We start from the raw sequence: 123,903 nt of genomic DNA, 5'->3' as shown, positions 1-123,903 counted from the left end.
GGAACAGCTTGGATTCTTGGGGCATGACCCTGATTTCACTCATTCTGCTTGTCCATCAAGACCATAACTCCTCAGAAGCAGCTTTTGATTTAATGGAGTGAAAGCAAGATCTGAATCGTTACCTGTTTGTTTGACTCAGTTCTCTAGGTTCTGCTTTGTCAACATACATTTAGGCCAGAGAGCTGTTCTCACATCCCATAGCTATCGAGGCAAGTTGCAGGCAAGTAGTGAAAGCAGACCTCTAGGATCAAGAGCAAAACTGAAGATCAAAGAAGAGAATTTTGCTAGGGCTTTATTTTCCAGGGTTTTCTTTATGGGGGGGTGGGGGGAAGAAAAAGAAAAAAGTGGAATTCTGAAATGTTCACTAACAGCGGAAAGATAGTTTATGGGTTCTTAAGACCCCCCCACTTGGAGCCATCCACTGTCCTTCTGGAAAGTTAATGTCTCTCCTGAATTGGAGTTGAATCAATACAGTATTTTGTCAAAAGTAGCCTGCAAGTAAAAAGTCAGTCAGGTTTCTCTTTGAACGTGCAGATGAAGATGGGTGCAATGGCATAGCAAGTAGGAATATATGCATGTGGTTGTGGGATGCACTCACATGAAACCCTGGAAGCTGTGTTTGACTGAGTTGAGGAACTGAGGACTTATTCAACATCCTATTTTCACTGGGCCTCACCACATCCAAGGCCATTTTTTAAACTTTTGATCGTCGTTGAAGAGTTCTCGGCTTCAGCACGACTCCTTACCTAATCTCTGCTGTCTCAGTTCCCTCTCTCTGACCACCTTCTCATCTCTACACGCATCATCTTCATGTCTGTACCCGGCCCTTTCATGACCTCCTCTCATGAGTTCCTCCTCTTTCCAGCCCTCTCTTCTCTCTCTCATTGAATTCTGCCTCACCGGCCTCTCCTCCAGGTTTCACTCACTTGCCACTTGCTCCCTAGTGCTAATTCCTTTCCACTAACCCCAGTCCTAGCTCAAAGCCTATGTCTGCCTCTCTCCCAGTGGTATTTCTGACATCATGCAACACAGGGACCTTCTGTAATACAGGCCAATACTCTGTCTTCCATTAACCCTTCCATATTCCTTTCCAAGCAGCACTACATTCCTTCTTGCACTTATTTCCTATGCATTTAACCCTATTGCTTATCTGTGACCTTTAGCTCTCTCCTTTGTCTTGACTCATTCTCCTCCTCTTCACAGGACCTGCAGATACCATCTCATCCCTCTCTATCATGTGTCTTCTGTCCCCACTCATTCCTCCTCCAAAATGTCTTTTTCCTCAGACTCTCACTCTATCCTGGCTCCTCTCCTTCCCAATCCAAGCATGGCCCTGTGTGCCACCTGCCAAAACCTCCCTCTGGATCTTCTCTTCTCAAGTACTGCCCTCTCACACTTTCCTTCACCACTGAATTCAGAAGCTGAGATAGCCACAGCCTCTCTGTACTGCCACCAGCCTCCTTCTGTCCCTGCCTTTAATCTGGCTTCCATTCCCTGCCTTCACCAAACCTGCTCACCCAAGCTTGTAGGGAACTCTTTCAGATGAGTGGTACAGACAGAAAAAACAGTTACTTAAAGAGGTGGAGAGAGAGGGACTTTTTGTGCTTCAGGTGAATCATCTATAACTTTGATCTATCGGCTGTATCCTGTGATAAATGGAAACTCAATCATAATCATTTGCCCCATTTCATCCAGGTTAGCTTCACTAACCATGGGATAAGAACAGATGAAACACTTACAATGAATCAGTTGACACATCCTCATGAGCAGTGAGTCCCACCCCCCAACTCCTTTAGTGTAGTAAAATTGTTCACCTGCCCCGATCTCAGGACCTCTGATCCATCCTCACCCTCCTTGAGCTCTTCTGGTTTTGACATTATTAATGACCTGCTCCAGCTTGGTAGTTTGCTCTCTCTGGGCATCCATTTCACATTTCCCTCCTGCCTTTCCAGTCATCTCATCAGTTTCTGCTTTTGTGGGCCTTTTAACTGTCTCCCATTTTCCATAGGGAACTCACAAGAGCCCCTCCCCTCCTCCATTAACTCCTCTACCTTTTCCCAAGCAGATCTTACTAACATTTGATCCACTCATGTGACTCCACTTAACCTTTGCCTGCCAATGATTCATCTACTTTCCTCTCCTGACCTTACCCGTTCCTATGTAAAAATGACCTGGTAAATATAAAATACGAAGACGCAAACCACTTACCTTAATATATCAGGCTAGCTGTCCTTTGTGACTTCAGCTGCCTGTGTTGCATGTTGGGAGGATGTGTACATCCCTCTCTAAGAAGTCTATGACTTTCTTTCAGCTTGCTGACTCTCTCTGTTGAGCATGTTCCATGAGAGAGAGGCTATTACTCTGGTAAAAGGCCTTAGTGTTATTTTGAACACTGTAATGCCAAAATAACAACAACAATCCCTGCTTTTATTTTCCTGTGACATGGATTCGTGTAGATGTCAAAAACAGCCATGTTCGAGGAATACAATATGGCAAGTTCAGAGAGCAGAAGGGATAGACAGGCTGACTGGAAGATGAGGCTGAGACAACTGGCCACATGTGCACATATTTCCACCTACACAAATAAACCCAGCTCCTCAGCCTTAAACCTGTGACCTTGCCAAACTTACAAGTCTTTGTTTTGGAAGTTCCAAGGGCTCCTTTTTCTGTCTACAACCTGGAAGGAGAAAAAAGCTCACAGCAGGTGAATTTTACAACAAAAAAATGATGCTAAGCATAGATATCCTTGAGGAATGCTGCAAGAGGGCAGGCAGCACAGAAATATCTATAAAGAAAATTTCTTATTCCCTTGCCTTCTCATCAAATCCTCCTGGCACTTCCTGGTTCATGGCTGCACTCCTGGAAGTGACATCAGGCTTGCTGCAATCCTCTGTAAGGCAAAGATGTTCCTTTATGGTATGTTTCTATGACTTGAAGCACAAAGGAGCTGTTATCTGGTTGTGAAATGTATGTGCTACTGCAATATATTTGTGAAATAATATTTATAATGGAGAGGATATTTGTGATACCACCAAGGGAAGCACTAAACAACTGTACATATAAAACAGTGATTCTCAACCAGAGTGCAATGGCATCCTGGGGTTCTTTGAGATCCTTCCACGAGTGCCATGGGATTCTACATAATGTAAGCACCATTAGGCATGCAAACAAGAGTCCTAAGATAATCCCAGAGGGCATGTGGAGCTGGTGTGGGACAAATTGTCCTGGGCGAGGTAGGGAAGGCTGGGGCCAGCATCTGGGCTTCTGGGAGTCTCCTGGGTCAGTGGCGGTGGCAGCAATCCAGGCGCTTGGAACCTGCCCAGCAGCCAGAGCATGGCTCTGACTGGCCAGGCTCCCCTTCTGGTGATACAGGCTGCCGCCACATAAGCCACACCACTTTTTTCAGCAGTGGGTTCATTTTTTTTACACTGGGATCTCCTGGTGTCAAAAAAAAAAAAAACCCCACCCCATCATGCTGCAAATTGGCAACATGAAAAAAGCATGCACGTGCACAGTGTGCAGTTTGCAGCACCTCAAACTGCTTTGAGGTGCCACAAACCACACGTGCATGCTTTTCGGGACACACCCAGATATTTCAAATAAGAAACAGTCTTTAAAACATCCTAACCTGTTGTGGTCTTTCTGAGTTCTTTGCAACAGACTTGCTCTATTTTTTGTTTTGCAGTAAAAAAATTAACTGAAAACTAAGAGCTGACATTTTCCAAGGAGTACTTCCATTCTATCAAGAGGTACTTCAAGTTTAAAATAACTGAGGACCGCTGATGTAAAAGATTCAATAAAGTTTGTCTGCTCAGCATCCCTATCATAGAAATATTCAGTTCCTCAGCTGGGACAAAGTTCTTGAAGTCAATGGTTACACCAGTGGAGGGTAAGACCATTTCACAATCCAGCCAGTCAGTTGAAGTTCTAGGTTGATCTGGAACTTCCCTTTTGTGGTTTGTGTCACCCACTCACCTAAATTTATTCATTTCCTTGTAATTTACAGATAGAGATCAATGCAGTCTATCTTTAAATGCTGCTTAGATTTGGTGGGGTGGATTCAGGCAAGCAATTTTATTTGTGTAGTAATGGCTCTAAAGAAAGCAAGAATTCAGAGTAACTGCAAAGGCTATCATGCTCCTGTGTGGTAACAATTAAATTGTACCTGCTCCTAGCTGAGCCAAGGAAAAACTTTTAAAAACAACATCCCCGTGCCTTCCAAGAGCCAGCTCAGAGTTTCTACTGCAAAGTTTCTCAGCTTTTCCCACAGAACTGCAGGACTGACTTTCCTGTCTCTCGATTATAGTGTGGAACGCCTTTGTGAAATGGATCCATGGTGGGAATCGGCGCCCAGATTCTCAGTGGCTTTAAGTGCTCAACTACCTTGAGGATCTGGGCACAGATCCCAATTGTTCAAGTGGAGAGAAGACCAAGTGCACAAGTAGGTAGTTGAAAGACGCCCACATTCGAATTGGCTCTCAGGCTCCTTCCTGAATGTGAACTTCTTGATGCCCCATTGCAGGGCTATCCCCAAGCTGAAGATCTGCAACTGGAAGATGAGGAAGAGAACAGGATATTTTACTCTGTGTGTTCCCCTGGGACATAGAGCAACACTCCACAAGCTGGTAGCAAAACGTTTCAGTGGCTTTCTATTTTTAGAAACTTTTAGGTTTGAGTTATTTTTAGTTTTCTAAATTAAAAATAAATAACCTGTGTCTCCCTGCCCCCGCAACCAATTTTTACTGAAAACTAAGAAAATGTCCATGACAATTTAAAAACAAACTATGCACACAATTTCACTTACAGGTTTGCTATGGAAAACACTATTTCAAGTGTGGCAAAAAAGCTACAGTGATTAGTGCTTCGGGAGCAACTCTTATTAAACCCTCATACCATAGCAACAGCTTCCCAAAGTGGGGGGGGGAGGGGGTTTCCCCAAGTAACTATGGGTAAGAAGAGAGAGTGGAAGTGGACTTCACGAATTCTGTAGGTTTTGTTGGGATTCCCAAGGTTGAAGCTGGTTCCACAAAGCAGCATGACCTAAATAGCTTTGACCTTTCCTGTTCCTTGGTGACTGCTGTTCCTACGTTAGACACATGATGAACTACCCGTAACTTACTGTGAAGTTTCTTTCTGTCTCCCCTTCTCATGATTTTTTCTTTCTGTGGGAGGGGACAATCATGAAGAGAGATGAAGCTTTTGATCGTGCATGAAAAGAGGAAATGAGAGTGACTGACTGGAGCTGTAGCTAGACCTGACCTATAGCTCTGGTTTCTGAGGACATAAAACCCTGAACCTAATGAAAAGCTCCAATTAAAATTAGGTAAGGAAGGTAAATCTAAATTTAACCTCAACGGATCCTTTACAAGCTGTTGTAGAAACTGGAAATGCTCTATCTCTACTTTTACAAGAGAATAAGGAAAGGTCTATTAGAAAAAATTCAGTGGCCTCTACAAAGACCAAAACAATCTGTATATTGAATTAACCTGAATTAGCCTATACATTTCAGTGCTGTAGGAATGCATTTGCAAGAAGTGGGGCCTGCCCTCAAGAACTTGCCATCTAAACTTCCTGCCCCTGGGGCACGGGGGCTGGACTTGATGATCTTTGAGTTCCCTTCCAGCCCCAACATCTATGAAATCTATGGAATAGACAGGAGAGAGAAAGATTGAGGGAACTTACAGAGCTGCAGTGTGGCTCGCCCAAGTTCACGCAGTAAGTCAATAGCCAAGTTAAAGCTAGAATTCAGGGCACCTGGCTCCCACACCTCTGCCTTCTGCACTGGACTATTTTACTTCTTCTTGTAGACCCTGACTTCCATGGAGAACAGTAGTTACCCATCCAGTGGGTCCTCATGTTAGAGGAAAGAGGACCTAAGACCATATACAAAACAGCCTGATATGCATTAATACACACATGGAGACTGAAGACAACATGCACCTTAAACTGGAGATTTTCTGCCAAACGGTTTGAACATGGTACCTAGCCAAGTGCCTTTCTTTCAGTGTTAGCAAGCTCTTACAGCCCCAACTGAAGTAAATGGGAAATGCTGGTTCCAGGCACTTCCAAAAATTGAACCAAACCTTTTGGAGGCTAATCTTAGGCATGCATATTTGAAAATGTGGCTTTAAATTGCTAAAATAAGAAGGCACAAAGTGGACAATGGTATCATGATTTGGCAGCAGTGAAGTTTTGTATCACTGCTTATTGCTATGAGAATGGCAGCCATGAAAATGCATGTCAGACACTGAGATAAAAGTGCTGGGGCCGATGAAATTCACTTTCAAGTAGAGCAGGAAGTAGTTGAAGCCAGCTCAGAAGCATTAGTAATTATCTTTAAGAACTTCTGAAGGATATGAGAGGTATAAAAGACTGGGAAAGGGCAAACATAATACCCTTATTTAAAAAGAGGAAAAAGAAAGACCCAGTGAATGCTAGACTAGTCAGTTCTAGAAAGATTTTAAAATAAATAATAATGAAAAAAATCAGTTCGTAAGCACCTTGATGATAACAAGGTGATAAGTAAGAGTCAATATGTATTTGTCAAGACCAAGTGAAGTCAAACCAACCTAATTTATTTCTACTTTTTTATTTATTCTTTCTACTTTCTAATAATTGCAACCTACTTTCTTTCTATGTCAGGCCTTGTGGACAGAGGAGAAGCAGTAGACTTTTTTTTAAGGTATTTGACGTTGTCTGACATGATAGTCTCATAAGCAAACTAAAAAAATATGTTCTAGATAAAACTATTGTAAAGTAGATACAACTGATTGGAAAACCGTACTCAGAGGACATGTCTATATGTACAGTTAATGCATATGAATAAATTCCATTGCTTTATTCCATAAGTTCTTATTGCTCTGGAGTTTTTTGCTCCTGGGCACACCGTTGAAATTTGTGCCTAGGCCTGTATTCCCTTGGGTCCTGCCAGCTGTGGCTGCTCCCCTCAGGTCAACGTACTGTGGAGGAGCTAGATGGGGCACAAGGGTACTTCAGCATGAGGCTAGCTGGCAGGCAGCCCTTACACTGAAGCACCATTGTGCTACAGCCAGCTGGGGCAGTGTCTACATGTGTATTGCTGTGGAGTTTTTTACTCTGCAGCAGGATAATACCGGTATTTACAAGTACTATCCTGCTGCGGAGTTAATTAATTTACCCCAGCCTAACAGGGGTGCATGTGCAGACATGAGAAGTTTACAATACAACTAATTGGTCTACGGCACAGTAAACATCTCGTGTAGCTGCACTCGGACAGTAGTTATCCATAGCTCACTAAACTGGAAGGATGTCTATCAAGCAGGCTTCTACAGGGGTCTACTCTGAAGGGCAGTTCCATTCAATATTGTTATTAATGGCTTGGATGCTGGACTAGAGAGTACAATCAAATTTCAGATGATGGAGGAATTGCAAGCACATTGGAGAAAAAGGTTGGAAATCAAAATAATCAGAACAGATTGAAGAAATTAGCTGAAAGAAATGAGATGCAATTCAACAGGGACAATGCAAAGCATTACCCTTAGGTAGGAATAATCAGCTGCATAATTCACAATGGAGAACACCTGACAAAGCAGCAGAACCTGACATAGGGGTTACAGCAGACGACAAAGTGAGCATGAGTCCGTAGTATCATTTACCGAACAGGTATTAACTGTGGGGGTCTTACATAAAACAAAGTAATGTTACTAAATGCAGCACTGCTAAGGCCCCAGCTGGATTACAGTGTCCTGTTTTGGAAGAGATCCAAGAGCAGGGGTGGGCAAAATGTGGCCCAAGGCCTGGATGCAGCCTGCCAGGCCATTCTATCCAGCCCACAGGGCCCCTAAAAATTTTAGAAAATGAATATTTATCTGCCCTGGGCTGCCCATCATGCGGCCCTTGATGGCTTGCCAAAACTCAGTAAGTGGCCCTCTGCCCAAAATAATTGCCCACCCCTGTCCAAGAGGATACACAAGTAGAGGTCTAAAATGCATGACCTCTGAGGAAAGATTGACAGGGTTGGTTGTGATTAGTCTACAGAAGAGAAGACAGAGGGAAGGCATGATAGATAAAGGGTTACTGCCAAGAGGAAAGTGCCCTTGTTTCTCTTGCTTTTCCTTATGGTGCATTATAGGATGTGCTTGGTGTGTAGAATATTGTGTCTTGTGTGTGAGGGTTTGAAGGGGTGAATTTGAGGATTTTGGCGGTAAATAGTTGACTGTGAATGCAAGGGCCTCAACTTAATGTAGACCACTTCCAGTCCTGTGTTTCTATATAAGAAATCGTTCTCTGCATCCACTGGAGCTAGGACTTAGTCAGATTTTGTTTTAATTAAAAGAATATGCTGAGTCCACTGGATTAATTTTAGGGAAATGCCCCAAAATTTGGTAGCACCTGACAACCAGACAACATTCTAAATAACTTGATAGGAGTTTTTTGTTGACATACCCAGCATCTAGGCTAATCATCTTGCACAAACATGGCAACGGGACAAACTATATATTCACACTGCTGTCTCATTTTTCATTTAATCTAATAATAGAATTCAATAGAAATAGTGACAAGGACCTAGCTCTGGCTGAAGAATTTACTCATAGGATGAGGAAGTTAGTGCGTTATTTGTTTATGTGATGCAAAGGTGGATACCCCAATCCTATGTGCTTAGGGGAACCTAAAACCTGTTCTCAGTAAAAGCAACTTCCAAGTAGCATATAGCAGCCAGCAGTCATAAGGTTCTTGAGAATCAGCAGCCTAAGGAACACTTGGCTCTGCCCCTGTTCACTCAGCCATGCCCATATGCTCAGCTGTATGGTTTTGTAAAATCCTTGGAGCTGGGTTGCTCTTCTTTAAGTTGTCTGCACCAACTTTTAGGGCACAGTGGATGTGTCTGCACAAGACACTAACTGTGCAGTAGCCTAATAACACTGCCACAGTAGCATGCTGGGCAAAATCTGTGGTAATACGCTACTACGCAATAGTATTGAGCTACTGCACAGTTAGCATCTGTTAAAAAACATGCACCATGCACTACTGTGCATTTCGTACTTGGTTATGCACGTATTAAACATAATGTTCAGTAACTTTGGTTACCTTAATGCAAGGTACCTCCACCTTAGAAAAGAAACCTGCAACACGCTTATAGGCTTGGCAGTGTTACACTGGCTAGTACCACGGCCATAAGGGACATGGGGGGGGTCATGACTGACCACAAGATGAATATGAGCCACTAAGGTGATGTTGCAGCTGGTAAAGCGAGCAAAATGCTGGCTTGCATCCAAAGATGCTTCTCAAGCAAATCCCAGAATGTCATCCTCTCCCTGTACTAGGCCTCGGTGAGGCTGCAGCTTGAGTACTGCGCCCAATTCTGGGCTCCACAATTTTAAAAGGATGTGGAAAACCTGAGAGAGTCTAGACAAGAGCTATGCACATGATCAGAGGGCAGGAGAACAGGCCCTATGATGAGTGGCTGAGAGCCATGGGATTCTTCAGCCTGGAAAACACAGGCTCAGGGGTGATCTGGTGGCTGCCTATAAGTATATAAGGGGTGTACAGTGTACATAATGATCTAGGGGAACACCTGTTCACCAGTGCGCCCCAAGGGATGACAAGGTAAAACTGTCACAAACTTCTCCAATACCATTTTAGGCTGGACATAAGGAAAAACTTCTTTACTGTCCAAGCCCCTCAAGGCCTAGAATAGACTGCCTCCAGAGGTGGTGTAAGCACCTACTCTGGACTCTTTTAAAAAACATTCGGATGTCTATCTTGCTAGGATCCTTTGACCCCAGCTGACTTCCTGCCCCTGGGCAGGGGGTTGGACTTAATGATCTTCCGAGGTCCGTTCCAGCCCTAATGTCTATGAAATCTATGAAATCTATTAATGAATGTGTAGAAGTGCCCACTGTCCAGTATAAAGCAGATGCACGATCCACAGGATTGCAAAGAAGAGTTCATGCCTCTTTGAATGCCATAAAAACAGATACCAGCTCGCAATGCAATCATTTTAACCTACACTTTTGTCTTTTCGGCTGTTCTGATATTTAGCCTATGGAGCATATCAGGGGATCACTATTTGAAGACAGTGTGTTAGCTGCTCCTTGAATGTGACTTCCAGGAAGAAGCCTCTCTTTCAGTATTCAAAATTTCAAGCAATTTCTGCCCTCAGGCACACAGGGCCCCCCACATGTGCAGGTACGCATGCGATGGGGTCCAAATCACTTTCCACACAAGTGTGCCTCCTGCCACACATGCCTAACTGGAGGTGTGATTGTGGGATCACAAATCAGATCCCAGCCCAGGGCCCCCCGTGCCAGTAAGAAGCAAGCTTCTGTGGCTGGGAGTCCCCTCAGCACCATGCACCCAAGCAGCTGGCATCTCCCAGACATAGGGGCACACCACACACATATCCCCGTGGCTGGGAAACTGCAGCCCATGTGGTCTCCAAGCCATGGGGGTACACCACACACCCCTCCAGCTGGCAGATCACATCAGCCACAGTCCCCCAGCTGCAGGGGTGCATGGGGCTCCAGTGCAGCTGGAAGCCTTGTCTGCTGGGAGCTCCCAAGCTTAAGGATGCACACAGGCACCCCCATGCTGGGAGACCCAAACAGCTGAGCAGGATCCCAGCCAGGGGGGCCCCAGCCATGCATTCAATTAATGGCGTGATAGGAAGTAGCTACAAAGGTATTACATATTTCATGGAATAACTTCTAGCTCATTTATTTTATCGTGTTGTTAATCAAATGAATGTGTGGCCAGATGGCTACTTACGATAAATTAACTGGTTAATCACACCTTAAGTGTAACACATACATGGGGCCATACATTTGTGGAATTACTTAAATATATAAAAATTATTTTCTAGCTAAACCTCTTGAGTCTAAATACATTTTAGCTTCACACTGTGCTGCATGATGAGCCTCTAACAGCCTATATATGCACAGGGTCTTTAAACCTCTTTTTCTTGGATCCAGTCAATGTAAAGTTAAACAAAGCCCTCCTTTTAAAAAGTAGCCCTTGCTGGATTTGAAATAGAAATTTATTATAAGCTTAATAAGAGGCAGATCAGACATTTAGTTCATATGAAAATACCACAGTCCAGCCCACCTTGACATAAATTGCATACATTTTTTTCTGAGAAAGGAAAAAGCAGGATTGCAGTAAGTTACTTTAATTAAAAAGAATCTTATATTTCTTATCTAGAAATTCTAGAAGAGACAATGATCTGGGGTAACAGAAAGCTTTACTTTTTCCTGAAAGCTCTTTGCTGAAAATGGTGTTTCCCCGCCTCCACTTTGCTGACAAATGCTGATGTAAACAGCATACGTCTGCCTGTTTAAAAGGCCATGGGGGTTTTCACGTGAATCCTGTGTTTTTTCCACAAGCTTTGTTACGTTGTACTTCAGCTTAAAATATATCTTCTCTTTCTGGTTAACCTACATCCCCTGTGGTGCTAATGCACTTTTAAACACCAGTCTGAAGCACTTCACAAAGCAATACCAAGCCAAATTGAAAAAGGGAGAGCGAGAGAGAGAGAGAGAGAGAGAACTATAGTTATAACTGTATGTACATATGAGTGAGATCACAATATTGATACATTACAGTGGAATTGATCTGAAACCCAATCAGTCTTTCTCATCAATCTTTGCTAGGAGTAAAATATTTCAGATATAATGCCACTGAAATCCTAACAGGAAGGAAGTAGACCTCAGAAACTATAAACAGAATTTAACAGAAGTAGGAAGTACCTCAAGCGCTTTCATGTTAGTGACTGGGTAAAAACACTGAGAGGAGAAAATGTTTTCAGGGTTATTTTTTTTCCAGTTTAATTATCCTTGGTTATTGTGAACAATAAAGACCAGTCATATAAGGCAAATACAGTACTTAAAAATTGATAGACATTGTAATCCACAGTTAAATTATACAGACACATTTCTATTTTTTTTCTTTTTTTCTTACCCATGTCTGGGTTTGTTTAAGCAGTTTCACCTGGAAGTTATCCTCTGCTACCAATAGACCAGATCATATAGCCACCATCTTGCAGGATGCAGTTCTTCTTTTTGAACCCTTCTTCTTCAGCAAAGTCTGACTTTACCCCAGCCTCCTGCCCATGAGAATAATTAAAATCTTCTTCCAAAATTGAATAACTCTTGCCCTGGTCTGTAGGAAATGCTGCATACAGAGACTTTAAGTCTCTCATGTAACCTCTAGATTCTTCTCTTGGCTGCTATGTGACATGTGCTGTTGTTACGTTGCTGGTTATCATTGCAGTTCACCTAAATCAGTTCCTGCTGTTTAATCTGAGCCTTTCCAGTGTGATGATCTTCCTTTATTTTTGTCCTAGCTCCTCTTCTCTTGCTTCTTGGAGAAGGAATGAACATAGGTACAGACACAAAACTCAGAGCAATGTAAGTGCTTTGCTAAATCAGGGCCCAAGTGCATTAGCATAACAGCTCTGCTAACCTCATGAGGGCTCTCATGACCCAGTGGGCATGTCTACACAAGATGCTATGTTGCTGTAGCTCATTGCCATGGTGACAAAGCATCGGCAGGCACAAACCATGACGCCAACGCTACTCCGCAGTACTGTCAGAAATTACCTGTGTGGCATCAGGGCTGCACAGTAACATCAATTACTGTGCAGTCCAATGCACATGTACACGTGCCCACTGTATGCTTGGAAAGTATTTCACTTCCACAGCCATCATCAAATAAAACATGGAATAAGTTTTAGAAAACTACTTTATTATAATTTTTCATGATAGAATTGTGATTCCCTGCTTTTCTGGAATGTACCACATTACAAACATTTAGCTCAGTACAATTATCTTTTAGAAGAACATGACACTAAACTATGCTAAAAAATCTATGAACAGCAATGAACAACTATGAACAGTCCATACATGGAACGTTTCAGCGGTTGTATACACTTCCAGGGTTTCTTTACCCTTCTTTCTCCAAAACACATCAAATTGACAGGCTGTGATCTTTACATACTGGATAGAACAATTTGAATGTTACTGCCCCACCCCGTGCCAGAACGATTCAAACTAATCTGTTAATAGCTCATTACCATTCTTGTTCTCACATAAGACATAATTCAGCTTCTGACGACAGTCAGCTGTACTTCTATGGCAGCAAAGTTTGGCGTTACCAGCACTAATTTTATTTTTTTTTAATTTTCCAAAGGAAATTAATATCAGCTTAAAAACAACAAGCTTAATGAATTGGCCAGATGCTTCAATAACTTTCTAACCTGCAGCGATGCTGAAAACAGACTCTACCACTGGGGACTCCCTTTAAAAATCAGGGTTTTGTCATATATGGTGTTACTTCAGTGGCCAAACCCATGGGGAGTCTGATGGCTTAGGGACCAACTTAGGTTCCCAGAATGGATGCCACATGCAGTGGATCTGGCATGGGGGAGGGGGGAAGCTGGACATCCATGGGCTCGTTTGATACCCCTGCTTTAAGCCAACCCAGAAGTCATGAAATGCATTTCAAATAATGAACAGCATAAAAAAATCCATAAAAATTTTTAGCAGTGGCAGCAGTAAGAAGAGGATAATATATCCCAAAAATAGCATGCATCTTTAAGATGTATAAATTTAAGTTCCCTAGAACATGAGTCTGCTGCTAGGCCAAATACATATCTTACCTGGCTAGATACACACACAAAGTACCTTTCCAACTGTGGATATGACTGTGTTCCAGCATAAGTAATACAGAATCACAGATTATTTAAGGCCAGAAAAGATCATTGTGATCAGCACTCCCCCATAAGTAAGCTACAAATCCCTTGAATACATGTTTTTCCCTTTTCAAAGCAAAAGGAGGGATAGATATTATCCAACACTGTTAAGCAATATGGTCCAAATTCTTCTCATTATTGGGCAAATGGCTCCCACGGATTTCTATACCAATGGGGGGGGAGCTGTAAGTACATACCCAAGGACAGAATCTGGACCTAAGTAAGAAATCTACTCTTTGAATATTTAACACATACACCTTGGAAGTTAATACAAGGTGGCTCTCTTAACTCTAACAACTTTGAAGCATACCTGCTCAAATGAACGCTCTTCTAACATATACATATATACATTAGGGCTGTACAAAATTTCACCGGCAGTTATGTTTCGATGCTGTTTCAACTTGTTTTGAGCTCGAAACAGCAAGATCAAAATGAAACAGAGAGCTTTGAAACAGCCTCAAAACGCAATGAGGAAAGTTGAAACGTTTTGAAACTTTTCGAAGCTCAAGCTGAGCTTGCCTGCAGGGAAACAGAAACTAAAGTTGAGAGGGAGGGGGGAGAGGGGGAAGGACTGCTCTCATTATTGACTGTGTAGCTGGCCAGTGACTGTGATTCTTCCCTGAGGTCCCTTCCAATCCCAGTGCTCTGGATGGAAAAACTGCATAAAAGGTAGCATTGTTTGAACTGCCCTGCTGTCTGCCTTGGTGTCAGCTGAGTGAGGGCGCACCTTAACACACACACAGTGTCACCCACTTGTGTCACAAGTTTTGCCTGTCAGCAGCTAGGGGTGCAGGGCCCCAGATCCCAGACTCCTCCTGCACTGATCTCCTTGACAGCTGGCAGGCTTCGTGGCCTAAGCAGGGGCTAGCATGCCTGCAGCTTTCACCCTGCTGTGCCTTAACACACACAGTGTTACCCATGTCATGAGTTTTGCTTGTCAGAAGCTTGAGATGCAGTTTCCCTGAAACCCCTGCACCTATCGCCTTGAAACTTGGCAGGCTTCATTGCCTCGGGGGCTAGCATGTTTTGACTCTGCTGTAGCTTAACATGACATGAGTTTTGCTTTCAAGAATTTGAGGTGCAGTTTCCCTGAAACCCCTCCACCTATCTCCCTGAAACTTGGCAGACTTCATGCCCTCAGAAGAGGCTACCATTGCTGCAAGTTTCATCCAAATCAGGCCAGAAATGACAAAGTTATAGGCTGTTTTGAGCTTCCCTATTGTAGCCCACGGGTGAAACAGCAAAACAGCGTCGAAACAGCGAAACTCTATCAACGAAACAAAACAGAACAGCAGTTTCAAAGCGAAACAAAATTTGAAGAGAAATGCTGTTCTATCAAAATGTCGAAACGCTGGTTGAAATGGAACGGTGCCGTTTCACACAACCCTAATATACATGTACAAAGACAAGCAAACTGTTATAAAAGTTTATAGCTATTTTCTCAAGAAACCTACTATTCTCATGTTTAGAATCATGTCAGTAGTCATACCTGCAATACAAATAGCAAAAGGTTTTGTGAACTACAGACTCATAACACATAACTGTAAGCTTACCATCCTGACAACTGCTACCCTAAGTGTTTTAGTTCAAAAGCACACCACCACCATTTTCTTTGGGCTGATGCGGATTTCGCCACTTATACAACTGCAAGTGTCACAGCTTTGGGTGCTTTTTAAAGCACCCAGCACTGCAGTGCTTACACATGTAAAAATGCCCCTAGATAGCAATCCAATAACAGCTATGAAATTCACTGTGAGGAGAAATGTCAGTTGATCATAAAAACAATCCCACTGATACATTTCATAGAAGAATATAGGAATAAAATTTTTACCCTGCTTATAAAGCTAAATTATTAACATTTATGTACATAACTATTCCCAATATAACCTACAAATGCTACACCGAATGGGTACAGCCTTTTCTGTCCTAACTACAGCTTCATGCTGGGAATATTGCAAACACATTAGCCTTCCCTGAGATTTGCGATCACAAATAAATAACTGCAAATATCTTGTTGCAATCCCTGGATTTAAGCCTTAAGAAATTGTCCTCAAAACCATGAAGCATGTTTAAACAAATGTAAACATATCAATCAATGTGTCAGTTTTCAGGTATCCCCAGCAACAGCAGAATCTGTGAGATGCATCATCATCCAAATGTTGAAGACCCAACTTTCGTATTAGACAACATTGTCAGTGTAGCTGAGTTTCAGATCTTTAACCCTTTGTTTTTTCTGGAGAAATTCAGCTCCAAAATATGATCCAGGTGTGATCTTCCATTATGCACAATCTTTTTACACTGTTGTGAAAGTGCTCATTCTGCAACATTTATTCTTGAATAGAGGAATGGCTAATAGATCTGTGGTAATCCTCTGGACTAGTGACATGTTCTGGTATAGGTTCATAGCCTCTCAGAAAATGCCCACTGTTTTGTTGAGCAAAATAATACAGCTGCCTTGCAAACATTGGTTCAACCTTAACAACAGATAAAAAAAATTAATCAGACACATGATAAAATGACCCATGTCATTCATCTTAGCTAGTTGCTAAAAATTAAACATGAGAAACGAGACAAACCCAGTTCTGTGTATGGAACTGGAAAGAAAATTTACTATACTCTCATTGAGCTCGCCTTGTAGATACAGCTGCAGATTTTTAAGCTTATTGCCACAAATATATCTGCACATGCTTTATATGTATATCTTCAAATAGCTGGTGCACAAACCATTCATTTTTGCAAAGCTAGCTAGTACATGCAATGCCTGATCTGTGAATCTATCCCCCAGCAAGTATTTCCATGCCTAAATTAGGTATATCCAAACTCATGTGCACACTTCCACATGATTAACACCAACGATCTCTCCCTTACCCTCTGAATCCACATCTATAAACTTAATATATTTATAGATATGGATTCAGTAATGCTTTAGACACACTGCCAAAAAGTCAATCTTTCTAAATTTAATTTTACTGTGTTTGCAGTCATCCCATTCATATTAAGGTACATGTTAATTCTTTACCAGTTAAGAGGGCTGTTTGTGTACAACACTTGTATACAACTTTCCTCCCCAGTCTCATCAGCACCAAGGGCCCTTAGCCTTAAATATTTAAATGCAAATGCCAGAATATAAAATCTTTGGGATCTACTTATAAATGAGATGGGGAAAGCTTGTTTTGAGACAGATTTTTCCCACAGGCCAGCCTGGCTCTCAGTCAGTGATCTGCTAGTCATTTAAACACGTTGATCTAAGGACATCAAAACTTGGGGGTTGGCAGGGGAGGAGTATAACATGTCCTCTCCAGATTTCAGCTTCTATCTGGAAGAGGAAAGGGGACTGGTGGCCCTTCCCTGCATTAACATTTGGTCTGATTGGTAAAGGAGGAAGGAGGCAGCTGTGGCCTCCTGCTCGTAGGGGATACTCTTGCTGAGTGCTCCATCAAGCCTCAGCTTCCTCCACCTTCCACCAGCTCTGTAGAGTGCAGAACAGAGGGACCACAGCCAGACAGGAGCTGAGCTAACTCCAGAGAAGAGAATGAATGGCCAGTTCTGGCTGCCAGAGGGCACAAACTTACTAAAAGCTACTGAGGAAGTAGGCACAGAGGAGAGCCTTTAGGATGGGAGAACACGTTATCTCTAAGAAAGGGGCCCTGCAGGGAGACTAGAGATCAGAATGCAGAAGGGAAGGAGGGAAAGGTTGTTGGGGGGTGTTGTTTAGAGGCTTATGCAGGAAACAAGGGAAGTTGTGAGCCTCAGAAAAGAGTGAAGAGTCTTGGCAACTTTGCTAACAAAACTACTCCACTGAGTTTTTGCCCTGATACTCCCCCAGCAACCCAGAGGTCCACATTAGAGTCTGACTGGAGGGTATCTGAAGGGGAAGAAAGGCTGACCAGGATTGGGAGATATTTTTTCAGATAGAAGATGTCTGGGAAAAAGAGCAAAACAACCTAGAAGCTGTAACCAGTTTTCTATGGGTATCAAAGGGCAACATGTAGTCAGGCAGAGAGCTACATAATTAGTTAAGGGAAAGCAATATTTGAAGATAATCTATCTGAAGTTCCTCATCTTAACAGCTGAATGACTTTTGGAAGCTAAACAGAAATGCCCGCATTCTCCTGCCTTACACTGTGCACATTCCCTCCCTGGTGGAACTCAGGTTTTATAGGTCAGTGTGGAAAATAGCTGATTTTAGTTTCCACCAGTGCAGCTGCCTTGCTGCAGGGAACATATGAAAATGTGTGCAGTATAGGCCAAATTGAGGATTAATAAAATAACTTCAAAATGTGAACCAAAAGCAACCCAAAGCAGTAAATTCTGCCAAGAGACCTAAACCACTAGCTTCATGTGCATGCAAACTATTCTCAGAGGGCTACCAACACTGAAGTGGCCTGGCACTGATCACCTTTTGTAGCAGGGCTGCCAAAAACTCTGGAGTGGTTTTAGATGAAAGCTAAGATTCTGGAGTACAATTATGCTGCTTTTTGCTGTTTCAGCAGCTACATCATTATATTATATTCAAGGCCATGCCTACTAGCATTGCATTTACCACATAATACAAGTCAAACTTCCATTTAGAACTAGTAATCATCCTACCATAGCTAGTAATCATCTGGAGATCTCAAATCACTTGTCAACGAAGGCCAATGAATCAAAAAGAACAGAAAGGATTTGACCAAGGTCATCCAGCTGACCACTGGTAGAGCTGGGGACTGAAACTAGGTCTTCCAAGTCCCAGTACTGTATCCTTTTGTACCTTCAGGGTTTAGTGCCTCTCTCCAAACTTAAGGATATGAGGCAGAGAAGGCTGCCTGGCAACTGCCCATCCCATCATTTGAAACTAAAAAAAAATAAAATGCATAAATCATACTTACATGGGCTGTAATAAGCTTCCTCTGCCTTTGTGGGTCTGGAAATTCCTCTCCAAAACACAGAGCAACCTGGAATCTTGGCAGTGGACGTCCATGGTGGGCAAAAGCTTGCAACTCTAAAGAAAGAATGAATACATTTAGAAAAATCCTTACCAGGAATGGCTGCGTCAGGATGGGGCCCTTGGCAGGCAGTAAAAGACCTCAGAGCAGAATAGCAAACTAGAGAAATGATGGGTGGGCACCAGAGAGTGGAGAAAGAGTAGAAGTGGTCTAGGAAGAGGGTAGGCAGGCTCAGAGAAAGGAGAGACAAAGAGGATAGAGGCTGGAGACTCTGTCACAGATGATGGGTAAACATTAGCTAGGAACAGACAACTGAAAACCAGATTTTCTTCAGATTGTGGTAATACTGAGGCTTGGCTTAATATCAAGGCCTTCTGAAACACTTCTGAGGACCCTTGAACTTGTCTATTTTGAGCTTTTCCCACTTCAGAAGGACTCACCAAAGTCCCATGGTATAACTTCCTTGAAAAACATGGCAGTGAAGTTGCCAAGGTGGGGTAGAACAGGAGGAGCTGTTGACTCTAACAGTAGTGCCATGTACTGCTTCAGTAATCACAGTGTTTCAGCTTCAGTAACCAAAGTGGTCCAACTCACTTGACTTAAAGCAGGAAACAGAATCTAACACAAACAGAGCTCAGTTGGCTCCAGTGTCTGGCCATTGCCCGTTCCACCAGTCACATAATTAGTTGGGACCCAATATGTTTTGGAGAGGTAGGTGAACTGGTTTCCTTTCTCTTCTCCAACCAGAGCTAGGTTCCCTGATCTCTCACACAATCTCTTCCTGTGGCTGTGCTTACACTACACTTCAGAGGTGTAACTGCAGCATATGCAGGCTCACCCATGTGAGCTTTAACTCCACTACCAGAATGGGTGAAGATGCAGTCACATGGATTAGCAGCCTAGTATACAGGCAGCATCCATGGTGGGTTTCTGCAGTCCACACAGGCACCTGTGCTGACCCCCTGCCTTCAGTGCCCAAGCTAGCTCTGTTATGCCTACACATTCTCCCACCTGCACCGTACCAGAACCAATAATAATGTTCTACACTGACTTCTGTAGCCTTTCATTACCACAGAAGCACCTTTCAAAAGGGAATCAATATTATTACAAGTAATATATTTGCAATGGGGCATGCTAAACAGCAGAGAGGAAGACGGTTAAGGCATTGAGTTAACACCTTGGACTAGGATTCAAGAGATGTGAATTCAGATCTTGGTTCTGAGGCTGCCACACACTTCCAGAGGGGCCCTAAGCAAGTCACATAAACTGTCTGTGCCTAACTCACTCATCTGTGAAACAACGATAACGCTACTTCCTTTCTCCAACTGCTTTCATACACCCTCTGTTTGGTCAGCTCTGGCCTCGTTATGCCTAGCTCCAATCAACATTTTCTGTTTCCAGAAACCCCTAAAAATGCTGCAAACCTTGTTGTTGTTGCCTTCAGGAACCTGTTATGTCCTACTACAACATAGCTTGAATAAGCATGTGGCAGTTATTCAGTGGGCGCATCTACACGAGAAGTTTACTGTATAATAGACTGATTAGCTGCACAGTAAATGTCACGTGACTACACGTGCACCCTATTAGGCTGGATCAAACTAATTTACGCCTCAGCAGGATGGTATTTGTAAATATAAGTACTTTCCTGCTACGGAGTAAAAAAACTCTGCAGTAGTGCACATGTAGATGCTGCCCCAGCTGGCTGGGGCATGAAGGTCTTTCAGTGCACTGGCTGCCTGCTGGCTAGCCCCACACTGAAGCACCCTTGTGCCACAGCTTGCCCCTCTACAGCATACTGATCCAGGGGAGCAGCCCCAGATTGGCAGGCTGGCCCTCTGGGGCCCCTGCCAGCCAGGGCTGCTCCAACCCAACTCAATGTACTGTGGTCCTGGACACACATGCAATCGTTCCCGAATTTATTGCATCACATTAATTGCACATGTAGATGTGCCCAGTGAGTATAAACTTGGAAAGAGCATAGCCAAGAGGTTTCTTGTTCTTCAGGATGATCAGTCCAAAGCTGCCTTCACTGAAATGTCATAAGACAGGGGAAGAAGGAGCTACTTGGTGTCAATCCAATTTCAAACAAATAAGTCCCAGTACTGCTATCAAGAAAGGACCTTATCTCCATCTCTGCTCCATCCCCCTACTTCTCCATGGAATTTAACATGATCGCAGTGAGCACTGCCACATAAATATCCCAGGGAAAATGTAGGATACAGAGGGGAGTTGCTTCATGCCAGGTCTCTGTCTTAAGAAGCAATCCTTGATGTGAAACTCTTCCTCATGCACAAACTCGAAGTGAGGTCCTCTAAATGTTTCTTCAAGTATTTTCCCTGGCTCCCTTTCATCTTGTAAGAGAAACTGAAGCTGCTTCTAATCTAGAAGGCCTTCCATGCACCCCAGTCATACCAGCCTTCCTAAAATCCTTTTACACCTTCTTCTTACTGTTATCTGACAGCTTCCCAATTCTCTCCCCCTCTTGGTTTACTGTGTTCATGACTTAGGTCCCTCCAGAGCAACCCAAATGTTATTATAATTTATCTCCTCTGAATTATGTGTCTGTGTGGTGCAGTTTACTTAATATAAAGCCTCAGTCTTTTAGAAACCATATCCTGCACCTGCATTGTACCCTGTATATTACATACCACAACCCAGGTCCCACGTCTTTCTCTTTGAGTCTCTATATTCCTTTGGACATGACATCTTTTAATAGAATTCTTCAATGCCTCTGTTCACAAAGGCCCTCATTTTCTAAACAGTGCACATCCAAATCTGCACTGAATGTTGGGAGCTTGCTTACAAGCATGACAAAACCACCTAAGCAGCTATGTATTTGCACATGCAAAACTCCAAACTGTGCACACGGCTGCAATAGCAGAGCCCAGGCTAAGCAGGCAATTGTGTACAAGCAGTGGCTCATGCATTTACGCATGTGCAGCTCAGGAAAATCCAGGATCTGGGGAATGAGAGGCTTCTAAAAAGAGAGACTGCAACACATGGGCTGCAGAACTCAGAGTAAACCTACTGTGGCATCTGGGAAAGGGAAAGGGACTCACAAAAACAGCACCAGAGACAGAAATACATTTCTTACAATTAGCATGCAAGAGAAGTTAAATTTCACCTGCTTTCCACATTTGTCTTTAAATCCATATATGACCTACCAATTTTGCTAGGGTGATACACCAAAGCCTGGATGTCTGTGTATTTTAATGGTGGCAGTTCATTTTCTGGTGTTAAGTGCTACGCTATTTTGCAGGGAAACTTGTACAGGTCCCTGTGTCTGAAATGCTCTGACCTGATGGAAGACTAGGCCTTTCTACAGCTCCAGAGTCTTCCTCTGGTTCAGCCCAGTCCTAAGAGAGGATCAACACTATTTGTGGCTGCTATAGTTGCACCCTTGTCCTCCAAGGGAAATAATCTGTTCCAGCCACATTATGTGGAGCAGGCTACTTTCCTCACAGTGCCTGCTCTTGGAAAGTAGAGGCTAAGCCTCTAACCCTTGACTTCTGGGCCCTCCTTCTGCTGTGCAAGAGAAGAAGGAGCTACCCTGTGGAAACTGTTCCCCTCTCCATACTACTGCCTATAATGGAGAAAACCAGCACAGGGGAGGTAAACACATGTGTTCTACCTCATTATTCATTCTCCAGGCATCTGACCTTTCATTACGGTCCTTTCATCTGACCTTTCATCTGACCTGACAGTCCCACCCTATCCCAGAAAGATGGGAAAGACAGAGTTTCTAAAATCACCTCACAGATATGCCCCAGGGTATTTTTTTTAAACACACACCAAAAAACCCAGATCCAAAAAATTCCCCTCTTTCTGTTGGGAGTCGTACTTTAAATACTTTGGGCGTAGCTTCAGGCTCACCCTGGAGTCATGTGACTTTGAACCATAGGGTTACTCAAGGCTTATACTAAGGTATCCACTCCCCTCTGCTCCTCCATATTGGGAAATGATGTTTCACTGGGTTCCCTCTACCCAGTATAAAATGACAGGAACCTTACAGCATCCTTAAGTGAGCATGAGTAGTTCCCATTGCTCTCAACAAGACCCATCTCTGTGCATTGAAAGCATCACTGGCATGGTTCTGCACCAGTTGAACATTACCCTTCCCTGTACTCATTTAGCCCAGACATTTAGGACCAAATGCCTGCTGAGCACCTGCATCTCCCCATGCTTGATTTGTTGGCTGCTGTAAACTGAAAAAGCTCTTGCTCTGGAAACTTCCTGACAGCAGGCTGGTGACATTTGCAAAGACAGTAGAGAACCTAGGTTGAGAATTACCTGCTAAAAACTGCTGGGTATCAAACAGCTTGGATGTCTGCTCTCTTTCCAGTTTGTTGGGCCTGTCACTGCATAGTGCCAGAGGCCCATCCCAGTAGATTCTGCTCTGACAAAGTCTCTTAGCATAAAGCCCATCAGGCGCCATCCTCAGTATCACTCCCCGTTCCAAGTGATTCAATAATTTTTCTATGTTTTTCCTCTGGGCGTTGTCCTCTGGGTAAGGGAAGATAACTTGATCCAGGCCACTGGCCTCATAATTTTGGCCATGTGATATCATACAGCCTTCAGGATTTGAAGTCGTCACCTCTTTTACTAGTGTTTCACGGTAATATAAACAGATGTGGAGTCGACAGTCTGCAAATACAGTTTTAGAAAGGAAAAATTTTACTGCAATACAGTGTTATAAATATATTACAGAGCAATACTATTCATGCTAATAGGCCACATTTTACAAGGTCCTAAGCACCTGCCATTCCTAACATTCAGCACCTCCCAGAATTTAGCCTTAGATTAGCAAAAGAATATACACTGAATTTAAATATTGAAGCCGGTTGCACAAGGAAACACAGATTCCAACGCCAGCCTGTACCAACAGGTGCCACTGGAGTGACAAATCCAGTAGTCCTCCATGCAGACAGTCTAAAATATGGTAAAGATTAATGCCTGGCTTTTTCATGAATGGAAAAAAAGGGTTCTTACTTCACAAGTTATATAAGAATTAACCCATAATCTCAGCAAGTTTCTATAGATGTTATAAGGAAATAGCTAGTGTTTCTCTCCAGATTTTGCATATAACCATCTGAGGCAACCACCTAGGGGTTTTGGAAGAATGCAGTTCGTTGCTTTATAGAATTGGCCTTCCCTTAACTTTAAAACAAAATTGCATTTGAAATCTTAGGCACTGTGGTAAAGTGGTTCAGTAGAGAAGACTGATTGTTAAAGCCTTGCAATGAACCCATACAATCTTATGCATATAAGGCTGATCCAGAAAAGCTACCCAGCTCTTTGAGGGCTCTTCAGAACATATTTAAATCTCTATATGCAAACAATGTTTCATCCATTAGTATTGCATCTTTCTGTTGTTAATGTAAAAAAAGAAAAAAGGAAGTAAAGTAATTCCTCACGCTTGAGTCTGAATGTCTGCAAAACTGCCCAAAGATTTTATTTTCATAGAGAACAAGTGGCATCTCCAGCATAATTATCATATATATCTGATCAGGACAAAATGTACTTTTTTTTTTTTTAATTTAGAACCCCAGGCCTTTGAATCCAGAAGGAACAGGGCTGAATAGTGAACTAAAGAAGAATTAACCTCTGTCAGCCATTTTCCTATTTGATGGCCGAAGAAAGGCCCTGCTACAGCAATATACTTAAAACATAAATAATCTTAAGCATGTGCATGGTTCCAGTGATCTCAGTCCAAATCCAATATCTTAGGGAGGCTATTCACATGCTTACAGTTATCCAGACGTTTTGAATATCTTGCTGAAAGGAGGCCTAAGTTTAAGGAATCATCAGGCAAAGAGCTTCAGTTCACTCTTGAAGAAAGGTCCTCTTAACAGGGAGAAATATTGACTTGAGAAAGTTCTAGGAAGAACCTTTTGGATGGTTCAGAGTTGCACAGACTTACCTGACAAGGCGAGAGCTTCAGCAGACCTTATGCTTGGCTCTATTGGAATTCCTGGAGCCTGCGACTCAGGTGGTGCACAAGCATAAAAGGTTCCAGTCACCTGACAACCTGTTTTCAGACAAAACAAAAAGCAGATGATGTCTGACTACCTAAAAACCTAAGAGCAAATTTCAACAGGAGTTCACAACTATGGACAAGGAATTGAGCATTTAAAAAAACCCACCAAACTATTTTCTCCTGCCCAGAGCAACTTAATTATAACATCTTAAGAAGACTGCATCTAGATTTTCTTATTTGGAATTGTATATGCTATTCTTTTAGGATTTCAGTTTCCCTATGACTTGTTCTTTATCTATCAGTTTTGGCATGGGTTTTTCCTCTCATCATCTACAACCATGGGCAGATCTAGGATTTTGAAAAGGGGGATGCAGATGCTGTAGTATATCACCATATAATGCAACACCCATTTTTCTCCAGTGAAAAGAAATTAGAAACTTTACCAATATACAAGGGGCCCAGGGGTATATCATTCCATTTACAATTGAAGCAGAAGGAAAAAGTCTTTATTGGAACAGGTGTTAATTTGCTAGATTGCAAATTTGTATAAAAAACCCAACAAACTAGGCAAATCATCAAAAGATGTTTTTCTAGTCATTAGAATAAAATGGACATCTCTTTTTCAGATTCATAAAGCAAAATCTCACTTTCCTGAGCATCTTGACAGCGCATCCATTGCTTTGCTAAATGTTATTTCCACACCCGAGTTAATGTTTCTAGCTAGAGACTGCAGAGTTGTAAAATAGGAACTACATTTGCAGAAGCAGCTAATAGAAGAATTACAGAAGAAAGCATAGCTTGATTAGTGGAAGACCATCAAAGACCATTAAAAGAAGAGGGTCATTGTAGAATGAAGAATTTAGAAGGAACCAGGTAGATTATAATAAACCAGGAAGTCACTTGATTCCCTCACTGCTACCTGACTAGAAATGGTGCCATGGCCAGGCAATTGGCTCTAAACTTCTGGGAGGACCAGGAATCAAAGGGGGCTGTGCCTGCACTATGGCACCCACTCCCTCCCACCCCCTGAATTCACCTGCACTAGGCATACAATTTCACTATGTGAATAAAGTACTGGAGAGGCAGGGGATTACACAGTACACTTCCCATAGAAAGATTTCTCTTTTCTCAAAATTATATCCCTGGCAACACTTGGCTTAGTCTTTTTAGATGTAGAAACATCTTGGCTTTCTTTTATTGTCTACACATCTTAGCATAGTATATAGCACCTATTACCAAGACCATACAACACAGTTCATTTCAAAATAAATATTTCTGTTAGCCTGAGTTCAATAAAAAAGACCAAAATCTTCAGACCAAAACCAGCTTGGACCTTTTAATGATCCTACTGAGATACCTTTTGTATGGGGAGTAATTTGGACAGAAATGTATACAAAATTTTGGCTAAATAACTCAATTGTATCTTAACTGTATAAGCTGCCACATGAAGCATGTTTAACTTTCAGTAGACAAGTGCAATTAGAAGTTCATTTCACAGTACTGAAACCATGCAATCACTTCTTCTTCTGAAGAGGTTATACCTTATGTGTTTTAAATATTCTTTCACCTTCATCTCATCTGGTCCAAGGACTTCTACACTTGAATACCTCCGCATCTGAATGTGGAGGGAGTTTTACTTGTGAAACAAATATACCGAGATAAGCACATATGCAGTAGAGCCACATCCACATGTGCATGGATGTTTGGTTCTCCATGGACAACTAGCAGTGACGCTTCTTGTGCTACTGCTGATTGTCCATTGGGAATGCCTATGCCATTCACACTCTGCTGCATGGCAATTTACCCCAGGTGGAGTAACAGAGGCTGGTGCCAGACTTATCTGGAATCCAACTGGCTAAACTCCACTTTTGAACAGCCCCTATATCCGCCACTCTGCTTTTCTTTTTGCAGATTTTTTTTAAACCCCTGTGTTGCTCCCTTGCAGTGCAAAGAACACCTGAATATATGGTATGTGGACACAGCCTAGGAGTCTAACCCTGCACTCATTCATAGCACAATGAATAGTCACATGATTAAGGAACTAAACCCAACCTGAGCTGCAACTGCCTTTGCCCTACTGATTTCCTGTACAATCCTGGACAATTCACCTACGTTCTTTGCCTCTGTTCCTCATAAGAGGTGGGAATCTTTATTTTTCTACCTCACTTATTTTCAAGGCTCACAGAAGTTTCCATCTTTCACAGTGTTTAATATTTTCCTGATCCTGAAATGCTGCAATTTTGTTAGACTCTCAAACTGTAAGTTCTTCAGGGTAAAGACTGTCCTTTTGCTCTATATCTGTGCACTGAGTATAATCTGTGACTAGGGCTCCTGTGTGCCCAACTCACAAAAAAATAATAATCTCAGCTTTCACTTAGAAACAAAAAGGAATCTCTAGGCCACACGGTTAGATTTGAAAAAATGTGAACCGCAAAAGACTCAAGAAGAAAATTAAGAAAACATGTTGCTGTTTTAAAAAAAAATCCCTCTTGCTTTTAAAGACAGTATTATGACTTTATAATAGTGACAATACCTGAAGGCACAGGATTGGCAATATAACACACTGTTGGTGCATCTAGAGGAGACACTACTACACAGTGGTTACTGCGCATTTATGTAGTACTTGTATAATAACCACTACATAAATGTGTAGTAACTGCAGTTACTGTGCAGTAGCATTGGTGAACACTTTTTTAGTGACACTCCTGTGCAGTACTACACAGTATTGTATTAGCACTGTTTGTGCTGTGATGTGCTACTGCGCAGTATTATTCAGCAACTCATGTAGATGCACCTATTGGTAATAAGGGATATGGAAGTGTATGATGGGATTTTTCAGAGGTGCCCTTAACCCACAGCTGCCATCCAAGGAAGTTCAGTCTTTGGAAAATGAAGCTATCAACATAAATTGTAGAGGAGCCACAACTCAGATATAGAAAGCTGGTGGTTCATTTATGACAGTCAATTCTTATCTCTGTAGATCAGTATATATCAGGGATGCTTAATCTCTGGCCTGAGGGCCAGATTTGGCCCACAAGGTTTCCCAGAAGTCTGGAAATTGTTGGTGTAGTGGCACCCCTCCCCTACTGCCAAATTTCTGGACCCATGGGGAACCCCAGACCCTGCATGCTGGACCCAGAGCCTGATCCCAGTTCACAGGGCTGGGTGGGTTGGCGCTGGGCCCTCGGGACCCAGTTCTGTCAGGCAGAGAGCAAGAGAGAACAGTGCCAGGTCCCCAGGACCTAATGCCAGTGTGCAGGGGATGCAGGGAAGCAGCGCCAGGACCCAGTTCCCGAGTGCAGAAGTAGGAGGGGCCAGTGCTGGGCACCACAGCCAACAGATGGGCCTGTGCACGGGGCCAATAGGTTGAGCACCACTGGTGTATACGATTGACCTCAAGTAAACTGTTCTTACCACTTTCACAGGCAGGACCTTGCCAGGGGTGACCACGTGTGGCAAAAGGAACACCAGTACACTGGTAGGGAATGTCAGGGTGCTGTTCTGGGGCAAACTCTCTCCAGTTCCGTTCGTGAGGCAGCATGTAGTTTGACACCTGTTCAGTTTAACAAGACATTATTTTATTTGCTTATATCGGAATTGATACTCTTTGTTACACTGTTTCTCCTATTTGAGATCTTTTGTCATTTGTGCTTCCAAAGCTCTGTCAGACCCTGTTATCACAGAGACAGGAATAATGGTTTGCTGCCAGAAAGAGGCTCTCACCTGAGCTGCCTGTCACCACTGGCCTAAACAAAACCCATGCTGAAATTATTTTAAAATCTAATCAGAGCATGGCTGGAGACTACTAATTTAGAATAGAATCATAGAGAAGTTGGGCTGGAGGGAACCTTTAGAGGTCATCTAGCCCAACCTCCTCCCAGAGCTAGGATCATCCTTATCCAAACCACCCCATAAAAATCTGTCGTCTAACCTATTAGCAAAACTACACAGTCAACCTTGACAAAACCACAGGACATAACACCCTAACCTGCCACAGGTAAAGCAGGGGGCCATGACAGTCAATGTCCTGCTGCTGCAAGGTTGTTAAAAGATTCTCAAGAGATCCAAAGGGTCCATGCCTCCCCACTACAGAGGAAGACAAAGACCCCCACAGTCCATACCAATCTCACCATGGGTAAAATTCCTTCCTGACCCCAAATATGGTGATTGGTCTAACCCTGAGTGGAGGGGCATGGCCCTCTAGCCATAAACCTAGCACTGTTCCATCACATGTTTAAAAACCCTGGCCCCAGTAGTAGAACAGCAACACAAATGTCAATTACCAACCAAAACTGAGCTGTGATTCAGATTTTAGAGAAGCCAAGATAGATCCACAGCCCCGTGGTTTCACATGATAAAAGCCACTGCTGCCAAATTTCTCCATTTCCAAAAAGGTATTTTCCCAAGCATAGTTAAACAATAGTAAGCCAGGATAGAAAGCTAGGTACTGCAAAAAATTATCTTTACTGGCATCTAATGTGTTTGTTTAAAATAAAAAGTGTGAGTGATACTGTACCTGAGGCTGTAGTGAAGTGTAAGGAGAAGTCATTGGGAAAGGATGGTTCATCATTAATGGTTGATCTTCCATGCTGAGTTGTTTTGCCCCTATGTACACAATCGAGGTAAAAGAAAGCCATGAACTCTAGCATGAGAAAACATAAAGTGACCTATTGTTGAGGAACTGGTGCAAGAAAGCACCTGTAACTAGGAACTTCCTCTCTGCACGGAGCACCCTAAAGTTATGGGCTCAAATGTGTCCTGTAGGCACTAGCCCGTATGGAGATGATGCACAGCCATCCTGTCCCCGGGGACATTGGCAGGGATTCTATCCCCCAGAACCATCTGGTGCGCACAGGAAGAGGACCTGCTACTCACACAAGCCCCTGTGCACTCTGATAGCAAGTGTACATGTGAGGTATATCAAGAGCTGGAGAGCAGTCCCAGAGCTCATGAAATCCCAGACTGTGACTGTACCTGTCCCCTGTGCAGGACCTCAGGGGGCACTCACCCGAAAGCAGGTGAGCACAGGCTGTTCTGTTCCACCTTTATTTAAAACCCACTTCCAAAACACTTTTTTGTCTGTCCATCAACTGGCTGCTTAAGGTAGGCTTCCCCATGTTTCAAACTGAACTGTATTGTCTATACAAAAGGTTATGCTCCTCCAGTGGTTTACAGACAACCCATCCCTCCAACCAAGAGATGGTTTTTAAAAAGCTGTGAGACTCAAATTCCTGCTGTCCTTGTTCAGACAAAACCTCTAGTTTAAACCCTCTGAATAAGAGAAGTTTGCAAACTGCCCATCTTGCTATTGTAATGATTGCTACAAAGTTGGACATCAGAGTGACTATGTGGTTACTTCAGAAACATAACACTGGAGTGATGTAAAACACATTGATCATCTCTTCATTTCTTGATTGTCAGAAGTAAGACCTACACACACACACGCTTGCTTGCTTCTTTGCTTTCTATCCCCAAAGAGCAGTTAAAATGTTTCATGTTGGGGTGGCTTACTACAGCTCCAGAAGTTTGAGTTTGAGCCCCACTCTAGGCTTATGCCAAAAGCCACTCCCTAGTCAACCTAGCTGGAAATGGGTACCAGGTTATTCAGGCTGGGGAATCAAAGGTAGTTGGATGTATGGTAACTATGTCAAAGGAGAAGAGAAAAGTAGTTAGCTGTTAGTCTAAAGTCAGACAGAAGGCCTTAGAGATAACTAAATCAGAGATGCATACACTTTCAGAAGCAGCAAACAGCTTTCTTCATCCACACCTGACAAAGCAAGCTGTTGCTTACAAAAGCTTCTGCATCTCTGAGTTAAGAACTTATTAAGTGCAACTCTACCCTGCCAACTACCTCAAATTCCACTGGCTACAGAACCAGGCATGTTAACCAGACAGGCCATGAGACTGGAAGGATCTTTAACATACAGGTACAGATATAGAAAATCTGTGATTACCTTTTTTAGCTCCTTCTGGCACAATTCTGTACACTTTATATGGATCTGAGATATCCAGCTGGCTTCTCTCAACCAGTTCTTCAAAGTCATTGCTCTTGTTCAATGCACACCGTAACCTTGTCTTCCAGGTTGGGGGATCTGGTTTATCAATGCCCTCTCGGAACTTTCCTTTAAAAAGCGCCCAAGCCTGAAGACATTTCAAACAATCACACAGGGGAGGAAAGGAAGGAGAAATCAAAGGATGTGGTATAATACTGCAATAATTTAAAAGTGTGCGCACGCATGAGTAAGTGTGTCAGTGTGCATGTATGCGTGAGTGTGTATGCATGAACGTCAGTGTCAGTGTGTGTGCATGTGAGCATGTGTGTGAATAAGTGTGCGCGCATGAGTGACAGCATCAGTGTGAGTGCATGTGTGTATGTGAGTAAGAGTGTGTGTATACATGAATGTCAGTGAATGTGGATGTGTGTGAGAATGAGTGTGTGGGTGTGCATGAGTGAGGGTCAGTATGAGTGTGTTTGCATGTGACTGTGTGAGTGTGCATGTGCATGACTGAAAGTGTCAGTGTGTGTGTGTGGGTGTGAGAAACAGAGTATGTGGGTAAGAAACTGAGTGTGGATGTGTGTGCGCATCTGAGACTGAGTGTGTGAGAGATGGCGTGTGAGTGAGTGAGTCAAAGAGAGACAGAGAACTTTCTCCTTATAAATGTATGTGAAAATACACCTGAGATGGCTTCTTGTGGATGAAAGCAGTTTAGAAAGGGGTGGGGGGGAGATGTGACAGCCAAGGAAGGAAAAAGCTACAAGGCAGATAGATGCTGACAGACCTGTTCAGCAGCTGAACGAGTCTGTAGCACAGAATGGCCTGAGGGGCGAGGGGGGAAGCCGCACCATCTGGAAACCCTCGTTAACGAAGGGAAAAAAAGCCCCCCCCCCGCCCCCAATCTGGTGCTGTGGCAAGCACTCCCACTGGGGCAGCGACCACCAGGCATGCTTTGAAAGCCCCCCTGCCAGGCTGGGTCCTGCTCCTGATGAGGTCGGTGGCAAAGCAGCCCCCACGGGAGGGGTGGGATCTGGGAGAACCGGGCACAGGACAGGGCAAGGTGCTGGCGGCAGGGGACCCTGGCTGGGCTGGGGTGTTAGGCCAGCCTGAGGCGCTGCCAAGGAGCGGCCCCGCGGGCGGCTCCAGAGGGGGCCCCCGGGAGGGGGAGGGGGAGGGGGAGGGGTCCCTCCCAGCCCCTGGCAGCCCCGCTGGCCCCGGGGACCGCCTGCCCCAGCCCTACCTTGAAGAGGGCGGCGTCCTCCTCGCGGTTGTAGTCCTGCTTGCCGGCGTGCTTCCAGGGGATGCGGAAGATGCTCTTCTCGTCGTTCTCCCACACCAGCCCCGGGTACTTGCCGCTGTCGATCTGGTCGATCAGCCACTGCCGGAGCTTCCCGTTGCCGCAGCTCACCGAGGTCATGCCGCACTCGCCGCCCTCCAGGTTCATGCCACTCGCTGCACGCGCCCGGGCACCCGCTGCGGGGAGACGGCGGACCCGCGGTCAGCGCCCCGCCACCGGGCCCCTGCAGCCGCCCGCGCCCCCCGCGGCGGGCCGGAGCGGGCTCCCCGCTGCCCCGCTTTCCACCCATCGCTGCCCGGGGCCGGGGCCGGGGCCGGGGCCGGGGGCCGGGCGGGCTCGCGGGGAGAGCGCGCGGGTGGGTGCCCCCGCTGCGCGCGCAGAGCGGGGCTCTTGGGCGCGCAACTCTCCGCGAGCAGCGGGCGGCTGGAGGCGCGCGGCGCGGCCCCGGGCCCTGGCGGCCCCCTCGTCTAGACACCCCGCGGAGGGCGCTCCCCGGCCGCGCCTAGGGCAGCTTTTTAAAGCGACGCAGTGCGTGTAGCACGGCGTGTCCGCCCGGGCTAGAGCGGGACACTGGGTAGCACGGCATGTGCCGGGGACCATGATACACACGACAGGTGTGACAGTCCGTTCGTGATGTGTGTCGTGATAGATAGATAGATATATCTATAGATCTATATATATATAGATAGATCGATTGATCCATCTATATCGATCTATCCTGGGATAGATACATATATATCACAAATATCATATCTATCATGCATTTCAGAGTGTTTGTGTGTATAATGAATATCCTATCGATCATGCATATCACATATCATATATATATGAATGTTATAACGTGTTATAATGCATATAATGCATATAACACCCACCCTGCCAGCATATATAATGTTTTACCATGATACTCTATATTATAGAATCATAGAAAATTAGGGTGGGCGGGACCTCAGGAGGCCAGCTAGCTCAATCCCCTGCACACAGCAGGACCAGCCCCAATTATCTCATCCCAGCCAAAACTTTGTCGGGCCGGGTCTGAAAAACCTCCAAGGATGGAGATTTCACAACCTCTCTGGGTAGCCTGTTCCAGTGTTTTACTACCCTCCTAGTGAGATTTTTTTTTTTTTTTTTTTTTTGGTAATATCTAACCTAAACTTCCCTTGCTGCAACTTGAATTTCCCTTGCTGTAACTATATATCACCTTACATCAAGGGTACTATGATCTACACCATATAGATTATATTTATGATATACGCGATATATACAATATTCATATATAGAGAGAGAGAGAGCGAGAGAGAGAGATCAATATATCCGATATATCAGAATGTAATATATAATATTCATGATATAGATGGTATGCATGATAAATGGGTGCTATAACACATATAATACACAGGCTGTAATATACCCATCCTGTCCTCAGGTATATAATGTATCTCATGTGATACAGTACTTACCCATCCCGCTAGCACGCTGTGTGTAAGTTTTTAGCATCCACTAACCCACACGTACAAGTCTGTACAAGTACATGGCATGTATCTAACATGCTAGGTGCTAAGCAAATGCTGTACCTTTCGGAAAGAAGTGGAAGTTTCTAATCACCTACCCAGAAGACTAGCTTATGTCGGACAGAGCTACAAACGACCGGAGAGGCTGAGAAGAGCCTGAAGGGAGGACACTCATACCAATTACCCGCAATAAAGGGTGAGTTCCGTGCACACTGAAAGAGCCCACTGCTAGGCGTGGGTGCAGCTCCAGGGAACGGGGCATGTGGCCGGGTGAGTGCAGGTGGCTTTGTAGGTCCGATTCCCTTGCGCCCCCAGTCCTGCCCACCTCTCCCCTGGGGGAGGTCCGGGGCAGGCGATGGGCAGCGCCCCCAGGCCACGCTGCTCCCGCGGAGCCGCCCAGGCTCTCGAGCACGTGCAGCGCCTGGCACAGCAGCCCGGGGACAGGCCAAGCTAGAGCTCAAGACTGGCTTCTCAGCAGCCGGGGGACCTTCTCATTCCCCAAGCGTGCAGGGGGAAAGGGCAAAAACCCCCTCAAGTGACTGAACTGAACCCACCCCGAACTTTCTCCTTTCCAAAATCAAGCTACACAGAAAAAAAGAGAGAGGGAGCTGAGAAAGAGCCAGCCTCCTGCAGCCAACGTCTAGAAAGGGTTGATTTAGTAGAACAAGCCCAATTCTCTTTTACATGGAGAGGAACGTTTCCAGGCACAGTCCAAAGCCAAGCGAAGCTCTTTTGGTTACTAACCAAAAAAAAATCAAGGATGGAAAAGGAGCATTTCTTAAGACACCTGTAAGTCCTCCCGGCCCCTTCCAAGGGGGAAGACGAGGCGCATCTCTCCAGTGCCGGCTCTTTTTCAATCCCTGACACGACAAGGCTTTCTGCCACCTGGCTCTCAGCGGGCAGCCCTCTTCTCCTGTTCTCCCCCCCTCCCCCCCCCCCCCCCAATAGCTTGACCTGCTGCTGTTGAACTCCCGGCCCAACAAATCCACCAGATCAAGCCTCCTAATTCAGCTGAGTGTCCCCCGAGTCAGTCCTGCCCACCTCTCCTGCGCCAGGTGCCATTTCTGACTTTCAGCATCTCCCAAGAAAGTTCAGCCTCAGCGACGGGGCTCAGCGGCGGAGAGCTCCTCCTCTGCAGCACCCCATGGGCTAAACCCAGTGTCATGCCAGAGCTTCAAGTGTGTGTGTGAGTGTGTGTGTGTGTGTTGGGGGATGCTTAGTCAATTGATAACCAACAAGGACATTTCTATGGGGCTAGGCAGGAGCAAAGGAAAGGCAGGAGGAAGGAGAAGAAGAAACCACGGGGAGAAACGGGGCTGGAAAAGACCTCAAGAGGTCATCGAGGCAGGAAAGGTCCTGTGGTCCCAAACGAAAGGTCTCGTGTCCTATACAGGGAATCAAGCTGAGACCTTGGTGCTTTTAGCACCAGGCTCTAACCAAGAAGAAGGAGATGGAAAAGAATGGGGAGGAGGAGAAGGAGAAGACAAGGTTTGGTGATGAACATCTCTTACCTGTCGCCCAGCCGCTCGGGAAGGGGAGGGGAGAAGGCAGCCCGATTTCTCAAATGGTTAAAAAAGATATGAAAGAGGAGCACTGATGGAGGGGAGAAAAGGGGAACTTTCTTATAGGACTGCAGAGAAAGCGGGCGGGGCGGGGCGGGGCGGGGCGGGGCGGGGCCGCGCCGGGCCGGCCCGCGCCGGGGTGCAAGGCCCGCGGCGGCGCTGATACATGGGCGGCTGCTCGTAAACACAGACGCACCAGGCGCCCCGTGCAAGGGGTGGAGGTGGACAAGCACGGCAGTCACTAGCTTTTATAAATAGCACGGGAAATCCCTGAGACATCACTTATTTCACGGCCAGTTTACTTTACTGTAAAAGATCCAGGCGAGCACCTACAAGAAAATGAGCGTCGTGTTTTACTGGAAAAACAAAACCAAGAAACCAAACAGCCACGCGTAGAAAAGCGGCCGGCGAGAGGCTGCCGCTCCGCGGGGTCCCAGAGCAGCGGGTCGGGCGAGGGGAGGCAGAGGGGCTGGGGGCCAAGCGGGCAGCCCCTGGGCGCCCGGCCCGGCACCCAGGGGCACGGCGAGTCCGGCGGCTCACGTACATAGGGATCCCCTCGGACATCCAGATCTCATACACACGGGCAGTCCTTATCCATATCCAGCTCTAGCTCTGTCTAGATCTGTCTACATCTATAGACCCATATCTAGCTATATATCTATAATGTGTGTGTCTGTGTGCACCACTGAGCACATATCTATATATATATGTCTGTCCATACGTGCGTGCGTATGTACTTGTGTATACATACATGTGCGTGTGTGTGTATATATACACACACATATTATATATATACACACACACACATATATATATATAGTGTGCGCGTGTGTATATATCTAGATCTACCTATCAGATAGATAAATAGAGATGTACGTGTGTGTGTCCAGATAGATCTACCTATCTGGAGAATTATTTTAGCTAGCTAGCTAGATGTGTGCGTGTGCTGCTGGGGGTGGGGTGTATATATTACCCCCCGCCATATCCATGCAGAGACAGAGCAAGCCCCCCGGGGCAGGAGCAGCCGCCCCCCGGGCAGCCCCTCCCCCGCCCAGCACGTGTTCCCGCCGCGGCCGCGCCGCGTGCCCCGCCGGGGCGAGCCGGCCCGGCCCGGGCACACGCCTGTGCCAACACGAAACCCCGGGGAGCCGCCCCTGCCAGAGCCCGGTCCCGGGCCGGCTACGTCCCGCTGCGGGGGGGCAGAGACCCAATCTACTCCATTCACTGCCCTAAAACTCCGCTGAGCGGGGCGAGGTCTGGAGCCGCGAGCGATTCTTAGATCTAAGAAACCTTTCAGGTTTCATGCACGTGTTGCGACCAGCAGCTCTTCTCTTGTTTCTCTTGCTCGGGTCTAACGATCCCAACACGCATCCACATCCTCTGTGCTCAACGTATCAGATGAACACCAGTCGCGCATTGCCTTTTTCGTCGTGTCGGTGCCGGCGATGTTCAGAGCAGGCACTGCAAATCTTCAACGCCATCTTCTGAAATTTAGCTGTAATTAGCACCCTTTTAAAAACAATTACATGAAAAAAACCCTTTTAGATGGGGGGGGGAGGGGCGCTGCTCAGAATCCGTTTCCAGCCAGACGCTAGGACACCATTTAGGTGCAGGCAAAAGGGCAAGAGGCCGATCAAACACGTGCTCACTTGTGCTGCTCCGACTGTCCTGAATCACCCACGCAAGGGCAGCATCTTGAGCCAGGGGAAATATATAGGCACCTCAAACGCTATATCTCACTGAAGAACTTGGGGGCTCAGCCTGAAGTTTCAAGGGCTGTGAAAGGTATTGTGCTGAATAAGCTCTAACGCTACGTGGTAGCCTTGAACCCTTTTTTTTTTGTCCAACGCTCACAAATGCTGTTCACAAACGGGAAATGGTGAATTAAATCAAGCCCCTGAGGATAAAATCCCATCTTTTCCCCCAGTTCCAGGAAGGTAGTTGAAAGATGTGCCCTTTGCAGACAAAGCTTATTCTTTCACACACATATACACACATATAGATGTACATACACACACACATGCATACACATATATATATTAAAATTCCTTGGAAAAGGAAAGAAAAAGAGGAGGAGCTTCTGTTTTTCATGAAAACATGTAGGAAATAATCTACCTCCTCCCCTACCCCACCCCCTTTCAGAATAACAGAAGATTATCCCCAATTAACAAAATGCTCAGACCTGGATACTGAACCAGGCTCCTGAAGTCATCTTTAGGCAATGGTTTCACTTTCTAGACTTAGAGACTTCAGGAAGACAGGTTTCCTTAAACTCAAGCCATTTTCATGTAGGGGCCAAATCAAAGCTGAAGAGCCTAATGTGAGGCAGGGGTGAAAACTGGGGCCAAATAATAAAATACTATTAAATACCGTAGAACTAAAACTTCATAGCATGATTATTGTGTACACCAAAAAACCAGAAGCCCCCACTGTCTTTGCAAACATTTTGAACCCTCCAAAGCATCTTGCAGCCTATCCCACTATGAGAAAGTGGCTAACCAAGTTGACCTCCAATGGGAGTTTGTGCATGAACATCGAGTTTGCAGGCCCAGTATGAGGCAGCTTCCCTTGCTGTTTAACCACTAAATTCACCCCCCAGCCCTTTGTAATTCACACTTTTAAGGTCACTCTGAGTAAATGCATGCCAGGAAAAGTGACTGTTTCTTCTAAATAGTTGTTCAACATAATTTCAATGCAGGGGGAGTCAATTTTGTTATCAAAGACACACATAGAAACTTCCTCCTGACTTCAGTGGGAATGGCAGCAATCTCTTTGCGATACAAAATAGGCTCATGGTGTAGAAATGTAGATGTAAGGAAGCAGGCACTTTTGTACGAGTAAAGCTTGGAGGATGCTCCCATTAGAAAGTCCCCTTTTCAGAAGTTTAGAACACTTCCAAATAAAAAAAAAAGCAGCCACCTTTCTAAACTCCTTTGCCCCTCTGTTTCCTCCTTTAGAAGGTGTAAAACCAGATTTCAGTGCAGCCTTAAAGTACTTCTGTTGTAAACATAAAGTTTTTTCCTGGTATAGAACTGTGAACTCTATCTCCCAAATGAGGAAGATTAAGAGGGTAATATGCCAGGGAGTAAGGTTTTTGCAACTGGACAGTGCCACTCACTCAGGGGTTCCCCCTAAACTGTGTCTACTATAAAATCCCCTTCAGTTGTATGGAGAGGGGAGTTCCGTGATACAGAAGAGGAACCTATACAGATTTACCGTAGGGTATAGGCTGAAACCACTACTGTGTTACTCCAGTTTGACCTCAATGTAACTCTAGTGGTCTCAGTGGAGACAAACCAGCATAAAACTAATTATTAGTAGCCATGTTAGTTACAGTAGTGGCCAAGGACCCATCAAGAGCTAGCCCCCCATTATGGTATATTAACATAGAGTTATGCCCCCAAAAGAGTGTACAGTCTAACTATATCAGTAAGTTAAGTACATAGAAAGTAGTGAATCGAGCCATGAGCTGACTGGATTGGCTTGGTCCTCTGCCACTGAGATCAAGGAACGATTTGACCACTGACTTTACCTGGAGTGGGATAAGATTTTCAGCTCCTGTCCATCCCACCTATAGCTCCAGATCATTCCAAAGCTTCTTGCAGCCTCAGGGTAACTTTTCCCCTGCTCACACGGGAGCAGAAGAGAGCAGGAGGCGCCAATCTGGTTGGGAAGAATGTTGCCCAGTAGTGAAGGGCTCTGTCAAATTGGAAAGAAAATACAAAAGTCCAAAGCAACAAAAATGTCACTGCCCCTGCCACCCCTATTAGGACTTCGCAGTTTCAACACTCCTGACAAATCTGATCAGCCTTATGTTTAAAAACATTTGTTATGTGGTATAGAGTAAATTCTCAGAAGTGCCCGCGTGACTTCTGGATCTAAGCTCTATTTTTAAAAATGTCTTAACCCCATAAACACTTCAGTGCCACTGGCGCCCCATAGGACTTGTGACCTCTAGTGCCATTGATTATGTCCACTCAACAGCTTACCTCCTCAGAAGCAGTGCCATCAACACTGTTTGGTGTGGATTGCTTCCTCAGCCACCAAACTGGACTCGTTCATGGCTTAATCAGTACTGTCACTGGGCATGTCTACATGAGACATTTACTGTGCAGCTAATTAGTCATCTGCATAGTAAACATCTTGTGTAGGTACACCCAGTGACAGCGCATCTACACAAGGCACCGCAATAGTACCACTTCTGAGCAGGTAAGTTGCTGTGTAGACTAATTAAACGTATGTCTACATGCATTCCCCTGTTAGAGTGGGGTAAACTAATTCATTTTGCAGCAAGGTAGTACTGGTCAACACAAGTGCTATTCTGCTGCAGAAATTTTTACTCCACAGCAACACATACATAGATGCTGCCCTGGCTGGCTGAAGCTTGAGGGTGCTTCAGTGCGGGGTCTGCCTTCCAGCTACCCCACACGGTAGCACCCCAACCAGCCCCTCCACAGTATATAGAGCTGGGGGAACAGCCTGGGGCTGACAGACTGATCCCCTGGGCTCCCTGCCAATCGGGGCAGTTCCAACTCAGCTCAACATGCTGTGGTCCTGGGCACATGTGCAGATGCAGCACCTGAAAGCAATAAACTCTGGCACAGTAAGCACAGAGTTTTTAATTGCATGTATAGACATGCCCACTCAGCACTAATTAGCTTATCCAAAGACAAACAGCTACACCACTTCTAGTTGAGAACAGTGCATATTGACAGCAGTATTGGTAGGCATGGTAAGTCTACCATCTGGCCTGAGTCACTTTTGACAAGGAGAACATTTGAAAATGTTACCCCAAGTCCTTCACGCACACCACTGCTGCTGACTAATCACACACTATTTAAAAATAAACTCTGGGTAATGTGTTATACGGATTCACTCCATTTTTAAATAATTTGGAAATACCTTGTTAGGGGAGGCCATATAAAGCTGTCTAAAATAGACTGTTACTTCAATCTGCAAGTATAGAGAACTTTAATAATCTTTTTGATCATCTCTCTGCCTTTTTTCAGAATATCTTGTCTACCTAACTAAAGACCACAGAGAAGAAAAGTTTGTCACACTCCCCACACACACTATTAAGGGGGGGATTTGATAACAGTCTTCAGATATCTAGAGGGCAACTATAGAGAGGATGGAGATGGGCTTTTCTCTGTGGCTGTAAGAACAGAACTAGGAACAATGCCCTCAAGTTGCAGCAGGGGAAATTTAGGCTGGTGTTTAGGAGGAACTGTCCGACTATGAGGGTGGTCAAGCACTGGAACAGGCTACACAGAAAAAGTGTGGAATCTCCATCCTTGGGAGTTTTCAAAAGCTGTCTAGACAGATACTTGGCTGTGATGGCTTAACCAGGGATGATCCTGCCTTGAGAAGAGGGCTGGACAAGATGATCTAATGAAGTGCTTTCCAGCTTGACTTTCCTATGATCTCTAAACTCTAGCACAATCTGAGGGCTCCATCCTGCAACCACCTGAGCATCTGAATAACTTGGGCCCAGATGCACAAATATATTTAGGCATCCAAAGATGCAGATTGATGCAAAATGGGATTTATAAAAGCAGTTAGGCACCTAAAGAAACTTTTACAAATCCCTCTAGAAGCCTATGGACTTTTAAGTACCTAAATACCATTGAAAAATCTGGTGCCTGCTACCCTGATTTAAGATTTTCCAGTCCACTAAGGGAATTTCATGGGCATTATTTTATATTGAGAGCTGTGTACCAAACTACCTCAGGCCCCTTATAAGAAGCCCAGCTTGTTTGCAGGATGATAACCTAGGGCTGTTGTAAGGTTCAGATATGGTTTATGTATATCATATATTTAAAATCCTATGTCCACTGCAAGATGAAATAACCAAACTATGTTGAGGACTATAGTGTTGGAACTGGGTCATAAGACAGTCATATTTGCCATGAATGAAGACTTCAGAAGTTATAATAAGTACTATTTAACAACATGCTGGAAGTCAGACTTGTCGTGAGACAGCTTTTTAATAAAATGGGCATCTGTCTCTTAGGAGCTGGACTGAAAGCATAACACATTTTATGCATGTAGGATATCAAAAAACCTCCATCAGCTGGCAAGAACTGATGAACTATTTGTACTAAAACACTATTGTGTAGTTAGTAAATGTAGCTGTTTTCTGCTGCATGAAATTGTTTGAATAAATCACATTTTCCATGCATTTGTTCATTGCTCAAAACTATGCAACAAACATATTATGAAAATACATTTCAGTTTACATAATTTTCAAAAACTATTCACATTGCCGTCAGGATTTGATTTGTGCAGTTTGCAATTTGGGCTGTTCTGACCAGACATATAGCACACATTGGGAACATTGTTTCCCTGATTAACCAAGTTTTAACTTTTAGAATCAGACTTCAGATATGTATCCTCATAAGTATAAGGACTGATTTGTTCCCTGCCACTGTTTTGCAGTATTTGCCCACATCTTGCTGTTTAGCAAACAGTCACCTTGATAAATTTGCTGTGTAAATATTTGCAGAAAATGAACACAAGAGGGATATGGACACATTTGAACCAAATTCTCTTAAAATTTGAAAGCCTGAAGACAGCATTTGAATGACTTTCCCAATTCTGTTAGTATCTGATCACTACCGAACTCTGCTTTACGTATTTGAGTCAGTCACCCAGAGCCCAATAACTTCTCCAGAGGTACAGAGCCAATCTTCAAAAAGGCCTCCCTACTGTACAAATAATACTGACAATACTGATACTTCATGTCCTATAATCCACCAGTGCAATAGCTTATAGCCACGGCAACACTGAGGGAGGGATGCACAACCAAAGAAACAGCTCCAGTCACTACTCTGGGGGAGGGACAAATATAGCCACCACTGCAGCTAGTGCCTAGCTTTGCTGACACCAGCACCGCCAGTGCAGCAGCCAGCACTGCCCTGTAGAGCTGCCCTGTCACGTCTCTACTTATGGGTGAGAATTTTCACCACCATGAGATACTTGAATGAAAAGGCCACATTGCCGAAAGTGGCCAGCGGTCCCAAAAGCAAAAACTCCTTCAAACATGTCTGAGAACAAGTTTTCAGGTGTTGCACATTTTTAAAGATCTTGACAGGTTCTTTTGCTGATAATACCAATAAATACAACGTCTCAAGTTTATGTTGCTTTCTCAACACTGAGCCATCTCTTAGGAGAATAAAACCAGCTACAATAGCATTTCAACAATGCACCTCTTCCCCCCACCCCACTTAGTTTACACTTTCCCCAACACTCTAAACACCTCTATACACTCTTTGATCACATGCTTATAAAATCCCCTCTCTAAGACTCATCTCCAAGGGTTGCCTTTCCTCATATTTTTCCCTTGAATTCCTTAAAGCTGTCCAATAATTGATCAATTCAAATTATATAAGATGCAATGCAGTTAACATCAAAAGTATCCTTGTATTCAGGTACAATTAAATTATGACATTTAGTATCCTCAGATTCTTCCTCTGTTCTCATGTGTATAGATAAAGTATTGTCTTTGAATTAAATAAAATAAGAAGGTATTATCATGGTCTTGATATTGTTCAGAATTTCTCTTAAAAGTAAAAGAATATTTCACATGTCAATTTCAAATTAATTTGTTCTTTTTCTTGGTGTCTAAATAAAGTACGTTTTTGCTTAGAGTTTCAGGGCATACATTTTCAAAGGGAATATGTCATGTCTTGAAAAGACACTGCAAGTGAGGCGGGGACCCTCTGCTTACACGCTTCTGTGATCCTAAATGTAGGCAGCCATGCTGTTATAGGCATCTTTACTCTAAAAAGTGTTTGTTAGGCTTCAGTAATTCATTCCTGATGCCACCATTACATTTTTTAAAATTTCTACCACAGAGGGGTCCTGCAGGCACAGTACCATCTTGCAGTACATTAACTAATTCATTACAGTGTGGACAGACTTGTTCTCTCAAGGAAGTTAAATTAAAAAAATCCTTAAAATCAATCTGAGGAAGGGGATTCTTGTTTATTCACCATAATATTTTAATTGTACAGCATCTGAAGATCCCAAAGATCTTTACCAACATTCAGATAGCCTCACATCAGCTCTGTATTATCATATTTGTTTTTAGGGTTGACCAAAAAGGATTTGGTCAAAATAAAAAAAATAAAAATACATAACCACATATAACCATAAAGACACATTCCAGAATAGTTAAACTATCTCCACGTACCAACCTACTTAAGAAGTGAATCAAGTTAAAGTGGAATCAGAGCACATAACATGTAGAATAAGACTGCACACCCAGGGAGTTACCCCTGAATAGCACTTTTAATTCTCACCCTATTCGGTTCTGGAATAATTTACCCACATGGAGACGCTCTGATTCTTGTTCATTCCCAAACAGCTCACCATCATTTTTATTCATAATATGGGATAACTGATTAGACACACAAGGTGGCAGGGAGTGTTTCTGTTCCCTCGCTTCAGTGCAATCCATTAGATTCAAGTTTCCACTACAAATATAACCACAATGTGTAAGTTTGATATGTGTTTTATGGAAAAAATCCTGTAAAATTCAGCATTGAAAATCTTAGTTAAGACTTTGCAACATTCACACTGTCCTGTTTGCATGGTTGAGAAGTTAACTATGATGCAGAGAAGCCAAATAACTTCTCCAGAGATACAGAGCCAATCTTCAAAAAGGCCTCCCTACTGTAAGAATAACACTGACAATACTGATACCTGCCCCCCACTACTCAAAAGAACCAATGCCTTCATCCCCACCTATACCTCTGGGGTACCAGGGCCTTGAGCACATCCCAGCCACCCTCTAATCACCTGAGTCCACAGACATACTCCAAACCTGGAAATACCCAGGTATTTAACTAGTATTATTAATTTAATGTGGAAAGTGGTTGATGGTTGGTGGCAGTACAAAACTATTAGAGGAATAGTCAGTGCTGATAACCAATCCCTGATGTTCTGACTCATTTCTCTACTCCACATAATTCAGGAACACTTCTCCCTTTGGATTATTCTGTTTATTTGGATGATATGAGGCATTTTGGTTCTGTTCAGATGCTAGCAGTAGCTATTAATTTGTGATTATGCTGATTTGTGATCATAAATGGTGATTATGTTGAATTAGAAATTAATGTATGTTAGGTACTTTCCAAACACAGAAAACAACTGCCTCTGCCCTGAACAGTTCACAGCTTTAATCAGGCTCAAGTTCACATACCACTTTATGATGCTGAAGCAAAAGTTCAAGAAACGTGAAGATTCCACGCATTGTAGGAATATAAGATTGGAAGGGCCATTGAATCCAGATCCCTGTGTTAGCAGTCACTCATTAAACTGAAGGAATCTTCAAATCACTACTTCAAACCCTCACCTACAACTACAAATAACTTTATGTGAAACACCAAAATACCTATAAAAAGCCCCCCCACACACAATAAAAAAGCATAGGCAACAAGGATCCTGTCATTACCTTACCAATGGAACAGCAAGAAAGTAGGTGGCTAATACTGGTATATGCTCAGAAGACCCTAGGCAAAAAAAACATGTCAAACACTACAGAAAAAAGGCAAAAACCACTGCCTTAAATCAAATTGGCACAGACTATGGGGAATAATTGGTGACTGCTATGACACTCAGAAGAAAAGAATGATCCTCTAGCTAGGAAACTGGGTTTCCTAGTACTGGCAAGAGAATCAGTGCACAATCAAAACCCCTCCCAAACAAAACAGCCATAGCTATTATGATCTTGTGACTGCCTACAAACTCATGGGGGAGCAGCAAGAAATAGGAGATACAATGTTTACCACGGCACCTGTCAGGGTAACTAGAAATAATGGCCACAAACTGGAAGACAGCAAATTCAGATTGGACATCAGGAAAATAATTCTTTACAGTGAGGGTTGCCAGAATATGGAATATGCTTCCAAGGGAGATGGTGCTGTCCGCTTCCTTGGAGGTATTTAAAAGGAGATTGGACAGCACCTGGCTGGGGTCATCTGACCCCAGCACTCACTCCTGCCCAGGGCAGGGGGTCAGACTCGATGATCTAATAAGTCCCTTCCGACCCTATCATCTATGAAACTATTACGCAATCCACAAGATCTACTCTTATATCTCAACCTAAGGGCTGGAAACTCGTAATTCTACATCACATACACACCATTTGGCGTATCAAAAATCTCTATCATATCATTTTAATTTGATCCTTGATCCATTCCAAAATGTATGAACTTTTGCTGCAGATTATTTCACGTTACTCTTTCCCATTAAAAATTTCCGGCTGCTCAACCAGGAAGCAAAAGATGTTCACAGAAGTCATAACAACTCCATGAACAAGTTACTAACCCAACAAGAGATTAAAGTGATAATTGCATAGTTTTCAGAGTAAGTGTATCTATTTGAATTATTAATATTTTGATGGACTTCACCTTCAAGCCATCCTTTAATCAGCCCTGAGGATTATGTCTCTTCAAAGAAAATAGCCTTTACTCTACCCTGAAGGTGACATCAGTCATGTGTCTGTAACGGACTATAAATGGAAGTCTGTGTTGCTAACCACCTTTTCTTGTGTCCATTTGTTTTAGACGGAACATAGAAAGTGTAGTCTGATTTATTGCTATTAGAAAACTTAAGGAAAAACTTTCTTGAGGAATGCCAGTTCCTTTTCCCTGGGAATTTTTGAGCTATGGAAGACTTTTAACACATGAAAAGCATTTACTTTCAACATGAAAAATCAACCCCCTCAAATGGTCTGAGTTGCTTATTTTTTCCTACAACAGTTTTCACTTTGGGGGTTTCAAAAATTGATTGTTTCAACCAAAAAATAAAATATTTTACATTTTTGTCTTCAATTATTGATTTCTCATCTTAAAAGACTGGAGACAAATCTGACCAAAATCAACATTTTCTGCATAAAAAATGTTAATTTTGGTTAAAAAAACATTTTTTGATCAAGCAGCATCACTCCTTTGTAAACAGTGTGGGTCTCTTTTGGTTTTCATGTTCATTATAACCGTTAGGCCAGGCAGCGACTTCCACAGTGCTCATAAACTTGCTGGCCTAGGAATCTCTAAAATGCCTTTACCCTGCCAGGGATAGTCATTAAACTGGGATTCTTCTCAGAAAAAGTAATATGAGAACAGCATCCTGTGATACCAGATCATTTCAATATCCAGCGTTCTCCGTTGACAAATAAATGATTTTCTCCTAATGTTCACTCTGCTTTCTAATGCTCAACATGGTTTCTTCCCTTCTTGCTTCTTATCATTGGTAATAAAGGGTCTTATGTCACAACGCATCCTCCAAGCATCATACAAATGCAATTGGCAAACAACTCTTGACACAATTGCTTTGTTACATATCAATTATAAATAAGCTAAAGGAAGACATTCATGAAATCTGATGCCTGCAGAGGGAAAATAGTCAGGAAAAATCCAAAGATACCAAGCTGTCAAACCAAATACATTGTTATCTTAATTATTAGAAATAAGAATCTGGTTTTGCCTCTTGGGAAACATATCCCTTCTTCTCATGGGGCACAGTTAATCATTTCTTCCCCCAAAATCGTGCGTGCATGTGTGTATGTGGCAGAAAGATATTAATACCAGGGGTTCTCAGTTCAGCCTGATTCAGAACCTTATAGGACCTCAAGGATTTCCCCAGGGGGACTGCAGCACAACAGGCTGCAGTCTCCTATGTACGTTCCTCATCAGGAAGGGAGAAAAAATAAGCATCAACATGCTCCTTTGGGATTTCCTTCCTCCAGGCCTGATACATAGTGGGTGCATCTACATGTGCAATTTATGTGACACAATAAACTCTGGAGCAGTGAGGGCTGGACTAAGCTGCTCCCAGGTGCAGCGTTTACAAGTGCACCCAGGACAGTAGCAAGTTGAGCCAGGGCAGAGCTGGCCCCTGGCTGTCTGGGTTGACCGGGTACAACGTACACCAGCAGTCAGAATCTACACGTGCGTTTTAGTGCCGTTAATTACTCTGTTGTACTGAACTGACAGTACGATCTTACAGCAGAGTTAATTAGTTTACTGAGCCCTAATACCAGCACATGTGTAGACTGTGTCATGTTACTGCAGAGCTAATTAGTCTACTCTGCAGTAAAGAGCACATGTAGATGGACCCAGTGAGAAAGAGCATGTGAAGCAAGGAGAAGCATATATCCTGTACCCTTCAAAATGAGGCAATGGAATGGAGAAAGGAGGCAAGTTTTGGCAGGGCAAGTTGTCACTGGGAATTAGGAAAGAAATTTCAGTCCAAAGAGATGCCGTGTTTAAAGCAAGTTGGACTTGTGCTCTCTGTTAGGGCACTAAGCTGTAGGGCACTAAGAAAAGGATGGCTCTGGGCTTTTCTTTCTCCAACAATGTTACCAGACTGAGGTGAGTTGGGTTCAGCAGAAAATACCTGGAAGAGGTACTGAGAGATTTGTGCTCAGCTGGAGATTCATTTCAGTACAAAGGAATGTTGAGATTCTGGAGTGCAGGCTAGTCATTTCAGAGAAGTGCCACTACAGCAAAGGGGCATGTACAGCTGCATAGGAGCCTTAATTTATTGTTCAATGGCATAAAGAACTTACTTGCTTTACTTCTATCCTCCTTCTATATTATGGCTGTTGGGCCAAGTCATTCCCACCAAAGGGTTAGCTGGGATGCTAGAGGCAGCAGAGGGCCTGATGGATATAGCCTGGTTGCTTGGTGTGTAGGGTAGGAGGAAGAGATTGATGGAGATGGGTAAGAGTCTTCCTCATAGCTGCTACCTCGTGGCATGCTCTCTTCTGTGTCCCCAGTACCCTGTTCTACTCCTCATGTTGTCCCTCTCCCTTCAGTCCTACCCGGTATCCACTGGATTTCCCATTCTCTCCCCCAGTCTTTCCAGTCTCCTCTTGCCTTGCTACTATGGGGAGGGATAGGACATGCAAGAGGACACCACAGCTTCCCCTCCATTTTCTGCCTTCCACACTGCTTCCCTTCCTCAGGTAGCATGGTAGGAATATTTCCAACTGCTTCAATCTTCTTTATTTTCTGAACAGACATATTTGCTACCTCTTCCCAGTTGCTTCCTTCAGGTTTGGATCCAGCAGGAGAATCAAAAACAGAGGAAACTTGGCTGCCTGATACCACTCTGCAATAGTAGCCAGGACATCAGGAGAGGTTTTCTCTAGGGACAACAAGCACCACTGTCACTAGACTGAGTGAAAAAGGAAGCTCATGGCCAAGAGTTGAGATACATGGATTGGGAAGACCTGTCAACACCAAGACTGGCCTATGCTGAATTCATACAACAAAGGTTTTGTGATGGTCCCAAGAAACACTGCGTCTTCCAGATGGGTGTTGGCAACTTCTTTTAGGGATCCAAATGCTACCCCACAAGACCAGAATCATTGACATGGTTTACAGTGCTTCCAGTAATGGGCTCACATGCAGGATGGTTCTGGTGAAGAACAGCAACATTCTTATCAATAGTTCCCCTGTCCCAACACTAGCATGAAACACACGTCCCCTTGCCTTTCGGGAGCAGGAAGGGAACAAAGCTGATGCTGGAAGTGGAGGAAATCTTAGATAAGCAGTATTGAAGGAAGATCCAAAATAAATATGAGTGAAAGGAGTGCAACTGGTTCCTAAAGGGGCAATTCCAGCAGGGAAAGCAGTGTGCTTGCATTGCCTAAAGACTTTATACTGAGCAGACAGTTATATTCCTGAGGGCAAGAAATCAGAATTCTGGTTGAGGCAGATCAAGGCCAGGAAAGTCAAATATATACACAGTATTAAACTAAAATGCCAAGCAATGAAAACAGAAGTTTTTTATAACAGAATGATACTCCCAGGGCTTGATGGAAGCAGTGGTAGGATGCCTCCAACCTCTGTGAATGCTTGATATTCTAACACAGCAGCAATGTGTGTTAGATGTCTGAACATCCCACTAAATGCCTGGAACATGCATGCACTACAATCTTCCTTTGCACTTCTGCTGCTTTTTTTTTTTTTTTTTTTAATTGTGGCACTTTTGGGGGGAAAAAAGCAGGAGTCAATATCACAGGGGAAAAAGGTACATGAACACAAGCTTGGCAAACCTCACAAACAAGCTTGGCACAAACACAAACAAGCCTGGCAAACCTCAGGATAAGCAGGAGGGTTTGCAAAATCCAAAATCCCATAAAGTTTTCCCTGCCCTAATATTTAATTACCTCAGGGAAGCTGTGAAGCATAAGTCATGTTCATAAAACACTTTGAGAGCCATGGGTGGAAAGTACCGCATATGTATAACAAATTATTACAAAACAAGGGCATGATTAGAGGTTTCAGATGAAAAACCCTAAGGGAGGTAGGAATGTACCTCATACAATTCAAGCTCTTATTGGTTTACCCTAACCTGATTACTGAGGGGTAAATCCTGGGTCCCAGCCCATTCCCACCAGCTGGTACCGTTGTGGTCAGTGCTTACATTGTCTTCTTTTCAAAAGATGGAGGAGGAACTTAAAACCTCAAAAGAAAAAAAGAAGATTTTAAGGTGTGTAAGCAGGGACAGCATCTATATTCTTTGTAGGAATATCCCAGAGGATTAGCCAATATTCCTTAGGCAGCTGAATGAATACACTTGTATGAAAAATGTAGGTCTGACTGTCTTCAGTTTCATCACTACAGTACAGGAGAGAGGTGGCTGGGTTTGAGTGAAAGAACTGAATGAATGTGCAGTGGTATTTCACTTTGAAAAGATTCTGTGCAGTCTGTCAGATATGTGCAGAAGAATGATTTAAAAAGAAACAAAATAGCTATAAGCAAGGAGTGAAAAGGGGCTGTCTGGCATGCTAGCCCAGTCAGAATTTGTCCTGCTCTCAGTGATCAGGCTGTCTAACACACAAGCCAGCAAGTGCTCCCATCCTACTTGCAAAAACCACACACACACACACACACACACACACATTCACCCTTGTCTATCAGTACGTGATGCATTCAAACTTCAGTTTACAACGTATGTACAGGTGATTTTCAAGTAAGCCGCATCCTAGTAGCCTCCCTTCAAAGGTAAATGGTCAAGCCACAACACAACACAAGCAGATCAAGTGAGCTGACAGCATTTGAAGCTGAAACCCAAGACACGGCAGCTCGAGCAGGTCTAAGCACTCTAGCTCATTGTTTCCCGACATTCTCCTAAATCATCACCCTTTTCTCATCTAGTAGGGATCCGGCCTGAGTTTTCTTTCCCATTTAATAAAACATATGGATGTAAGTAGCATTCAGGGTCTGTTCTCCAGAGCTGATGTCTGACCTGTCCTGTGCAACTTGAGTTGTCCTTCTGACGAGACTCAGAAGAGATCCGTTACGCTCTGTTGAGCTTCTGCTAAGGCACCTCACTTGATGTAGGCCCCTGAAAGACTACTGGAAAACCGCCCCCATGACCGGCAAGAACCATTCATCTTTCCAGGTGGAATAGGATTGTAACAGAGCAGAAACAGCCACAGTGGCTGCCTTATGAGCATGCTCAGAAGGGTTGGGTTGAATTGTGAGGAGGAATAGGATCTAAAACTAAGTGGCTCGCAACAGCACACATGCAGAGCTACATTTAGTTTATATAGCACTTAGCTGCCTATAGGGGAAGTTCCTCTCTAGGACTTCAGTAAGAAGAATATGAGCAATGTGCCACCTCTTTTAGCAGAACACAGCATGCTCTTGTTTTAATTAGGACAAGCAATACTTGCTGATGCCCTTTCCTTCCCTGTCTATTGGGAAGAGTCTATGGTGCTAAACTCAGGAGGCCTCATTTGCAGAGGTGCTGAGAGCCAGCAGCTCCCGCTGATTTCAGTTGGTAGGATGCTCAGCACCAGTGAAAATTTGGGTTGTGGAGGCACTAAGCATGTGAGCTACATCAGAGCTGAGCCTCATGCAGGGGTGGAAAAGATGGGTTCTCATCCCTTCTTGCTCCTCCACAAGGAACTTGATGTAACAGATCCCAGAGCCATCTACAAATGTCAAAGCCAGTAAGGTTTGGGGTCAAATTTTCAAGGAACCTAACTCTCACTGAAACATAATGGGATGCTCATCTATGTCCAAGTCACTTTTGAAAATAGGACTTGGCTGCATTTGAAAAATACCTTTGAACAATAAATATGGCATTGGGGTTATGTCATAAGGTCTTTCTCCCTCCCCTCCTTCCCAAAATCAGACATAAGGGATTTTTAAAACACATTCCTTGGCGTCCTTCAGAGTTACAGCAGGGTTTGATGTTGGACAGGAATACAGCATCATCAACAGAGCTGGAACAAACTCTTAGCTAAAGGTCACAAGATTCTTTAAAAAAGAAATGCTGCAGCTTGTAGTCACTATAGGTTTTGTACCAGAAGTAGTCACCCTGTGAATTTTAAACAAAAAATACAACAATAATCTTACTTGGGACCTTTCACAGTTTAAACAAAAGAAAAAACTGTTGAAAAAGAAGCATTAGAAAAGTTGGGTGTGCATGGGTGAGAGAGAGAGAGAGAGAGAGAGAGAGCACGCACATGTATCTGAGAGACTGGAGAGGCAACTGTTTCATATACATATAGTCCTCCATACTTGTTGTATGCATCTCACTCACATCAGCAGGTTGACCTAAATTCTCTGGGCATTAGGGCAGAGTTTCGAAAGTAGAGAGGGAATCGATTTTGATGACTGTTGAGCATCTAATGTCTCTGGGCCTTGGGCATTCTCCCACTGAAATAGCTTTAAAATGGACTATCCAAATTAACTTTTCAATTCTAACTCAAAGACACAGGAGAGGAATCTGGGTCTTCAGTGAGTTTCATCTGACGGTTGAGGCTGCCCCACAATATTTTTGATGAGCGAGCAGCTGCAGTGACTGTTGACAGCTGATATAGTCTGGACCATCTATTTCACTAACTCTAACAGCATGTGTTCTTTTCTTTGGGTGAATAAAAAAAGGTTTTTCCATGCATGGCTACTCTTGGTTAACCTGAACAGGAAGGAGAGTCTGATGGGTGAGTTACTAGCATGGGCAATCGTTCTTTTGTGAAGCAAAATAAGCCCTCTCTCATTACCAATTACACAAAAATGTAGCCATGCAAGAAGCTGTTTAAGGTAAAGCATGGCAGAAAACACCAAGAATTTCCCTCGCCCACTCAACATTACTCATTATATTACATAATTTTCTTTTTGGGGACTCAAATGTTGTGTCTAATTAAAACCTGCCTGCTGGATTTTGGGTATATTCAATGTGGTTACACAGGTAGCACAAAAGGAGGCAGCAGTTCAGTGGGTCAGACAATCTGCCTCATTTGTGGTAACATCTGAAGCAAATCGTATGATACTCTGGGCTTTATTTTCTCCTCCAACACCAACCTTAGGGTACTTGCATCCTTACCAGTCTTTGTGACGTCCTTCAGGTGGCTTTACATCAGGTGACAGCCACTATTATTCTAAACAAAGTCTGGAAGCAATTGCTGTGACAGCAGTTAGAAGTTGTCCTTTTATAGTAAAAAGCAGTTATTTTACAAAGCTTCTTTAAACATTCATTAGTTTTGGCAGACTTCGTCCTTCATTCCCAACCAGAAGCTGCTGCTTTTGCTGTGGGGGGGGTATCAGGTTAAGAAAGACACCGGCCTTTTTCCTGTCTAACCCTCTTCAAGTCATGGTATGCTACATCTTCTCTTCACTAATGACTTCCAGTGTTTGCTGGCAGCTCTCACCCTGCTCTCTCATACAGCACTGCCAATGAGGATGCCAAAAGAATAAACTGCCACTCAGTGGCCTTAACAAGCTTTTACTTGAAAAACCTGCAGACAGATCCTGCTTTCCTCACAGCTGAGCAGGGCTTTGCCAATGACTTCAATGAGCAAGGTCTTTGATTCCCTAATAGTTACAGGAGCAAATGGCTCATTGAAAATATCATTCCTTATCAAAACATATTAATACAGCTTGTATTAAGAGAGTAACTCAGAGGATCAGTATATGGGGGCGGGGGTCACACTGTCAGTAGAAAGGCAAGTTCTTCTGAAGCACCTGATGAAGTAATACTTAAAAATCCTTACCAGGACAGTAGTCCATAAGCAGTGGTGAATGCCCTATATAAATTGGTACATCTGCTAGTATGACTTCTTGAAAGAGTAATCTCTGCACTGGCACAATCAACCTTATATCATAGATAGGGTACACAGAAGCTAAACTGTTCTGGGTCTAATAGCCATCAGTGAATACATTTTAAAAATCACAATGTCTTCTGCTGCATGTGATGAAGGCATGTATAATCAAAACTGATCTTTAGATTAGAACCATTTATTTTCAGATACATCTACCAGTATCCAAGCTCATGTCTTGCAAAGGTACTTCCCATTTGAGGAAGATAATCCTGCATTTAGAGCTGTACATTTGGACAATGTGAGCTCAGCTAAAAGCACTTCACATAGGAGCTGGGATTGTTTCAAGAGACTATGTAGTCAGTTCCTTCTGGACTGAGTGAGCATCTTATCAGGTCCTTCTGAAACAAGACAAGGAGTATTATCTCTCTGCATTAGTGGGTAGAAGTCTCTGAGATGGGTTGAGAAATCCATACAAATATGGTTAAACTCTGAAGATCATCTGAGAGTCCAGGTTCAGCTATAAGAATGCACAAACTACCAAGCACTACTCTGGAATCTGGTTTATTGCATGGGTTACTATAGCCCCACATACATGGAGAAGGCCTTCTCCCCCTAGTCCTCCAAGTCTTTTCATAAACTAGATCCATCTATTATTCTTCAGACAAAAAAGCCCTTATGCCTTCAGAGGTTTAAATCTCCTCTTGGGATCCCCCAAATTTCAGCTAGATATAGTGATATATTATCCTAGATACATTATTATATTACATATTAGTTCTGCTAGTGCCAGCATTGAGAGCCACAAAGAATGTTAATAGCTCCCTTAAAACTAGTCTCCGAGATACTGTGGGGATGACCCCACACAGGTGAACTGCAGGGAAAGAGAAAGCCTTCTCCACCAATTTATCCATGCAGGAGATGTCACAGGTGATGGGAGTGAGCTAGAATTGCTGGCAACATTTAGTGACTCAGAGGCGGCCTCTCTGGAGGAGGATGGGGTAACACCATTACTATATGCCGTTATGCCTTGTGCACTAGCACCAACAAGGGAACACAGGTTGCATCTTTAAAAGTACAGCAAGGACTACTCTCAGCTCCTTGCACAAGTCCTTGGAGCATAGGGACCTGCAGAGTGTTGATCTACAGCCACATTTTCTCTGCAAAGGCACTCTGGCATCTTCACTGCATATTAGACCTTCCATGGCTCTTCCAGGCAAGATACAGCTTTGTCTCCAGTGCAGGAAATATTAGCAGGAGAAGTGAAAGTTAGGGTCAGCAGCCTGATGCTAAGGGAGTTGTTACTGTTAAACATCAAGATGAGCACATGTGGCTTAGTCTGCTCAGTCAGCCTAGACAGCACTAATCAGTTTGTTCAGCCTTGTTATTTTTATAACGGCCTTTTGGCAAAATGAAAGAGCACTGTCTGCATGCTACTGGTCCTTGAAGAAATTTCTCCTTGATTCTCCCTCATTGATCCTGTCTCAAGAAAGACACACTGCTCCTAAAAGCTGTCCCGCACCTCAAATCTCCAGTGGCCACTTGTCTTCCATTCGCTTGATAATAAAGCTCCCAGCATTGTAAAGCTACCAAAAATCTAAACAGGCCACAACCAAAGCCCCATCTGGCTTATATTTGAAAGAATTCCTCTGTTCTCCTACCTTTAGCAGTCAGCCGAATCATCCCACAAGGAATCGGGTTTAGATCTTATAATCCATTATGATTTGCAGTCTTCCCAGAGTCCAAGGTAACTGTCCCACTGCTAGGCAACAGCACCAGTTTGATAGAAGCTGAGAGGTGACCAGCTGCTGTACTGATTAGAGGGGACTAACAGTATGTGGAAACTAACTATGAGACTGAAAAATGCAGGGACTGAATGTTATTTCTTTTCCCATCATCTTTGGTAAATTACTTTCAAAGATGACAGAAATCGTGGTCATCTGCATGTCTTGTATGAGTGACTCCTGATTCCCATTCGAGTCATCCAGTGCTATGATGTCTTAGAATATGCCAGCTCAGTCCTGCTTATCATGCATTCACAGTCTTGGAAAAGTCACATACAGCCAGCCAAAAATAAGCAATTGACAGACTGCTCCCGTGCATCTGCTGCAGGAAAGGGAGTTTCTCCCCATCCTTGAATACATTTCAGACTTTCTTGAGGATGGTTTCAGGACAACACATACACTTATGGGAACAAGGCCTACATGTTTCATGATGACCTAATTTAAGACACCAGTCATGAGCCTAGTTTTTAGGAAGAGCTGAAAACCTGCCCTCATGTCTTCTTTAGTGTTCTTAGGTTGAACAACCAAAAATAGAAGCATCAAAAATAGTAGTATTTGCTTTGGTAAGTACAGGCCAAGTGTTTGTTTTTGGAATGAGCCAAACATCTGGACCTCCACCCAAAAGATCTCCCATTTATTTCCCTCTGCAACTTGCTGCTTTCAACATCACAAACAGAATGCTTTCTACATTCCCAAGTAGAAAGCATGTGTCTCAGAAAATGGTTAAAGCATGAATTTAGGCTTCTTTCAAGCACAATTTTAAGAGAGTTTCTAGTTAAATGGGAAATAGAAAGTATATAATTGATTCACTCTTCTGCAACATATCCCTTCAAGCACATGTAACCCCTGCATTACTAGTAATATGAAATATTTAAATATTTTATAATTGTAACCTTGTTAAAATAATAGCAGTACATTACTCTTATCCCCACTTCTTAGACTCTTTGTCAACTCTGTGGCTCCAAGTTTTAATGAAATATTAAATAGAACACATCATATTTTCCATAGAAATAACTAAATCCTGTCCTTCGCAGCATGCAAAGTTCATGATATTTATTTATGTTTTACAAAACATTTAGGAACATAGGACTGGAGGGGGCCTGAGCCATCAGATCTAGTCCCCTGCATTCACAGGCAATTTTTAACCAAATAAATCTCCCAGATTTTAAATAAGATGAGTGGATTGCTTCTTTGACAGCTGCCTATCCACCACCAATTTTTTTCCTTTTACATAATTGGTAAATTAAACCCTCTTCACCAAGAATCCCCATCTCACCACCACCTGGTTCCCTCCAGAGGTGAACACTTTCAAAGCTCCTGTGTTACTTGTTGTTATGTCTACAAGGTATGAATCAGTCTCCAAACACTAATTTAGAAACTGGTTAAAAGAATAGATGAAGAGTAGATGAAACTGGTTAAAAGAGTAGATGAACACCTTGCTGGGGTCATTTGACCCCAGTACTCTTTCCTGCCATGGCAGGGGGTCGGACTAGATGATCTGTTCAGGTCGCTTCCGACCCTAGAAACTATGAAACTAATATGTTGACTTAATGAATGAAGGAAGTTGGAGTTGACTTGCTGTCCTCCTTCAACCCTCCAGCTCTGAGTCTGCTCTTAAACCAATGCAACCAGGCACTGACCCTTGTTCCAATTTGGCCCTGCCATAGCCAAAGTCAAATACTAGCAGATTCTACTGATCAATACTAACCTGCTGCAATGCACCCCAAAGCAGTATTAGCTACTGTGCATGGGCGCGTAAGGAAAAACAGCTAAATAAAGGAGCAGTCACATCTCACCAGGTCCAAAGTTTCCATCTATTCTTTTAAAAGGAAGATACTGAGTCTACTTGTGATGTTTACTGTGGAGTGGACTAATTAGCTCTGCAGTAAACATTTCATTGCCTGCACATGCATATGCACATGCAAGACTATTAGGATGGACTAAACTAATAAACTCAGTAGCAGGGTAGTACTTGTAAATACAAGTACTATCCTGCTGCGGAGTTTTTTACCCTGCAGCGGTGCTCAGAGATGCTGACAGGGTTGGCTGGGTCAAAAAGGTATTTCATTGCAGGGGCTGCCTGCTGGCTAACTACACACTGGAGCACCCTTGTGTCCTAGCCAGCCCCTCCACAGCATGTTGAGCCACAGGGAGCAGCCCAGGGCTAACAGACTATCCCCTGCTGGGCACCCTGCCAGCTACTCTGACCCAGCTCAACCGTGCTGTAGTCCTGGGTGCACAGGTAAATGCGGCATCCGGGAACAATGAAGTGTGGCACAATGAGTGCTGGAGTTTATTGCTGAGCATTAATATGCAGATATAAAAATGCCCACTGATACATTGAATAAAATCCAGGTCCTCCACAAAGCAACCCAGAATCACAGGAGAACAATGGAAGGACCCAGTAAGCACCATTCCTGTTAGCTCTGTAGCCTGTTTCCCAATTACTGTACGCTAGAACTCAGTTTATCAAATGCCAACACATATTTCCTATGTAAGTCCTACTTAAGTACTACCTCTTTAGCAGTATAAGCATATGTCCCAGTTACTGGAGGGAGTGGAGATTCTCTTTCATTTCCACAAAGAATGGACTTTTTTTTTCGAAGGTCTGGAATACCCCCTGGTTTGTCCTCTAGCCTCCTAACAATGTTTTCTCTAACAATTCTGATACTTTCATGTGTTTTGGTTGCTGTTTTACCCACATGGTTTCACTGCTCTTAGCAGTGTTGTTCAGGGTTTAGCTCCATGGAGTTTTCTGATGACACTGCCATTCTTTCAAGCAGTTTTGTCTAGTTGTGTCAGATTGCCTTTACTAGAGCATTTTGGACCAGCTTGTTTTTGTTTAGGGTTTTAAATATTATTCTTACACTTTAAAACCACACCATTCTTCTTTGGCACAGATTTTCTATATGGAAATTCCTGCAGGATCAAGACTTTGCAATTCAAGTTAAAATGCAGCAAGAGATGGACAGAAATTACTACCGTGTTTTGTAATCACTGCACTCAACAATAAGCAAGACAGGAAGCAGTGATCACAATGTGGCCTACCTGACCCAGGAATGCTAATTTGTACTTCTTCTGGCACAAAGAATTAACAGGAATATTTGCATTACAAATTCTAGTTAAAGCATTTTATAGCAGAACAATGAAATCTAAAGTAAGTGTTCAGTCAAATAATATTCAACTTTCAGGCAGTGCATTTCATCAGTAAATTTCATGTAGCTATATCAGGGAAAGTTAGTGTCATTAACCATGTTTTGGAGGGAAACCAAAGAAAGAAAGTAGCTGAGACTACAGTAACAGGACTAGAATAGACAATGCTTATACTGGTTGAACCTATCCTCACACTGACATAAGCAAGGAGAAGATCCATGACATTGCCCTATTTCAGTGCAACTTACTGCAATCTAGTGAAGAATTACTTAAAAAAAAAAAATCATAAGTAAAACTAGAGCAATGGAGATGATATGTTTGTTCTTACCCCAGGGTAGCAGCTAACTCAATGCAATAGCTACTCCCTTCTTCCTCCCATGCCACCCTGTGGCGAGAGGCTGGAATGGCATGCACAGTGGCATTTACCATGGGAGAACACGTGTTTGTCCACTCTGGACACCAGTGTAACTTACACGAGTCTACAAAATTGATGGAAACACTTGTTTTTGTATATTGTGCCTAGATCTCAAATCACCTGACATATGAAACTATGTTCTTCCTCATGGGCAATGAAAATAAATTGTGTTAGTTGCTTAGTATTCATGTAAGCTAGAATGTTGAGATTTGATCCCAAATGGAGTACTGAGATTTTCAAAGGTCTGCAAAATTCATCAGTTTTGTAGCATTGCACCAATTCTTCCACCACCTTGAAATGGAGTATACTTATTATTACAAACCACTGACAGCAAGAGGCAAGAAAAATTTCTACCAGAAGTATTAGTATTAAATATTTGCACTATGTTTGGTATTAGAAGGTTTCCCATCTCAGGAAAATAAGATCAGGAGTAATTTTGGACTTTAGCAATGAAAAATTATGATAAGCAAGTGCCCTTCAGGTGCTGAGTGAGAACCCAGGCATAAGGAGTTTAAATTAGGTTAATTAATATATTACTATACTTCTGACTGCTATGAAGTCATTGTAGCACAATTCTTCTATGCCCCCACCACTGCCAAAAATATCCATTACCAATAGTAACCTTTTTAGCAGTAGGCCGCTAGGAGCCGGGAAAGGACTAGAAAATCCTGCCATCCCTCAGATTCATAGAATTTTGAGTACTTCTCAGAATTTTAAGCATCTTAGTTTCAGACTGAACAGTAGCACGGTACTACTCATTAAAGAACACAAAATTGAAAGCTATCATGCTGAAGGTTTTAGACCTCATTAGTGCAACACTGTTACAACATACTTAGGTCCTGGCACATATGTTAGGTATTTCAACCATGTTGTACCTGGGTTCAGTGTCATCCAGGTGTTCTCTCTCAACCACTTCTTAAAGAAGAATCCTTAATCAAAAGATGACAACTCTCTCATCCCTACATAAAACAGAAAAGCTTCCAAAAGAATGTGTACATGCACCAATTCACTGCCTACTGAATTGAATAGTGGTCTTTTCATGGATTTCAAAATGGCCATTCAATTGGGCACATAATTTCATGGGAAAACTATTCCTAAGCAATCTTAACTGTTTAATAATCAGAGGATCAAATTAAAACATGACTGAATTGGTTGTGTTCTATATACCTATATCCACATCTGGAGATCCCTCTTTTTGAAGACATCATGATCACTTATGTGCTTTGTTAGCAAAGTAGCAAACAGTAACTTATAAAAGGGGTAGCAAGGGGGTCTGTCTTCACAACACTGGTATAAAAATGACCATGTCTGAGATCTTTGTTCTAGATTTACTTTTTTCAGCACAGAACCCTCTACTGCTTACAACTTGGGTCTGTGTGAACAAGCTAAAATACATAGACTCCTTAATATACATGGACCTGATATTATCTGAATATTCAAATATTCATACTAATTAGCATGTCTCAGGAGTCCTGGATAAATCCTGAAAAAAAATCTACTCCGCTTAAAAGCTGTCTCAGTAGAAATCCTGTTCCTTGTAGCTTAATGTCTAACAAACATTGATGCCTGTAAATACAACCTAAGCTCAGACTGTTAAATGAAGTCATTTTAAATACATCTCCAGAAAACCAAAGATGTATTTTTGCATCCTTGATCAAATGTTGGCAAACTCAGTGTCAGGATATTCAGATTAATCTATTAAAAAGTTTTATTCGTGATTCACTAGTGGTGCAAACCAAAGGAGACAAAGGTTTTGCATCTGTAGAACTGCAGCTGGTGAAAGAAGAGCTTTGTTAAGATCCAGCTGCAAATTTGGTCCTTCAAATCTGTTTTAACTACATGATGCTTTTATTTAAGGGGAGAAGCAGCTGGTTTATAGCAGAGCAGATTTTGGCCCTTTGTAGGGCTTGTGATCTGTGCACTGTTTCCAAGAACATCATGCACCTGCTTGCACACTGTTAGACAAAAACACCTAATAATTGCACTAGAAACTACATGAAAACTACAGTAAGTAATTTTGCAACTCGTGAGTTATTAACTCTTTGTCAGCTTCTGTTTGCATAATTAGCTAGAGCAAATGCAAACCTAAACTTGCAGATGTTCAGGCACGTATAGAAAAGAGCTTGCCCACTTGACAAGGACAAGAATAAAATATTGGACAGCTACAAAATTTAGTCACAGTTTGGTAATTTACGTGAGCTGACTCTGCGTGGTAAAGCAAGAGCCATATTTAAAAGTTCTGCTGAGAATATAATGCATAAATAACTATAACACTGTTACTGTGAGATACTTTGTCTCCAGGGGATTATATTAGAACAAAGAAAATGTATGATCATTGGCATGAGAATGCCTTTGCCATGCAATCATCCTAATGTTCTCTAGAAGACCCCAAGACACCACAACCATGTCCAATTAGGCAGGCAGGTGGGCAGGCAAGCAAGATCTCCATGGAGATCATCCCAGGACCCTCATGGGCAGGGGGTGCTCAGCCAGGCAGATGGGATGGGGCTGTGGGTGGGCAGGGAGTGGCAGGGGAGCAAGATAGACAGGGTTGGGGCTGGGACCAGAATCACAGAGCAGTGACAGTGCAAGGCCGGGGCAGAGCTGTGATTCACTCCACATACATCCCTGCCTGAAATGGTGCCCGTTGCAGGGAGATGTGGGGAGCAGATTGCAGCTCTGCTCTGGGCCTTGACCACCCATCCTGCTCCTGGACGGTGGAGCAGGATGGGTGGCCTGGAATTAGGATCAGTTGCCCTCCCCACCCTCCTGCCCTGCAACAGTTTGCCCAAACTCCTTAACTGGCCCTCCAGCCCACATAATTACCCACTCCTCCCATAATTGTTTGTGTACTGGGTATTTCTCAAAATTCAGACAAAACAATTATTGAAGATTTATTGTCAAATTAGTAAGTGTTACTGAATGAAGTTATGTAGTAGTGAGCTGTGGGTCTGATGCAGTCCAGTATTTTCAATACCTGCCTGGAAGATGGAACAGAAAGTACACCATGTTCAAACTCGCAGATCATCCAGACCCTTGGGCAAAATATATTTAAAATATATGGAAAAAAAAAATCAATGAAATAGCCTAAGAGTTCAATTTGCATGTCATATCAACTTCCATGGGTTACACGATGAATAGAGATACGTCGTTCACAAAGAAACTGATAATGAAATGGAAGAATATTATCATGGTAGCAACACAAGTTCCATAAATATCTGCTCAAGGAAGGACCTCCTTGGTTAGGTTTAAGAATAAGAGGTCAGGCCACTTTTTATTTGAAAACTGATGGGTCTTCCCTGTTACTTTTTAAAAAAACCTATTACATCTCTGCATAATTAAAAAAACTCTAAAGAGCATGAAAAAATGTTTCATGAGCTAAATATAAGCACCGTAATATTTATTTTGCCTAGCTCATTATTGGGAGTGACATACAGCAAATGAGGTGATCACTATGCCTTTAATTCAGCCTTATATGGCAGCTTGCATTTGGGGTTGGGGAAAAGATTCATAAAACAAGACAACCATATGCAGTTTTCAGGGGACACTCCTTGCCATTCCGCTCAAGCGGAGAGCTCAAGGTGCTGTATAGTGCAACAACCAAGCTGAAGCGCAACAAATTAAATCCCGCCATTAGTCAAACAAAATTAAAAATGAGAAGACCCTGTAAAATACTGGGATCTGGGGAGATATATGGATCATAATCAAGCCAACTGTGACGTAAGGTCTAGAAAAATAAGACTTTTAATAGGAGGTCAGAATCACAGTAGAAGGTCTCTTGTTTCTTGCAAGGCACAGGGGGTAGGCACAGGGGGTAGCCACAATCTGGAGGAAGAGGAATGATGCATAATTACTCAAAGCCTGTTAGGGTTTCACTCCTGTGAGGTATGACTGTGACCCAGTTTCGTAAAGCACTTAAGCACATGTGCTTCATTTAAAAAAATGTGTACAGCTTGAGTGGATTCTTGATGAGGCTTTCTATCTACCTACAAGGGTAACTGCTAGGCCTATGCAAAGTGGCTAGCATTTGCTTTGGATTCAGCCAATTCGGGGGACAGGGATTTGATTCAGTGATTCAAAACACTGTCCCGATTCAATTCAGCTGAATCAGCCAGGCCAGGCCAGGCCCATCCCCCACCCCCTCTCCCAGCCTGGCAATGGCTGCCCTGCTCACGCCAGCTCCTGGCACTTGTGGGAAACAAGCCCTGACTCACTGGGTGCTGCTGGGCAGGGGGTGATCCCCACTGCCCCACACAGGTTGGCTTCAGCCCTTTAAGAAAAAAAATGAAAAAAACCCCAGACTCACCACTCCTGCTGGAAGGGGGTGAGCCCTGCTGCCCCTATTGCCCCCTGCCACATGAGGGGCTGTGCATGAGCCCCCAAAGCCTCAAGGCCGCTGCAGAAGCTGCAAGTCCCAAGGCTTTTCTTGTTTGTTTTTTTTCTTAAAGGGCCAGAATTGGCCCAAGCAGGGCAGCCCAAGGCCAAGCCCCACATGCAGCGTGGGGGCAACAGGGATTGCCCCCTGCCCAGCAGCACCTGGGCCCTTTTTTTTTTTTTAGTACCAAGCTGGGTTGGGCAGGGCAGCCATGGGGGGGCTGGGGGAGCAGGTGGGGGTCAGAGGGGCTGGGAAAGCAGGCAGGGCTCGGGGGGGCTGACAGGGGTCCCGCTATGGTCCCCTCCCCCCCAGTCTCCCCCTTACCTGCCCCTAGTACTTACCAGCTCTGAGTCCAGCAGCAGCTCCCTACTGCAGCCACCAGGGACTGCCCGAATCACCAGAACTCTCCGAAACTTTTCAAAGCTCCCTGAATCTTTGGAATTGATTCACACCTTTAAATTGGTCCCCCGATTCAATCCAGATTCAGAGATTTGGTCACCAAATCGAGCCCAATCTCCTCTGAATCGAATCACCACCCAAAGCTTCACACAGCCCTAATAACTGCCACTATGAATCTCCTGTGCTGAGGTTCCTTTATTTTAATGAAGAGCCATGTGTCCCCATCCTAGGCAATGACTAAATTGGTCAAGAGGTTTGGTTGCCCAAAGCACTAGTGATCAGGCAATTTTGCAAAAAATCATTAGCTTTTTCCCCCTGCCCGCTGCCCTTACTAACTGGGCAACTCCAGAAATCTGAATAGCTTATCACATTGTACATTGTAGATGCAATGCACTTTGCAACGATTACAGCATGTGGGCTTGACGGTGGGCACTTAATTGGGGATCTCACACACAAAACAGGTCTCCTTGAGCAAAAGAGCTAAGTTTCCTAACTGGTCACTGTGGCCAACTCGTGTGGAGTAGCCACTAAAGGCGAGACAAAAGCCTGCGCTGCTGTAATAGTGCTTTCAAGATATGAAAGCACAGTGAAATATGGTGGGTTGTAACACCTAAAATAGTGGTACCCCAGGGAAAGGCAACAGTGCCAAGAGTAAGATATCTACCAATCATAATATATCAGGGGCTCGCTGTGCACTGGCAATGGTAAAATGTTACTAGGGGACAATATGCAACATGAAGGTTACTTCCATGGAGGGCAAAGCAAAAAGTGCAGTAAGCAGGGTACAGGAGTTATACAATACCTAGATACTATTGACAGGATTCTTGATTTTCAGTTTCAAAAGTCACTCTGATCTTTACACTGGATGAACTCAGGCATGGATTCATATTATGGGCCCATCAGCCTGACCTCTATCCTGGGGAAGGTCTTGGAAAAGATTATCAAAGAGGCCATCCTTAACAGACTAGCTGATGGCAATATCCTGAGAGATACCCAACAGGGGTTTGTTGCAGGTAGGTTTTGCTTGACCAATCTCATTTCCTTTTACGACCAGGTGATCTATGACCTGGACAAGGGAGACAAGATTGATGTCATATATCTTGACTTTAAAAAAGCCTTCCATCTGGTATCCCATGATCACCTCTTGGCTAAAATGGCTAACTGTGGCCTTGACTACACCACGATCCGCTTGTTGGGGAATTGGCTCCGCAGTAGGACCCAGAGGGTGGTGGTCAATGGGAGCCAATTATCGTGATGCGCTGTGACCAGTGGGGTCCCTCAAGGCTCTGTCCTATACTATTTAACATTTTCATCAATGATGTAGACATTGGTGTCAGAAGCAGACTGCCCAAGTTTGCCGATGACACCAAACTCTGGGGTAAAGCACCCACACCTGAGGACAGGAGAGTGATCCAGGCAGATCTTGACAAATGAGCGGATGAGAACCTAATGGTGTTTAACACCGAAAAATACAAGGTTCTCCACCTTGGGAAGAAAAACCTGCAGAATCTTTATAGGCTCGGCAGTGCTACGCTGGCTACCACCACAGCCGTAAGGGACTTGGGGATCATGATTGACCACAAGATGAACATGAGCCTTCAATGTGATGCTGCGGCTAGTAAAGCAAGCAAAATGCTGGCGTGCATCCATAGATGCTTCTCAAGCAAAACCCAGGACGTCATTCTCCCCTTGTACTCGGCCTTGGTGAGGCCGCAGCTGGAGTACTGCGTCCAGTTTTGGGCTCCACAATTCCAAAAGGATGTGGAGAAGCTTGAGAGAGTCCAGAGGAGAGTCATATGCATGATCAGAGGTTAGGAAAACAGACCTTATGATGAGAGGCTGAGGAGTCATGGGACTCTTCAGCCTGGAAAAGTGCAGGCTCAGGGGTGATCTGGTGTCCACCTATTAGTTGATCAGTGGTGACCACCAGGATCTGGGGGAATGTCTGTTCACCAGAGCCCCCCAAGGGATGACAAGATCGAAAAGTCACAAACTCCGCCACGACCAATTCAGGCTGGATATAAGGAAGAATTTCTCTACAGTCCGAGCCCCCAAGGTTTGGAATAGACTGCCGCTGGAGGTGGTTCAAGCACCCACTTTGAATGCCTTCAAGACGTCTGGATATTTATCTTGCTGGGATCCGATGATCCCTGCTGACTTCCTGCCCCTGGGGCAGGGGGCTGGACTCAATGATCCTTTGGGGTTCGTTCCAGTCTGAATGTCTATGAAATCTATGAAATTATGCCCTGCACACTTAGGTGCCACACAACCTGATTTAGCAGGTTCTCTACAGGAATTTATGCAGAGTAGAAACAATTCTTGGGCTGCAGAGGTCTATGCAATGGAAAGAACAACTTGATCTAAATACTAAAACAAGTTCAGGCTGATGGGTTCTCTTTGCACAAAGTAGGGATATTAGACAAAAAACAGGGATCCATCAAAGATTCTTTATTTATTTCAAGCAAGATACACAAATAGATAAAGCTACTAACATTTAGTTTTGTTTATAAAAAGTGCAGTATTTATTAAATACAAACCATTGGGAAAAAGCAACCAAGTCTTCATTATGATGCCAACAGGAAGACAGAATCAAAGAAGCTTACCAAGTTTATAGTTTCTAAGTGGCTGCAGTATTTACTGTAATTGTTCACTGACTTGGGTACATGCAGTGATCGATCTTTATAACAACCAATGTTATCCTGGTTTTTAAAAAGAGTTAATTCACCATAGGATTTCTTCTACCCCCACCCTCTCCCCCAAACCACAAAATATAATCAAGGAAACAAACACCTCCAAGTTAAAAGTCAAGGTAAGAAATACTGAAGAAGTTACCCGTTCTCTATAGTATAATGCTAAAACATTTGCTTGCAATCACACAAAGGTATTAAGCTTACAAAAGAGATAAACATTTCAATCAAGATGCTCAGTAAGCATTAAAAAGTTTGACATATTTTTCCAGTGGAAGGCAAAACAAGGAGGGCATCTTTGAAATACAAAAAGGCATAAGAACTAGACGCATGGTTTACACCATAAAGGTCAGCTACCAAAATGCTATCTGGTTGATAATCACCCGTCTGTATAATCTAACAGCTGGAAAGTCCTCTCAAGAGCTATTGGAAGAAGGCTAGTAAAAGGACACATTGTGCCATGTTCATCAGCTTTTCTCCTTCCTTAAATGAACAGAGAAATGGCCTAGCTATGACTGCCATCCCAGCTGCATTGAAGGAGGAAACTGGAGTCCAGCTTCCTACTTGGACAGCAGTTATTTTCTCAGTGCTACTAGACAGGTGGCATGGATTGTGGACTGGGTCTACAAGGATGATGCACAATCCAATGAAGATCAGGGAGGTGAAGATTTACCCCATCCAAACTGAAAGCCACTAACCCAGAGGCACTTTGTTCCATTCTTTTAATAAAAGGAAACAGCATATATTTTCAGGACACTATATGTACCTTCCCATTTTACCCTGGATTCTGCTTTCCAACTGCAGCTTAAAGTGAGTGCTGGCTTTATGGCTATAAAAAATGTGCATTTCAATGCTTGACTTTTTGGGGACAACCAATTAGTTGAAAGATATGGCAAGAAAGAACTACCATGAACACATGAATGTAAACTGTTGGCTCTAAGTCTACATTCTAGTCTTCTGTTATAAAGTCATTTAAAATGTTTCAGCACCCACTATGTTACCGTGCAGAAAGAAGTGCAACGATACTATAGAACACTTGCTTGCTCTGTATGTGCGTTTGTTGTGAGTGTATGTTCATCCCTATTGTTGCAGTATTAGACTTTTTATTCTATTTCAAAGAATGGAAAATATGGGATAGAAGAACACATATCAGGATTTACTTTACTCCTATAGCCCAACTGCAGTCTGTCAAAGAATTCACGCTTTCTGAAGTCATCAACAGATAGCACCAAAGGGCATCTCATGAAATAGCAAAAACTCATGGTATCATAGGAATTGAAACAAAAAATAATAATGAGGTTAATCCTGTTTATCATGCTGGTCATGTCTCCAGATAGCCACAACAGTCAGCATATGCTGCATATTTAAACGAGCTCAATTATTTTAAATCATCTTTGCAGGTTGAAAAAACTTTACTTGGGAATCTTTTAGCAACAGCCTTCCAAGCCTGACTGAAGATCGAGGTGTCAGCATCAATTTTACTCCAAGTTGCACGAGTAGAAGTCTGGAACAATTTGACTGACTGTTTGGGGTTAGCACAGGTCTAAATCAAAATAAGCCAATGCTTTTACTCCAGATATACATCAGTGTAATCAAAAACAGAACATGGCACCTAGTTCTTAATCTGATTTAACATTTTCTGTACATGTGTACTCCTACAAAATTGATCACATCGGTCAACACTGGTTCTAACTGGCATAGAGCAGGGGTATCAAACTCATCCCAGGCTGGATCCAGACCACATGGCTCCTCCCAGGTTAGATGTGCAGGGCCAGCAGTGGCAGCTGTGACAAGCCCGATAGGCAATGGCAGCAGAAGGCCAGTGGGAAGAGAATGAACAAGGTTGCATCATCGCAGCCCTTGCCAACCCCTCTGCTGTTGACTGTCATGTCCATTAGGACTCAGGTACCACAAATTCTGCAGTGGACCCTACCTGTGACCTTCTGGCAGCCCAGCAGGCTGGGAGGGAGAGCTCCATAGGCTGGAGCCATCCCACAAGCTGCATCTTTGACACCCCTCATATGGAATTTGAGTTTCTTAAATTCTTCTACCAGATCTTAAACTTTCAAACTAATGACAACAATGGGTAATGTAAATGAAAGCCTGAAGAGCTCGTGTAACACACACACACACACACACACACACACACACACTTGCCTTCACCCAGTATGTAATCAAAAAACTTTCATGGTTGCATTTACAACCAGAATGCCAAGAACAACATTCTTGAGGTAGCTAGAAGTTAAATAGCAAACTGCAGCACAAACAAAACTACACAGGTGCTCACACTCTTTGCAAACACACCCTTTGGAGACGATGTTATTTTGTGCATATGAGTGTGTGTTCAAGAGGCACATAATATAGAAGGGATGAGGAGGAAGAATTTGGTGGTGCCAAGATCCTGACACAAACTTCTCTCCACAGAAATTTACACTTAGAAAGCCTGACACTATATAAACTCTAAAACTGTCATGTACACACACACACACACACACACACACACTAGAATAGTTTCATTTAGAAGCTTTCCACAAGTGCACAGTTCACACAACTTCTGCAGTCTTCAGAATGAAATGGTGATCGGTGGTGACATTTGTTTTGAAACGGAAAAGAATTATCCAGTCTTGTGCAATTAGGTTTCTGTTGTGTAGTTGCTGTATGACAGGGAGGGCAATGATGAAAAGTTGTTATTCCACTGTCTCCCGCCAGTGCCTTGTTGCATCTCTGCCTGCTCTTTATATTTAACCAGAAGATTTTTGGCTTCTTGCACATCTTGCAAGGAGTTTTCTCCATATGCTTCCTTCAGCCACTGTCTGAACTGGAGAAATCAAAGAAAGTGGGTGAAGCACCTACGTATCACCACAGACCAAATGCAAAAATAATGCCTTCCTTATTGAATAGCATCTTTAGTATCACAATTTTTTACTAATGCTTTTGAAAGATAATTTATCAATTACAACTTTTAAGCCTTTTACAGTAGAACCCTTGTGATCTAAAGAAAGATACCTTGAGTGCTTCACAAAGTGCAAAAGAAATGCTTTAGCATGTGTGGAACCCAGCATATGAACTGTCCTGAGGAAGTCAATAACACTAATGACTTCATTAAAGTTACACATATGCATAAAGACTTTGCCAACTTGAATCGCCATTTGGAATAAGGTACTCCTGAAATAAGTGTTGGTCTTGCAACAGGAACACCACCATGGGCTCAGGAAGTTGCAGAAAATTGGCATTTTAAAACCAACTAAGGTAGCACCTTGTCAAAAAAAAGAGTAAAAGTTATGGGACTCCTCATTTTTATGGTATCCTTGTTTTAACACTCCAAACAGCACATACGGTATCAGGTGTTTAATACACAAGTTGGAATGTGGTATTGTGCTTTTAAAACAGTTCATTTGTGTAGAGAGAGCAAAGTAATGAAGAAATTTAAATGTGTAAATCATTAGAGGCTGGGCAAAAACCTTGTTGAAATGAGTCTAACTAGCAGCCTTCATTTTAGATACCTGTAGGAGACAGATAAGCACATGTTGCTTTCCCAAACAAAAGGAAGAACAAGGAAGCTGAAGATTTTGAATGTTTTGCACAGAGGGCTTTCACTGGGTATTTTCTGAATCATGGTCCTGGGTCAGAAAGGACTGGAGGATTTATGGGTGATATCTTTTATTGACCAACTACATGGTCAGGATAGACATAGATAAGATTCTGAATGCAATGCATCCTTCTTTAAGTTTTACTAGATGTTAAATCAAAAAGAAGCTCTGGTGTGAGAAGTGGGATACATTTTCCAATGAGAAAAAAAATTGAGCGCCAAGATGGAGTAAAAATAAGGAGCTACTTGCAGAAACCTAAAAAGGCCAGAAGCAAAATAAGATCTAGAACAACAGTTGGAAACTTCCAAAAAGAAGTTAAAATAAACTCCAAATCAAGAGCTGTAGGCTTCCCATAAAGAATCGAAAAATGTTTCTTAACAACTATAAACTGCTCAGACAGACTGGGAATCCCACCTGCAAAACCCCCAGATCTAGTGGGTAAGACAGATCCAAGAATGGTAAGACAGATCCAAAAGTTAACCATCAGTTTCTCACAAATCAAGGGAAACCATGAAAAATATGGCTAAACAGGTAGGCCTGTGCGAAGCAGCAAGCATTTGCTTTGGATTCGGCCAATTCAGAAGACAGCGATTCAATTCGGAGATTCGAATCACTGTCCTGATTCGATTCGGCCAAATCACATCTGAAAGATTTGGCCCCGCTTTGGAGATTTGGCCATAGACTAAACAGGCAGCTGACAGATGTCTCTAGCTGGTAAGTCTGTTGGGGTTGGGGGAGGGCCTAGGCCAAGCTGCCCAGCGGGGATGGGGAGGCGTGTTACTCAGGGACGGGGGCAGAGGGGCTGTGTGGGATGTGGGCATGGCAGTGCTGGGAGCAGGGACTCTACCTTGTTGCTGCTTGCCAGCTGGTGCAGGGGGAATGGGATGCGGGCACGGCAGTGCTGGGAGCGGGTGCTCTGCCCTGCTGCCGCTTGCCCCCTTCCGCCTGGAGTGAGCCGTGCCTGCATCCTGCCTCTGCCGGCTGGGCAAGCAGCAGCCAGGCAGGGCCCCCGCTCCAAGTGCTGCCATGCCCGCACCTCACACCCCCACCCTCCCTGAGTAATGCGTCCCCAACCCTGGCTGGGCACCTCGTCTCAGCCCCAGCCCCAATCCCTCCCTCCTCCACGCCACTTCCCCATTCCCCAATAGACTTACCAGCTGGAGGCAGCTGTCAGCTACCTGTTTATTCTACAGGCAAATCTCCGTATCAGCCAAATATTTTCCAAAGCTTTTCCAAATCAATTCAGAGCTTTTAATTGGTCTGCTGATTCGATTCAGAGGTTTGGTCCCCAAATCGGGCCAAATCTCCTCAGAATCAAATTGGCTACCGAAGCTTCACACAGCCCTACTAAGTGGGACTTGCATAGAGACTTGCATTTAAGGAGTTAAAAATTTAGCTCCAAAAGGAAATCAGTCATAGACCCCAATGGGAAAAATCAAGCCATCTGGATACTGAATTGTGCTTGTTGTAGGAATTAGACAAGACTGGACAGTAACAACAGTTTACCCCATTTATAGCCAACAGAGGCCCACGAGGGAGAGACTAGGCTGTCCAAGAGGAAATAATATTACAGCTAACCATCTTTGAGGGAAAAAGCTTACTTGGTTCAGTTCAATACTTAAAGAAAAGAAGGTTTCTAGTAGCCACCTTGAGTGACAGCTGTGACAGCAAAAGGGAGAGTTATTTAGCAGTCATATGGTGCTTGGAGCCAGCTGTCATTCTGAGATGTCTAGAGAAGAAGCTAAGCACGAGAAGGAAAAGGAAAGAGGAAACCTACTTATGTGAGCAGAGGAACTATGGAGCTTGTGTTCATGCATATGCAGATATTAAAGGAAATTTCCAGGATAAACTAGCAATTTGGATGTTCAATGAGATGGTATCAACAAAAAAGGAGGCTATAAACAGCAGTTGAGAAATCTGTCATAGCAACTTGAACTTTTTTGCAGCAGTGCAGAGGTAGAAACAGCTGCTAGTGAGGAAAAAATGAAGGCAATCATATGAGTCCTATAGGTATGGCTCAGTATTGAATTTGCCTGGCAAAAAGGGAATTTGACCCAGTTCATGGTAGTTAGAAAAAGATATCATCAACTTTGTTAAACAAGGGAAACTGGTAATGCTGAGAGGCTGGCCAATGTGTAGTAGGCTCTGTGAACTGCATGGGATGCTGGCTTAGACTATTTTTACACCAGGTGCCCTAAAAAAAAAAAAAAGCTACATCATAAAGGAGCCCAAACTGGACCATCTACTTGGCCTCAAAGGACACATGAATCCCTTCAAAACTGGGTACACTGGGCTTGAAAATACAGGCTCCAAATTCCAGCATAGCTAGCTTTCCTTCCTGTCTATGCTCTCAGACCAAATACAAGGTCTTATTTTTTGTTTTCAAATACCACCAACTTCCCTCCACAAAACACAATAAAAGTTTTTTTGGTCAGAGTGGGAAAGCTTGGAATTTAAAGATGAAGCATCATGTAAAAGAGGAGGAAAAACAACAGGAAATGGGCAGAGGGATCAGCTGGCTGGTCCAGATATGTTGTGAAACACTGTTACGGGGCTAATTTCATAGGTTTAAAATGACTGAATGTTTTGGGATTCCAAAACTTTAGTCAAGTCAACATAAGAAATTATACTGAAAAACATACAGATAGGACATGAAGGGTGCCTGTGTAAAAATGCCTCATGTTATGGAGTTGTCTTGGTTCCTTAGTGGGTGACAGCAACATACATCCTAGTGAATGAATTCCTTGAGAGGTTAGGGGGTCCCAGGCCACTTAAACCAACATTTCCCAACCAGTGTGCCACAGCACAAAAGTGTGTTGTCAGAAGTGAACAGATGTACCACAGAATTTTGTCATGAGCTACAATAGGTATGAGGATGGGGAATGCCTTAACAGGTGTGCTGCAGACATTTTTTATTAATGTAAGTATGCCTGGGGCTGGAAAAGGTTGGGAAACATGGACTTGAACACAGGGAGAAGCCTTTTGGCATGTTTGTGAGATTCAAGGGAGCCAAAACACACCTACCTGAGCTCACTTACAACAGCATGAAATGGTGGAAATATCTGATAAGACTCTGGAGATCCCATTAGCTACATGTTAGAAGAGTACCAGAAAGACTGTGGCCAGTATATTCCACTCCTTTTGATGGGTCACAGAACAGTAAACATATGTTTATGCTATTACTCCTGATGTTTTGGCATCACCAAAGGACATACAGAAAGCCTCCTATGGGAACTCCCAAGGAAGAACCAAGGACATTGGTCATTTATAGAAAAGCAAAAATGGAACCACTGATTTAGATGATATAGAAAACTAACAACGGAAAGACTTTTACTAGAAAAAAAAACACAGGACAGACTTAGTTTATTTCTTCAAATAAAAATTATTTTTAAAAGTTCATATTATGACTCGAGGATTGGTCTAGTCTAACAATCTTTGGGGGAAGAAAGGCAAGAGCCTTATGCAGGATAAACGTTGAAAGGCACCCTGTACCCAAGTGACCTGAATAAATGAAGTGGTGAGTAGAATATAGTTTGCTAGTCAACACTGACTGTACCAATTCTGCTTGAAGGGACAATCCTGTTAATCCTGTGACAATTCTTCCAGCCTCAGCTCCTACACCTACATTACTTTTAGGGAGGTAGTGGAGGGATAAGATTTCAGGAGAACTGTCCAAATCCCACTGCAGAACAAATAAACACTGAGGTCACAGGCTAAACGCAAAATCTTAGTGCACATCTAGGGAATATTCAGAAGTGACACATGCATACTATGATTTCCACTGGCTACCAGCTAAGAAAACCAAGTCTAATGGATTACTTGTCCAGAAACCCCAAAATGTGTCACATGTCCATAACAAAAACTACCATGGTGCCATAATAAAACTAAGCCCCATATCATGAGCAGGTACAAATTGGCAAAGCTTGCTGAAATAAGAGATTCACTGATGCACATCTGCTGGGTATCTGGGCTGCAACTGAGAAAAGACAGCTTGCAACTCATCATATTAAAAAGGTAGATATTTCTTCTTGTAGCCTAATAGACTCACTGCAGCATCCCTCTATTGTGAAATGAAAAATAAAATTATACGTTACTGCCTTCATGAGGCTATTTGCATATAGCAATGTCATTTAGGGTTGTTAGCTGAGACCAATTAGCAATGAAATGACTAACCCTTTATACAAGACAGAAGAGAGACCAGTCTGGAAACTCCCTCTAATTGTGTATTTAAAAAAAACGTCAGTTACCCTCATTTACACAAGGTCTATATGGATCCAGGAAATATTTGGTTAAATTTAACAGACACACAACACAAACAAACAACCATTTACCGTTGAAATCTGCATTATTTAAAGAGCAATAGTCATTTCTAAATTGTGTTATTGCAAGAAAAAGGGAATGAAAAATGAAGCAGACTTCCTCACCTCATTTATTTGTTTATTTTTAAAAGCCAGAAACATGCTGAGCAATGGGAAGTGGAGCCAGAAAAGTGACCCAGCCTCTCCCACTCAGACACTTGCTCTTTGCCTGTACTCAATTATATCCACTCACCTACTGGATCAAAACACCAAACCATTTCCTCCTTCCCCATCCCAATTCCCAAAAGCCAGCATAGGTCAAAAATGGGATCTCAATTTGTGTCCAGCTCATGCATCAATTGTTAATTAAGTTCCAGGTATAATAAACTATTTGCCACAGATGAAGGTACGTAAACCAGATTAAGAACCCAGTTTAGCTCTCCCTAACAATCATAGAAACTATTTTTTTCTTGCTTTAGCATGCCAATCTCTTCCAATATAAGCAGCACTTAAAATGTATTTTTTGAAGAATTTTTATATTCAAGTTAAAAAAAAAGTTATTTTTGTATGAACCAAAAACGGGGGTAGTTTTGTTTAATATTTTGCTTTGGCTTTTTTAAAAATTAAGAGTCAGAAAACTTGGGTGCATTTTAAAGTCAAGGGTGTCTAACATTCAATGGAATACAGTATTCCTTGCCTTTTCACCTTACAAATTTGTTGCATTTTGAGTCATTTGTCCTTTACCTGTTCAAGTCTTGACACCCTTAGGTAACCCAAATGTAGTTGTGTGGGGGTCTGTTAAAAAAAAAATGTAAACGTCACATACGTGGTCAACATCATGTCTTTCAAACTCTTGTAGCTGCCTCTGGAAACCCATATTCGGGTTGGCACATGATCTTGCAGCTCTTACAGCAGATAGCGCATCTTCCCAGCCAAAGTCTGTGATTGTCATGATGTAGGACACAACTAAAGTCACACTCCTGGAGACTCCAGCAAGACTGTGGCACAAACGAGACAATAAATAGGTGCAACAGAACAAGACTTTGCATTATTCAGACAACACCATAAGGACACTACCTTGGGGTGCTACACAGAGGTGCTCCCTTTAGTGTTGACCGTCAGTGGGGAAGGAAACCTTTCTTTCTTCCCCCCCTCTATATTATAGTTATTTTGAGCTTAATGTTGTGTTTGTTTATTGGCGAGAGGAGGATTTCTGCATTTGGGGGGACAGCCACAGACCCTCCATAGAAAAGGGGGATGTAGGCTTGGGATGGATACTAGGAAGACGGATCTCCACTGGGTTTAAGGTAGGGGAGTGGAGCAAGGTTTTCTGTATCTAGATATGAATGGGGGTGGGAAGCCTGGCTGGGATGTGCTTGATGACCTACCCAGAACCTGAGCCTTTCTGGATAGGACAGTGTTATCATTATCATCAACACTCTAAATCACTACATGACAATTCTTGTGATAGATGAGGGGCTGTCCAACTGGCGACCCACAAGAGACTGGCAGCCTGCAAGGGGTTAAATGATGGCCCTAGGCTCCCACCCTACCACAACTCCCCCTAACTGCTCCGGGGGCAGAATGAGACAGGGTGTCTGGGCTCCCTTCCCCACCTCAGGGGGCAAGGTGGTGCAGCCCAGAGAGCTAGGCAGGAGTGACTGGGGCATCAGCTGCAGGTGGGGGGGGTGTAAAAATAGTTGTGACCACAACTGCTGCAGCTACCTTGGGTGTGGACCTGTTACACCTAGGATGGAGGAGCCCACCATCCGAGACACCTGAGAGGTGTGGTGCAGCTGTGAAGCCCACAGCCAGGAAGGGTGAGGTGCCAGGTGTGTGCGTGGGGGGGAGGGCACCAGGATGCATGATGCTGCCGGGAGAGTGGGAGAATCAATGCTGCAAGAGCACCTAATAAAAAATGTGATCGGAATTATAGGTTTAACCTTGAAGAAAAAAGGGCAATTAATCTTAATAGGAAAAAGAGATGATGGTGAAATTCATTGTTAAAAGGCAAGAGGATGGATAGTAAAAAAAGTGAGCAGAGGAGTGGGGTACCAAAACTTTAGGCTCTACAACTAGCACATTGTGTTCTGAAACAGCCACTTAACAGATCTGCGATTCAGAGTTCCAGTGCAGCAGATAAGAGTTTGTAAAGCTCGTGGGACCTTTGGATGACAAGGACTGTTGCTTTGCAAAATGTATTAACTTTACAAATGGAAAAAAAGAAGGAAGAACTCTAACTCATTAAGACAACAAAATAAGAGGGGGGAAAAATAAGAATGCTCTTAAGCAATTGACATACGTACCAGTGAACAAGACAGCCCTCACCTCTAAGGCGACACTCATGGATAAATTTGATGCTCTCCTTGAAATGTCTTGTCCTAAATATAGAAGAAAGAAGAAAATAAAAAGTCCTTACTTTAATAAAAATCACAGCTAATAAATCCAGAGAAAAAAAAATACATGAAAAGTTACTTAACATTGCTTTCAGAATACAGAACTAACTGCGGTATTCGTAAAAAAGTCTGTATTGATCAAAAAACCCCATACAATTGCTAAGGTTATTCTCCAACTGAAGAAAACCTGATCTCATGCACAACTCTTTAGCAACTGCTGGCAAATACTTTACTCCAAAGACTGGCAAAGATGTATCTTAACCGTCCAAAAAAAACAAATACTTTGGTCCGTCTTCCTGACCTCTCCTTGTGGATGTCCAGCCAGAGTTCCTGAGGGAGGGGAAGCCTTCCATCCATCATAGCAGATACCAGCAATTCCTTACCTATCACTCAAGTCTGATCTCAGATTTATCCTTGACTGAATAGCATGGTTTCTTTCTGCACAGCATCTCCAAATTAATCTTTTGCTTCTTTCCTAGGATGCCAAAATGCAAGTTCTGAACATCTCCTCTTTCCTACTCCAGACTCTACCTCTAGCTTTGCTGTTTTCCCCACTCAAATCCTTTCAAAATGATGCTCAGAGTGTAATTCTCAGCTCCCTCCTCTAACTTCACCACTTCTCCCATTAAGCCTAAGTTCCCCCAACTGTTATATCAAACACCAAGTTCTGTTCCTTACTTTCAAAGGTTCACCTTTTTGTTTATCCCATTCCTTTACCGCAAAGTCCTTCCTTGCCTTTCAACTAGCTAATACCAATGGCAGCAAAACTCTTTAGCCACAACTCACAAAGCTAAAACACCTTTACCCTGCTCCCACATGCTCCTCTCTTGGAACATGTGCAGAAAACCATTGCCTGATAATAGAAACTTACAATCTATTCTGCTATTACCACTACTGAATGCGTAAGAATTGTAAGCATCCTGTTAGGTTTACCAAGTTTTGCTTGCTTCCCATCATTGCCTGATCATTTGTCCTATTCACCTCTAGTGAGACTTCAGTGCACAATGTTTATTATAGAGATCAAGAAGCCCAAAACAAAAGCAGCGGTACTGAAATGACACCATTCAGAGCCAAATGCAATCAGTTTAATTCCCAAACACACCGAGTTCATGACTTTTCAGTTTCTGAAACCTGTCTTGCCTATACATAGATTTGCACTAGTTTACTTCATAGATCAGTTTTAAACAAATGTGGACTTTTATTCCAATTTAAACTAATGTTATTTAAGATGCAAGTTAATAATCATCATGAGAACCCTATAAAGGCTTTCCATGCAGCTCAAGTCAAGAGTTGAAAGTCGGAGTTGCACAACACAAACCTCCACATCAGCACACTGATAAAGACCCGAGTGTGCTCGCGAGAATCTGCTAGGTTAACTTTTCACTCCCCTCAAGAAAACCAGCTGAATTTTACATCAGTGTATAGTTGAGTACCTTGGCAAACATCTAGCCTGCTTACTAGTCAACTAAATGACTTATTTCTAAAGTAGCTCATTCTTAAGCATACAAGAAAGGAGACTCAGTATAACTTAGTTCTCAAAAAAGCCCAGTCACTGTTTCATGGGTCACACAATAGGGCAGTGATCACTGGAATCACCTTGGCGTTCTTACCAAAGGGGGCTTACCTCATTTTGAATTCCCCATGGGTAGACTTTCAAATCAGTTAAAAGGAGGCAAAAAAGTGTCAAGAAAATCATTTAAAATAATTCATTATATCCATATGGAATCTTTCAAGAGCCACAGGAGAAGCAAGGAAAGTTGGTATTGCACTCATTAAGCCAAAACATATAAAGCCAAAAGGACAGATGAATACCAATCTGCCCAAGGACTGAACAAGGCAAGCCAAAAAAATATATCTTCCAAAGTTTTGATGAAACAACTGGCAATTAGGTCTTAAAAAAAGTCAAGCATAGGATGCAACAAAAAGATAACATATAAAGAGAAAGAGCAAAGAAAACATATAAATAATGGTTAGCAAAAGAAATCAAGATGATGCAATATATTACAAATAAAGTAGATGCGTTTATCCGCAGTCTCTGTGGGTCACCCCAGAGTAAGAAGGACAATGATGAATTATGACTGGGCCTGCAGAAATACTGCATGGTTACTTTACCTCAAGCTCTGACTAGAAAGGATGGAAAAACTCCCTGAGGCAATTTTAAACTGAAAAAAATGTGGTGCATTGTTAATGAAGACCACTCTCTGAGGAAGAAAATTCAGCTTGAGAAACCTCCAGAGGGCTTGGATTTAAACCAAAAACATTTTTTAAATTTTAACCAAAAAAAATACTTTCTAACAAAATTTTTTCTTCAAAATCAAAACCACCTATTTTCACCCTCCTAAAAAAAAGTGACTTGCAAAAACTCTGACATCATGTGGTGCCTGCATTTTGCTTGCAGGGTTAACCTATAGGCAGCACAAGCAGCTGACACAGGATACAGTCACAGAGTGAAATAGGGAATATTCTTCTTTTTAAATACCCAGGACACGCCACCAGCATAGTACCTCAAGTAAATACTCTGTCCAAGAGGTCACTGCTGAGAAGAGTTAAAAACTTGTGATTTAGCCTGACCACCTTTTCTTTCCATCTCTGCTAAATGGGAGATTGACGTCCCCTGCCCCACCTAAGTTGCTTGAAACACTATGGAAGTGACATAGAAAACGTTTTACTAAATAAAACACTTTGGTTTATGCTCCATTTACAATTTCAAAGCTATCTTAAGAAAAACAACTCTCTCAAAGTGTTAATTATAAAACATAATGCAAATAAAGAAAATTTACCTTAGTGCCTTGCAGCTTTGTGGCGGCAAGGCACTAAAGGTAAACAAACTGTACATTAATAATGGAATGCCAAATCAATGTTTGTTACACGGGAGGGTTGAACATTTAAAAGTCTACTTATTGGGCTGAAACTCAATGTAAAGACAATTTTGTTATACACAGCATCCTGTTTGTACACTTACACTTCCCAGCTTAACCAATGCTTTGCACTCCAGCTCTCCTAAAGAACATCACTGGGGCCAGGCCACCTGAAACCATCCTGTGTGAACAGCTACCTACACTTCTCAAATGACAGGCTGGGCGAACCAACACAAGTTTCTATTTCAGCTCTGTACTGCAGTGTTTAAATTGAACTTTCAGAAGTGCTTTGGGTTAAAAAGTGATATCTGTTTTTTTATGATTCATATAGGTTAGATTGCTTTCCTTATAACGGTCAATGACCTTATCTTACCAGCTTGGTCTTTTGTCTGTTTCGTTGATGTTTTGCTGCTGTGGCCCTAACAGGTTGGCTGGAATGGTAACTAAGCTAAGTGGGACATGCAAGGTGGCAACCAGGATGGCCAATAAGTTAGTATAATTGACTTAATTCCTTAGAAGGAAAGAGCTAATTTTGTAATAGGGCATTCCTAGATAAGTTAATGGCCAGCAAAATCTAGTGGCCTGAAGCTGAACTCTCATGAAACTCTAAGAAAATGCTCTGTATCTCAAAAGTGACTGCTTAATTTAAAATTCTAATCAGGCACAGATAAGGTAGAAGAACCAAATTATCAAACAGATTCAGTGAATGCAACATGTCCCCAATTCACTATTATATTTTTACTTTGTTTCTCTCAGGAAAAAAAAGTGCTTAAGTTTATCATACAAAAAGGACTTGTACTTTATGCATGTCAAAAATTCTCTAATGGAAAAAGATTTTTTGAATTGGAGGGTATTAGCAAATACATAGTGCACTGTCCTAGGATTTGCAGTGCTGAGACATCATACTGGTACCCTTCACTAGGCATCAACAGCTGCAGAGAAACTGTAGCAGTGCCTCAAATGTGTTTTTTCTCCCTGAAAAGCCTGCTGTCAGCTCTGCTGAAAAATTATCTTGTGTGTTCCTAGTCAGTTTTACTGACATTGAAAGCTAATGGAACAGTGTGCAGTACATTACAGGACAATACTATTCTCTTCCTTTAGCCCTACCCATTGATAGCAGGCAAGCCAGAATGATGGTCTCTTTTCTCCTACGAACTACAACAAACATTTTCAGCTGTTGCTCAGTAAAATAATATCAGATTCTTACCACCTGTTAAAACCAATTCCATTAATTTTATGAAGTTATGGTAGGAGAAAACAACATCCATATTTATATGGCCTGCATTGATTTACTTGACTTCTTATATTGTAAGAAAAATGAAAAGTCAGTTACTCATCAAGTTTTAAGCGATGGAGTGTATCAATATTAGAAATAACAAAAACTGCTTGCAGCCATTTGATGCTGAAGCAAGTATTGTGGATACTTGCAGCATTCATAAGCAATTCTCATGCAAATACTTTATTTTCTTATTGATACTTTAAAAGTCTTGCTACAGTGCCAGAAAGCATGAATGCTTAATGTTTTTCAGGGTAATTCCTTGATATGTGGTGATGAGGACTGGTTGAATTGTATGCTGCTATTAACATCTGTTGCAAATTTTGTCCTTTCTATTTCTGTATATGAACTGATCCAGATTTCTATTAGTGGAGGGGGCAGATTTGCAAGCACTGTGCATCTGAAAATATTGACAATTACTAAAATGACCCATAGTCTCTTCAGTCTGGTAAGTGAACAAAGTAACTTCCAAAACTAGGTATCTGTCCACGCTTCATCCCCCAGCACCCCAAATATTACACAAATTTGTTTCAGAACTAAAACGGTGGATATAGAAAATCCTACTCCATTCTTTTACTTCAAAAGAAAACACTTAGAAACAAAACAGCAGCCTAGGACCTGCTTTAGGGTGTCATTTAATCAGAGGCTTTTTTTTATGTGCACAAAGTGCCTGTAATTCAGGTGCTTTGCAATTCTAAAAAGGGGGTATAAAAAAAAGACAAAAGGAAGGGTAGAGAGGAAACAGGGTAATGATCTACATTCCCACTCCACAAAATTATATCAGAAATGGGTTTTTGTAATTGTGGAAAAACATGCTAATGAAAAAAGCAAAAAAGGTAATTTAGATATGTCAAATGCCACGCCAGAATCTTGCCACAGCACAAAAAACCCCCAAAATACTCTAAAAAAAAATCCACCGAAAGCATAAGCCAGAATATTGCTCTGATCTGAGAGAAAAAGCCGTGCTGTGCTTCCTTCCGTAGGTACCAGGCCTTTTCAGCTACTTCTGTTTCTCTATATAATTAGTTACCAGGAAGTAGCTGAAACCCCTTCATCACTCCCCAACATAAACAGTGAACACTAGAAGAAAGACTTGGTCGTCATCCAAGCATAGTTCTGAAATATTTTACGGTTCCCTTTTGGATTTCCGAAGCACCATCCAGTTACTGGTTCAAAAATCTTTGGGAGGAGAGTTCTAGGGGCAGTGGAGGAACCGGGAAGCCTGTGATTGGGACAAAACAGCTCTGCATGAATAGATTACCAATGCATGTAGTGTAGTAACACAGCAACATACAAACAACCAGACTCCCCATCGCTGAAGTGGCCGGCAACAGATGCTTTGGAGGAGACTGCACCTCATAAGGAGGCAGGAAAATCTGAACCCGATATAGGTCCACTTCCTCGAACTGGATATTGGCTTAAAACTACATTGATATATAACTGACAAGAGATCAAAATCAAGATCAAGTTTCAAAGCAAGCATGGCAGTACTGAGTTTAAACAAACAGATGCACACACAACTTACAAGTTCTGCGAGGGTGAATCCGCAGCAGGAATGCACAGATACTTCACTCCCTGTACAGAAAAATAATTAGGAGTGAGACAGCAGTGTTAAGACAGAAGCATCATACTTAACAATCAATGGACATATTGGGTTTTCACACTGGCACAACTCCATTAATTCTTACAGAGATGTACAATTGTAAATAAGATTCCAGATACTGCCTCATTTGCCCAGGCTTAAAATGTTATTTACATGTGTTTTTGTTGCTAAGGAACAAGCAGTCAGCTTAGTCATGCTTACCCTGAGATTCTGCAGCAAGCGCTTTAAAATGAAAGCATCTATATCAAATACGTGTAAAACCCTACTTTCCTTGACTTAGGCAACTTACTGTTTTGTTTGATCAGACATTAAGCTGTTATGACATCTTATGCACTCTTGAATTTCTAGCATTCATTCTGAGAAAGCAGATTTGTTAGAAAGCTTTTTTTTTCTGGTAATCGCATGCAATCATTTCTCCTTACCTATTTAACAACGCAACCAAAAGTCAAGGACATTTGGGAGAGAATTTTCTTTTTAAGAAAGCTTTAAACCTCAAACTTGTCTTCAAAAAGGCGTCCTCATTCTCTTAGTCAGCCACTATTAAAATAAGTTATGAGCTCAAATAGGGAAGTTAAATAATCCCTTTTGAGGTATTGAAAATAATGCAATTATGTATAATGAAAACTAGACAATATTCATAGTGGACTATTTTTATTGTCAATGCTCACTTTGCTACTCATCTAACATTTACTAAGCACTCTATTAAAAACACTCTTGAAATGCATTGCCTACTTGACTTTTCAAAGCCGTGCTCTTCTCGAGAACATACAGGGTACAACGACATGAGATGTCTGTATAAGTGCCACCATCTACAGGTGCACACAAATTACTATGTGTTGGTCCAATGCAGGGGTGGGTCATTATTTCAGGTGGAGGGCCGCTTAACGAGGTTTAGTAAGCTGTCAATGGCCACATGGTGTGGGGACACTCCCCCACACTTCAGGTGGGGGCACTGATCCCTGGCTCTGGCCAGTGCTGTACATTGCAGTGAGACGCACAGCCCCCACTGGGCCATTTGTTTCCCTGGCACTCCCCAGGAAGTGCTGCTGCTGCTGACTCCACTTCCTGCCACGGCTGCATGCTACGGACGGGGTACGTGGAGGGAGATCCCACACCTTTCCCATCAGCCGAGCTCTGCGCTGCTGACACCCCCTTGGGCATGGGCTCTGCACTGCAGCCAGCCCCAGCCACAGCCCCCGCTCCCAGCTTCCCTACACAGGGAGATCCCACAGAAGTAGCCCCGCCACTGCTAGCAGAGCCAGCCCTTCCACCCACGAGGGTGGGAGTGAGGCAGGATATATAACAGGATATATTGGGGGCAGGTATAGGTGCCTTGCTCCCACCCTCACTGGTGGAAGGGCTGGGTAGTGCACAATTTGTTCGGGGGTGTCGCAGGCTGGATAGAAGTGCCTGGTGGGCCAGATCTGGCCCACAGGTTGTATTTTGCCCGCACCTGGTCTAATGCACTGTTTGCTAGTACCAACACATACAGATACTAGAAAAATGGCACATTAGCCAACATGCCAAAGCACATGTGCAGATCCTGACTGGGAGCAATTTGCTCTTGGTCACCACCCCAACCCCTGGTGCCCAGACTTGATACTCATGCCCCTTGCTCATGTCCCCTGCCTGGCCGCTGCATGGGAATAGGGAAGAGGAGAGCAGGAGCAGCCATGGACTGAACTGCTCCCATGGGGAACAAATTTGCATCTGAACATGCGCCATCAGGAACATGCCTGGGAGCCATTTAACATGCCTGAATTTTCTGCACAGAAAATTCAAGCAGATTAACTGCACATGTAGATGCGCCCACAGTGTAGTACAGAAACGCACAAGCCCGATCCAAGGGCACTGACATCAACAGATGTCTTTCCACTGACTTCTCTAGGTTTTAGATTGGGTACTCAGCTACCACATTCATGAGCACAGTATAATACAGTAGAACCTCCCCCTCAAAAACAAATGGCTCAGATAAAGACTTCTTTTGGAAGAGTCTTACAAGCACCTTACTTAGCTTATTATGTTGACACCTCTCCTGTAGCAATACTAGTTCACGTAAACCTTCACAAAACATTATACCTTAATAGGACACAATGATTCAACTTGATTTGTGTAGTCATGCAATTACACAATCTTATTAAAATGCAAGGAGTACTGGCCATATAAAAACCCAAACGTACATACTGTACTGGGCATTCTTATGTTTTGTCTACAACCAAGTAATTTCTCTACTGCAACATTCTTCCATGAACTGAAGTGTACCATATGTCCATAAAAGTGTTTCACTAAATTATCAGAAAAGGGCTGGAGTCATTGAAGCTTCCCCAATAACACAGAGGTGGACACTCATCTAGCCTTCGTTACGTGAGCCTTTGAATCCAGCCCATGGCACCATGCAAAAACTATTCTTTTTGACAGCCCCTCAAGCCAGAACTACCTTTCTCTGTGGCGTAATACCTTCCCCTTTGTTTCCCTCAATGTTGCTCCTTCAATGTATTGCAGAATAACCCTACATCAAACTTCCCTGCAGTCATATGCCATCAGCATGATCCACATGCCATCAACATGAGCCTCCCTTACCATCCCCTCCTTTGTAGGGTCTCGGAGAATGATCCAGCTCATACAAGTTTCAGGGAAGCACAGTGATCTTTCACCCCACTTTTGGCTTTGACACTGCTCAGCCAATAAACTGACACACTACCAGCTATGTTTGTCAGCTGTTAGAACAACAGGGGCATGGTCAGAGCATGTCCCCCAATCACTACACTCTTCACAGTCACTCAGCTACCAGGTTTCTACCTCTCTTGGGCCCCGCGACTCCTCTGGGGATTGCCAGCATGCTTCCAGAGGTGTGTCAGAAACCAGAGTATAGTTACTTAACAGTCAACGACTGAGAAAGGAGCAGAGCAAGAGTGTGGGTATTACTAGAAGGATGACAGCTATGGTGAAGGAAATTTGCTGAGGAAGAACTGTTCAACAGGGGGACAGCAGCAGCTTGCAGTGGAGAGGGTGCAGCCTCAGCCAAAATGCTTCTGCAGGATTTCTGACTGAGCTGCTGCACATCAGGTGCTTAAAACTCCTTTGGGAGGGGGAGGGTAATACACAGAAAGAGAGATATTGCAAAACATCCATGGGGGGTGGGGAAGGGGAAGGGAAGTAGAAAGAAGTAGAAGAGAGATTCACCTGGTCAATTAAGTCCATTGCTAGCTAAGGGAACTAGCATCTTTGATATCCAAAGATGACTGATAACTCACCTTTATTAGGATAAAGACGTTCCAGAGTGGGACTCTAGAACAAATTTTACACCAACTCGGGTGAGTAGTATAGATCCATTCAGCAGGTGACAGAATGATCAGCAACAGATTGCTCTTCTACAACCAACTTCTCAGGGCTGTCCTATGCAATGGTTTTCACTTTAAAAGCTGTAACTCCAACATTAACAGGATTGCTCAAATGAGTCACTGTTGTAGGATTTGGTCCTAAATTTGCTGACTTCGGTCAACATACCCTTTCAGGTCACATTAAATACTCTTCTCCACTTTGGACACCAGTGTCAGAGCCCAGAGCTCATAAGCCATCTTCCAACCAGACTAATGTCAGAAGAAAGCAGACTGAGACCAACACATGCTAGGAGATCAAGTGTCCGGCCTTTGTAGCCCACACATTTGAGGAGCCCCACTGATTCCAGATGCTGTAACAGACTGATAGCTTCCTCTAGCCAAGCTAAGAGGGGCTTTCAGAACATGTTGACTTTAAAAGAAGAAGTAGTGTGAGCTTTAGACCCACAATGTTCTTTTTCTCGTCACAGTTGGCTAGTTAACTTGAGTGATGTGAATTTGCAGCTACTACAGAATCTCATGTAGGTTAGTTTCATGCTTACAAGAGACCACGTATTGTGCTGAATGGCTCATCCACAGCATGGTCTTGGAAGGTGTTGAGCACCTATGACTTCCAACAAACCCAAAGGGGTGCTACCAGGGAGTACTATTTACCTCTTAGGAGTGCCTTTGCTTATGGTTAATTAGTCCATTTGGCAGATATATAGTTAAAGTAGCTGGAATATGTCATACCTCTTCTATGCACATCACACTTAAGCATTTTAGAGGACAGTAGCGGGGAACACCATGGCACAAGGAAATAAGTCACCCAAGTAAAATATGACAAACACAAAACGAGTTGCGGGTGGAATCTGAAAAGTACCCAGCGGTAGTCTAACTGTCCCCAACAACAGTAAAAATCATGACTCCCCAACTGACTTCAACCGAAGCGGAGTCAGGCAATACTCAGCAGCTTTTGGAAAACCCAACCTATCACCAAATATTGGTCCTCGACAGTGAGAAATCTCAGCATCAACAGCACTCATTTCAAACTGTACGGACCACAGAAGAAAGAATACACTGTGTTCTGTAATGGGCAAGGGTTTTCAAGGTGACACTTCGCCCACTGCCCTAGAGAAAGAAAGAAAGATGGATATATTTTACCTTTAAAACTAGACTTGCCCTGCTGAATTAGCTTTTTCTTTTTCATGTACCTTTGAATTTTTTTTAGCTGGATGCACATTGCACACACTGGCAACAGGAAGTTACTTAACTGTTGAACACTGCTGTCTATGTGATCATAAAATAACCCAGTTGAGATCATAATGTTCTTTGTGTATTTATGCCCCAGAGACATCACTGTCTTTCCTGTGTGCACACACTGCAGATAATATCTAAGAATTGTCCCAAAGGGACCTCCAACCAGAGCAGAACAGTTTATGTCAACGGAACATATAAATACAGTAGACTCAAAGACTTTCAGATGCTCTTGGCTTGCACGTTATTAATATGCAGAAGGGATACAGATTTGACTCTTGTATTTATGTCTGTAATTTTAGAATTTTGGCAAAGAACAAGCCAAGACCTGTCAAAATCACAGGTGTATAGATTTTCTGACTTAGGGTGCATGTTTATCATGACAACACAAACAGAGGTCCAATGGAATGACAACCAATGGAATTACTTAACAAGTTTTATTCAGAAAGCTGCGATTCTGCTTGAAAATGTAAATGCTTGACTCTACCAGGTAAAAGCCAATTAAGTTGATAAACTTGGGAAGGTATTATGATGTTTTTCATAATGTATACTCTTTCAACTGTTTTTCCACACACCACCCTCAAAGAAAGCTTGCATTCTGTCATCTGCTGGAAAGACAGACATGACTTTCGTCCATAGGAAAGACCAGTTTTATGTTCCCACCTGTCCAACCCCTCCCTTAAAAATTAAATACATTTATCAAATTCATAAAGTGTTTTCTTTAAACAAGACAAAACCTTAACAAATTACAAGAGCTGAAAGGTAAATGTCACATGAAGAAACAAATCCAAATTAAATGACTGCTGCTGCTAGTACCATCTTGCTGAAGCTTTCCTTCAAGACTTGAAGGAGACATGGAAAACATTTAAAACGAGTCACTTCTTAAAGTAAATCAAACCAACTTTTTCATTAAACTAAAATAAGAGCTTTTATCCATGCAACGAGACTTCCTTACACATGTGTTAAATGTGAATCAGCGGTCTATGCTCCAACTAAACAAAAAAACCCAACAACAACAAAAAGGAACTCTGCAATTAAAGCAGTGAAAGCTCCTATGTCATTATGTAGGCTGAACAAGCAACACTTCTTAATTCAGTGTCATCGACCCTCCAATTGTTGTTTTTACATCCTTAATTACCTCCCCACAAGTCCTCACCTTCCTTTACACACACACTTTCCATGTCTTACTCATGGTTATTCATATCAATTTTCGCAAGATGCTATATTCAATTAAAAGCTCTTATTTTTCTTTTATTATAGTTATAAAGTATGTGCTAGACTGCTAAGCCAATATATTAAACAATCATTTTCTTTTCAGTTTTCTGTTTCAGCAGACAGAGTAACCACCAAAACTAGATTTTTGTCTCAGGCCCTGAAACTAAATGTTACAGTTAAACCGATACAGCGAGAGCTAACAAAACCAGAGCAAGTATTCTGATTTCAAGACTGACAAAGTTGAAACAAGCGAGAGTTAAGTAAAATTTCAAAAATTCACTGTTATTTGTGAAACACCTACTACACTTGCATGATTTCACAAAACCAAGTCAATTCTGCTACCTTAGATCTCAAGTTTTCCAAAATGAGGAACAAAGTTTAAGCAAAAAAGTATGGACATAGGGCATGCTAATAAAAAGAATTTTAAAACTTCTAATTATTTGAAGTGTCATTACCTAAACAAGAATTGAAGACACCACATTTTTTAGTGCTTGGAAAATTCAGTAAAAGACTAAGAAAAAGAATTCTAATTTAGAGTTTTATTAGGTTTTTTCTGAATAAATTATTAGCATAAAGAACAAACCAGCACTACTTTTTACTACCTAGGATAAAGCTTTTCCTATATTAAATCGAGGGCTAAATTCAAAAGGAAACAAATATAACTAAACCTTAATTTCTTAAGCTTTATTACCAGCCAAACGCAGAAGTAATAACTTGCATTTTGGATTTTCCTATGTAGAAAAAGACCTCTCAGTAGCAAAATGACATATTGACATCTAGCACATTTGAGATAATTGGTCTACAACTGAGAATGGGAAATCCAAGCAGCACATATTAATTTTGTTTCAGAATACAAAGAACAATCCCTTAACTCCAACAGGATCCAGCACCATACATATGCTGATATAAGAACAGCAGAATGTGTGTCATGATACCTCTTTAGGCAGCATGAACTGAATACTGTTATAATAATCAAGAACATTTTAAACTCACTAGGTATAATGTTTGATTTAAAGTAAACACTAAATTGCACTAATATATAGGGTATTGAGGGTTATAAAAAGTCTCCAGTGTGCGTTTTGAATGATTTTGCTTTAAGAATGTTTTTGAGTAATCCAGCAAACAAACAAACAAACAAACAAACAAACCAACCAACCAACTGTGTGCGTGGCGTAGAACAAGAGGCTTCAGAATTTTAGAAAACCGGAAAGATTCAATGAGAAATAATGAACCTAGTTATATTTTAACTTCAATAATCCCTTCCTTTTCCTACTCTCTCCTGACTTTATACTCCAGCAACTTTAAAAACTTCAATATTAGTCAATTACTGGTCAGTGGGAAGAAGAATACTAACTTTAAATTCAACCACCCCCTCCACAATTTCTGTTCTAAGGACCAAAATATCTTTAAAAATAAAAGATAAATGTTATATTTTTGGCATTAAACTTCTCTGTATGTAAATTTATGTAAAGAGACCATCAACGACTTCCAAGAAATTTTTTTTTAAACCCAAAACCCTCAGTTTAAATTTGTGAACCCAGATGCAAATAGGAAACCTCTAGCACCTGGTGAGCTTTTTCAGGTTACTCAAAAGCCATGTGTTAGTGTGACTTGTCAGATCAACAGAGGATAGGAGTATTATTTTTGTTTAGAGGCATTTCAGCAAAAAAAGCTAACATGGGAAATGGCCAGCACAAAGTTTCCTCAAAACAAACCAACAAGAAGTTACCAAGAGTTTTGTCCAGTACTGCTACAGAACTACCAAACTGAAAACTTCAACCGTTTATTTGTCCTTTCAGTTATTTTCTGAGAGTCATGAATAAAATCATTAGCCAGGATGACTGCTCCAGAAAGTATGTTCATGATTCAGCAACAAGCACGTTTGTTTTTGAAAATCATCATTAACACACAAAACTGGCTGTGGAGAGGTGGGAAGCTTTTACAGTATTTTTGAACATTTATTTCTGTCATCCTTACTAAGACATCAGCCTTTTCATGTTGGAAGGACTTCATACACCAAGCCCCCTTGCAACAGTCTGGTGAAGCATCCTCAGATTAAAATAAATAAATAAATCCAGTAAGGCTGGAAACAGCTACGCTTCAAATAAAGAGAGTCCCAACAAAACACAGCAGCACAGAAATACAAAAATGTTTGAAAATCAGGACTTTATTTAGATAGATTAACATAACTTAATTTTAACTCTCACCTCCTATTCCTGCCTATTGTTTACCTAGTAAGAGGTTTAGGGCATGTGTAGATGAAACGGGGACCCCTAAATTGAAGCGGTGGGTTTTTAAAAATATTGCTTCAATTTAGGGCAAAGTAAACCCCAGTGTCATGTACACCAATGTCTTATATGCCATTCCAGCGGCAGGGAGGGGAGGGCAAGCTGCTGGCAGGCAGAGAGGACCCTGGGCTGCAGGGGTGTGTGTGTGTGCATGCGTGTGCACATGTGTGTGCAGTGCATGCATGCGGCGCATGCGCTTCCCTCTGCAGCAGCAGCGGTCCCCCCCAGGCAGCACCCACCTGCAGGCACCCAGCTTGGGCAGTCCTGGGTGGCACTGCAGCTGCAGAGGGAAGAACCAGGTCCAGAGCAGCTCATGCAGGCAGGCATGTTTTGGGGTGGGGAAAATCAAGCTCGGCGCTTTGGTGGAGTCTGCCTTCCTGGGCTGCTGCTGGGCTGCCTGCACAGACCCTGAGCTGCATGGAGCCCAGTGCTTTGCTCTGTGGCTATAGGGCAGCAAACAAACTGCGTGGAGGTGTTTTAGTTTGCTGTGCCCCAAAGCCATTTAAGGCACATTATGCCACCGAATATGCTACAGCAGCTGGAATTAAATGTGCAATACCCTGCTGATGCGTGCAAACACCAACACCATTAAAGCGGTGCAAAAACATTTGACCTGCTTTAAAGTGTCATGCCCTTCATTTTGTCTACACATGTCAGACTGTAAACCCTTCAAGGCAAATACCACACCTCCTAATTGTTTGTGCTGCAACTTATTATAAATAACCTGAAAAGAGGCCTGTAAGAATTACCACAAGAGACTATGATATCCCAAATCACCTGTTCATTAAGAGGGAACACAGACACACATGCATTACATCTTTAAGAAATTTTCCCTATTATTCATTGTGAATAAAAATTGGCAGGTTTTCTCCTCTCAGTGGAAGTATTAGGGGTCTGGAATGGTCTCGTGCATGTGGTATTCATTGCAGTCAGTGCATCTTTATCCTCCCAGACTTATGAAAACCTAGCAGAGGTATCACACTGGAGGAAACATTATAGAAGCTTTCCACATAGCAGCAGAATGAGTAGAGGAAACAAAAGAACTGAAACAGCATATCATTTCAGGGGCCCTACCAGAGATGACGGATGCCAAGTGCCCAACTCGACACATTTTTTAAGAGGGCCCAACTGTCAGTAGGATTAATGCTGACAATGGGAAGTTGCCAAGTAGAAAAGCAGTCCCCATTTAAGGTATTTCACCCAAAGAAAAAAAAAAGTCAGATTTCCCAACACCACACGAGTGGAGCCAAAGCTAGACAGGACTAGAGAGCACTCTCTTGGCATTACTACAGATGAAAGAAACATGGTAGCTATTTTGCTCAGCATAGCCTTCTGAAACCTCTCAGGAGGGAAACTTTTACTGATGAAAAAGCAGTGAAATGTACATGAAAATCAAGTTTTTCATTAAAACAGGCCCTTACAGGCTTTCTCTTGTTGGTGGCTTTACTGAAGAGACATAATTTGTTGACACAGGAGACCAGTGGTGATACAGGAGGCCAGTGGAAAGGACTCAAAAAGAACAGTTTCAGTCTGATTATATTTACCCATTTAACATCTTCTTTTTTTTAACTTTAGTAGCAACCCACAAAATAGAAATTCCATTTTTTTCATATGCTGCTTTGCCAACAAAATGCAAAGGTATTGGCTTAAGTATAAGAAGGCTGCAGAGCCAGAATAGAGAATGTGCCATCTAATCATGATTAAGGGATGAATTTCCTCTCAAGGGTTTTTCCAAGAAGGCATTTTTAATTCAAGTATCTTCTTGCAGCTGAGGAGCCAATTTATGCTGTACAGTGCAAAAGTAGATCTTGTACATATGGTGAATAGTAATCGCTCCACATTTAGCTTGCCATCACAAAAAAACATTACACAAGTGGTTCCCTTCCTAATGTTTCATGTTGTGCCAGGTGATGATTAAATGGAGAAACAAGGATGCACTTCTGAGTACAAACCAATGTCTTGTGAGTTAGTTTCTCACTGGGGATGTTTCTTAGAGGTTACAGGGCAAAGAGCAAACACTGAGACTCTCTTTTGCACCTGTAGTTCTACCTATTAGCACAGTATTTCCTACAAAAAGTTGGAACCATCCTCAAGCATATTAAAGGGAAAAAGAAAGCTGGGGGTAGGTTTCCAGACAGGGGAATACGTAAGGATAGAAAGCCGAAACAGGTGAGATTTTTACTGTTTAATATTTCAGTGGAAACCCTGTGCTAAACCTATTTCCCAACACTGAGGCACTAGAAGCAGAGAGACAGGGTAGGCACAAAAAAGAAGGCAGTGACAAGAATAAGCCAGAGACAGTATTGAGAGAGATTGTCTAGACTGTGCTGGGAAAAAATAGCTGGGTCCTCTGGTACCTACTCCATTTCGCTTTTTTAATTCAAAACTACATAAAGCAGTTCACTTCATGGCTGGATATGGCAATTCTACCATTAAAACAGTGCCCTGACTTGGAGTATCTGGCTACAATTACAAAGTACAAGATTAGGAAACTCATATCTCGGTGTGACCTATAAAAGGGAATTATGACAAATAAAGTTGCTAATTAAAGTGTCAAGTAATCATTTTCCAGGATGTTGGTGACTTAAGAGATATTGCTGTTGATATCTGCTATCAAGTAGTAGTGACTTATTGTTTATCAGCTTCCTCTACTACTTTCTCTTCTGACTTCTCTGTCGTTACTGTGCTGTATGTTTATTACCTGTAAAAAGAAATCAGGTAAGTCGCAGCACTGCTTGTTTTCCGCAAGAACTTCTGCAATTTTTGTCCTTTTTATTTTCACTTCCAGTCTCACAGACTTACTGTGTGTTCTGCTCTAGCTAAAGAATAGCTTCTTGTTTTTAACTCCTGGCTCTCTATTTGTCATATTCCTACTTATTTCCCTTCAATCACCACTTAACATTTACCAGCCATAGGTTATGTTCTCTCTAGTAGCATAAATTGAACTGAATTTATGTTTTAAAAGATAACTTAGAAAAGTACTGGACTTCATTCATAGACTCTCTTATACCCAAAGAATTCAGCTACCGCACCTTGTTGGAGAAATACACTTTTAATACTAGAGTCAAAATTAACATGCAATCAAGTTTCAGTGTCTTGACACATCAGAACAAAAGCATCTATGATGCTTACCACAACGAAGGCAACTTTCATTAAGTTAGCTGCTTCTGCAAACTAAAGGAGAACAAGGTCTCATTCCGATGCATTCCACGGAAATATTTTTTGTTGTAACACATTAGTTTTAGTCATCGAGTGATCAGAAACAGTGCATCTACTGCTCCAACTACAAGAGCCCACTAGACTTAAAGTTACAAAGACCACCAACATTACTTAAATGTTTTAAGAATGTCCCAGAGCTAAAAGTCATTCAAATAACAGAAGATAAGCTAATAAGTTAGTCAAAACAGAGATTAGGTAATGCAGTTATAGTTTTAAGCTTATTTTATGCAGTTAGTGCAAGAAAGAGGAATTTAGAGATATTGTGAACAAGGTCTGTCTTGGTACAATGAATGGGAATTAGAATATTTTTAACAGAATAAATAACTCAATTTCCACCAGGTGCTTTGGTGCACTAGAAAGAATGAAATAAAAAAAGAGACGGTGATGTACCTTACATTATAGGAGCACTAGAGAAGGATGATGATGCTATGTTACTCTACATAATTGTGTACAAAGGTTTACAAATCACTGAAACTCAACAAAAAACCAAAACATCTACAATGAAAAGACACTGAGACACAGTTTGTGCATCCTAAACTCAAATGTGCAACATATGTGCATGAGTAATACACCAAAGGTTGGAGTGCGAGAATGCGAGACAAGAGCGCATGCGAGAGCACATGAGAGTCATTTTTTGGACCAACTGCAGGCATGTATTACAGCTACCTGCAGTTTGAAGGAAATGGCATGGTCTTAAAATAATCCAAAAGTTTGCTTGTATAGTGCAACTGGATCAAGTTGCAAGTGTTAATCTATGGTGCCCACCAAGGGAAGCAGCTGTTCTTTTAGCAACAAATGTGCACAAAAGCTGAATATGCATGATAACAAATTTCCAATGAAACTCACTGTAAACAAAATAGTGAACAAAGGATGCACAATATGAGGACATTAAAATGAACTCTAAAGTTGTGCAACTCTCCCTGTTGAGATGCCCCCTGCTGCCATAATGAGTATACCTCCAAGATGCCATCAGAGCACAGAACTTAGCATGATGATCAATGGCCAGTCTGTAAACGACAGAGCACCGTGAATAAATTTTGAAGGACTAGTTGGTCTTTTTACCAATGTCATGAGGCCAACACAGCCTGGTCCAGCGTTGAACAAGAGTGACAAAGTGACAAGTACAAGAGTGATAAAGTTAACTGCTAAATGTTTGGTAAACTTTGTGGAAGGAACTGGTAGTTTCAGTCCATTTTCTGATGGACAGGTGTGTACCACACATACAAAACAGTCACCGCAATTGGCATCTGGATTAGTAGTCACTCACACACCACGGACTGAAAGGGCAGAAAGGGTGCACTCTACTTTCATCTTACATTCTGAAGCCAGAAGAGACCTGACCACCTACAACTAACAGATCACAGGACTTCCCTGAATTAACCTCACTGAACTAGAGCATATGCTGTAAAAAATTGATTTAAATTTTTTCCAGCAATGAAGAATAAATTGCAACCATTAGCAAGTTGTTCTGATGGTTAGCTACCCTCACTGTTAAAAATATCTGCTTTATTTCTAGTCTAAATTTCTGCAGCTTCATTTTCCACCCACTGGATCTTGTTAAACCTTAGTCTGACAGATTGAAGGGTCCATTCTGTAAGGATCCTTAACTTTCTATTTCTTAAACTAAACAACTCCTAGCAACCAGGGGTGGGTGCAGTTATAACTTCCAAGGCCCTCTTCCAATTCAGAGTCAGGCTACCTTTACCAAAATAAAATAACTTGGATGCCTCCTATCAGCATTTACACTCTGTTCCTGACTCTGGCACCCAAGCATCTCCCAGAATACTATACCATGGTATGAAAGGAGGCATTGCTTGCTGGTATTGTACCCATCTCAGGATAATTTAACTCGCATTGCCACTGACTTAAGCGGACTTTAAGAGTCAAGAATCATATTCATCTTCTCTCTAATCTGGAGCAATAATAAATAGAATATATAAAAAGTAGACGCAATATTTCTATATGGCTCCCAAGACAGGCTTGCTTAAATACCTGACCATCTCATGATCCTGTACTGAAAAGTTTCACTTGATTACAGAGCACCAAGCTAGACAGTTACTTCAGAACCGATTTCTCTGGGCTCTTCTATCACTCAACTGCATATTGATACTTGGCTTATTCCACTTGGTGTTTCGCCCCACCAGACTGATACAAAGGCATACATGACACCTACAACCCACCACAGAATTCTTTAAGGCAGTGGCAACTATGATTTCTTAGAAGTAGCTCCCACTCTTGGGCTCCTCATTGTTTCTCACACTCTGCACAGAGCACTGTGATTAATTTATGGAATTTGAAGTAACCAAGAAGCAGAACAGAAAGGGGTTGGCCAGAATTCTGACCACTTTATACTTGGATTTTTTTTTTTATAAATGCACAAATAACCTATGAATAGCCCAACTTTTGTACTCTAGCACATGCAGATAATACTGCCAACCTCACGTCAGAACAACGTCCTTCTTGCTAGGCACAAGCAGAAGTGACCCTGGTAGGCACTAGCAGATGTCAAAGCTAAAAGAATCATGGCCTTCCTTTTCTGGTGTGCTGAGGTCATTCATTTGGAGTGGCAAGCTTTGTTCACCACCCTTTGTCCTCTGACTTGCTAGATCCACCCATCCATCTGTTCATTTGTTTTTTTTAAATGGAAGTTTAAGCATTTTTTTAATTTTAAAAACTGAATATATTATCTGTAGAATGATACTGGTCTTCAGCACTTGAATCACTTCTATAATGAAGCATTATGAATATAAATTAATTGCAAGTTCCATTTTTAAAACAATACAGCTAGTTTCCATTGAAACAGCATTACATACACTGCAGAGGACCTGAGTAGGCGATACTGAGGGAAAACTCAGCTCACATTTAGCAAGCTTCTTTCCACCTTTAAAAAAATCATCCCAAGCTCTTCAGAACACACCTGATAAATGGCACCCTGCCCTTTAGAAAGCAGTTGGTTTATAGCCTTATTGTAAACACAACACTAACTAGAATATAAGTGGGGTTTTAAACCTTCTTTATAAAACAATTTTTGAGCACAGATATCCATTTTGAAACCAATCAATCATTTGCTATGCCTGATCTTATTAATTAGAAATCTGAAACTTACCAGGAGGGACTTTTGAAATTAAATCCCAAATGAAAATATATTGTTTTTTCCACTGGTTGCTCCTGAATACATTTTAAACATTTTTAATGAAAACCAACTCACTACTTACCCGCTACCAATATGCCCAACTACTGGAAAATAAAGCTTACATAGTCATAATACTACAGACTACACAAGGCTTTAGGCACGAAAAATGTAAAACTGAAAAAGGCATTTATTTGTGTTCTTTTTCTGCCCTAGTAACCACATTTTAAACCAGTGGGGACAAACCTTTTTGGCAGGCAAGCCACAAATTAGCCCTGCAACCTCCTCAAATGCCCCTCTGATCCCCTTCCCATGCCCCATCTGCTGCTCTGCTTTGTTCTCTATCTGCCACTGTGCCACCTTTTTCCTCTTTGATCTGCCATGTGCCACACACAGGCTGCCTGTACCACAAGTGGCACCTGTTCTGTAGGCTGGCCACTGCCACTGTTTTATACAATTCAAACTGAAAGCATATTTAAAATTTATAGCAAATTTGAACTCACCATTTATGGTGCCTGTCTACTTTTTTATTTTATTTTTTTACTCAGCTTGAACAATGTCTCTAGACTAGTCTCATTTTCTGGTACTCACTATCAAGCATAGGCTGCAAATCCTACAGAAGCACTGTCTCAAAATCAAAAACTGTTATCAAAACTTTGAAAATAAGCACACATGCAAGACTTAAGAACTATACTATGCAACTGCATTCCTTCTAGCATGATACTGTAGTGTGACTACCACAATTTCTCTAATAAGCAAAAATTTAAAATCATTTGGACATAAAATGCATCAGTTCAATACTTCAGAAGTATCCAATACCTGAATATAGCTCTGACTATGATGTGCCATATTGGTCACTTTAATAACAAAACTTTAACAATTTAAATAACAAAATATGGAGAGAACTTTAAGACACTAAAATATTTGCTGTTTCCTGCACATGAAATACTCCAAAAACCAACCAAACAAAAAAAACCCAAAATCCCTCTCTAAAAAGTGGTGGTAAATTCAACTATCATGTAAAAAGTGTTTTTTAAAGGGGCAACTACTGCATACATATTTACTATGGGTCTGATTTTGCAATTGTTCTTGTGTACAAACCTTATGGTGATTTTAGTGGAAATGTTATGAACCAGGGTTCAGCCCTTTTTAGGCCACTGAAGACCATGGTTGGCATGGCCACCAGCTTCCATGGGAACTACAGCAAGCCTCAAGTTGTTTGCATAGAAAAGGCTGTTAATCCTTAAAAACCAAGCACAGTTCAGGAAAGGCTTAAAGGAAACCATTCTAAACTTTTTTTCATGTTCCAAGAACAAGATATCTTAAGGAGTGCCACTACATTTTTCAGAGCATCTTAGCCAGAATCTGACAAAAAAAATATTTCTTAATGTAAATAAAGAAGGAAGTAATGCAACTCATGTTTCTCTAAACCATCATTCTTATTAATTACTTAGCTGCAAGTGAATGCTGGATTGAGACCATGAACTGGAATACAAAAACAACTTGCAAAGTAGGTTGCTACTGCTGTTTCTGTTTTGTTGCTATTCTCTTTCCATCTTCCCAAGCAGGAAGCAACTGTGACCACCTGAAACCTGAGATCCTGCTCCTGCCTTTGTTTCAAGGTAATTTGCATCATCACAGATCCTCACAGGAGGAGACAGGCTTCATACCAGCTATGAACTGACTGTCCAGAGGAGTTTTCCATCTATTGACTCCTATGTGAAATCCTATGAAATATGAACTTTCATTTCTACTCAGAAGAACTTTTACAATCTTGTCTCCAATGCCTGGTAAAGGGTGTTTGTGCCTGAAAGCTTGCAATTAAAGATTTTTATTTGCAAAAATCTTGTTGGTCTAATAAAAGATATAATCTCTACTACGAGTCCCGATTGCCTTTCTATTTAAAGAACTCAGGAAAAATTTTAACATTTGTTTTCCACACAGTATGTCCTGAGTGAGAGCCAGCTGTAGAGAAAGAATACCAAGACTGCACTATGAGTCTGCAATCAGTAGTTTCTTCAACTTGACTAGAAAATCGTGGTAATGGCCTGCAAAATAAATTTTAAAGAAGCTAACACACCAGAGGAAGGACATACATCTTCCTTGGTTAATGAAACTATGTATCACTGCAATGAACAGCAGACTTGAAACCCAATACATTTTAGATTTACCATGCAGTAGACATGCCTTAATAAAATCAAACATATATAACAACAAAATAAACAGCATAAACTCAGTTAGTTCATCGTATGGTCTTCATGTTTCATTCACCTTTAACTGTTCTTCTGCCAGTTATTGAATATCTATTGTTAGAGGTTTTAAAAAGCCCCAGAACTATTCACCAATTTACCCAAAACAAGGGGAGCTTTTGCATAAACCAGCTATTCAGCAAGTGAATACACAAAACCTTTTTGTTGGGAGTGCAGGGAGCAAGAAGCGGATCAGCGGAGGTTCCAGAAGACAAAGAAGTCTGTGTTGGCTCACAAGGCGTTTCCAGCAACAGCCATTTTCTTTGTTGTCAGCTCTCATTGAGACAAGTTTTGTCATGTTTGATGGAGAAAGGAAGAGACTCATTTGCAGAAGGATAAGCATGGCTAGTATAAACTGAATGAGTATTTTGGGTGCAACAGTATCCAGTATCCAGTCTACTGGATAGATTACTGGACTAGAACTACCTGAATTATGTTTCCAGCTCTTTCCGTAGCTTGCTGTGCAACCTTAGGCAAGTTACTTTTCTGCCACAAGCCTTAGGTTCCTGATGTGAAAAATAAACACCGGCACACACATTCTTAGTAAAGTATTTGGATGCTTTGTAATATACTAATGTTATGTCTCGTACAAATAAGAGAGTTAGACATCATTACATTATGCATTAGACCAGAAGTCAGCAAGCCCCAGCCCACGTGCCATGAGGCCATTTTGCTTGGCACGCCATGGCCAGCCCAAACTCTGGGTAGCTGGTGCCAGCAACGGAGCCCGGGCTGCTCCCAGTAGGGTTTGCAGCATCCCAGCTGCCTGCTGGGAGCAGCCTGGGCTCCCAGCTGGCAGCAACTCCCCAGAGCCGGGGTTGGCTGCAGCTGGGAGGCTCCAAACAGCTGTGCCAGGCTCTGGGCTCCAGCATCAGCTCCACACTGGTGTGTGCACCCCTGCGTTGGAGTGGGCAGTGATGGAGGGGCTCAAGGCAGCGCAGCCCCAGTCTCTCCCCTGCTCCCGGCACAGAGGTGATGGCAGGCTTCCAGAGCCCGGCGCAGCTGTTTGTAGCCAGGCTGGGCTCTGGGCAGCTGCAGCAAGCAAGCAGGAGGCAGGCTGCAAACAGCTGCACTGGGCTCCACAGCTCCGGCATCGGCTCCATGCTGGCGGCGACTGCACAGGCACCTCGGGGCAGGCAGGGGCAAATGGCAGGAAAATGGCTGCGCATGGAGCCAGGCTCAGCCAGGGATAGTGACAGTAGTGCACAGGTTCCTGCTGCCAATGGCTGCTCCCCTCTTGTGGGCACACCCCCGGTGTCCCCTGCGGACCAGAAGCAGGTGTTGGAAGGATGAACCTGCCCACTGCTCCTGCTGTCCCCAACTGAGTGCAGCACCCTGCTCAGCTGCTTTCTGAAGCTTAAAGCTGGAGCAAAGCAAGAGCAGCTCTTGGGCTCCCTCATGCCTGCATCAACCAGGAACAGCAGTACTGCGGGCCAGGTTTTTCCTTCCAGTGCCTGCTCCCAGCCAGCGGAAGATACAGCGAGGGAATAACATGGAGCAGATGCAGGAAGATAAAACTTACCCACTGCTGCCACTGTTTCCAGCTGTGGCAGCCTGCACAGCTGCTCCCTGCAGCCCATGGCAGTCAGGAGCAGATGTGGGGCACCTCCTGTGCCTGGGTCAGCTGGGAACAGTAACAGTAGCAGCAGAAGGGGGATATAACTGTACCACTGCAGCCTTTTTGGACATTTCTATCACACAGAAAAGGACTGGAAATATCCTACACAAAATATGTATTATAAACAAGGATTTATTTATTTTTTTAAACATGGGAAGTTCTAACCATACTTTCTATAAGGATATCAAATAAGAAATCATTGTTAATAAAGCTAAGAACATATCTGTCTATAAAACATTGTAATTGAATCTTCCTGTGTTATCTGGATTTCTTTTCTGCTGGAATAAAGGGACTGTCTCATAAAACCTTCGCTGTCAAATGTTTCCAGGAGAAAATAAGAAAGTCACTGCTAAATGTTGATGGCTAAGAGTGTAAAATTAACTCCAGGTTGTCAGTTTTTGTTAACGTGAGCACAAATTGGGGCCCCCCTTACCTCAAGCATAGGCCGGGCACTATCATGAATTGAAAGAATGTGTGTAATATTGTTCCTAGTCAGTTGTTCTGCATCTCTGGCATCTGTAATAAAGGAAAAAAAAAAAAGAAGAGAGAACTATTTTTAAAAAAGTCTCTAAAAAACTTGTTCCTATCTCTCATGCACATATTGAAAGCCACTAGTTTCTTGAAGTTTCATTAAAGCAAAATATAATTATTATATAAAAATATAATTATACTATAAACAACACATCTTAAAAGAGGGGGTGGGGGAAACAACTAACTCCAAAGCAAATGATCTACTATATTAAGAACAGGGTTAAGTTAATAAGGAAATGTTTCCTTAAAATCAGCAGTTTCACATATTTTGCATCTGAAAATTAAGTTTGCATCTCACATACAGATCACACATGTGCAGGTGAGAACCACAGGGCAATCTCTATTTATCATATAATTCTGACTTTCTACCAGCTAATCTATCTGGTACATGAGGACTTTTTTGATCCTGTAGCTACTAAGCAGCTCCAAAACAGTCACTGTAGTTTTAAAATCAACTACCAAGAGGTAGTTGATTTTAAAACTACAACTAAAAATCAACTACCAAGAGGTTTTCCCTCCAGCCTCCAAATGCAATATCCACCCCACAAACTGACCCAGATCCAAGGTTAGTAATATAAAGTAGTGGATCAGTATAAGATTTTTAAGGACAGAGATCTCTCAATCTTTCAGAATTAAACAGGAGAGTTACATCACAGGAAAGGAGAAATTCCTAACTTCCCGAGTACATACATGCTATTTGCTTCAACTCCTGGGAAGTAGAGATTCCCAAAAGAAGCCATAATATTTCATGACTAGAAAATCATTTTAAGGAGTTGTTTAGAGAAGTTTTAAATTTGTTTATATTGTTCTTCTCCATCTGAGGCTTGTTATTAGGATTTCTGATTAACTAAAGACATTTTACCAATGAAGGGGCACAAAAAAATACTCCTAATACCTTTTTAAAATGATAATATCTATGCCATCCTTAACATAAACTTCCCCACAATAATATGCTACACATAAAACATTAATGAACATACAATGTTATGTTGAGTCAACCTGCAAAATGCCATGGAAAAACTGACTGGGAAAAAGTTGGGTTTTTTGTTCTGTTTTTTTTAAACCACCCCTTTCTCTAGATTCAAGAGATCATGAAAATACAAGAGATATCTCATACTGAACTAATGTAGACCAGACCTGAAGGCGGCAGCACTGCATTTGAAAGCATGTTACCCGCAAAAATCCTTGCTTCTTCCATATCCCTCATGGGCACAACAGCACTCCAACACCACTGAAATTGAAAAGATTAGTACCATCTCCATGGGATGCAAAATGAGAGGAAATTCATAGAAACTTCGAAGAATTTCTGAATTTTGATATACCCATTTCAAATATTTTTTTCTGGATGACGTAGTAATCCCAACTAAACTTTCATATCATAGTTGGGACTATCATGCATTTCTAGTACATTATACACAAACACATTCACACCAAGTGACACAGTCAAACAGAATAAGAGTCCTTGCTGGACATATTTAACAGTCCTCAGCTGGCACCAAACTTACACCCTTCACCAAAAAAACAGTCTAGTGCTTGAGACAAGGATCTATTGACAGCATGTAGCAGTTTTGTCTTCTTGCTCCCTGCGAACTAGCCAAAGGAGAACGTAACACATTTAGTTAGTGTGTACATATAGTTCATCATCAACTCATTTGACATTTGGCCAGTATTTACAACATTAAAAAAAATGAATAAGAGAAACAGGGGAACAGTACCACACTACATCTTTAATTAAGATAAAACATATCTAAGTGCATTGACTATAACAAGATGGCTTTCAGTCTTGGATATTTGACTACAAGTGCTGACATGCTCAGAACTAGACTCCTGATTGAGACCACTGAAAATGTGGTGGTAGACATTTTAAAGAAAAAGCTTGGTTTCTTCATGAAAGCACTGCTAGAATCTGTAGTAGCCTGTAACCACATTACGACTTCCCCATAATAACCTTCTAAGATGCATGAACATGACCTAAAAGGAGAGCTTGTAGAGGGAAAAAGTTCAGCCTATGTTCATTTATTCCTGACCACTTTAGTGAGAAAGACTTCCCTCAAGTGTCAAATGCAGTTTTTTTTTCTCTCTGTAATGTGGCCACCTGTTTTAAAAAACCAAATTTTATGAGCAGTATATGTTAGCTTGGTTTTATACATAAAAAGAGTACAGACCACAAAGGTTTCAAACCAGCTCTTTCTTGGTGCAAAAATAACAATAGTATCACCTGTACATTCCTTATCAATCAGCCCCTCCTATATCAAGTCATTACTCTCTACTACAAAGTTTCAGTCCCCTTTCTAAGCCAGAAAGCAGAACGGGCATTTTAATTGCATTACCCAGTATTTTAGTTATTTATTTGGTTTGACTTCTATGCCCCTCTTCCCAACACAGGCTCCAACTGGCTTATAATAGGAAAAACAGACATATTTATAAGACTGTCCTGTTTATATAACAGGATAAAAACATAAAACAGAAGCCCACTAACAAATATCATAGCCTAGTTTTAATTGCAAAATGCCAGCTCACATAGGAAGGTCTTACGGTGCTCCCAAAAGATCTCCAGGTTCGGGCTCTGGTGGGCATGAAGAGGAAGCATTCCAGAGCTGAGAAATGACTGAGACGGACCGCCTGTGCCTTTTTGCCAAGTGGATTCGGTACACTGATGGTACTTGCAGGAAGTTGCACTTGGGCAACCTCAAGGATTGTGACGGAGAATATGACAGGACCCAAGCCTTTTGTGTCTTTAGAGGTCAAAAATCAGCCATTTGAATTGTGCCCAGGAAGCTACTGGGAACTCTAGAACAGTAGTTTTCAACTTCCCCCCGCCCCCCATGTGCACCACTGGAAACTGAGTGAAGGTGTGGACCCCTTTCAACTCTAAGTGTGGGTATTCACACACTTTTGATTGAACATAGTCATCTTTCACAGATGCCTTAGACAGTCTGCAGACCCCCAGGCGTCCACAGACCACAGATTGAAAACCACTCCTCCAAAGCCCTGGAATTGTGTGCTCATGGGGACTGACCCTGGCTGGAAGGCAGGCCGCCACGTTGTGCACCATCCGAAGCTTCCCGACAGTCTTCAAGGGCAGCCCCACCTAGAGGGCATTGCAATATTCCAGCCTTGAGGGTACAAAAGTACAGGTGATGGTGGCCAAATCTGAATATGAAAAAAAAGGGTGAGAGCCTTTTCACCAAACGGAGTTGGTCAAAGTTGCTCCTAGCTACTGCTGCCTCCTGAAGACCCGTGTGCACCAGAGGATCCAACAACATTCCCCAGGCTGTGAAAACAAGTGACAAGAAGGGGCTGAGCCCCAATGACAGATGTCCTAGTCACACCAAGTGAAGTGGTCTGCCCACCACCATCACCTCTGTCTTGTATGAACGGTGCTACTGTCTCGTATAAATCCAATGGCTCAACTACAGCCAGGCAGTGGGAAAGGACTGAGACTGTGGGGCCCTAGTCAGATAAAAAGAGAGGCAGAGCTGGGTGTCATCAATATATTGATGCACCTTGTTCCAGATCTCCAGATAAATCTCACTCAGTAACCTCATGTACATATTAAGTGGTAGGGAAGGAGACATAATGGAGTCCTGGGACTCCACAGGGAAGGTCCTAAGGGGATGACAAGCACTCAACCATCACCACCCTCCCAGATCTCCTCGCTAGGAAAGGGCAGAACCCATTTACAGCAGTCCCATGAATATCCACTAGGTTAATGTTTTATCAGCATCTCATGGTCAACTGTATCAAAGGCCACTGAAAGATCTAGTAAGATCAGCAGGGCACAGTTTCCTCAGTAGATAAGATCCATACCAGCACAATAAGAAGAGTGCTAATAAATGCATCCTGTTACCAAAAAAATGACTTTCACGATGTTAATCTCTATAAAAGTTATAGAAAATCAAAACTGTAGTTTCACACACTACAAATCTAGCATGTATGACTGTGGTAACGATATTTATTCACTTGATTTCTTATCAGTGTCAGACAAAAATCAGTTCCAAATACATTAAAGAATGTATATTCTCTTTACAAAGAGCCAGTTCTTTAAAAAGGTAATGCTAACTTTTGCTGGAACCGACTGTTCAATTTGTGAGCCCTTCAGCTGGGAATAATTTTATTAACATGGTGCTGTGCAACCCCAGTTAATCCAAGGTCTCAGAGACTGTCTGAGAGCTCAAAGAATAGGGCCAGTCAGGGGAGCCAACTGCATGTCTGATATCTCAGAAATCTGTACTATATGTCCTCCAAATACAGTTGCAAGCTTCAAAAGTCAGTGAGCTAGAACAGTTCACCGTACAGGAAGGGACTTGGTGTTTTCTAGCAAGTAGAGCAATGTACTGGGACTCAAAGAAATGTAGCTTCTAGTCCAGCCTCAGCTGCGGACCAGCTTTGCACAGAGAGGTGAAGTGACTTGTTCCGCCTTCCCCCCAGCCCCCACTTCCCAGCCTTCACCTGCCTTTAATACTTTTAATCAAAGTTTTTCAGAGCAAGAGACCCTCTCTCACTATATGCTTATACAACGTCTAACAGTAAGGCCCAGGTTTCCATCTGTGTTAGCATGTCAGCAAATAAATAAATACATAAGAGGCCACTAGTGACTTAGCAGAACCCATATGCAAGGTTCCCACAGCTGAAGACTAGTCAGCTTTAAAGCAGCTGTGGTTCACTTTAAAAGATGACTAACATACACAGAACAGCCCAAGGGGACAATTTAGTTCTTCAGAAGGCTTAGGGTCCAATGAAGTTCAATGAAGTTCAATGAATCAAGGTTATACAGCCAAAAAATGAATTGCTATATTTCAAGAAGTGGATGTGGGGAAATCAAGTATCCTGAAGCAATGGATCTTGGCAAATAGCTGGTTATAACATATTTAGCAAATGGTCTTTCAAATCATAGAAAATATATAACAAAAGGAAAAAAAATAGGGTGCCTGGTTTGAAAATAAATCGTTAAAGATTAAGGCCAGAGAACAGATAATTTAGTGAGGGGAAATTCCCTTGCTTCCCCCCTCTACAGGCTGCTGATATTAGAAGCACGCTTTAGCAGCCGTCTCCAATAACTACACAGATAAGATATACTGTCATTCACAATATCTACGCAAGAGGAACATGGTCATTTTCGTATCGAAAATTATTACGTTAAGGAATGAAAAGGCAAAAACATTTAGCGCTGCAACAGAAATTCCGACTTGTACTTTAGCACAACGCAGCAGCAGCAGAATTCACATTTCAAGGTCACTGAAATAATGCATTTAGCTCTGTATTTCGACACGAAAAAAACTTCTTAGACTGCATCCAGCTTGTCCCTTATGTCCATCCAGGACAGGATTCATATTTACAGTAGTTTGTGTTATGCTTTGTCCAGTGTAGTTTAAAACCTCTCTACTTGAAGTCCCCATCAGTGGTTTCTTCAGAAACGCCTTCCCCTCATAACTGAGACATTTCACCGCCAGGAAATTCCCCATCTCCTCTATATACCGAGTGTGATTCTTGGTTTAATTTCCTCTTATACCCCCTAGCTCTAGGCCTTCATGTCATTAGACAGCCACTTTCCCAAAAGAAGCAATATCATCCCTGTGGCAAGGGACCTAGGAAGGAATTTGCAGTCTGGCATCGTCTCCCAGCTGCACCACAACCTTTCTGTGAGTCTCTTGATCAAGCCACTTAACATCAGTGCCTTATTTCCCTTCTATGTAAAATAAAGATGACACTTCCTCAATTCTGTCACTGGGTTGCTCTGAGGATTTATTCAGTTATGATTGTGACAAGTTCCAGAAACCAAGGTGATGGTCCTACAAGCATCTAAGACAAACCACAGGTTTATACTAATTCCTTTAAGAAGTAGACGAGAAGGAAATGAAGTTAGATAGTGGAGGTCATGTCACCCCCAAATATCTCGTTTTCCCATTTTTGTATAACAGTAAAACCCCGAAAACTTCCAGTGAAGAAAGCCCATTATGTTGAGATGAGGTATGGGTATGCAACATTGGACTGAGATTCATCCCTTAGCTAGGAAAAGCTGATAACTAGAATCTGCTCAGGCTAGGTATGTATTTCTTGGATATTTTCCCTTCCCTAGTCACCTCCTCCAGCCTCTACTTATTCCCTCTCTCCCCTGCAAACAGCCCTGTCGTAAGGAGGAGGTTACACTCAGCACAAATTATAATTCTGGTGAAGACAAGGCAGTTGTGGTTTTACTATGCATTGGTAGCCAAGGTAAACTCTGACCTCCATCCTCCCACCCAAAGTGTTTACCTAAACCTGCAGAAAGTACAAGAACTACAAACTGGCCTGTCTTCAGGAGGATTTCAGCCACCTCATCTTTCCTTCTGCTGCAGACACACCCTGCACGTGTTTTTGAGAATAACCGGTTTGAGGCTTGGGTCAAAACTTTCACACTTCAAAAACTAGAGTCAAACGCCCTGTTTTTCAGAGGTATGGGTCACCAATGGCTTCCTTTGGGTTCTGAAAGGAAAGCTTTGGTCCATTCAATGATGCCACCAAAAAGAAGGATCCCTAGGCAAAATTCCCACTTTCCTGTCCCTAAGCTTAATTCCTGCAAATAAAAGTTACTCAGAAGTCTCAGAAATACCATTTTGGGAAGGTGGAGGAGGAGGGGGCTAACTAGCTATCTAAATACACTGTCTCTGACATGTCATCTTATCTCCTTGCTCATCGGGTATTAGTAGAGATTCTGTATTTTCAGAATGGCAATAATGAAAGCTATTAGGCCTCAAGTGAAGCACTAGAAAGGGATTTTTTCCTGGAAGAACTTTACAGACACCTATTTCCAGGAATGACATGGCTCAGTGAATATAAAAGAATCATTCAGCATGCAATGTACCTTCTGCTGAGCAACAGGAAGGGCGGAAACTTAATTGAAGCTCTCTACCTCATCCATAGCACCACTGGACTCTTTGGGGGAATTAAGCCTCAGATTGTGGCTTTCCCCTTAGAATCAAAAACCCCCTGAATATTCCATTGGAAATACTTGAATCTTTCACATGGTGTTTAAAGCAGAAAGGAGACAAGCTGCTTCAAATTCAGGGTTGCAAGACAGCATGACTTTTAACTAATAAAAGTTACAAGTAGCTCTTTGGAATCAATTGTACATAAATGATCCTACAGATATTTTATGCTGCAATCCCCCAAAATGTTTCCTTTCCTCCTGCACAGAAAGAGGCACAGGAAGGAGGAGCAGGGGGAAGGTGGGGAGAGACCTGCTATTCAACTGATCTATTTGCAAACCAAGAAATTTCTTTCGACAAAAGGAAAAAGCTCTCAGTGATCTTGCAAAACACTTTCTTTTTACACTGGGAATTAGAAGTATATGGAACTTTCATCCCCCAGTAGTCAACTGACAGCTCTATCCTGCAACCTGCTCACTGCAACTTGCAAGTGGCTTTGATTTCCATTTGGAAGGAGAAAAAACACTGACAGGCCAAAATCTTCTGAAATAAGAATGGAGAGGAAGGGTTGATTTTGACTTGCATTTCTTTCCACTCCCTTTCCAACCCATGTCACTCCTATGGAATTTACGCTGAAACCCAGAAGACAGTATGCAAAAATATTTTTTTCTGTTCCACAGGAAGGGCAGTGGATTTTGATATTCTCAGCCTACGTACTGCATGTTTTTAGATGAACTTTGTACCTCCGTAGTACAGCTATGATGGATTACTAGCAGATAGCAATGTTCTGCAGAGATACCAATTCATCTCCAAACATCTCATTTTCCTGCCTCTTGCTACAAGAGCAAAGCCCCCAAACATTCCAGCAGAGACAGCCCATTATATGAAAATGAACTGCAAGTGTGCAGTATTCAACTTGGCTAAGAAAAGCCGATTAATGGGATCTACTCAATCCTATCCAGGAAGACACAGTGTGGCCTATAATGGGATTCAAGAACTTACTCAGGTGTGAACTTACACCTAAGTAAGTTCACAGAACTCTGTAACCCAAAGGATCCAAAATGCTTTAAAAGCAGGACTCCTGAGTCCTGGTCCCAAGCCCCACCCACCACATGCTTGTGCTACAACCATTTGTAACCTGTGCCTCAGTTTGCCCAAACACCACACACATATAAAGATTTATCTCCTGTGGGCGTTCTGAATTTACTGGAGTCTAGGAATCTGTAAAGAAGTATTTTCTCTATATACAATGAATAAGCACTATTCTGGTAGAAAAGCCTGCATTCAGGAGATTAACTTAACATTCATTCCAAAGGGTGAAACCAGAACAACAATAACAGCATCCTCCAACATCCTGTTCTGCTGGATTTGCACTAATTTGCATCCCCAAGTCATGACTATCATTTTCAATAACATCTGTTTCTTTGATGGTTTCCCAGGCAATTACTAACAGGACAACTGTATTCGCCTTGTAACCTTGATATACGTTCAAGTTGATATGCCACCTATTTCAAACATCATATCACTTACTAAACCCCCAACATACTGTAGCTTTATGTCCAAGACCTTCAAAAGTGATGAGTAATTTGGGCACCCAGCTTTTTGAATACCAGAAATACCAAGTCCCAGCTCTCAGAATTCCAGTCTTGTTTTGGGATGCCTCAAGCTAAGCATCCAAAAACTCCATCAGGCATTTTTGAAAGTTTTGTCCCATCTCTCTGGCCTTGCAAATGACAACAAACAAAAGACAAGCAGAAGGACACAGCCACTGACTTTCTCTTGGAATTATGACAGCAGTCAGCTGATCTTTGCCTTGCTCGAACAGTGGATTGCTTTGCAATATTGACAGCCTATCACTATTACTATTAGGAAAGTTAATAATAATCTCTATACCTAAAGTTTACTTCTTAAGAAGAGTGTTCTACTAGTAATGGCTAGCTCTCTCCCCAGCTCCGGGCATATAGCTAACTCAAAAGATCAATTTTCTATCTGACAGAATGGTGTGACGGTAGAGAGAGAATAGGTTACATAGAGAGAGCAAGGGCCATTAAAAAAAAAAATGAAGGGTGTGAATTTTAACTTCAGTAAATGCAGCCTTTGAAGCACTCAGTCAATCTGACTTAGATTGACATCAGCTCCTCTCCTTCCCTCTTTTACATGAAGCAGCTGAACACTTCAGCTTCAGTTTATTTTCAGCCAAAAATACTAGTGCTCACAGCATCTTCCTTAATACCACAACTTTATCAAGCTAGATGTGATCTGACATACCATTTATAGCCCATTTTGCAAGATATGGAGCAGAATGGTTATTGCCACAAGAGCTAGGAGGACCTAATCTGTGCTGAGGTGCTGACTCACTCTGCAACCATGACCAACTCCCCTTCATCTTGCTGCATGGGAGACAAAAACAGCACCATGCTGAGAAACAGATGCTGCATCCGAGTTTCACTCTCTTGGGCGTACTGTCAAAAGCTTGCCACCAGGACCGGCAAGACAATGGCGACAGTTTCACATTCTGTGCACTCAGGGCAACTTGAAGGGACCACGTCCTTTGCTTTTAGAAATGCTGAAGCAATCTGGGAATATTCAAAGTGAAACACAAGGTAACATTCATAGTTTCATAGCTGGTAGGGCCAGAAGGGACATGAGCAGAAGGGTCATCTCCCTCCACTCCCACTTTATCCCTTATTCTTCTCATCATGGTATGTGGCCAGGTACAGACAGGGAGTACAGCTCAAAAGTAAACTTGTCACTGACTGTTCTCGATTTCCATCATTTTCTTCTGTTTCATGTACCCTCATCCTAACCTCACCTTTGTGCATCCTTACATGTCTCTCCCCCTACTACCCATAAAGCTGACAGTCAACTCCCCCCAATCTCCCCAGATGCTCCAGCACCATCCATAGCATCCTCAACTATTAATAACACTACAGCACCTCTTAAGTTTGACTTACGGACCAGGGCTGGTTCCTGAGATACTCTATACCAGGGGTGAGCAAAACAGAATCCCTTGGCAGGCTGAATCTAGTCCATGGGATATATCTGGCCTGCAGTGGGTACCTCAACCCTGCCTGGCCCAGGCACAGGGGCAGCTTAGGCCGTGGCGGCTGTGGCTGGTCCCTCACCCCTGGGTGAGGGGCAGAGCAAGGGCAGGGATGGCGTGGTGACTGGACTCCACTTCCCAGCAGCCCTCACAGCAGCGTCTCCTTCAGGCTGCTGCTGTTAGCGTCTTCACCGCCACCAGCTACAGTGCCACTATCTGGGCACCCCGGCCTGTCTGCCCCACACCCTCTGCCGGGGGTACGGGACAGAGCAGGTGGGGGAGCAGGCAAGATCTCCATGGAGACTGGCTGAGGACCTCCGTGGGCAGGATGCAACTCAGCCAGGTGGATGAGATGGGGCTGCAAGCAGTCAGGGAGTGGTGTCTGGGGATGAGATCACGGGGCAGTGACGGTGCAGAGCCAGGGCTATCACTCCCCACACATCCCTGCCCACAGAACTGGTGCCCGTTGCAAGAATATGCAAGGAGCAGATGGTTGCTCTGCCTTAGACCCTGGCCCCATACTATCACCTCTCTCCGCAATCCTGGTTCCCGGCCACCGTCCGCCTACCACTCCCCACCTGTCTACAACCCCATCCCATCCACCCAGCTGAGCATGCCCTGGTCATGGTGATCCCAGTGGTCTCCAAGACCCTGCCTGCCCATTTCATCTGGTACCCCTTGGCAGCAGGTGTGGAACAGATGAGCCCAGGCCAGATAGAATCAATTGCCCCCCCACACCCTGGGCCAGGCCAGCACCCCTCCCAGCCCCTGACCTGCAACAGCTCACCAAAATTGGCCCTCCAGCCAAAATAATCGTCACCCCTGCTCTATAGGACATCTCTCCCCACATAGAGGAGGCAGCAAAACACTGATTTGCTGTGAAAGCAATGTGGGATCATGGAATGCTTCACAGGCAGACAGAATACACTGACCTATGCCCAGGCTACCAGATACTTTGTAGGAGAGGGGAGAAAGCAAAGAACAATATTGCAACACCAGGTAAGTGTGAAATGGAGAGGAAAAAAACTTGCCCAGGGATGTAACAGATCAGGTAAATGGAGGAGTAGGAGATCCCTGACCAGCACCATACTTGTGGCTCACAACAATGACTAGCTGTAGTCAATGCTGGCTACATATCACCAAAACTATTGCAGGACCATCTGCAGACTCATCAGACATCAAGGTCCCCATTGTGACAGGCTCAGAAAACATGTGCAATTAAAAGATGGCCGCTGCCTCAACCCACTTACACTCTAAGTTACTAGTCAACTGGAGCTACTGAGTGCTGTTTTGAAAAACAGGCCACATATTCAGATACCTAAATATAGGTTCAAAAGCCAGCTGTATGTTCTTTTTTTTTTTTTTTTAATCCTAACCTTAGTTTTCTTAAGAACCCGGGTCTGAAAGTACCAGATAAAAACCTGAATGGCACCCCTCCCCCTCCTCCCTTTACAAACACACACACACACACACACACACTCAAGAACAAGAACAGATCTAAGTCTGCAACATGGACAGTGCGGGTACTGTGATTCAGACATCCCAATACAGATCTCTCGGTTTCACAAGCAATAATAATAGGGGTCCTTAACAGGTGTCATAAATAACCCGGACAATGAAAGCAATGATCTAATGGGACAGCAAGCTACTAATGAGGAGGGCTTGAAATACTTCTTACAAAAAATCTGCATTGCCCACATACAAGCCTGGTGAGGCAGGACTGATTTACAGCATAGGCCAATATTTACGGATTCCAGATGAAGCATGTCCTTGTTAAACTGCCCGTTTTAATATTAAATATTTTTTAATATTACAGTTGCGCTGTGCAGAAGACTGAGTAAACTGGTTGTCCTTTTCAGTTCCAGGAGGTGGATTCAGAAATGGATTAAGAGAGTGAAAGAAGTTGTCCAGCTGTTAGACGATACTTCAGGCCCATAACCGTTAAAATAATCCTAAATTATAACCATAAAACTAATCTTACCTTTAAAGTTGCCAATGAACAAGCCAGGCAGAATCTGCGAGAAAGAAATATAGTATCAAATATAGATGTCTTGTGGTACCTCAATTTGGCAATGTTCAATTTGCATACAGGATGGAGCATCTATAGCAGCATACTACTAAAGCAAGCTAAAAAACCCATGTTTCTCCTTGCAGCTTTCCTCATCTGCAATATTTCAGGCAGGCAGCACTTCGAATGGTTTCCCACATGGGGCAAGGTGGTAGGAAGTGTGGATGATGAAATATTTGTTTTCATAGAGCCACCTCAAAAGTGCTTCACAAATATGAAGAGGGCCTCACAAATCCCCTGCTGTAACTATACATGTTATCCTTAATTATTCAGTGGGGAAGCACAGACAAGCATAGAATAATTTGCCTGAAGTCAGAGATCAAGTCAGAGAAAGAACTGGGGGTAAAGAGGGGAATCCAGTGGCTCTTCTAGCGTTTAAAGCAGAAGCATGCAAGTCAGACTACAGCTCTACTGTCACTCAGGCCATGCTCCACCAGTACAAGAAATCACTGTAAACAGCCGCTACTTGTGCGAGCGAGAATTGATGAAAGTCAGCCAGTTGCATTTTCCCCTCCCAGACCTATGTGCTCACAGCAGCGTTCCTATCAGCTCTTGCTGTTCTCAGTTACAGGACTTTCTTTAACTTGCAAGTTTCAAGGTTAGTGTAAGGGCCAGCTCGGAGTACACGTGCATTCAGACAGCGTAAACATTGGGCCGCTGCCCCTCCCCACTCTTTCAGAAGCCTCTTCACCTTGGAACTGCAACCAGCACACACAAAGGAAGCACACATTGAAAAAAGAAAGAAAAATGCACGCCGCAGCCCTCAACCTTACTCTCTGCCGCTTTGAAGCCACCCACCTGAAAATCTACCACTAACACCGAATCCTTTGAAACAGCTAAAAACAAGGGAGCCAGACTGTGTGCTCCATTCTCCTGCAAACACATGCAGAGCATACCACCATCAATGACAAGTCAGCAGGGACTTCCTACTGCCTTAGTAACGCCCCAATGTCATCACAACAGCATCAACAACCTCTCTAGCAAAGCTATTTAAAGGAAAAACTCCACCCGTTTTGCTCACTCCAGCAATCTGAAAGCCCTAAAAGTTATGAAATGCTTTTCATCAGGGATTAGTGTTCAAGGCTCTTCTTGACAACTGCGAGCGTGTTGAAAAGCGATGTGATTTGTGCCACTCAGAATGGTGGCCCAATGCAAGAGCCTAAACAAGTAACCCGATTTCTAACTGGCTTTGTCAGAATGGTTTCTCAAGCAAAAAGAAATCTAACCCTTATTGTTTCACTGCCAAATTGGAGAGAAGTCAGAGAATCCATAATAATCAACACCTCTCCAGTCAACTTTGTGCTATATTAACATCTCTGCCATCCCGATTGCCTTAGTTGCCTAGTCATGTCACCTCTTATCCCCCCAGAGGTCTAACCCTGAAAACACTCTGGGTTTCTGGGCCCTCCGCCCACCACCTCTCTCCTGGGATCACAGGACCTTTGTGATCCCCTTAAATGACCTATGATGCTGAACACCACTTACTTGCTCTTTTTTCATTTTTCCCTTTGCCAAACTGGGATCTGAAGGACTGGGAAACAGAAGCAAATCAAAGGCCATAATTTTTTTTTTTTAATCACATAAATCTGAGCCTATGCTTAACCAAACCTAAGCAAAAGGAGACCTAACTATCAATATTTTTCATCATGATTTATTCCCTCCATCTCTGCTTTTACTAAGTTAATGTTCTTTACAACAGGAAAAAAAAAATTCCTCCCCACCTTGAGTTGTCACTTCAGACAGACAATCACTGAGAGGGAATTACTCTTCCAAGATTTCTCTTTTCCTCATGACTGATTAAATCACTCAGTTTCCGATGTCTCTCAGAGAAATGTCTCTCAGAGAAACAGATATGGAGAAGAGCCATCATCTCTGGGTGCGAGGGGAGAAGGAATACGAATACCTGCTCCCAAAGTCAATACACCTGCCGTATTACTGAGGGACCAACATTAGTTGGCAAATGCTCACAAACAGATGGAAATAGGAACAAACTTCACCTGCATGTCTGTGCTTAGAAGCTTTCCTTACATTTTTAACTACAGATAATTTTGTATTTGGAGCAACAAGCTCAGGCCACAGTAACCCTACTGTATACTAGAGCATTTTAGACCATACAGTAGTTACAGCAGTTCCCAATCTGTGGTACAGGTAGCACTAGTGGTACATAGACAACCTGTCAGTGGTATGCATTAACAGATTTATTATAATTACTTTTTATGACAAAAATTTGTTGGTGATACTTAGGTTGAACTGAAAAATGTGCTGGTGGTACTGAAGCTTGTATCATTTTAAATTGGTGGTATGCAATCTGTCAGAGTTTGGAAACTGCTGCAGTAGTACTTATATACCCTGTGTATATTCTCAAAGGCCGGTTATAGTTTAAAGGTAGACAAGGTCACAGGGGTGTGGGGGGGGCGGACTACAATGAAAAAAACTAGTTTTTCCTGGAAAAGGGATGAAAGAGGTTGACACTCCTCAAATCACCTCCCTACAGGTGGAAAATAAGATGGGTGTGGAGCTGATACTGACAGTTAGATAGAAAGTTAGGACATCCTGCAAGCAGAATGTCTGTTACCCTTCCTGTACCAACATATAGGAAAGGTGAAAGCTACTTGGAAAGAAGTGAGTCTTCTTATAATACTTAACGATATTTCAACACTACACTGTGGGTGGGAAACTTTCAGCCATGACTTCTGACAGCCCTCAGCAACTGTAGTGTCAGACAACGAAAAAGATGGAACAAAAGCAAAGAGGAACAGATGGGTGTGCCTATGCACATAAGAGAAGACACTGGGATAGCACGGGGGGAAAAGGTGACTATATGATGAACAAGTCAACAAGCTCTTCATATCAACTGAAACATAAAGCAAATACTATTTAGTAGATGTGACCAGAGACATGTTCCTTTGCCTTGCAGTCAGCTTTCATTTCTTTCTTTGTTCATAGTAAAGTCTAATGGATAATGGTGATGGCAAGGCTTCCAATTTCCTCAGTGGACACGTGCATGCAGCCAACATTAATATCTTACGTCATGAGACTATTCCAACTTATATATATTAATACTCCACGTACATTGATTTCAGTATAATAGGTTTTGTGCAGAGATTAAGAACTGCAAGGCGCAGCAAGAACAAGCAGATCAGGATTAGTCCATTTCACTAAGAAAAGGTCACATAGGTAAAAAGGCCAGATCTTTCCCTGCTGTAAACTGGCATAGCTCCACTGATTTCTGTGGAACTATTTATATCAGTTGAAGCTATCCAGACCGATTTCCATTGCTGATGAATCATGCTCCACACCAAATACTACTTATAGAATCAAGGTTGGAAGAGACCTCGAGGGTTATCTACTTATCTATTCAATACATAGAGATGCTACTCAGCTAACCTCTTCAGAAAACCTGAGTGAATAAAGAGATCTTGAAACATACCCTGATGTCAGTTAACCATAACAGATACAGGAAGGTGCAAATCCCAGTGGAAGACTCTTCACTTAGAATACCCAGCTCATAGACAATTCTAGGTATTATCAGCCTGAGTGTCATCTCTCATCCTTTCTCTTTTTATCATCTTATTTATCATCTCATTTTTATTTCTTTAACCCATCAGGAAGAGAGACCCTCTATTACATCTATTTCGCATTCTTTATTTCAAGAGAAATTTTAAAAAAGGAACCAAAAAATACCTGCAGCCAAGTGACAAATTGGTCATTGCAGCGTGCTTGCTATCCATTTTCCCTTTTTTGTGTGTTGGATAGGAACAGTTATTGTGAATACATGCTTCCAATGCAGTTTTCCATAATCAGGAGGTGACATGCTTGAGAAAAAAAGGTGCAGCTAATTTTACAGCAAAGGAAAAGAAGCAACAAAAGGAATAACAGGCAAAAGGGAGGACCCCTAACCTTCCTTCATCCAAACACTAATGTCCATATAAAAACAGATGGACTTATTACAAGCACGTATTACATTTCCTATAACATAGAAAAGTATAGGAGCTGATAGTGTCTTTGTCCTCATGAGAAGGGCCAGCACAAGGGCTAAACCACCAGTGGCAGTGACAGCAGCTGTGGCAGTCTCTAATGTCTTTCTTTCTGTATCAGAACCACTGGGAGCTACAACTAATCCTTCCCTGGCTTCAAGACAAAGAGATGTTCTTAACTGAAGTAATCCACCACCTAACGAGCTGCTCAATTCCTTCTGTAGCCTGTATCATGTGTGGCTAAACCACAAGAGGCACTAAAGTTACAAACTAAGGTCATGCATACTGATAAACTATGCCAATCTAAAGAGGTCTGTTGGATCCAGAGTCAGCTTTGAAGATTGCCAGCCTCCCTTTTTGTCACCATGCTACAGCTGGGTCACCAGGGTAATAGAAAAGGCAAAAAGACAGCAAGACCACAACCTATCCTCAAGATCATCAGAACTGCTCTGATGTTTTGGGGACCCAATTTAAGACACCTTAAGGAAGACTGCTTCTTAAAGTGCTGAACACTGATTTTTTTGTGTATATATAATTTTAAGTTTCTGCATAGCCTTGCACAGATCGTTACAAGGACAAAGTAATTATCACACAGTAAAAATGACTATCCAACTCGAAAGAGATCCAACTAGCTATAAAAGTTAATGCCTGACAATGTGTAATGACTCTATAACTGGTTTCTATCCAGCCTTAATTTGAACGCATAGCAGGGCTCTTGGAAAGAGCCAAACTATATGGGATTTAGTACATGCCCATATTCTTCCTATGTTATGTTTGCAACTTTGATGTTACTCTTTTATGTCATGCCACCTGGGATTTCAAACTTTGCAAGAAGCTATTAAGAATGCCTACCCAACCATGTTTCTGCTTTTTCTCTCTCCCCCACACTCCCAAAGACAGCACCTCAAGAAGCATTTCTCATCACATCAGCATCCATAGATTCTCAGAGGAAAGGGTCATTACAGATTTCACCTTGACAGCCTTGTCCACTGGTCAGTCAGAAAATATTTATGCCCTAGAGTGCAATTTTCATAATTTTTATATTAACTGGTTTGTCCATGTTCTGAAGATGCTTCTCTTGTGAGGTGTTAAACAAAAAAAATTGTACATGTTTCTCAAATGAGCTTCCAAAAGCCTGAGATGGTAATCAAATGTTTTCAAATATACATCCCAGAAAAGGGGCTATCTAGTGCCTTCTTTTCTTTGTAGTACACTTAACACACAGTTGAGCTGGTCACCCTAATGCATCTGTGAGATATATGTTGGCAGAAAATATTACTCTCCTGCTGATTTTTCAGTAGTACATTGTATAAATAATTTCCTGCAGCCATGCACTTACATCTGTGTTGAAAATAGAAGTGACAGCACTGAAATGATTGTAATTCTCATTTTATGACCAGCGCATAAAAAGCTAGTAAAGTCAGGGTTTAATTATACAGCGAGTAACACTAATCACAGAACAGATTCATCTTCCTTCCTCAGAGGGCCAGATCTTTTCGTCACTGACTTCACTGAACAGGTTTTGGCCTACTAATAGGTGGTATTTACTTGACACTTACATTTTCAAAGTGCTTGCTATCATTCACTAGACAGTCCTAACACCTCTCCAAAATAAAGCAGGTAGTATTCACCCCATTTCATAGATGGGGAAGAAAATATAGACGGACTAAAACCCCAATTCTGCAGCCACCGATTTCAGTAGGCACAGGATCATATGCAATTTGCCTGCAGTCATAAAGCAAAGTCAGTGGCAAAACCAGGAAATTCTGTCTCCCAGCCTAATGTTCATTCTATTAGATCACCTGCCCCTCCAAGGCTAGGCAGATATACACTATCACCCTGTGTAAATTTGTTGCAACATCTTATTAAAATTTCACCCAACAGTGGCCTCCACACACGAGAATTAGAGTTGGAATCTAAGCCTAAAGACAGAAGACTAGGACTGACTGCCCTAGGTTTTGACTTGTATCAAAGCAGGCTGGGACAATTGTTACACAGGCAGCTTGACCCTCAACTGTCCCCCACGAAGTATTTGACGAGATACTTCACCAGTACTTGAAGTGAGACACTGGGCTAACAACATGGGCAGATTTAGGATTTTGAAAAGTGGGGGAGGAGGAGCAGGCAGCGTGGTTCATCATTCCTATATAACACAACACCTTTCTCCAGGTAAAAAGAAACTAGAAGCTTTACCACTATGCTAGGGCCCTAGGGCTGTATTATTCAGTTAAATATTTGTTTTTGCTTTGATCAAACTGCATTGGAACAAGTTAAAAAACAATCTGCGGGGCTGTGAAACAGGAGCTTATCACCGGGAACAGGATGGCAGAAGGGATGTTAGGCTCACTGGTGGAACAGCAAGAGCGTTAAAAAGGAGAGAAGGTCATTAACACCTGTGGAATGAAAAGTTTAGAAGGAAACAGGTAGATTTTAGTGAGCCACCAATTCAATCGAGTGCCTCACTATTGCCTGACTAAAAATGCTGCTGTCACTTCCAGGCAGGTGGTTTTACACTTTGGGTGGAGCAGCAACCACAGGGGGGATGGGGGCAACTGCACCAATGCAGATTTCCTGGATCCACCCGTGGGTTTGTACATTTGTAGGACCCCAAGGTAACTGGCTTTGTCCCAGGACAAACCAGTCAACTCCTCTTAGCTGGAGCCAGCCAGATTCCAACATCTTGAAACGTGCTTGCTGGGAAAAGCCCAATGGACTTATTGAAAGGGAAACATATCCTACATAACAGGGGTAGGCAATTCTTTTGGGCAGAGGGCCGCTTACTGAGTTTCGGCAAGCCATCGAGGGCCGCATGACAGGAAGCCCAGGGCAGATTAATATTAATTTTCCAAATTTTTTAGAGGCACCGTGACCCGGATAGGATGGCCTGGCGGGCCGCATCTGGCCCCCAGGCCGCATTTTGCCCACCCCTGCTATAGGATATACCTGTTTTAAAACAAACCTGCCAGCCTACAACTGGGAAGGCCAGCCTGGCCACAAACAAGCTGCCTTCTCCAAGGGCTGTAGCAGCACCCAGCCTGCAGGCAGTGTCATAGCAAGGGGTGGGATGGGCGGGGCGACTACCCTGGATGCTGAAGCAAAGAAGTGCCAACAGGCACTACCCAGCCAGGGTGGGGTGCAGGATGTATCCGTGAGTGGCTCATTTTGGGGGGAGAGGAGGCGGGGGACAGGGGAAGGGCAGCTCCCACTGCTGTGTGCACTCCAGGATGTACGCATGGGGCAAGAGGGGGCTGCCACCACAGACTTTTCCCCGGGTGCCAAACTTAGTTGCTACGGCACTGCCTGCAGGGGCAGGGAGGGGAAAGAAGCCAAGTCTCTGGAGAATGGTTAGGGGTCGGGGGGGGGGGGGGGGGGGGGGCGGCTGCACGCAGGCAGGAATGACCGAGTCTTTTCCCTGGGGAAGGCTTTGAGTAAGATCCATGGCTGTGAAGGCAGAAGAGGGGCTTGGGGCTGCACGAGGCATTTCCACCTTGTCATGCAAATAAAAGAGGTGAGGGAGGTCCACAGGGAGGGAAAGGAAATGGCAGGAGCCATGGGTGGGGCGGGGAACAGCTGGGCCAGCCCTGCCCCATGCCTCCGCAGCAAATGTAGTGTCCCCCCCCAAGTCCTGAAGGAGGGGGAAAGCTGCCAGGCACCAGCTGAAAGCAAATCATCCTGCAGCTACGGCTGCTAGGGGGGAGGGGAGGAAACCAGCTACCGCCTCGGGCCCTTCAAACGAGCCAAATCCGACTTGAGCAGAACCCCCTTCTCCTCCCACTGCACAGCAGGGCACAGCCCTATGTGCTGCTGACCACCAAGGAAGGGAGTAGGCATCTTTTGCAGGGGGGTGGAGGGGTAGCCTGTCTTTTAAAGCAGGGTTACAAATATCATCGTCACAGAGAGAGACTGAGACAAAGACAGACACAACAAGGAAGCATCTTCGGGGGGGGGGGGACAGCCCTAGCGGGGTTGCAATCATCATCGTCATCATCACACACAGACACACACACAAGGAGGCATCTTTTGCAAGGGGGGGGAGGGGTGGTTCAGCCTTCCCTTTCTAGCGGGGTCGCAATCATCACACACACACACGCAGAAATAACAAGAAGCAGCTTTACCTTGTTCATCCCATTCCCCATGGCTCTAAAGCAGCCTGAACCTCAGCACCGCGACTGGACTGCTCGGTGGGCTGCTGCGGGTCCCCTGTGCATGGGGAAGGGTGTGCCTCGCGTGCGTGTGTATGCGTGGGCGCGGGGGGGGTGTAATTCGGATTGCTCTGCACTGGGGGGGGTGGCTGATGCCCTCCCCTCCAGCCCTGCCTGGGCTATGCTGCGGCTGCCCTGTGCTAGGAAGGAGGGCTCCTGCTCAGCTAGCACTGGACAGCACAGGGATGAACTACTTAGCAGGATTCATCGCCAGGAACTCGCTCCTACCCTCCCAAGCCGCCCACTCCCACGTGGGGATTAAAGCTCAAAGCCTATGGAGCGCCTTCAGCCCAGGAGCTGGGCACGCTGGGGCTTGTAGTCCCAGCCGCCGCCGCCGCCACCCAGAGCCGTGACGGAGGGAACTACAGCTCCCAGCGTGCCACGCGGCTCAGCCCACTCCACCTGTGGAACACAGAGACACACACCCGGGCGCGCTGGGCTCTGCTCGCTCTCATTCCTGGAAGGATGAGTAAGCAGTGGCTGCTGCTGGGTGGGGGTGTATATGTGTGTGTCCAGACTACCGCCTATAACTAATCGAACCTATTTCTTGCTCTGTTATGCAAATCTGGGAGTTTTGTACCAAAAAAAAAAGGAAAGAAAATTAGCAACCCCCCACCCCCCCCCAACGAAGCCCTGCATTCGGGGCTTTTTGCCAGGAAATTACTGCTGACTCACTTTTAGGCTGGTCTCCAACAGCTTCTGAGGGACTGGGTTGCTGTGAGCTCCACCACGGCTTTCTGTGACCCTTTATGGTCTTTACTGGCATAATCCAATATCTTTGTGTTTGCAGTCTTCGGTGTGCTGATAGCTTTGGAAATACAGTGTCACAGAGTAGTGCTTTGATATACCTTGAAGAACTTGCACTGATCTGATAACCTCTTGCCTCTTCAGATGTTAACCTGCAGTACACATCTAAGAAAGGGATTTGGCCTTTGGCCTGTGTATGGATACTGGTGAGCTACAGTGAACTGGAGTTCCCTTTAGACCCCAGTCTTACAACTGGATTCACATGAGTAGAGGCACGGTGGGATGTAAGTGGGCCTTCACACAGGTTCAGTGCTGACTTCTCATGAATTGATACAGTTTGACCCATACTAGAACGTGGGTTGCTCCAAGTATGTCTTACAATGTAGGCTCCCTAGTAACTAGAAATAAGCACAAATACATGGAAACTGATCATTAAAGAGAGGCTATGGCAAGCACAGCCAAAAAAGTTTGATTCTGTTCCCACTGAGGTTAGTGGTAGACAGCCCATTGACTTCAAGGACAACAGAATTAAGCCTGAAGGAGTTGGCAACCTTTTGCCAGTGCAGACCAGCCTTTGCAATACAAGTCTCTTGCTTCCTGGAGCAAGTGGGTATGCTGCCTGCATTTACCCTCACTTCTGATCCCTAACCCCTCTGTAGCAAAGGTAAGCCCAGATGCAATGGAGCAGCAGACTCTGAGGTAGAAGGAAGCACAGTGGAGGGGATGGGTGGCACAGCTCTGTAGCATAATCCCCTGTGCCAGCTCAGACCTTCCTGGGCTAGATCGGGCCTCCTTGTGACTAGATCTGGCCCCTGGGCTGTAGTTTGCCAGCCCCTGCCTTTGATATATTGGCACAGTTGCTTGGAAAGTTTGAAAATCATTGCTTGAATTCGGTCACACTAAGGCCATAGCTGCTTGAATGCCCTAGGGCATCATGCCTTGCATTGCTGCCTGACAACAGCAGTGCTGTTGAAGGAGAGCATAAGTCAGTGAGTGAAGAGAAGCTAATGCTTCACCCTTCCCAAGCCTATCTTCTAAATATTGTCAAACAGCTACTCCACCCATGGAGGTTAGTAGTGGTCTTGAACATTTCATTTGTAAAGCTCTCCAAAGCATACGTTACTGTAATATTTTTGTGAAAAAGAAAAAAAAAAAGTGCTTTGCCATGATAAGCACATTCTGTTTCAAAAAAGGAAGAATCATTTACAACCAGCTATACAGCAACAGTTTGTATGCATAAAAGAACAGGCTTCAGTGAAAGTTATGGACTGAATGAATCAAACCTTTCCCTAATGCTGTATTTAGAGGTGTGGTCTGGGATGACTTCAAGGCCTAGTGGACAGAGCAGCAGTTTGGGACTCAGGACATCTGGCTTCCATTCCCATTTCAGCCCCTGATCACCTGAGTTATCATGGAGAAGTCACATTACCTCACTGTCTCAGTTTCCTCCAGTGTAAAATGGAAATAACAATGTTTTCCACCTTTGAGATTGATGGAAGAAAAGTATTGGATGAAATCTGCTTGTCGTTATGTTACACCAGTCATTCTCAGACTTTTTTTTAGACTCGAGGCACTCCTTGGAAAATTGGAACTCTTAACTGTTACTTATTTTTTACTACAGAATAATAATAGCACAATTCTTCTGTTGTAAATGACTTAGAAAGACCACAACAAGTCAGAATGTTTTGGACACTATGAGTTCCTATTTGAGATATCTGGGTTTACTTGTGAATCGTGCGTAGATGTTTGCACACCTAACAGTGCTTATATTGAGCATCACCCTTAAAATGATCTCATGGCACCCTGGGGTACCACAGCCCTCTGGTTGAGAATCACTGTATTAGACTGTAATGTGGAAAAAAATAAATCTAAATTAGCTTCAATATTTTTCATTGGGAAGTTTATTACTGTTTGTCACTGTTGTCTTATCTTTTCTGTCTATATTTTTCTATCTCTTTTTAGGATTCATGATTACTCTTCTACTTCAGATCAAAATTCTTTGTCTAGTAGAATTTTGCAGCACACAGGTAGCCTTTTCTGTTAGAACAGCTAAAGTTGGTTTGGGGTTGTGTCCCCAGAGAGTGAGATATGCTGAGAATTGAAAACTCTTGTTGACAATGGAGGAAACCCAACCTATAGATTATCTTAAAATTTACTTTCGTGATCTACCTTGACTCCTCTTGCCCCAACTGCATACCTAAAGGTATACAGAGTGGGAAACCCTCAGATTGTTCCCTATATCTCT

At 42.9% G+C, this 123,903-nt stretch overlaps 2 protein-coding genes and 1 pseudogene across 6 annotated transcripts; 1 reads left to right on the top strand and 2 right to left on the bottom strand.

Moving 5' to 3' along the window:
- Positions 1–11,502: 11,502 nt before the first annotated feature.
- Positions 11,503–35,033, bottom strand: IRF4 (interferon regulatory factor 4). The gene is made up of 9 exons (XM_090039379.1): positions 34,944–35,033; positions 31,865–32,097; positions 30,583–30,769; positions 29,145–29,233; positions 28,043–28,181; positions 24,572–24,679; positions 22,942–23,295; positions 18,595–18,707; positions 11,503–16,200 (listed from the first exon to the last, which is right to left on the bottom strand). The coding sequence occupies exons 2-9, from the start codon at positions 32,066–32,068 to the stop codon at positions 16,054–16,056; spliced, it is 1,341 nt and encodes a 446-aa protein (XP_089895505.1). The 5' UTR covers positions 32,069–32,097; positions 34,944–35,033; the 3' UTR covers positions 11,503–16,053.
- Positions 35,034–48,266: 13,233 nt separating this feature from the next.
- Positions 48,267–48,866, top strand: LOC149868923 (small ribosomal subunit protein eS8 pseudogene; annotated as a pseudogene).
- Positions 48,867–65,608: 16,742 nt separating this feature from the next.
- Positions 65,609–121,169, bottom strand: DUSP22 (dual specificity phosphatase 22). 5 transcript variants are annotated; one of them, XM_090039373.1, is made up of 8 exons: positions 120,825–121,169; positions 112,646–112,679; positions 101,851–101,944; positions 100,616–100,698; positions 81,812–81,861; positions 76,063–76,137; positions 74,583–74,754; positions 65,609–68,686 (listed from the first exon to the last, which is right to left on the bottom strand). In XM_090039373.1, the coding sequence occupies exons 3-8, from the start codon at positions 101,918–101,920 to the stop codon at positions 68,501–68,503; spliced, it is 636 nt and encodes a 211-aa protein (XP_089895499.1). In that variant the 5' UTR covers positions 101,921–101,944; positions 112,646–112,679; positions 120,825–121,169; the 3' UTR covers positions 65,609–68,500. The 5 variants fall into 5 exon arrangements, with proteins under 5 accessions (XP_089895499.1, XP_089895500.1, XP_089895501.1 ...); XM_090039374.1 differs by lacking the exon at positions 101,851–101,944; XM_090039375.1 differs by lacking the exons at positions 101,851–101,944; positions 112,646–112,679.
- Between the last annotated feature and the right edge of the window lie 2,734 nt (positions 121,170–123,903).

This window comes from Crocodylus siamensis, chromosome 3, assembly GCF_052110815.1.
Source record: "Crocodylus siamensis isolate JL-2025a chromosome 3, ASM5211081v1, whole genome shotgun sequence".
NCBI lineage: Eukaryota > Metazoa > Chordata > Crocodylia > Crocodylidae > Crocodylus > Crocodylus siamensis.
This window is presented reverse-complemented; position numbering and strand designations above follow the sequence as displayed.

Coding starts and splice junctions, on each gene's coding strand:
- IRF4 (XM_090039379.1), bottom strand. CDS start 32,068: ATGAACCTGGAGGGCGGCGAGTGCGGCATGACCTCGGTGAGCTGCGGC. Junction 28,182..29,144: donor ACACTTCACTACAGCCTCAG/GTACAGTATCAC, acceptor TAAACTGAACAG/GTGTCAAACTACATGCTGCC. Junction 24,680..28,042: donor AGGTCCTGCCTGTGAAAGTG/GTAAGAACAGTT, acceptor GTCTGAAAACAG/GTTGTCAGGTGACTGGAACC.
- DUSP22 (XM_090039373.1), bottom strand. CDS start 101,920: ATGAGGGATATGGAAGAAGCAAGGATTTTTGCGGGTAACATGCTTTCA. Junction 81,862..100,615: donor GTGCCCGGCCTATGCTTGAG/GTAAGGGGGGCC, acceptor TTTTCTGTACAG/GGAGTGAAGTATCTGTGCAT. Junction 74,755..76,062: donor GAGGGCTGTCTTGTTCACTG/GTACGTATGTCA, acceptor TTTGTGCCACAG/TCTTGCTGGAGTCTCCAGGA.